Raw genomic sequence first — 136,080 nt, forward strand, 5'->3', positions numbered from 1 at the left:
TCTAGTTAAACACACTGGATAATTATCACTTATTGAGAATTTAGCAACATGTGATTCTAGTATCAAATATTTATTGGTGACATAAACATGATCAATTAGTGTACTAGTATCAGGTGTAACTGTTGTTGCTACTTGGATTATCTGGTGGAGATTATAGGTTTCTAATAAACTTAACCATTTTTGTGGTTGTTTATTAGGTTTAAAAAAATCTATATTAAAATCACCACCGTAAATAATATATATCTGAATTATGATTGATGGCAGTTGTAATTTCTTTTCTAAATTCATCAATCCAATTAATTAATGAACTAGGAGGTCTGTATACTGAACATAATAAAAATGATTTTTTGCGAACTGGTTTAATTTCAAACCACATTGTTTCAATGTCACTTATTTCAAATTCATCTTTTCTATTAAATGTAAATTTTTCTGAAAAATAAGCAACCAAACCACCTCCACCTAGTGATATTCTATCTTTTCTGTTTGAAATAAATCCAGGAATTTGTATAAAATTATCCTGGGTGTTACTGTCCAAAAATGTTTCACAACAACAGTATATATCTGGAGGATTTTCAAAGAACATTAAATTGTATTTGATTTCATCTAGCTTGTGTTCAAGTCTGTTGATGTGAACATATTTTTATACCCTTTGTTAAAGAAAAAAGTCACAAACATCATTCTTTCCTTCAGATGTTTCTTGTAAATGAGGTAATTCATAACAATTATTTAGTAAGGCAAATAAACATGCTGTAACTAATACACTTAATCCTATTGAAAAACAAAGCTTAAAATCAACAGATGATAAGGCATCAGGGGGATTGCATAAAACATTTGTATTAGTACATTGCAAATAAATCACCTCATCATTAGATTCATAAGTACCATAAACAGATTCTGTAACAGCTACATTCACTGTAGAATTTCCAGCATTAGTCATACTGGTGAATGTCTTTATTTTGTTCAAATCACTTATATTAGTTTAAAAAAAAATATTGATAATTGATTTGTCCATTCTATTTGAAGAATGTTTAAGTTTGGTGGTTTTTTCACTCTTCTCAAAAAGAAAATTTAGACTCCTGTCTGTAGGGCAGATACATTCTTGACAAATTTTATTTAAAACATCAAAATAGTTTGGGGAAGTTTTTTCATTTTTAGAAATAAATTTTAAAGATGAAATAGCTATATTTTCGTTGCCATTTTTTTAATTCCAATACAGATTACAAAATTTCTCCTTATGACCAAATGATTTACAGGAGAAACAAGACACAGGTTAACCATACCTACATGTATTTAGGTCGTATCCTCTTTCACCACAACATTGACAGTAACCATTGTTTGATGAAAGTTTAAGAATATTTACATTTTGATCCATGTTTTGTAAAAATACCATTGTTCCCATCTTTGTAAAATGAATGCCATCTCTTTGGAATAAAGTTTTTTTGACGCAGCCATAGTCATCATAGAAACATTTACTTTGATCTATATATTGCAAATTGTAATAGTCACACAGATCAATTAGAATTTTATTAACCGGTTCCACGTCTGTATCTTTGCTTGGGGGTACACTTGACACAATAATGTTAGTGTTCATATCTGCTTTAGATCTGAGCAAGTACAGCAGACTTTCTCTTGGATCAAATTCAGAGAGGCACCGTTGCTGATATCATTATCACCAATATGGACAATGATTGACTTATATTGTCTTATGTCTGTTTCTTTGACAATATTGATAATATCAAAAATATTTGCACCTCTATTTGTTGATACACTGGTGTTAATCAGGTCTTTTGTATTTATGCTTTTAAGAAGGGAACTTTCTATCACAAGAATGTTGTTGTTATTATAATTTCTATTAGTTTTCTGATGTTGGGATCCATTCCCACGACAAAAGTTTTTGAGGGATGCACCTCAAGAGGGGATGTTTGCATGGCACTGTCCTTTAAATTAGGATGCATTTGAGTTAACATGCTATTAATTTCAGGTTTTGTAGTTATTTGGAAATCATCAGTTTGTGTAGAAGCATTACAAGTAGTAACTTGTGTCCCTTTGTCATTTACAATGGGTTTAATGTTAATCAAATTCATTAGATGGCAAACCGTTTTTTTTTCGTTCAAATGTTTCTTCCTGTAGATTAATACTTTCACGATGATTGATGATAATTGGAGAAAAGGTATTAAAATCTAAAATCAGTTCATTGGTATCAGGAATGGATTAACCAAGAATGGATTGATCAAATTGCAACTGTTACAGCAGATTTTATAATAAAGAACCATATAAGCGTAGTACCAGTGAGTCATAACTAAGCATCAGCAGATCTTACACCTAAGGGTACTAAGAGAAACAATAACGGCATTTATTTTCTGGATACACTACTTTATAATAAAATTGTTATTAGTACGAATATAATTGAACAGATCAGTTCTCAGTACTTTGGTATAGGTGATTGGCTTGATGTTTCTAAATGTTCAAGTCATGAAAATATGTAAATGTGCTAAACTATTGTTTAATTCCCCCCTCCATAGCCCTCACATGCATTGTTTTAAAAAAACACAATAATCATATTAAATGTACCTTGCACACACATTTTAACCTTGTAATAAGTCATTATAAGGTACCATTAGTGAATGCGCTTTATAAAATAGAGAATAGAAATGGGACAACAACCCTACAAAAGAGCAGAAAACAGCCGAAGGCCACCAATTGGTCTTTAACACAGCGAGAAAATCCTGCACACGAAAACTGGCTTCAGCCGGCCCTTAACAAAAATATGTACTATAAAAAAGAAGATGTGGTATAATTGCCAATGAGACAACTCTCCACTAGAGATCAAATGACACAGAAATTAACAACTATAGGTCACCGTACGGCCTTCAACAATGAGCAAAGCCCATACAGCATAGTCAGCTATAAAAGGCTGGATATGGAAAAGGACATATCTGATCTGATCTGAGCGTCACTGATGGGTCTACACTTATGTAGACGAAACGCGCGTCTGGCGTATTAAATTATAAGCCTGGTACCTTTTGATAGCTATTATTTGTATGTGTCTCTGTCCTGTATGTTCTCCCATTTATTTGTATTGTAGTCCTGTCATGTAATCTTGTCATTTTAATGTTATATTTAACATTGCCATGAAAGCGGAAGGTTTGGCTAGCAACAAAACCAGGTTCAACCCACCATTTTTTCTTAAAATGTCCTGTACCAAGTCAGGAAAATGGCCATTGTTATATTATAGTTCGTTTCTGTGTGTGTTGCATTTTAGTGTTGTGTTTCTGTTGTGTCGTTGTTCTCCTCTTATATTTGATGTGTTTCCCTCAGTTTTAGCTTGTAACCCGGATTTGTTTTTTTCTCAATCGATTTATGAATTTCGAATAGCGGTATACTACTGTTGCCTTTATTTACATATACGAGGACGAGGTGGTTTCCATAGCAATATGTATCAATGTACTTGATTTACATATAATCGGCATAGCTGAAACGCACTTGATAAATAACAATGATATATGAATGAATAACTATATTTGGCTTGGAAACAACCGCAAACAGATGCATGTACGTGCAAAAACCGACTCGGGAGGAGTTAGCATCTTAATAAAAAAGAAACTACTAAAGGTGCTTAAAGTAACAAAAGAAAATAACTCGGAAGATGAAATGCATTGGTAAAGTTTACAGAAATGAAAAATTCTTCAAATATGTTTTATGTAGACTAGATATGTGTCATCTATTTACCTACAGAATTCTCAGCAAGGTCCGTAAATACGCATAACGTCGTTGATGTTTTAATGGAGTAAATTTATTCAATACCTGAAGGAAACATTTTCAATTTATGTAGAGATTTCAACAGTCGATTAGGTAATTATACCGATTTCATTCAGGGAAAAGACCAACTAAGTGAGCTTTATAATATTACCGATTTTAGTCAACAGCTATAGTGAAATACATGTAGTTCGTGAACTTTGATCAACTGTGAATTGTTGTGTTTTGAATGGGTGATATCCTACCCAATTTCACATATGTTTCTACTAAAAGATCGATCATCAGTTATCGATGACTGTGTTGTTCCAAATGAAAGTTTGTGTCATTATAAATATTTCAAAGTTATAAGAGAAAGTGTTGTATGTAATAAAAGTGCTCGTCCAGGTTCTTTGTGTTCAAATCATATAACTGATCATTCTGTACTATGTTGGGAATTTGAAACCGATTTTGATATATACCAATATACCAATTACGCAAAGACTTTGTTGATAAACGCAAAGACTTTGATAGGCTTACACAAAAAACATAAACGTCAATATTGGTATCGCTGCGAGGAAGAGCTTGTTAATCTTAGTGACAATGATCCAAAATCAGTTTTGGCGTAGAATTGGTCAAATTAGTATAAGTAACGTAAGAAAGATGTGTATTACAAATGAAGTTACTTTAGATGAAGGAAAATTAAATAATAATTTAGAAACTATGCTTAGTAAATGGAAAGGCGGTTTTCACTGTTTTTTGAACCCAAATATAAATGCAGATCGTGATAAGGTAGAAAATTGTAATATTAAAGAAAAAACATTATTTGTATTGATTTAGATAAGGATGTTACCATTGATGATGTTCATAAATTTGTAATGAATGCCAATAATTATAAAAGTGCAAATATTGACCTTATTCAAGATAAGTTATGCACAAATAGTTCTATTATTTCGATTTTACATAAATTATTCAACTTATGTTTCAGTTCTGGTAATGTACCAAATGTGTGGAATAAGGGAATTTTAACCCCAATACCAAAATGTTCTACATCCGATCCTAGAGATCCTTTATATTATAGGGGTATAACTCTAGCTCCATTCGCATACAAGATGTATTGTAGTATTTTGAATGAAAGATTAATCAAATGGTTGGATGAAATGGAGATAATTAACGCTGAGCAACATGGTTTTATGAAAGGCAAAAGTACAATTGATCATATAAGCACTATCACATCAATAATAAAAACCAGGAAAAAGTGGCAATTATCAACATATGTAGCTTTTATAGACTTTAAGAAGGCATATGACTCATTTAATAAACTTATACTCTAATGTAGAATGTAGTGTACGTGTAAACGTTAATATGACCGAATGATTCAATGTTGATTCTGGGTTGAAACAAGGTTGTTTTTTATCAGCTATAATGTTTAATGTATATAAAAATAATTTGATTAATGATATTAATGCGTTGAATATTGGTATTAACATAGATGGAGAAAACATAGTTATATTGTTATATGCTGATGATGTTATTCTAATGGTCGAGAACGAAGAAGATTTACAAAAAAAGTTGAATGTGCTTAATTCATGGTGTCTCAATAATGAGCTGACAGTTAATATAAACAAATCTAAGATCATACATTTTAGAAATCCAGCTGTTTTACAAACTTAATGTATTTTGTTTTCTTTTGGTGGTATTGTTATAGAATGTGTAAAAAGTTATCAATACTTAGGCTTTCTTCTGACTGAATTTTTAGATTATAAGTTAATGGCTAAAGCAGTAGCAAAGTCAGCCAGTAGAGCATTATGATTGTTAATTGTGAAGAGTAAAACACATGGTGGTTTCCAACGCAAAATGTTTGCAAAACTGTACGATACAATGGAATGGTCAGTTATTAGTTATAGTGCAGGTATTTGGGTAACAAGAGACTTTTCCTGCATAAATGCAGTCCAAAACAGGGACATGAAATTTTTCATGGGAGTTGGCAAACACACACCAAATGATGCCAAAGCTGGTGATATAGGCTGGAAACCATGGTCAAGTGTCTTGAGACATTGGGCTAGGTGAACCCACACAGGATAAATTAAAAAAATTGTAAGTGGTCCCTACGAAAGTGAAATACTAAACTGGAGCTTTAGAGTTATAGAGATGTTAAAATTGTATAATTATGAGCCCTATTGTAATTTTTGATTGAGTATTGAACAAAAATTGTATTAAACAAATTGAGGAAGAGGTATTCAGTAAGTTTAAGTCAAACTGGTGTACAAAAGTTGCTGAATATGCAGAAGGAAGTAAATTGAGGACTAACATATTGTTTAAAAATATATTCTGTCAATAAAAAAGTGCTTTTGTAAGATTTAGATGTGGGGTAGCTCCACAAAAAATAGACACTGGAAGGTATGAAAAAAAAAGAAGTCCACGAGAGAACATGTTTAACTGTAGCTCTAATATTGAGGATGAACTTCATGTCATTTTCAAATGCCCATTATATATAGGTTTAAGACAAATCATGATACATGAAGCTATACATTTAAATAAAAATTTTAACCTATTATCAGATCTCGAAACATTTATATTTTTATTTGTTTTAATGTTGCTGCTATAGTTACCCTGCAACAGTATTTTATTGAGGAGAAGCAGTATTTTATTTCACTAGTTCTTAAAGAAACAAATGTTTTACTTTCATTTAGTAAAAATATATAATGTAAATTTTAAATGTAAATGTGTAAAAATATGTTGATATGTTTATATTGTGTCTTAAAATTCTCTCATAAATCTTTTTAAGATTGGTGCATTCAATACAAATGTTTTAATGTTTTATGTTTATTTAGGTTAATCTCATTTTATGTTTGTATGTGGTGAGACTATGATAAAATATTGAATCTGCATCTGAATTTTCAAACTCATAAGTCGAAAATAAACTGACAACGCCATGGCTTAAAAAGAAGAGAACAAACAGACAAACAATAGTACACAAAACACAACATAGAAAACTAATGACTGAGCAACACAAAACATCTATCTTTAAAAATGTCTGCTTACCACAGTATATACAATCAATCCAATTTGTACTGACCACCTTCTGTATCTTATATACTTGACCGAGATTGACCCACCAGAAAGGCTCGAAATCCCCTGGTTTATGAAAGTGATTGTGTGGTTCTTTTACTCCGTCAACCCCTAGTCTTGGTCCCCTTCTGTTAAGTGTAGTACTCTGTCCAGTTGTCTTGCCTTTAGACACAAGACATCCTTCTCCTATATAAATAGTAACTATATATCATAACGCGTTTAGAAATAACACTAATAATCAACTATCGGAGTACAAGTCGACAGATTGACAATTGACTACTAGCTATCAAGGTAAGTGTAAATGGGCCTGCATACTTGATTAATAGATGTTAATTGATTACATGTGACATCGAGCTAGATTGAACATCTGTCAACTAATTTAAACTCTTTCCGATTAACCAATGAAAATGGCTGGCTTTGATTAGTTAAATTAAATGCATGTATAAAGTGTACAGTAAAATAGTAGCATGAATTTATTTTACAGATTGTCGCCTTTATGAATGCATTGGTGCTGCTTCCAAAATTATACTTTTAGTTGTGATGATACAAATAAGGACTTGTGGTTTAAAAATTCCATCTCCATGCCTTATATATCATGTACTGTGTTACGACGCTAGATAAAAACTGACGAGGAAAGGTAACACCCGGCCACCGACTTTATTTTAGAGCCTAGTGGTCTATAAAAGGCAACATAAAGAATATGAAACAATTCAATTGAGAAAACTCACGACCTAATTTATAACAAAACAATAAACGAAAAACAAATATGAAAGACATGAACAAACGCTATCCACTTATCTACAGGTTCCTGAATTGGTGCTAGCACACAAAGAATGTGGTAGGGTTACAACATTTGCGAGCGCTCAAGTATCCCCTTTAACTGGGACAGTGGTGTTAAAACACAGCATAACAACTATAAAATTAGATCGATACACAACAGGTTTTGATTGACAGCCAAACTCACATACAAATTTTACGCAGCAGTTTCCTGGGCCACTAAAATGATGCACAACAATTCAACTCAATACCAGAAATAGGACACGGACTTCAACCTGATTTCATAGAGAAACTTGTTAGCTAACTTCGAACAATGTTATTCGATTGACTGAAAATAATGAAATCTTTACTTAATCATGCAACATTTGACTTTACATAATGCATTAAGTTAACAATAGAAACGACCCCTTACAAATGTTTATCGTCTCTCGGTTCTCGTATAATTTGTTGATTGGCAAAAGGAATCATTTATCTAACACGTCTATTAAAACACTAAAGATCAGTTATGAGTTTTTAACGACACCTTCCTTATTAATGTATCTCATGTCATGTTCTGTCAATTTTAAATTCATACATGTGTGCATTCAATCTGTTAAACCCATGAAAAATAAATGAAACAAGTTTGAGCCTTCTAAAAAGCTATGGACTGCTTCGCTGTATCCTAATTTAAAGTAATATGTGTGCATGTGGTTGTTGAATAAGTATTTGAAATGTGGTATTTTTAGATATTGATTGCTATAAAATGGATGTTCTTTAAGAGTGTGCGTTATACACCCATGCTTTTAAAATTTTTAAATTACTTGTTGAAAATTAAAACAATTATAAATAGACACGACTCTTGATGTGTGCCACTCTGGAGATGTACCTATATTGTCAGAAGTTATAAAATACAGATAATGCATTTTTGTAAACATTGTATCAGAACATTGTTTAGCAAAGCAAATCGTGCAAATTGCAGAGTAAGAAAGCAAATAAACACGTGTTAATAATTGATATTTCAATATTGAATGTATCTGTGAAATATATGTATAATAAAACGAACATGAATTAATGACAGTTGATCGGAACTGAAATACACATAGTTAATTTTCCGACATTTGATGTCTTATCCTTGACGAGAAAAATCTGTGATTTTTTATCTCTTTTCAGCCAATAGCTGTTGCTGTATCTCAGCCGCATCATAATGCAACCAATCAGAGTTTATCATGTGATAAGTAATGAATTCAAGATGGCGTGTATTTTGACTGAAACTAATAGCCTCGCACAATGATGCGAAGCAATAAATTTGATGATATCCTTACAAAATCCTTACAAAGTTGGCTTATACATTTTCGTACATTTTCACCTCCAAAACATCGGACTGCAATTATTTGAATCATTTCCGTCCATTTTCAACGCCATTGACTTGAAAATCGACATTGTGACTGTCGACGTAATTTCTATATATTTTTGTGTGGAAGTGTATTTCATTTGTATTGATTTTAATATTTTAATATATTATATATATATGTGTATTGGTCCTCAGAAGGCATAATATGTAGATCATCATGGTTATTTAAGGCCACATCAATTTGATTTCTTGATCTTCGGGCTTTTGGCCAAACTATTAAAGAACACAAATCCATGTTTGCCAATGAACTTCACGTCACCATGTGCTTAACTCCATAACACACAAAGCATTCCAACTTTTCTCTACTATTATATTATCATTTAACGTTTTAAGGATGTGATATTATTAGAATGCCAAACTAAATTGGTGTTGTTAAAATTTATAGTTATTGTCTGAGATATCGAAATGTCAGTGACGGTCATGAAGTAGCTAAGCATTTTTGAAGTATTTATGGGCTATAAAACTTTTTACATATTCAAAAAGGTGTGACATTTGTTTTCAAGTCCGTATTTAAATAGAATACAAAACAATATTTCTTTTTAACTATAAACATGAAGAGATCATGATAACATTTTTTAAACTTTCTCCCATATTTTGTGACGGTCCTAGTTCCAATTTTATGATATATACTAGTATGTAGCTGTTTACACTAGAACTGCTAATCATATATGCACAAAAAGAAATATCATAAGATGTGGAAACGTTTTCGTGAATAATTCATCACCATATTTTCATCATATGCTATTAGATAGACGTTTTTTGTGTCAATACCAATCAAACACTATCCAGTTACGATTATCTTCTTATTTATTAATACCGAAATTACGATTATCATTTTTGCGAGTAACGATTATCATCCCGAATTTTTCGACGGCAATTTTCTAAGCGCTTAGACAATTATAGTGCACCGTTACGATTCAAATATGATGTTATGGTATAGAAAAACCTTGCAGCTGAGTAACTCTTGACAACAACGGGCGTCATTTGAGAAAAATGACTGAAAAGATTTTACCTATTTCTGCCGTCGCCATATTGGGATCGTCGTAATTCCAGTTTTGATTATCAGTTTAACACCAGTGAACTATAAAAGTGAACGAAAACAAAGGTGCGATATCTACTACACGTGTGTAAATGGAAATTCCACTCTAGCACACTGCAGTAAAAAATGGAAAATTTTATGATTCAAAATTTTATTTTTGTCAGATTCCAGCAGATGCGTGAAGCCCATGTGGATCCGTCAATAACGGATGTTAATTGAAATATAAAGATGATAAACAAAATGTACATATGTTATGTTTTCTCTGACCTCATACGTTTTCATCCCATTTACAGAAAAGTCTGCAGATTTATTTTTTAATTCAACCTTTGATAAATACCATTATTACACAAAAGTTTATTAATCTGATTTTTACATGCTTTAGATTAATATAGAACACAGCATCTATAATTTTGTTATCTATTTATTTTTAGTTTGCATGTCAGTATTGTTGTGATTACTGTTTGTACAACTGCTCATTAAATTATATGCTGCATTAGATTGTAATTTAGTAGGAATTTTAATGAGTTTTGCAATTAACTATGATTCATAATTATAAAGTGACAAGTTCGTATTAAAGGGTTAAAATGGGTGCCCATAGTGAAACCTACATCATGTCAATTACCTTTTTAAACCAATCGTGTATGAATGTTGTCAAATAGACTGTTATCATTTCATCAGAGTGCCAGTACAAAATTGAGAATGGAAATGGGGAATATGTCAAAGAGACGACAACCCGACCAAAGAGCAGACAACAGCCGAAGGCCACCAATGGGTCTTCAACGCAGCTAGAAAATCCCGCTCCCGGAGATGGTCCTCAGCTGGCCCCTAAATAAAATTGTGTAATAGTTCAGTGAAAAAGGACGTCACACTAAACACCAAAACATATAAATAAACTAAAATTAAAAAAACATATGTTTGGGAACTACACAAAGTAAAAAGGTAAGACAGATTTGTAGTTCGAAATTTACTTGAAGCTAAGATGAAACAATAGTTGAAGGTCTTTTAATTGTAATTGAGGTAACCCATACATAAAAGGGACCTGAAAATGTTCAATAGATGCATTAAACTGACATGTGGTAATGACATGACTATTCACCATGTGACTCTCTGTTGAGTATTTATGTCGTGTCACTACCATATTGTTACATGCGTAGTCTGCCGGTACAAACACAAAACGCTTTGAACAAACAGTTTAAACCCCTCTTGATGTTTTAAAGCCTGTACCTAGTCAGAAGCCTGTTTTCCAGTTGTATTTTTTTTTATCTTTTTGGTTAATAGTTTAACATTATTATTCGATAACAGGAGTATTATAAAGTTTATTAAATGTCGTCCCTCTCAACCATGCTACACTCTTCTATGATAGGAAACTAATGAACAAAATATTAGTAGTTAATTATATGTGTTGGAACGACACGAATGGCACGTCTTAAAAAGTTGAAAAATCTGCAACTTCAACAACACATGTGGACACCAACATGCATGGATAGTACCGAGCTCTCAAATCCAATACTAGTTCAAGCTGATGAAAACGAGTAGTCAAATTTCAAACTATCAGCAAACAAGAAGTGGATGTACTGAAGATCTGAAACGACATGAAAATCAGCATAGCGGAACGAACGATAAACATGATCTGTAACTCATCATGGTTGATTCACATATAAAAAATCAGCACAAATTTTGAAAGCGTGTAGAAAAAAGTTCGTACAACTGTGATTTTCAACAATTTATCAAAGTTCAAAGTCCGTAATTTCGACAAAATTTGCAATGCAGACCGAAACTTAAACTTGATCAGTAACTCATCATGGTTAAAATACATATAAAAAAATAGCCCAATGTCTGAAGGTATTTAGAAAAAAATTCGTATAACTGTGATTTTCAACAATTTATCAAAATCAATCTTTGTTGCTGGGCCACAAAAATATCTTTACGCAGGTTTAAATGTTGGTGTGATGATATTGGTGTGATGATCATGATGATATTGTTTCCTGTTGCTCATATAATAATCTGCTTCGCCAAGTTTAATATCATGTTTCACATCATAGTAACGGCTGGATTTCGTCCATTCTTTGGTAAATAATTTTCGTCAAACAATCTGGGTTGTATGATAAGGAATCAGTACATTTGGTTTGCAACTTCATACTGTTGCAACAGGTAGGCAACTTTTAAATCTGCCGTGTAGCCACTCCCTGTTTGTCGATAATTTTTTACTAAGAAAATAATTTTATATTTTGTATTCACCTTCATAATGACTAGTCGAAGCAAATAAGCAATTTTTATATCTGCCCGGTAGTCACTTTTTGTAGCGGGTAAGCATTTGTTACATCTGCCGTGCAGCAACTTCTTGTTTGTCGATCGTTCGGAAATCAATCAACAACACTGAAAATGTATCGGCAAAGTTTACCTAGCCTTTAAAAAATTACGTGATCAATAACGATTAAGCAGACAAGTACCAACATAAAAAATATCTAACCACATATCTATTTGTGCATTTTAAATATTGTTTGTCAATTGGTATTTAAAAGTTTCAAATACAACATTCAATTGTGTGGTTTCGTATTACTAAAATATTCCAAATCCGTGTTTAGTTTTATCATTTGACGTTTATGTATCCGACAGACATCCTGTTCATTTAATACTCCTTTCAAATTATATCTATTTTCGTCAATGAAATGTCTTAAATTTCTATCCGTGCGACACTATAATATTTTAATATTCTATGGAGTTTTTAAATTTGGTAAATATCAGTTCGTAAAATACAACACATATGCTTATTGACGAGCAGTTGAATATATTTAAAAGTATGCGTCTAGGGTAATATATGAAATAATAAAGGAAATTATTGGAGATGTTCTAGCTATCAAGGTAAAACTGTAAGATTGGAATTTATCTTCATTTATTTTGAATAATTTTTTTTATACCTGCGTAAATATAAATGTGAATATACATATATTTGTTTGTTCGTTTGTTCAAATTACAAATGTGATGTGAATATAAATGTGTTTTTTGCTTGTTTATTTGTTCAAATTATTGTTTTTGAGAAATTATTTCCGTTTTACTGAGATATCGCTACATAAATGAATTATCGGTTTTTATGACCCCTAACGTTACAATTTTACTTAACATGCATTTTTAGCAAATTAAAGTGAACTTTGACTGCAACCCCCGATCCATACGAATCTTTTGCTTAGGGATTCAATACTAGAATTAACACGGTTAAGTGACAAAACACATTAGATTTCCACTGATGAGTCTCATTGGAGATTTCCTAATTTGGTATGTTTCAGGTACGGTGGGTACGTTACTCAACCGTTAGTGTTGTTTTATATTTCATTTAATGCATGAAATTATTTTATTGATAATCAAATTGAAAAAAAAAAATGCATTTCATTAGGGACTTTCCGTTTTGAATTTCCCTCGGAGTTCAGTATTTTTGTGATTTTACTTTTCCTCATAAGATAACTTTTTATCCAAAAGTAATGATGCCGCCGCTTCTTGAATACTTTGTTTGTGATTACTAGTACATATGATTAAATCTAGTAATTCAAATTCAACAGACAAAAATGATGACGTTAAAAATATATTATAGAGTGATCAATATGTTTTGCAATGCTCCTTTATGTTTGGATTCCGTCCTGGATACGGCACTTCTGATGCCATCTTCTGTCTTCATTCTTTGATTTCTAAGTCGTTAAGAAAGGGTAAACGCTTGTACTGTTGTTTCATCGATTATATTAAAGCCTTTGATAGTGTTTTTCATGTTAAGTTGTGTGGTCTAGACTAGTTAGATGTGGAGTTACTGGCAAACTTCTTACTGTAATTAAATCTATGTATTCAAAATTAAAAACTTGTATAAAGTGTAATGGAAAAATTTAAGATATTTTTGAATGTAATACTGGCTTGATGCAAGGGGAATCTTTATTTCCATTATTATACTCATTGTATGTTAATGATATGGAAGTAGAGTTAATTAGTAATGGCTGTCAGTCATATGAATTGAAATCTTTAAATTTATTTTTACTTATGTAGGCAGGCGTCACTGTTTTATTTAGCGAGAACATAATGATTTGCAAAATATGATAAAAGCTGTAAACTCTTCTTCAAAGGAATGTGGTTTATATATCAATATGTCTAAAGCAAAAGTTGCCGTGATTAGAAATAGAGGTAGTGTAAAAAGTCAAGAAAATGGTTTTTAAATAATAACCAACTTGATATATGTGACAATTTTGTATATTTAGGTATCTTTATTAATTATAATGTAGCTTTTTACATACACAAAAAATGTTAGCCAATCAAGGTAGAAAGGCTGTTTTTGCTTTATGTAGTAAAATTGTTGATGATGATTATTATAATTGTGAAACGTTACTGTCCTTATTTGATACTTGTGTATTTAGTATTCTTAATTATAGCTGTGAAGTGTGAGGTAATCATAAAGCTGGTGATATAGATAAAAGTACATTTGTATTTTTTAAATCGAATTATAAATGTTCGAAACACTGCTGTTAGTAACAAGGTTTACTGTGAATTGGGACGTTACCCAATGTATTATGAAAGACAAAGCAAAATGATTCAGTTTTGGTTTAAGTTATTAGATACTGATAACTGTATATTAAAAGCATGTTATGAAGATATGTTGAAGAGTTCATTTAAAAAACCCAAAGACAAATTGAATTGGGCATGTTCAGTCAGAGATATTTTATGCAAATATGGTTTTCATGATGTATGGCTAAACCAAAGCGTAAATAATGTTGATATATTTATACATGAGCTAAAACAACGAATGAAAGATACCTTTATCACTGATATTAATGCGTTTTTTAACAATTCATCTAAATGTATACTTTATATATATATGACACAGGTATATTGCAATTTTATTTAGATAGACCTGTTAATCAAATATATAAACCTTATATATGTAAATATCGTATCTCTGCCCATAGCCTCAATGTCGAGACAGGCAGATATTACAATGTAGATAGAGAAAATAGATTATGTACTATGTGCAATAGCAATATTGTTGAAGACGAATACCATTTTATTTTAGAATGTAATAGATATAATGATGTAAGAAAACAATATATTAAGAAATATTATTGGCAAAAACCATCCACTTTTAAACTTATACAGTTGTTATCAGTTCACAATGTGAAAGAACTTAATAATTCAGGTAAATTTTTGTTCAACATCGAAAAAATCCGTAATACGTACATTTTGTAGTTGTATTCCTTATTTATCATATGAATTTATTGTCATTCTCCGCCATATGTGTATTTTGTATAATTATTATTATTAATATTACACTGATGCATTTAAAAATTTGATGTAAAAAAGTGTATTCTATAAGCTGTATTGCTTCTGAATGAAAGTATTATTATTATGTTTGGTCCCTTCATTTAGCCAAAAATATACAAATGAGTCTTATCATTTTTTGATACTATAGGTTATCTGTTCGAAACAGAAATAACGACAATTTGCAAGATGTTAACAGTACAACAAGGTGGTTATGTAAACAATGTCGTCGATGGAGGCCTAACTGACTTATCCGATACTGTAGTATACGACGAATGTCTTGAAAATGTCGACAAATCCGATTATGATCAATTATCTCCAGAAAAAGACGGTTTCAATCACGATTATATAATTCTTACATCAACACTCAAGGCGGAGTCCAATCAGTCAGACAATGAAGTTCATCAAAAGAACAAATCTCTACTGAGGCCAATATTTCTTATAATGTGTTGCATCTTGATTTCAGCAGGAGCTACAGCTGCTGCCACCTTCTTTGCAACAAAACATTTTTATTCAGAAAACAAGGGCAAGTGTAAGTGTATAACAAATTGGTAATTATATGGTAATTTGAGTTTCTATCATATGGCATAGAAAGACACATTTGGCGCACATGAAACATGTTGAACCACACTACATTTAGTGTTAACAAATTCAAGATACTATAAGATGGTCAATGTTTTATAATTTGTTAGTTAATTTTTTCGCTGGAGTTTGTGTTATCTTTTTTATGTCCAGTATTTTCTTAATGTTATTTTCATTCAGTATCACCAATCCATAGTAAATATAAAAAGAAGATGTGGTATAATTGCCAATGAGACACCTCTCCACAAGAGACCAAATGGCACAGAAATTAACAACTATAAGTCACCGTACGGCCTTCGCCAATGAGCAAAGCCCATACCGCATAGTCAGCTATAAAAGGCCCCGAAATGACAAATGTAAAGCAATTCAAACGAGAAAACTAACGGCCTAATTTATGTTAAAAAAATGAACGAAAAACAAATATGTAACACATCAACAAACGACAACCACCGAATTACAGGCTCCTGACTTGGGACAGGCACATACAAGAGTGTGGTGGGGTTAAACATGTTAGCGGGACCCCAACCCTCCCCTTACCTGGGAAAGTGGTATAACTGTACAATATAAGAACAGCTTAATCAGTACATATAAAAGAATCATTGAACGTATTTGGGCACAAATTTTCGGAATTTTGGGTCCTCAATGCTCTTCAACTTTGTACTTGTTTGGCTTTTTAACTATTTTGATCTGAGCGTCACTGATGAGTCTTATGTAGACGAAACGTGCGTCGGCGTATTAAATTATAAGCCTGGTACCTTTGATAACTATTCAAACCATTAAAAAAAACCCGGAAAGATGCATCTTAAAGGGGCATTAGATAGGAGTCAAAATTTGATTATTTTTTGTTCAATCATTAATGAAAGTGACATTGTGAAATAATAGAAGTGTTCAGTTATAAAAAGAAAAAGAATGCCAACATGGATTGGAAACAAAAGTAAACCATTTGGTTGACTGACTATAATATGAAATCTAACAGATAAATCCAATTGCACGATTTCGCTATTTATTTATATTTATGTTTATTTCGAGTTATTTGACCATCGCCAGTCTTCCGGGGTTATCCTTGATAGTTTGTTAAAGGCGTCTGGACTAAGATACTCACACAATGCTGATACATATCATCAAGCCTATGCATTGTAAATTGTTTGTTTTAGACTTTTTATAATTTTGATATACGTTTTAGTATGTTATGAATCATACATGAGAATTTAAGTTAAATATCAAGAAAGTAAACCAATGTTTAGCTTATCAACTCAAAACCATTTACACCAGACTCGTCGACAATATTCGATTCATATGTGTATAACCTGTCGAATGATTCAAAACTCACATGTAGTAGAGAGTTAAGATGTCGGCTGTGCTGCTCCTGATACCGTTATAATATAACTCATATATAAGCTTCCTCAACTAATGTACAACGCAATGTAATGAAAAATAATATGTTTTTCTGCATACCTTTGTTTAACTTAGGTGACACCAGACTAAAATGATATATAAAAGAGAGTTACAGCTATTAAAAAATAATTTGCTATACTTTGAAATTTTAACCGCTATTTTCGTATACATAAGACTGATAAGTGGGGTTTGTATCAAAATTATTTGAGGACTATATTCTATACGAAGTTTGAAGGCATTGAAAACGAACCAGTTTGAATAATATGGTTGATATATAAATAAGTAGATGTGATATGATTGCCAATGAGACAACTATACACCAAATCTCAAATGGAGTAGATGTAAGCAATAATAGCCAACCGTAGGGCCCTCAACATCGAGAAATACCCATACCGTATAGTCGTCTATAAAAAGGCCCCGATTTGAAAAATATGAAACAATTCAAAAAATGATACCCTCGGTGACAACACGTCAACCAGAACTTTACCAAACCAAGTGGTTGTAAAAACTTCGCAAAATACCAGTTTTTCTACATACAACTTATCAGTGGAGCACTTTTATGACAGTTTGAAGACTGAAACAAATACAAAATGCATGGCTGGTGATACCTTCAAGGACGAGACATTCACCGGAATGGCATCAATTCTATGGTTGTTAAAGCATAGATCAGGAACATGATTGTAATAATGCCACCTTAACATAAGTGAATATATGGAATATTCGACAGAATAGTAGTGATATTGAGACGCCGTGAAGTCAAACATTTACATATTTATAAAATAACATTTGCTGCATAAAAAAATATTAATTATCCCTTTTTCAATTTTATCTAAATCTAATTTTCAGATACAGACTCAACACAATGCAATGTGACTAGTGACAACGGCTATAATGAAACAATCGACAGTCCTGGTATGTTTTTTTTCACTAACCACAGTTATCTACTAGATTACCACTTTAAGTTAACACAATGATATGTTTTGTCCCTGCCGCTATTTTTCTTACATCCATCAAGCTCCTTAGATAAGACACAAATAAGACCTGAATGAGGTAGACAAGGATTAATATATTCCATAAATACATAACAGAGTTGGTTTAGTCAATTGGTGAAGGTTTCATTATCTGGATTTTTCAAAACACATCTAAAAGAAAAACAAAATTCCTGAACGCAAGAATTATCTAGGGTAATTGTTTAAAACAGCAACAAAAATATAATCATATCGATATCATTTCACAAAATAAGCCAAAATTATCAACTTCAAAGTTTGAAGTAAGCATTGAACTTCACTACGTTTTTAAATCCTTTTTATAATATGTTCAATGATATACATTATGTCTATTCACACTTTCTTGTAAGCAAACACAATGTGGTATAATAACACATTTTGCAATTCTCCGAAAGAGGTCGATTTTGTAATTATACGGTTTCCTTTCTTAAAGCTTATAAAGGGAATCTATTAATCCAAGAATTACAAGTGGTCAAGTTTAAACCAGCCATTCATAAATTTTACGTACATCATCACGAGTTGGTTGACCGTTTTGGAATAGCAGTTTCATCGATGACGACTGATATGTTAATATTGTCGTAAACACAATTTTGTCCTCTTTTCTACGAATGTTACCTTCCGAATTAAGATTTGTCACTGGGTTTGTACTTACATGAGGAACACGACGGGTGCCATTTGTTTAGCAGAATATTCTTACTCTTCCGGATGGTATGAAATCACCGCCAGCTTTTTGTGTTTTGTGTTGTAGTGTTATATGTTTTCTGTTCGTCTTATACTTTTTAGCCATGGCGTTCTCAGTTTATTTTCGACTTCTATCTACCCAAAACATTTCAATATCAGTTGAACTTTTCCGCCCACAGAATCTAATTTTTCAGAATTTCTTTCTATTTTAACCGTTGCATAATTTTTATGTGAATAAAACTAAATGATCGGCACTTAAATACAAAGATCTTACTCTCATTATCTTGTTAAGTTAGCATTTAAATCTTTAAAGATGACGGAAAAGGTTTAAATCAAAAGACTCTTGCAGATGAGCCTGACTATCTTACTGGCGTGAAATTTTAAGAAGGTAAATTGAATGAGGACAAAAACAGTTTAAAGAAACGGATACTTCTATACTAAACTGCACAGGGTACCTGAGCTAACCCTGTTTGTTTGGTGTATTGTTTGTTGTACAATTATCAGTATTTCGTATAATGTGTTATCTATTTTCTGATTTTCTTTTGTGTTTTTAACTAATATTATTATAACATTATATATTTACCCTCTCCTTTATTTTCACTAGGCAAACCTTATTCATTTAGATTGTTTTCATGTTGTTTTGTATGACAAACTGATTTCATGTCACGAGGTATGAAATCAGTTTACTTTACAGTTCAAATAAACGTTCAAAACTTAATATTTGAATGAATGAAACTTTTGTCTCATTGTAGGGTCATGTGTAATAGAACCATGTGAAAACGGAGGAACATGCGTAAATACTATATGTTTATGTCAAGATGGGTTTGCTGGATCAAAGTGTGAAATAGGTTGGTTCCTAAATTGTAATCATAATATTCACGATGAGTTTATTCCATACTAGTTCTTGGTTTACGACATGCACAAATTTACCAATATAATAAAATCTAAAATGATTATTTTGAGAACTGATTTAGCCTACATTTGATTAAACTTTTAATATACAAAATTCTCTCTCACATAGGGAAACACACACGTGATTTTCACGTGGAATACACATGAATTTATCTCAAAGAAAATAAAACGAAGGTTTATGACGTGAAAATCAGGTGCAATTAAAAAAATTGTTTTCAAATAACATCTTTATTTTCTTATTGAATTAAAATGATCAAATATTCAATTTTATTTGTAAGATCACATGAAATTCACTTGAAAAAATTATATGCGATATTCATGCAAATCTTAATTCACGTGAAAATGTTCATGTAAGTATCACGTTTAAGCTCGTTTGAGGTGTATTTTGCGTGAATTAATGTATAAGTGTAAAAAAACAAATTTCGAAACTTGCCTTTCCTACTTAGAGATGCCCACTTTCTATTATTAAACTAATCAAAAATTGAAATGATCCTTTTTTCCAGATGTCAACCAAACATGCAAAGCTGATGCCGACACATTTATACCACATCCAAATACATGCCAGCTATTCTATAACTGCAGTCAAGCGTTGACCCCCCTTCCAAAAGAAGACAGAATATATACATATAAACCACAAATTTTGAGACCTGCCTACCTGCACGAATGTCCTTATCCTGAACTTTTCTCAGTGAAAACTCTGTCCTGTCAAAATTATACAGAAGTGGAATGCGGATCGAGATATGAAACAAAAAATAAATGTAAGTATAGTAGAACAGAAATTCTGTTAATTGATGCAAACAAGGCCCGGCAACATATATCAATCAACATTAATAGGGCTTAGCTGCTGAAGTTGTGTATCTTTTGATTTTACTTTAGTTTCCCCGTTATCTGTCTTTTTGTATTATTTTTATTTTGATCGTATGACTTTCGACATGACTCGGTATTTATGCAGCCCAAAGTTTTTGAATGTGTTACTTTGGGCATCCCTTGTCAACCTTGGTCCTGAGGTGCGATTTCACCTTATCAGAAAATGAACATGTATTATCTTATTTTGCATTAACAACGGAATTTGTTTGTTGACATAATTTCAAAGAGAATTGTAGAAAAATTGGCATGATGGCTTAAGGTCGCTCGGGTGTCTGCTTCCATCTTTGATTTTGAAGTAGCAGATAACAATTGGTCTATATCTTTAATGGAATGTGGCAAGAGTTGTATGTAATTCATGTGAAAGACTTTTAAGGTCAATACAGAAATTTATGTGTTTTATCATATTTACGACTGCATTTTCTGAAAAAAAACCACATAATTCTTGTTTGGTTAATTTTTTTTCTAATTGCCACATAAGGGAGATAACTCACATAGTAGTGGTGATAACTCCGATACAGTAATTTTTATAATAGAAAGTGTTATGAATTTACCTATTTTAATATCTAGCAAGTCCGGTGACCCCACTTTTTCTTGTTCTTATCTGAAAGCATGTTATTTTCATTTACCTGTGTATAATATAAAGTTATTTTTTTCAAAAATGATGTTTTTCTGAAATTGCTTTATATTTCACAGCGGTATAATACTTTAACTTTAATCATTCATTCCTTATTTTTATTAACTTTGTATTTACATTGTATCATAGATCAAATTTATTCGATCATTGTGTGTTAATTTGTGTTACTACGTTTTTTGATTGAGTTAAGCCATTCCAATTGATATTTTATAGTGTGTCTTTCTATGTTGTGATGTTTTACTATTATTTCAGATAAGGGTGAAGGTTTGGCACCATTAACACGTTTTATCCCACTGCAATTGTTTGCACCTGTCCTAAGTCAGGAATCTGATGTTTAGTAGATGTCGTTTGTTTATGTGGTTCATAAGTGTTTCTCGTTTCTCGTTTTTTATATATATTGGACTGTTGGTTTTCCCGTTTGAATGGTTTTATACTAGTAATTTTTTGGGGCCCTTTATAGGTTGCTGTTCAGTGTGAGCCAATCCTCCGTGTTGAAGACCGTACCTTGACCTATAATGGTTTACTTTTATAAATTGTGACTTGGATGGAAAGTTGTCTCATAAGCACTCATACCACATCTTCCTATATCTATATAAGAGATATCTCCTCACATTATATCTTAAAATTCTATGGTGTAGTTTTCTTTTAATAACACAAAATTGGATTTTGTAATGCATAATGTATTCAAAATCTGACATTTTTGCACAACCTGTAACGTGAAAAAAGGTCCTGTGACCCATACTTTGTATTATATTTTTGAAATTAGAATGATGATAACTACATTTTGACAAATTATTAGAAAATTCTATTGATTTTAATTCAGACGCCCCAGCCAATTTAAGAGACAACTTAATGACACAAAAATTTGCAACTATTAGTCATCATACAGCCTTCAACAATGAGCAAAGCCCATATCGCATCGTCAGCTATAAAAGGCCCCGAAATGACAAATGTAAAACAATTCAATCGAAAAAACTAACGACCTAGTTTATGTACAAAATAATGAACGAAAAACAAATATGAAACAAAGGCAACAAACGACAACCCCTGAATATCAGGCACTAAAAGAATGTGGCGGGGTTAAACATGTTAGCGAGCGTCCAACCCTCCTTTAACCTGGGACAGTGGTGTACTTTCAGCTTGGCTTTCGTTAAACGTAGTTTTTGCTACCGAGGTGATGCGAAGCTATATAAACGGATATTTGCGGCAGCAAAATAAAGTTTTACGAAGGCCAATCTTATAATTCAATACAGTTATCTCAATTCGGATGCCACATATTTGAATAAATTAAAAGACATATTGGCTTTAAAATGAAATAAATTAAAAATGTTGCATCTTCTTTGGCACCTTAACAATGTGATGTGTTAAAGGTGCGCTTCCGACATATTTATTATTTTCATATGCCTTTGAATGGTTTAGATGTTGAGAAATAGAAAATTTTGAGGCGCAAAATGCAACTTTTGTTTTACTAAATCTTTGAAAATTTACATTCCCCCAAAATATAAAATGCAAATGGTGGCTTTCCTTAATTAGTTACGGAATTGTAGAACGTTGAATCTGACCCTTCAAGATACTTGTCAATGTCAAATGAAAATAAACGATCTAAACGAATTAGAATATCAAACTTATTACACCTTTTTTGTTTGTCTTTTTGTGATTAACTGGTTTATTTGTTTTATGTATCCGTTTTTATTCTGTAATTAGTCACCACTTCGGTGTTACCATGTATATCTATTATATAGTCATTTTTATAAATTTACTCTTTGCAAAAGTATGAATTATTCTAAATGCTAAGGATTTTCTTATCCCGGATATATAACCTTAGCCGTATTTGGCACGACTTTTTAGAACTTTTGATCCTCAATGCTCTTCAACTTTATACTTGTTTTGGCTTTCGAACTTTTTTGATCTGAGCGTCACTGTTAGTCTTGTGTGGACGAAACGCGCGTCTTACGTATTAAATTTTAAACCTTGTACCTTTTGTTAGCTATTATTCGTATGTTTATCTGTCCTTTATGTTCTCCCATTTATTTGTATTGTAGTCCTGTCATGTAATGTTGTCATTTTAATGTTATATTTAACATTGCCATACAAGCGGGAGGTTTGGCTAGCCACAAAACCAGGTTCAACCCACCACTATTTTTCTTAAAATGTCCTGTACCAAGTCAGGAAAATGGCCATTGTTATATTATAGTTCGTTTCTGTGTGTGTCACATTTTAATTGAGGTTTCTGTTGTGTCGTAGTTCTCCTCTTATATTTAATGTGTTTCCCTCAGTTTTAGTTTGTAACCCGGATTTGTTTTTTTCTCAATCGATATATGAATTTCGAACAGCGGTATACTACTGTTGCCTTTATTTATTTGTTTGAATTTGTTAGTCAGTTGTGTTGTATAGCTATGATGTATAAAACCGAGGAAAAAAATATTTGGGCACACATTTAAATATTATGCGTAAAAGGGTTTTAAATACCTCGTTTGAAAATTCTCATAAACAAGCTGAAATCCTGTGAAATTGATTAAACAAAACAACCTAAAATATAATCTTTTGCAAGGAATATAATGTATAACAACGAAGCAAAATCATCAATTTATATTTAAGACATTGATTTGAATTATTCAATAACCAAAAAGTTTGATTTAATACGCTAGCAATGTTCATGTTACCTGTATATTACTGTGGTCTATGTTTTCATTCATGCAGGTGATTACCTTGCGATAAGCTATACTTGTGATTCTGCATGCAAATTATGCATCTATTTTACTCCTGACTGTGTTGGATTTGCAGACGGGATATACGACAATATATATATTTCAATTGGAGGGACATATTTTGAATGTAAAGATGAAAGAAACATTTATGTTGGTGAAAATCCTTGCCCAACTAGCATGGCACCTTACAATGGCGAATGCAAAGATCTTTTTGAAATACCAATAAACCATTATGGGATTGGATATGGTGTTGATTGCAACGGTAGGGAAAATGGTAACTATAAATGTGAAAGGATTCGAAGATGCGATATCTACTACACTTGTGTTAATGGAATTCCAACGCTATCACACTGTGATTCGGGAAAAACTTTCGATTCAAAATCCTCATTTTGTCAGATTCCAACAAATGCATGTAGTCCATGTGGTTCCGTCGTAAATGGTTGTTAAAGTCATATATGAAACGAGTGACTGATGAAAAATAATGTTAATTCAATTCTTGAACCATGAATATCTCATAAACTTAGTCTTCTGTGCACGATTTTATCATTGGTTACGTATGCATATCGTATTATCGTCAATAAAATATATTACTTGGTCAGTGTTGTTGTGAATATATGGCAGCTTATTAATGGTCGTGTTTGAAACCGAAGTTTACCGATTGTCACCGATTTTTACGAGAAAGGTCACGCTGAGGTAACTGCATATGGAAAACATATCAGCGAATTGTTGGCTGGAAGCTATTAATAAACAAAAAAAAAAAAACGAAATTTCTTCTATATTTGAAGTTTCATATGACTTTAACAGAAATGTTCAGAAGATATTATACAAATTAGGCCATTTTTTCATGTCGTTCAATACATACGTTTTCATTGCATTTACAGAAAATTCTGCACAATAGTATCACATAACGTTTGGACAAAGAAATTTGTTTCGGCATTTGAATGTTTCCATTATGATTCGCCGTTTCAGAATCTAGAGGTATATGATGTTTTTTGTAAGTTATTTCACTCAACCGAAAATAACACCATGGAAAATTAGTGTATATAGATATAAGAAGATGTGGTATGAGTGCCGAGAAACGAGAAACACGTATGAACCACATCAACAAACGACAACTACTGTCCATCAGATTCCTGACTTAGGACATGTGCAAACAAATACAGCGGGTTTTAACGTTTTAAAATGTACAAACTTTCACCCTTATCTGAAAGAATAGTGTAACATCACAACATAGAAATACACAGAATGAAATATAAAATCAATTAAAATAAGGGGTTTGATGTTAATCACTTACAGAAAAACAACCATAACCTTGAACAAAATGCCGCCGAATAGAATAATGTACACAGGCAAATGAAGATAATTGTGTTGAAAGGAATTAAGTATAAATTGAATACCGAAATATTTTTTACAAAATATGTAATTTTGTTGTTCATTGTACGAGAACAGAAGTGAAAATTTATAGTCATACCAAACACTTATCAAAGCTGTCATAGATTAGAAATAGAGAGACTATATATAACCCTAAATAAGTAAACATTAAATTACAAAAATGTATTACAAACTGTATCAACAGATCAAATTAACAAGAAAGTACGATTTGAGGGTTCTTGCAATTACTGAAAGCTAGCTAAAACCCAAAAACAATTAATAATAAAAAATCTTGTATTGGAGACAAAAATCTACCAAAACACATACATGGGATTAAGTATTTTAACACCATGGACAGTCAAAGAAGACATGACTTTTGCAATGCCAAAGATAAAAGTATCGACAGGCAGTAAGATAGTTAGGAGTTAACGTCTATATAGAAATAATGAATGTGGATGTGTATGTATACATCCCGTTTGAAAAGAGTACAAATTTAGTTATGTTTTAATTTGCTGATGACAAAATCGATATTTGTGCCAATTTCAACGATATTCAAAGATCTAATTACAATATTTGTATGATCACCTTCAATAATTAGTTTGTTTAAATGTTCAATGAGTTTACACGTATCACATAGTGATTTCCGCGCTTATAGTACAATATTACCGTAAAATTTAGGATGTGAAAAAGTATCCTTTCATATTTCTTTGTATCATAGTTACGTTAGCTTGTTTGTGTTGTGAAAATCATGAAAAGTGGACTCAATGATGCTCAAACCTGCCAATTAAATACAAGGTATCATATCGAAGTAAAATTAATTATAAAATTGTTTCTTTTTCCAAAATATTACACATTTAAGAATCAAGCGTTGAAAATGTGTATTTAATAAGTTAATCATAATTTAGTTATGGTTCTAAACACCCTTTATTGGTAATAGTAAATTTGTAAATAAACTCATCATAGATACCAGGATTGAAATTTTGTATTTGCGCCAGACGCGCGTATCGTCTACCAAAGATCATCAGTGACGCTCGAATAAAAAAAAGTTAAAAAGGCCAAATAAAGGTCGTAGTTGAAGAGCATTGTGGACCAAAAATTCCTTAAAGTGTATAAATGACGATATTACACAAATTAGTTAATATGTACACTAATAGCTATTACATAAAATATAAGATTAAGCTATTTTAATGTCCTATTTGTTCATATTGCTCTTAAACTATTTCGATTTTTACTCATCCTTGGATTTAAAATATTTTGTTTTTAATGCTCCTGTTGAAGGTTGATCCTTCACCGCTTCGGACGCTTCTGATAAAAAGTTTTGTCTTCACATGTTACTGACAAAATATCATTTGAGAGACACGTGCTCAATATAAATTAGGTGAAACAAATTAATTTTAACTAATTTTTGTTTAAAACTATTAAATTTCGGTCAGGGTGTAATTTGTATTTTGTGTCATCAATGCTTGGCTCATATGAATATTTTATGAAGGCTTTTCTGTAAATGCTTAAAATGTGATTGGTACTTGGATTATAAAATGTTTATTTTTCTGTCAAAAACCAAACCAGTCCGAAAATAAACCTTCTTTTAAGGATTTAAAATCAAATAATGTGTTCTCAGAGGCTACAATATTTACTGCTTATTCAATATTTATCTTCATGGTTCGCATTTGATTTTGCCATTTGATTGGGGACTTTACTTTTTGAATTTTCCTCGGAGTTCAGTATTTTTGTGATTTTACTTTTTTCAAGATCTATTTGCCAAACTGATAATACAATCACATATGATTAATACTTTAGTGCAATAATATGTTCCCCATTGTTACAGTTATCGATGACGATCATAATGCTAGAAATATTATTCAGAGAATTACCATTAGAGAAATTTGTGTACATTAAATCGTGTTTATTTTATCACAATATATTGCAACTCATCAACACGTTTATACTCCGGAAATGATTCCTGGAAATAATTAACATTAACATTAACTTATACCACTTTTTAAAACACACCTGTACATACATTATAACTTTACTACAATCTATTGACTTAGAATGGGATTTGCAATGAGTTTCGAAAACAGCTGTTTGAATTTACGCGCTTGCTCGTCCCAAAAGAAAAAAAAACCAAAACAAATGGACATGGTTCAAGGGAAGGTTCTGTACTGGTCGAATATCAAGAAATGTTCTAATTTTCTGTTGTTGTTAAAATGCGATTATTTTGAAATTGTTTTGTATTTATAATCTTCCCGAGTGTTTGTAAATAACCATATTGATCATTTTATATTTTTAATTGAAGCTGTAAATGTTAAAGAAACATACTGACAGATTTTTCTGTAGACTAGATATCTCACATTTGAGAAATGTTTGGTGCAATGGGACTATTGAATAAGTATTATAGTTTACGTTTTGCCATCATGATAAGCAGACCATAATATGTGACTATGTGTGATATTCCTACATCAATTTACTATGAAATAAATGGTGATCGCGAGTGTTATTTTTTCTTTAAAAATTTGTTGTGGTACTCTTTGGAGAAAAAAATCCTTGAAAGATATCTCCTAGTAATCATTGATAGCAAAGTTGATATGATTGGCTATGCAATTACGAAGGTGATTTATTTTAGAATTGATCAAACGGAATAAATACTTGCCTCTGGTTTTAAATTGCAGCCTAGTCGGATTCTTATTTTTTCTTTCAAAACATTTAAGATCGTTGGGTTTTCCGATAGAATGGTTTAACACTACTCATTTTTGGGGTCCATTATAGCTTGCTGTTTGGTATGAGCCAAGGCTCCGTGCTGAAGATCTATAATGGTTTACTTCTACTTATTTGTGACTTGAATGGAGAGTTGTCTCATTGACACACATGCCACATCTTCGTATATCTCCTATGTATCTTTTAAACATGGTTTAGACTGATAATATGATTCAACATTGAAGAAACTGTTTTTTGAGAAGTGTAACCAGAACCGATGTGGATAAAAGTAACTAAATAAGAACGACATAATGTGTGAAAATAATAAAGAGGCTTATTGTTAGAGGTTTAGCTAGCTATAAAACCTGGTTAATTCACCATTTTCTACTTCAGAAAAATTCCTAAACTACGTCGGGAACATGACAGTTGTTATCCATTCGTTTAATGTGTTGGAGCTTTTGCATTTGCAATTTGATTAGGGACTTTCCGTTTTGAATTTTCCTAGCAGTTCGATATTTTTGTCGTAAGGTATCAGAGGAGAGGTAAATAGTAACGTCGACTATTCTCAAAATACACTTATGACGTAAATCATTGTTCAAACGCTCCATTATTTTTAGGAAATATAGAGTTATTTTCTATTGTTTATACTCATTCCTCCGGAAGTTTTGCCCTTTTGATATCCCCTTAACATCCACCACATCAGATTCACCCAACTTCGTCTTCATTTCATGGATCAGTTTTGATGGTCAAGTAAGTTGTTCAGATATTTTAAGTAACAGGTCAACTATATTTGGTGAATGCAATGATTGTAATGTGTAAAGGCCAGTTTCATCTGAATTTGAACTATTTTTCATGGTTCATTGGTCAATTGTTTTCGTTTTGATGTCTGTTTCTCAGATACCATAAGCTAAAGGATAACAATATTTGGTGTATGGTGTGATTATGTAGTGATTATGTCTGTCTGGCAGGGTTCATTTAAACCTTGACACCTTTTCAATGATTATTGATAATGTTTATTAATCTATTTCAAAATTAAAAGAAAATCTTCATATTTCACACTTTTATCATACATTCAATTATGATTAGTAAAGCAGACGAGACATTTCAGCATGTGTCCTCTTGCGAAGATGGAATAATCCAAGACAAAGATGATAACCTCGGGCCATTTGTTCAACATTAAAATACAATGGGTGATGTAACTCGAATAATTCAATCCCTCTCCGTGTCCGATTTTCTTCCACGCGAGGGCTTGAACTCTTAATGATCATTGGTCGCATCGCTGGCTCTCTGTGAGAGAGAGCCAATCGGCGACGATCAGATTGTGAGTCTGCGCAAATCTATGAAAACAGTTTCCGCCCGCAATATATAAACAATCAAAATGGATGTCGTTAATGCTTTGAAAACAATAGAGATGAAATATGCCTTTAATTTTAAAGAAAAACAGCTTGAGTCGGTAAAATACATCATGGAGGGTAAAGATACATTCGTTGTCCTACCAACAGGATATGGGAAAAGCAAAATATACTCCCATTTACCCGAGATTCATGGACTTGTGAGAGATACTCCTGGTACAGTGCTTGTTATTTCGCCGCTTCAGTCTTTGATGAAAGATCAGGTTTCTAAGCTCAATAAGATGGGAATTTCAGCAACTTTAGTTGGAGAATGCCAAAGTGACAAGAACATTGCTGATATGATACGAGAGGGTATATATCAGTTGGTATTTTCTTCTCCAGAAGCTGCCTTGACACCAGGGTTTTGGAGACGTTGCTTTACCACTGGAATATTTCACGACAACCTCTTTGCTGTTGTTGTTGATGAGGCTCACTGCATCATAGAATGGTAAGTTATCACGGTATTGATTAAAATGATACTATTAGTGTGTCTATACTATACAACATTGTCAGCTGATCTAAGCCTTGACTAAGATCATGCATGAAAAAATAATATGTGGAAGAAGTATGATTGCCTATTAGACAACTCTCCACAAGAGACTGGATGGCCTTTTGCAAATGAACAAAACCTGTACCACACAGTCTGTAAAAATTTCAAACGATACATGTTATGTTGTATGTATAAATTTATAACATATACTTTTAATCATTTGTTTTTTTGCTATAATGTAACAATAAAACAATTTAATAATGTGTAGGATTTAATAATGTCCCCCATGAAATAATGTCCACCGAACATTATTTCATAGTAAATAATGTCCATTACTGATTTGGTTAACATGATTAAGCACTGTTTAACATTGTATTATGAGTATCTATATTTGCATAACAAATATTTATGGTTTTTGTATATATTTTTTCAGGGGTGATGATTTCAGACCAGAATATGGGAACCTTGCACACCTCCGTTCCATTGTTCCTGACAAAACAGTTTTTATAGCAATGACCGCCACTGCAACCAAAGAAATGAGAAGAAGGATTATTAAACACCTTGATATGTGCCAATCAGAGACACAAACCGTATGTATGTTGCCTGAAAAGAAAAATCTTACGTATGTGATCAAGAAATCAAGAAAACAAACAGATGAACTTCACTGGATCCTTGCAGACATACTAGAAAACAAGGAAAATGCAAAGAAGACAATCATTTATTGTAGAAATATAGCGGCATGTGCAAATTTGTATGAACATTTTTACATCAACATTGATGATACTCTGAATTTTGATAGTAGACTAATTGCCATGTTTCATCGCTCCACAACAGAAGAAAATAAAGAACAAGTGCTGTCTGAATTCCCAAAACAGGACAGTAAGTTACGTCTTGTATTTGCCACTGTGGCTTTTGGTATGGGGGTCGACATACCGGATGTTGAACAAATTGTACACTGGGGTGCCCCTCGTAGTTTGGAGCAATATTCGCAGGAAAGCGGTCGTGGTGGAAGAGACGGCAGACAATGTGTCTGTGTGTTGTACTTTTCCGGTATAGACATTGCTAAGGACAGATCAACTGATGCTATGAGAGAGTTCTGTCGCACTTCAGGATGTATTCGTAAAGTTCTAAATGTCCATTTCAGTTTGGGAACATTAAGCGAGGCATCAAACTTTGAAAAAGGTCTGTGTTTTTGCTGCTCTTTGTGTTCAGAGCAGTGCAATTGTAACAATTGTTTCATACCTAGGTGTAATGTTGACTTTGCAAATGTAAGCGAATCTGTTGTGTGTGATGAACTGGCTGTAAGGTATCTCACTAGTAAGCAAATGAAATTATTAAAACTTAATTTGCAAGACTACCAAAGTGTTATATGTGAAGACAATCCAAGCAACATCCATGACCTTGATTGCCAGTTAATAGAGGAAATAGTTCGTCATTCTGATACCATTATGTGTATTGAAGATGTGATAGAATTGGGGCTTTCTAAACATGACTATGCTGAAGACATACTGTTGTTGATAGAAGAAATAGAAAACCTATAACATGTTTAAAACTATTGCAATTTTTGTGCAGTTACATTTGTAAATACACATGTAAATTTAAACATTGATTTAACAAAAATTTAAATAAATTAATATTTTAACAGTACATGTGTATATACATGCTTATGTATTACAGTCAACAATGACTCTTTTAGGATCAAGTTAATCAACACATTTAACTAAATAAAAATAAAGGTTAATCATGTTATTTAGTTAATGTTTAATAGTCGCTTTTCAAATCACTAAAAGACTTTCTGAAGCAATTAATTATCTTTTTCCCCTATAAAATTTATCTTCAAAGTTTTCTAGGAATGACAGTAGCTAATTTTTTTTATGTAAATTTTGTTTGTTTCATATGTGTATACGTATTATAAAGTGTTTTATTTTACTGGCTAGAGTACGAAAAAAATTTGACAAAAACCATTGATATTGTAATGAACAATGATTTCTGACATTAAATTGTATATTATTGTAATCCTAAATTTATTGTCTATAAATTCAAACGTGTGTTATAATAAACTGTATGTAGTTTCCTTAAATCTATTCTTTGTTACATGTATATATTTAATTATATATACAAATAAGGAGATGTGGTATGATTTCAACTGAGACAATTATCTAACAGAGTTCATACATATTTGATGTTCTGATTGACCTTTGAATAATCTTGGATCTTCAGTCATGAAATTCTCTGAACCAAAAGTACATTTCATACTTTCACTTAAGATGAATATGTCAATGAGACAAAAAAACCAACAACGAAAATAGACACTTAATATTTACTACATAGACCTCTATTATATTCATGTGTCCTTTCTAAATATCAAGAATTAAAGCATCCTGTACCTTTAAAAGTTGAAATTATTTAGCGAGAACCAAAATATATGCTGTCAACAACAAATATACATGTACAACCAGTAGCAGTCTGAAACACCACCCTATCCTCCACCAATAAAAACAGGAGTCTCCTAAAAATACACAGAAGATACCAAGGGGAAGATAAAAATTTGTTTGTCAACACCATTAATAAAATGGAAAGAAACCGATAAGACAAACATGTCAACCAAAAAAATAAAAAGAAATTAAATTGGAACAACAAGAAATCCCTACAAATTTTTAGGGTGCTCTAACATAGATATAAGAAAATGTGGTATGAGTGCCAATGAGACAACTCTCCATTCACTCCATACAATGCTCCAATAGGATTCACAGAATTTGCCTCAATTAACGTGGTGTAAAACTAAAGGGTAACAAGATCCAGAGCCACAGAAATGAGATTTGCAATAAAATCAATAGTAAATGAAAGGATATGGAGTAGATGTACATAGGACAAAATTGCACACAATACATAGAAAACATAGAAAATTATCAATGAACAGGGCTTTTCCTGTTCTTCATCTTAACAGTTGATGTTGGGTCTTCAACAATGAACGAATCATTCATACCTTACACCCAGTTCACATTCTTGCTCCCCACCCGCCTTGGAGTGCCAACTTGTGCGATGCTTGTGTACGACAGTTCTCCAGTAGAAAGCACCAGGGATACAAGAAAGTTTCAATTAGTCTTCATGTAGTTTTAATTGGCAATAACAAATAAATATTCACGCACAAAGGTTTAAATTTCTATAATACTTGGTTGTTCAATGAGAATTCCTACTTTTCTGTCCCAAGACGCTTTTATTCCTGGTTGGACAAGACTTTTTGACCTTTTTGATTTGTACAAATGTATCAGCAATTCAGAGTTTGATTTCAGTTTGCTTAGACTGATTAATATTTTGATCTTTAGCGTCACGAAGGACACAGGACATGTATGAATTTATATGCACATCTGGTGCATTAAAATGAGTAACCTTGGATGTTAACTTCTTCGTGTACCTATCTCTTTCTTTTAGAATGAAATATCAGTTTGGGACTTTTGCTTGTAGACAAAATGAAGATGCATCAGTTTATTATTGGTAATTTGAAAACTTTTGTGCAGGATCCGAGACTCATGTCCTTGATATCAATCCTGTAATCAATATCATTATGAAAGTGATATGTTGATAAATACCAATACATGTACTAGTAATGACAAATTAAAGCCAGTATAGAGAAGAAAATGCCAAAATATTCAGACAAATCAGCTACATGTATTTTTGTATGGATGACTGGTGTGAGTTTGGCTTACTGTAAATAGTAGTAAGGTGTCCTATACTATGTTGCTTAAATCAACCTTATTTGCACTGGTGGATAGTTGTCTGTTTGGCTATCATATCATCTCTATATGTTTAAAAAAAGGCTGCAATTCAGTGGTTGTTGTTTGTTTATGTGTTACATATTTGTTTTTCGTTAATTTTTTGTACATAAATTAGGCCTTTAGTTTTCTCGTTTGAATTGTTTTACATTGTCATTACTCAGCCTTTTATAGCTGACTATGCGGTATCGGCTTTGCTCATTGTAGAAGGCTGTACGGTGACCTATGGTTGCTAATTTCTGTGTCATTTGGTCTCTTGTGGAGAGTTGTCTCATTGGCAATCATACCACATCTTCTTTTTTATATGCAAGATAAAATCATAGCTGGAAATGTAAGTGAATCATCACATTTGCTTCCAATAATCTTCACAACTACAGCTGAAAAGTCTTGTAAAGACACCAATCTAACCTAGTGATGCAAACCATATCAATTGGGCAAAAAAATGTAACAAAATATGATTAAGACTGCTTTTCATGTTTATTATTGCTGGAATTTTTCCAAGCTGAATTTTTAATAATTTAATTGACAGATGAAAAACAATGAAATTTAAACAGTATACATACAGAGTAAATAAAGCACATGACTTGTGAACAATTACTTTTTTCGCACTATGAAAACATAAAAATGAAGTTCTATTATTGTTGATCTCCAGGATTGATGGACAGTCAATGTTTCTACTAGATACATGTATACCAAAGATTAAAAATAACACACACAAATATCACAATTTTCTTTACATTGCACTATTCACTTCATAATAATTAAAATAACATTCAAAAACTTTAAATTACATATAACATATATGTAAAAAAAAAACACCAATAATCATGACAGTTGTAAAAAATTAAATGCTAACATATTACTGCATTTATTATTACTTCTACTGTTATATATATTGCACAGAAAATGATGTATTGCACAGAAGATGTTTTCATTTTATATTTCTTAGTAAATGAAAAAATGATAAATTATGCACTAAAGAAGAAATGATCAAGTGATGCACTATTGGTAGTATCCATGACATATAAATACATAAGTTTTTTAGAAGGATGGCTGTTTTTCTTTGAATTACACATACATCTACATTTTCAAGGTTAGCACTAGGCTGACTAATAAACATGTTTAACTTTAAAATATTGAAATACATGCATGAAAGTAAAAAGGTTATCATGCAGGTACCAGTCATGTTTTTCATACAAAAAAATGCACCATAAATAAAACCAACACATACAAAAAAAAATGCACTATAAATAAAACCAGCCTCATTTCAAAGCAATACATGTACAGCTGACCATGATATTTTTATACTTTTAAGAGACACAACCAAGAATCAGTATCTAGAGGTCAAAATAACAATGAATAAAAAAAACTTTATACATGCTACTAATGGGCTGCCTTCAACTCATTAAAACAACAAAAAGCACAAGTTATAAATAAAAAAACACAACATAATAGAAAGCTTTCTGATATTGAACATGAAATGTATGATTAAAATGGAGTAACTTAATCAAGTATACACATGTATTTATACAACATTTTTTAAAGCCACCATTAACAATTTATCACAGTTTAGCACCTTTTTTTCATACATAATATGATTTCCGTCTCTGTATCTTGGCGTATGTTTCCTTCTTTTCTGTTAGCCATTTGTTAAAAGTCTTCCCTTTCAGGTCAGAAAGTGGATCGAATGGAATATATTGAAAGGATTTGTGATAACGTCCTGGAATTTCATTGAACAGTTTCTCTGGTTGAAGTTGTGTTACAATCATGTTTATGTCCTTTTTCAAAGATGGTTTTGAATTTGAAGGCTTTCCAAAATACTCTCCTAGACCATTTACATATGCATCCATGATGTCGTTGCATCCTTGAAGGCTTCTACCAACACGTTTTATGGACGTTGATGTTAGATTTCCATGCAGCGCATGCAAAGCATCCTTGGATCTCATGTTGAAGAATTCTAAGGCCAGGTCACCTGGTACGTTCCCACCTTTTCCGCCATGGATATTAATTGACCGATTATGTTTTAGTTCAAAGGCAAGCCTTGGAGGTAATGTAGCCATAATCTGTGCTTGAAGTTTAAAGGCCAGTAGGCGGTATTTTGTATGGTTTGAATTTGAAAACCTAAGCATATCAAATTTCCACATTCGAAAAAGGCGATCACCATCATTCTCTTTGGCTGAGTCTTCCCTACACCAGTCCATCAAACCATCCCGAAGCACACAACATGTGTAATTAAACTTAAAGTCAGTTTTGGAATCTGCAGATTTTTCCTTTGTCTTCTTCTTTGGTTCATTTGCGACTGGTTCATGTGGCTGTAATATATTTAAATCTTTATATTGACAAGTTTGTCGATGGTTGCGCCGACACAGTCCATCCAACAGGTAAGATTTTGGACAACCAGGATAACCGCATGGCACTCTATTGGTTTCATTGTTGTCTTCTGTTATGTCATCACAATCTAGAGTAAACCGTTCTTTCTTAATGAAACGATCAACAATAGTCTGAACAATATGTTCCATTAATTCTGCTTTTTGTTCATCTGTTGCAAGATTATTTACATGGTTATCGAATTCATTCAAGTTGTTTACTCCAAGGACTTGTAATGCAGCTAGGAGTATAAAACCTTGAGTGGTCAATCTCATAAACTCTCTGCAATCATTCACTGCTTTTGTCACCTGTTTGGGTAAAGAAAAAAAAGATTTACTAAAAGAAAAAGTATTGTGATAATAATATTTTTCTATTATAATGACACTAAGTTATAATAAGAATTGTAAAAATGAGATTAATGCCATCCGGAATGTTAGAGATTTTTGTTGTTTGATTGCTATCTCATTCATGTACACCGACATCTCCTTTTTATCATAACATAATTGACTGTCAGAACAGTCAGTCAAGAATTATCCCTGTAATATCTACGTGTCAATTCAAGTGTTGTAATATGGGAGTTTTACAGTGTCCTCTTTAAACTATTACATTCCTATGTTATTGGGCTATTGTGTCTGGCGATATTTCTTTAATTTGCATATTTTGAATACTCATCAAATTACCTCTGATTTTACTCCACGTCTATCAAGCATATTCCTTAACTGGAACAGTGTTCCTCTTTCACCAGATGATGAGCCTTTGAACAGCATATTAAATGATTCCTGTAATAATGAGAATTACACAAAGCTATAATAAGTATGTAAAGAATGGCATTATTTCATAAACACATATTTGAGGGGCCTGATGGGGGGGGGTCTCATCACGATTCACGAGTTGATTTTTTTGTCAATCACGATTCACAGAAAAGAAATTTACCTGATCACAGATCACGAAAATATAAAAAGAGTTTAATCTGTAGAAAAATGGATCACGATAGCGAAAATGCGCCGATCACGAAGAACGAAAATAACCCATCAGGCCCCTCATATTTAACAGAAAGTTAATTTCTGCTTGTTAATCAAATTTAATGTTAAAATAAAAATGACATACAAAATTAAAAAAAAAAAAAAAAAAAAATTAAAACTTAGTAACAGATTTCAATACTAAGTACTTGGTAAAAGATTTCAATACTATGACTACATTTTCAATCTGAAGAAAAGAAGTATGCTCTTACCTGTAATGATATTATGTGGCCATGCCAGTCCTCACTTTTCCAAACGTATCCATCTAGCCTCTGCTCTGGTGTCGTTGCATCTTGTCTGGCTCTCTGTGCTCCATCACCCCTTTCTACACTCAATGCATCTCCTCCAAGAAGTAATGGTATCATTTTACCGTTCTCTGTTGTTGGCACATACTGTTGCAGGTGTTCCATTATCTCAATCATCTGTTCCATGATGTTCTCGTCTTTCTCTAAAATGCCTAAAGGAATCTTAAAAAAAAAAGAAGTTTGTTATTAACATACAAATATTGTTTCGTTATAGAACATAGGTAATAAATGCTTGAACCAAAGCATACATATATACACGTATTTATAAATTTTAGTTTTGCCTACAGTATCATGTATCAAATGATCAATTATTTTATAAAATAACAGCATAATTTTTTACTTTGTTTTCTCATAAAATTGATCATATATATATACACGTACATTGTGACTATTAGATCATTGTTGTTTATACATGTATATTAAAAGGTATGTTAAATTATCTTTTAAAAATATTGTATCACTTACAACATTGCTCTTTTTTTCTGACTGCTTTGAATATTGATGCTGGATATGGTATTCCACTAAATACTTTAAGTTTTCCAAGCATGGTACATTTTCAATAAGCGTTCTCTTCATCAATGTCTTGAAGTCCTGATGCAGGTCAAAGTACTCTTGGTCTCCAGGGATGAATGCATCATTTGGGATGGATAATATATCAGCCTGTGGATGGGTTGAATCCAAATCCAATCCTGACACACGAGAATGGACAGCAATAGAATGAACTAAGTTGTGTATTTTGTTCTTGTTATCAAGTGTTTTATGTCTGGTCTTTTGATGTAAATTTAAATTGTCCATCACAACTTGAAAGGATCCACCATCTCTGTTAGCTTCCTTAAGAGTTGTAGTAAATGGTGATTCATCTTGGCTCATGACTGAAATTTAATCAATAAATATAATGGTATGCAATACAAAGGTTTTACAATTATGTTTAAATAAAATAGTCTCCTTTTTAGACAATATACATGATATAAATACAGTTTATATACATGTTTATTAATTCATAAACATAAGCATTCTAACATGTGAACTTCTTATGAAGCAATATCTGGGTAACAAAGTTCAACTTCTGAAATCAACATAACACAAGGTGACTGATCCTAAAAAAATATTTATTTGGTCTTAGGTAATTCATCTAATCTAACAATTCCCAGTTTTGTCCTTTTCCTGATTGTATTATTACTTGAAATTTAATATAAAAAGAAATAAAAAACATACCTATAGCTGCATCAGTCACGCATTTTACAACAGGAGTTCTTGGTGAAAGATCTGGAGAAGTTGTTTGTTCTTCTGTAACATTTGGTACCCAAACATCAAAGGTATCATCTGCATTGAAAATAAAGTACACATGTAGAACTATAATCTTTAAAGATTTAAAAACATTCCCTATTTTTTTCATGATATATATATATATATGCAAGTCTAAATTGAAAACAATGTTCAAACCTATGATTGAGTTGAATAAAAAAACACAATATTTATACGTGTGCATGCAAAAACATATTTCTTGCTATACATGGAGGGGTCTAAATACAGCACCAACAACATTTTCCGAAAGACCAAAAATATGAGCTAAAAAGGTATATTTTAACTTACTCGAATAAAACAACTGAATTATTCGGGTTATATTTTAACAAAACGCATTATACTAGCAGGTCCAACAACGGAGTGTTGATTTTACTCAGCAGATTGCACAAGCTTGTGATTCGTGGTTTATTCAAATGTGTTGAAACTTTTTTACTTGTGTTTGAAAATTTCCCTCCACAATAGTTACAAAGTATTATATACAACATACCAAAGGGTTCTGTAGTAGAAACTGACACATCACAATGGACATTCAAATATCTGTTGTCTTTTAGTGGAGTATCTGAGAGTTCGATCTCACCAACAAAAAGTGGGCTATTAACAGGATGCACAGAACTTAATTCCCCATCAGAGACCTTGGTAATTGGAGTAGCGTAATAATAATCATCTAAAAAAAAGAATAATACATGAAATACATTGGACACATATTTCATTATAATTATATATAATACTGTTATGATTATTTTTTGGAATTTTCAATTTTGGTTCTCCATCTAGCAATGTCTAGAATAATGGCTCAATAATTTTGGTGCGAGAAAAACAAATATATAAATTCAAAATATAAGCCAAAAATTTACAATATGATTTGATGATTAACCTGAAATAAGACATTGAACCATGTCTCAAAGTTATAATATTTAATAGCATTGTATATATATATATTGTAGACAGTGCATTTTATCTTGTAAACTACATGTACATGTATGCATATAAATTGTTGCATCAACATACCAAAGCATTCTATAGTTGGGATTGTCACTTCGTTAGCATCAATGGAGGGTAAATCACCATTTGACTCTTTGCCTTTGAGAGGGGTATCTGTGACAAGAAGTGCAACTGAGTAGCAATGGTCACCAGAGGTCACAGTACTAGTGTTGTCTATAGTAGAATAGCAATGGTCTCCTACAAAAGAAAAGGCATGTTCACATGTTCTGAAATTTTAAAGTAAAAGATCCTCAAGTTTCAGATTCTGATGATATTAAATAGTACATATACTGATATACTAAACTATACATATGATCGTGTACATCATGTACATATTTATATACATTTTGTACAGTGTATGCTATAAAACAAAATAAAGAAATAAAAGAAATTGAAATCAAACAAATATTTGCAAATGGCATGATATGTAATTACATCATTTGTTTCTTAAATTTTGATGATAATTACATGAATTATAAACTAATAAAAAAAATTAAACCATAGAATCATCCTCCCTTGTCCATGTATTAACTAATCATGCTAATCATTATTTGGATTTGATGTCACACAATTTTTTTTTCTTCTGAAAAGCATACATGTATTGGACACACCTAATTTAAATATTTCACTGAAATGCAAATATTTAACCATGATAGCTATTATTTAAGTTATCAAATTCCTAAATCAATCACATGTTACTCAATATACCTAAACTACTATCTTCTGTGACTGTGTTAAGCTGATATTGGTTAGACATCTCTTTTGACCACTTCTTGACAGGCATATCAAAGTTTTCACATATTTGATCTACTAAGCCTAATGTTGCCTTGTAGGAGTTGCAAATCCCTGCTCTGTTAAATGTACTGTAAACCTAAAAATCAGACATAATATGTTGTATTAATTTGTATATCTGAGTTAAATTTTACAATTCTATAAAATGTTTCAGCATACTGAGTACATGTTGTTAAAACTTGGTATAGCATGATCAATTTGGTGGGGGGGGTCCAGGTTTTTTCCAAACAATATTAAATAAATGCTTTTGAATAGGGACTTAAGCATACATATATGGATATGGTTTGAATCCACCCTCCCCTTCTACTATGTAGACATAGTTACATTGACAACATGATATTTGATTGCAGCATATATATATAACCTAGGGCTATGACATGCTTTTAATGCATACTAATGTATATGTATAGTGTATGGAACACAAATTTATCTGTCTTCATAGTTACATTGACAACATGATATTTGATTACAGCATATATATATATATATAACCTAGGGCTATGACATGCTTTTAATGCATACAGTGTATGGACTTTGAATACTGAACTTTTCAATCTACATAATTTTTGTGCTTCATCGTCAAGTGCCTTTTTCACAGTAGTTGCCAAATCCTTCTTTACCTCATCTATTTGAAGCAGGTGATTTAATGCTGTTTTGTACTGTTTCATCACAATGGCTCTGCAAGCAAGTTTACCAGGGCCTTGCAAAAGTGAGTTTCGCCGACTACTCCTAAAACCTATTTGAACCTGCAAAAACAAAAAAGACCTCTAGATAAGAATTTCAGAAGTACATGTATATAAAATGGATTAAGTCTCTATATACATCACTGTACATGTATCTTTTAACATTTGAAAAATTTGCATTTTTATAAAACCAAGGGTTTGTGTACATGTATGAGGGTCTGGGTGTGGTTTACAGAATAATAAAATAATGGACAAAATATATGAGATAAGAAGAGATTAAATGGTCTAAAAATTATAAAGATAAAGGAAGGGGTCACCCATATCCAGATCATGAAATATATACAATAACTATTGTTTGGAAGTTACATGTACATATATGTTATAGATGATTTTGAATGTACATTTTGTTATTATACATGTACATGTACCAAAATAAGAATTCAAAAGAAAAGATATACTTTCATTGTACTTTACATAATCTTTAAAATATAAATACACATAGTATTAATGCAAGTGTATACTATAATAAAATATTAATGAGTTTGTATTTAAATGAGCAGTATATATATAAAAAATGAAGGGTACATGTATATACGTGTACAATTTTCATACAGTGAGTATATCCATATACATGTACATTTATTTTTATAGAACTATTGATGACTGTCTACATCATCATTTTTAATATAGAACATTTAAGTAAAGTTTTGTGTCTCTAGTTACCTTCACTTTTGGACCAGGCGATTGTAGCTTGGAAGTTTCTGTTAGCTTTCTGCAAGATTGTGGAGTCTGTGATGACTTTGGAGTCTGTGCCTGTGGTGGTTTTGGTGTTTGGAATTTCAACTGTCGTCTTCTGGACCCCTTACTTGGTGTCGAAAATCTGTTTCTCTTTCCCCTGGGGGTGCACCCTGATTTAGACGGTGTGAGTGCATGTAATGCCCTCTTCTTTGTCGTGGTTGGGCATTTTTCTGTCGTTGATGGGCATTTTTCTGTTTTCTGGTGTGGATGGCAGGATATTCATCTTTATCTTGGTCAACAACAGTTTGTAAGTTATTAGCGAATTCGATGAATTGTGGTGAAGCACTTTTCTTAATATTGTTCAATAAGTTCTTCAACTTAGTTTCACACGTAAATACGGCCTTTAAAGTAATAACACATTGGTTACAAATGAAAACATCATCAACTCTCAAGTCAACAACATAGCGAATTTGTTCTTCATCTATTTCATAACACTCTGACAGTATTTTAACAGCATTAACTTCTTTTATTTCGTTTTTCAAATTTCGCCTCTTTTCATTCTTTAAGTTGTTAAGGTCAAACACATGCGTACAATGAAAACAAATCCGATTACAATGATCCATTTCACATATTTACATATGAATACAAACATCGATAGCTCCTCCTTAATTTACCGCCAAATTATTTGTAACTCCCACAATTCATTGCGAAGTAAAATTTCCGGTTGACGGACTTTATCGACGAAGGCGTTCAGGCGTTAATGTAGCCATCGTAGATCAGCGGAATATAACGACTGAATTATTCGGGTTATGGGTGATGGGGATAAATGTGTTGAGCACTTTTATATAAGGACAAATGACCTTGCTTTCTAATTGTGTTTTATAATCGTAACCTATTACGGATTTTAAATGTTCTACTTAATTTAAACTATTTATGTCTGAACAAACTCTCGACAATCCATATTTGGATAGGATTAGTAGTGTTATTTCCATTATTCTGATAGGAGGGTAGAACTCAAGTATTCATGCATTTGATGGGTCATGAATAATTTTAGGTTGATTTCACTGGACTTTTCGAAATTGTGCGTTATGATCTGCTATTAGCATAACGAAATAAAACAATTCTATTATCATTAGTTTGACCTCTGAATTCATTTGTCTATTTCAGCATATCAAATTTTCAAAACATATTTTTCTCATTGTTAAAATACCATTGAACATATTCATGATATTATTCTTAATGGATTTCGATATTGCAATATTTCGGCCTTTTTTTGTTTTGTTTGTATTACAGTTTAATCCCATCGAGATGGAAACTGTTGTTTTATATTATAAAAAGTAGAGTAAGGACATGTTAACAATAGTCTAAACTTGACTTTTAAGATAACGTTTGCTCATTGACTTTACGAAATTGACTATAATATCATTAACAGCCGTTATCGACCGTTCCACAGGGACGACATGCATTTGGTGGATCTCGACAGAATGTAGACTTGGAATCAAAGACTCTTCCTGAACTACAGGTTGTAAGTGTTGGGTTTCCATTTACACAAGTGAAATAAATATCACATCTTCCATGGGCCATCCGCTCATTGTAGTTACCGTTTGAGCGTCCAGAGCAAGAAATACCATATCCAACCTGCCAATAGGATGGTGGTATTTCATACATATTTGTGCATTTACCATTTTAGGGTGTCATGTTGTTTTGACAGGGGTTTCGACCATCATACATGTTTCTTTCATCTTGACATTCAAAATAGACCTCTACTGGTGGCGCAACGTATTTATTTCTGTATACTCCGTCAGAGAATCCCATGCAGTCGGGTGAAAAATAAACGCAAACTTTACATGCTGCATTGCAAATATAACTAACCGCAAGGTAATCACATACAAGTTAGAAAGCAATGATTAATTAACAGTGATATCAAAATGAATTTTATCTGCCTATGGATTGACGAAAATCAACTACATAATATTCACAATGTTGGTTCTATGTATTTTACCTTTTCTAACCGTGTACCCACAATGTTACGAATTGTATTTATATTTTTGTATTTTGAATGTTTTTATTCACTATTTGATATATGTCGTAATATTCGCCTTCTTGATTCAAATTGAAGAATATTACGTACATTTTTCCAAGATATTTCACTAACACTTTTCAGAATCAAATTTTGATACCAAAATTTGGCAGTGTCTTATTGATATTAATATTCACCTTTACTTTGTTCTGTTCAAATCAACTCACATCTGTTTTTTGTTTCATATCTAGACCCACATTTTACGTCTGTATAATTCTGGCAAGACATAATTGTTGTAGAGAATAGCTCTGGGTAAGGACATTCGTGCAGGTAGGCAGGTCTCGGAATTTGTTGAATATGAGAGTAGATTCTTTCTACTGTGGGAACGGGTGAAACCGCTTTGCTGCAGTTATAGAATAGCTGGCATGTATTTGGATGTGGTATGAGTGTGTTGGTATCATATTTACATGTTTGTAGTTGTAAATCTTATTTTTTTCTGTTGTATTCGTGTGTTATGGTAAAGATAATTAATCACCAAGTTCATTAATTAGATTTTAGTTTGGGTCAATTAAATTTATACGATATATTTGGTTTACAGTTTGATTTAGAAGAAACACCGACATAGCTAGATAATACTATTAATTATCTAATTACTACCACATTTTATATTAATTAGTATTGTAATTTTCATTGTTATTAATAAATGTTATATGAGTATTATAAACCAAATCTTGAATTCTATCCTAATTCTATCCTTTTTTGGGGAAATTTCAGAAATTCAAATGTGACGTCACTTTTTTTGCGTTGATCTCTTTGGCTAACTCGGCTGTGAATTTTTATGTGCTGGTTTATGTTGTTTTATGTATCCGTTTTTATTCTGTAGTTATTCACCACTTCGGTGTTATCATGTATATCTATTATATAGTCATTTTTATAAATTTACTGTTTGCAAAAGTATGAATTATTGTAAATACTAAGGATTTTCTTATCCCAGACATATAACCTTAGCCGTATTTGGTACAACTTTTTGGAACTTTTGGTACTCAATGCTCTTCAACTTTGTATTTGTTTTGGCTTTCGTACTTTTTTGATCTGAGCGTCACTGGTTAGTCTTGTGTAGACGAAACGCACGTCTTGCGTATTAAATTTTAAACCTTGTACCTTTTGTTAGCTATTATTCGTATGTTTCTCTGTCCTATATGTTCTCCCATTTATTTGTATTGTAGACCTGTCATGTACTGTTGTCATTTTAATGTTATATTTAACATTGCCATAAAAGCGGGAGGTTTGGCTAGCCACAAAACCAGGTTCAACCTAACATTTTTTTCTTAAAATGTCCTGTACCAAGTCAGGAAAATGGCCATTGTTATATAATAGTTCGTTTCTGTGTGTGTTACATTTTAATGTTGTGTTTCTGTTGTGTCGTTGTTCTCCTCTTATATTTGATGTGTTTCCCTCAGTTTTAGTTTGTAACCCGGATTTGTTTTTTTCTCAATCGATATATGAATTTCGAACAGCGGTATACTACTATTGCCTTATTTGGTTGACATCTGGGAAAAAGATAATTTCAAGTCTTAATAAGTCGAAGATATAAAAAAGATGGGATTATTAACAAAAACAGGAATAATCTGAAGTTTGGTCTTCTATATGTATTCAATAATTCATTCCTATATCAATGGTATTTGAAACTTATGTTTTTGAAAAAAAGAGAGACAAATAACTTAAGACAACTTTAAATACACCTGTGACGTAAATCTTTTGTTCAAACTCTCAATTATTTTTCAGGAATGGAGAGTTATTTTCTATTGTTCGTCTTCATTCAATAGGACGTTTTGCTCTTAGGATATTTCAATGGGCACTTTCTGTAAAAGTGTTCACCCATAGAAATAATTCTAAAGGACGTAACGCGATATTGAATAAAGATGAAATCTTACTAAAACGACTTTTACTGGATTTATTTTTTAATTTGGATAGTAGTAATACAAAGAACACTAAATATCTCATTATTAACAAACAGCTTTTATTTGCGAGTCGTAATTTCATCGTGTAAAATATAGTATCGTATTCATAAAAATTCAACAATGTAATCCACAGTTTGTTTTCCGATGCAAATCTTGGCTGAATTTTTGTCACGGATAGTATCAAAGTGGGTAAAAACGAATATTTTCCATTGAGTCCCATTCCTCTTCTGTGCATCTACAAAATATCAAATGTGTTAACTGTGGGTTAGTCAGTGAATTCTTCTGTAATATTGAACACAATAACATTATTCAATAATGAAAGTAAGAGAAAAATATATTTCATTTTATTTGATTGTTCGTTGTTATAATTTAAATAATATAGTACTAATGAATACAATTTGAGGGGGTATGTATAACATTTGAATAAGGCTTGTGTTAAATATTGAGCGAGGTTTCTATTCAATTTTCAATAAAAACGCGTAACATAATCGAATTCATTCACTGTTGTTATATGTCCAGTGGCAAATATAACAGTTATATTGGCAGTGCAAATAAACGGCGTTAATCTTGAAATAAATGTTTAAATGAAATAAAAAGGTAGTTGTCCACTTAAATTAAATACATACAAAACTGAATCCAGAAATGCTTTTAACTTCCTTTCTGATAATAGGGAAGAATGAAAAATACTTTCAATTTGCTTGTAATACTATTAAAAAAAATTCATAAAAGTTTTGTTCGTTGTAATTAGCAAAGGGAAAGACGAAATGTTGGGTTGTGCATGAAATACTGTTTTCTTGTTTCATTTTATTTCATCGAATAAAATGGTTTGAAATATAGAATCACATTTTGTTTTCGATATGACTTAAAATCGAGCACACCGTTATTAGTTAAATAACCTATATTAGAGTGTTACATACCTGGAAATTCATTCTAGTTATACCATTTCACTTTTCACAGACGATTCTACATTCAATATTTATCAAACGAAAAACACACATAATCCATTAACATATATGCATAAATACTTATGTTTTTAACTCTCCCGAAATACCACTTAAAGACACAAATAAATATCCTTTCAATCCCACCACAAGAAAGACGACCGTATCCAATGACTTTAAACATAAATCTGAATGAACTTTATTCAAGAACTTTTTATAGTAATTATTCTACTGTTCATAAATACTTCGTTAAGTGAGTAGATGGTCAGCTTGATCTTAAATTTTGACTGCGGATTCTTGGGTACAACACGGGGAAAATGAAAAGAAAACTATTACAAAATTAAATAAAATTCATTAAAATGTCATAATTTAAAGATTCGTTTTTAATATTTAAGGTGTATTTTAAGTTAGCGAAAGTCCAAATAACTGTCCATTCCTAGGAAATAATGGGCGTCGGTCTTACGGGCCTCCGCTCCATTATTTCCCAGGAATGGACAGTTATTTGGACTTTCTCTATAACTTAATTGATATATAAAGATGATAAACATAACGTACATATGTTTTGTTCTCTTTGACTACATACATTTTCATCCGATTTACAGAAAAGTATGCAGACTTATTTTCAGATTCAACCTTTGGTAAATACCAATATGACACAAAAGTTTATTAGTCTGATTTTTGCATGCTTCACACTAACATAGATCACCGCCGTAGAAGAAGACGTAGAATTGTGTTATCGAGGCTCGACGAATATTCAATTTGTTTGAAATCTTTTATTTCAATGCTTCAAAATGTGGTTAGTACTTGTATTAAACAATGTTCTATTTTCTATTAAATTACAGTGCCAAACAAGCCCAAAAATCCAGCTCTGCTTTTTAAGATTTGGCGTTATAAATTGTTTTTTTGAATCTGTAATATTTATAATCTATTTTTTTTAGATTGCATGTCAGTATTCACTAAAAACCAGTAAAAGTCTGAAATGACCTATCCTCGACTGTACTGATTTTTACTTGACCAGTCTGAATTGGTCTGAAATTTACTTGATAATACTCGACTGTAGTCTGAACCATACTTAACAGTCTGAACTTAATACTTCACAACAATTTTATTAATTTCTTTAATTTTGTATCCCTTTTTGAAATTATAATAATATATATATTTTTAATATAAGGTTAAACAGTTTCAGTGATTTTGTTGGCTGCTGTTACCTCATTAAAAAGATAAGTATATAACTATTTTATGTAACCATGAAACCAATGTAGTTTTTATTTAGGAATTTAAGAAATTAAATTAAGTTTTAAAAAAAACACACATGCCAAACAAGAAGCACCTTAATAAGGTTTATTACCCTCAGTATAGGTGTGGTTTTTACGTAAAATGTTTTTTTTAAACAAAACTCCTAAACTTTAAAATCAATATACTAGTAGTAATAAGATTATTATATAAGATAATTTGATTTAACTATCCCTATTTAATAAATCTAAGAACCGTGCAAGGATGTAAAAATCTGTTTTACATATATCTTTATTTTATTGTGGCTTTTGTAATGTCAGTTAAAAAGAAATTTATTTTAACAGTTAGAATAAAAAAAAAGTAGAGGTTATTTGGTCAAGTATGGTTCAGACTGGTCGAGTATTGTTTAGACCTTTGGTCGAGTATGGTTTAGACTGAAAAAATAGGTCGAGTACAGGTCGAGAATGGGTTAAAACTGTGTCAGACTGGTCGAGTAATAGTTCAGACTATTTTCAATGGCAAAAATAAGGGTTAAGTACAAATCAGTACAGTCGAGTATGGTTAAGACTGGGGTCTATGAATGTCGAGTAAAATTCTGACCAATTCAGACTGGCCGAGTAAAAATCAGTACAGTCGAGTACAGATATAGGCCATTTCAGACTTTTACTGGTTTGTAGTGATTGTTGTGAGAATTGTTTGTACGCCTGATTCTTTAATGACATGCTCCATACTTTGAAGATTGGAAATAAATTGTCAAATAAAAATATGAATGGACCGAACATTAACTAAAGACAATTTTCATCACGTTCTTACTAGTATGATTTTTAATTTGTTTTGCAATAAACTATGATTCATTATAATACAGTGGCAAGTTTGTACTAAAGGGCTACAAATGGTGCCCATATTTAAATCTACATCATATCGACACAGTTTATAAACAAAACGTACATGAATGTTGTAAAACAGACTTTAGTCATTTAAACACAGTTCCAGAAAGTATGTATAGAAAAGTTTTGTTTTATTACAGACGATATCCTTTTAAAAAGAAAACAAAACGTTTTAAATTTCATGCATCAGAAATTACATGCATTTTCATTAGGAACGGTCAAAGCCAAATATTTGAAACTAAAGAATGTATAAAAAAACTGGGGAGCTACATGTTTATAACCAAAAAAGATCTTAGAAAATAGCCACATCCGTCTAGGTCAAATTTGCTGAGGTTTTCGAAACCTCTTTATAAATTCAAAACTTATAAACGGACAATTTTGGAAAGATTTGTTTAAATTATGGTAGATACAAAAGATTATATTACCGAGCTGATAATATTTATAATGTGGTGCTGGAATTATATTTCACAAAGAACCATTTAATAAAATAAAATCAACGGATGTTTAATAAAATTGTGTGGAAGTGTACTGCAAAGTGTCGAAATGTCATAACTGTCAACTGAATTAACAGGACCACCGAAAGAACGTAAATCCAAAGAGTTTTTTGACACTCTAAAGATAACTAATTTCCTTATTGTCTATGTTTTTTACAAAAGTTTTTATATTTTAGTATGGTAACAACTAATAGCTAAAAGCTAAGACAGATTCGTTATAGGAAATTTACTTGAAACAGAAGAAGCAATAGTTAAAAAGGTTTTTTTTGTAATTTAGGCAACCAATACATAGAAGGGACCTTCAAATGTTCAGAAGATGCCTCAATTTGACACGTGATAGTCTCATAATTATTCAACATGTGACTCTCTGTTGAGTGCGTTGCCTTAAATATACTTTAAGAACCTTTTAATATTTATTATGTTTATGTCATACCCCCACCATATTGTTAACTGCGTTGTTGGCCGGTACACACACAAAACACTTTGCACAAACTAGTTTAACTCCTCGTGATTTTTTAAAGCTTGAACCAAGTCTGTTTTTCAATTGTATTTTATGCTTTATTTTTTAGTTAATAGTTAAACATTATCAGAGACAACAGTCGTTTTCCGTATCTTAAATGAGTGTTTATCGATGTGCAAATTACACAAATCTTTTAAGAAAATACAAATCAATCTTCAAAAACAGAAATATTATAAAGTATATCAATTGTCGTCCCTATAAACTATTATATACTGTTCTTTGATAGAAAAATAAAAGAACAGGATATTTGTAGTTAACTAGATGTGTCGGAACGACACGAATGGCCCCGTCTCAAAAAGTTGAAAAATTTGCAATTTCAACAACAAATGTGGACACAAACATGCATGGATAGTAACCAGCTCTCCAATCCAGAACTAGTTCAAGTTAATGAAAAATTTCTTTGATCAATGAGTAGTTAGATTTCAAACGATCAGCAAACAGGAAGTGGATGTACTGCAGATCTAACAAGATGTGTTGAAACAACATTAAAGTCAGCATAGCGGAACGAAACATTAACTTGATCTATAACTCATCATGGTAGACTCCCTTTTAAAAAAAACCAGCGCAAAATCTGAAGGCGTGTATAAAAAAGTTCGTATATAACTGTAATTTTCAACAATTTATCAAAGTCTAAAGTCCGTATTTTCGGCAAAAGTTTGCAATGCAAAACGAAACTTAAACTTGATCTGTAACTCATCATGGTTAACTCACATACCAAAAATCATCCCAATATCTGAAGGCATTCAGAAAAAAATTCTGTATAACTAAGATTGTCAACAATTTATCAAAGTCCAAACTTTGTTGAGGGCCATAAAAATTTCTTTACCAAGTTTATATATTAGTGCAATGATAATGTTGATAATGTTTCCTGTTGCTCAGATAATAACCTGCTTCGCTTAGTTTAATATCGTGTGTCATAGTAGCCGCTGGATTTCGTCCATTCTTTGGTAAATCACTTTCGTCAAACTTTTTGGGTTGTATGATACGGAATCATTACATTTGATTATCAAATTCATACTGTTGAGATGCAGCAGGTAGGCAACTTTTAAATCTGCCGTGTAGTCACTTCCTGTTTGTCGATAATTTTCTACAAAAGGAAATAATTCTTTATTTGGTATGCAGCTTCATATTGAGTAGTCGAAGCAAATAAGCAATTTTTATATCTGTCGGTAATCCCTTCCTTTTTGCGGATAGTTAAAACTTTAAAAACATTCAGTGTACTAGAAAAAACTTTTGTCAAATATTCCTAGACCTTATTTAAAGGGAATGGTTTTATATTTTTGTTTACAGGCTTTATAATGTTTAGTTGTAGCTGGTAAGCAATGTTTACATCTGCCGTGCAGCAAATTCTTGTTTGTCGATCGTTCGAAAATCAACAACACTGAAAACTTAAGGCAAAGTTTTCTTAGCCTCAATGAAATTACGTGATCAATTATGCTAAAGTAGACAAGTAACCAAAATCAATTGCAAATTTTAACATGAAAAATATCTAAACATATCTAATTTCATATATTGTTTGTTATTTGGACTTTAAAAGTTTCAAATACAACATTCAGTTGTGTGGTTTCGTATTACTAAAATATTCCAAATCAGTGTTAAGCTTTATAAATTGACGTTTATGTACATGTATCCGCCAGACATCCTGGTCAATCAATACTCCTTTCAAATTATATCTATTTTCGTCAACAATAGTCTTCTATTTCTACCCGTTCGACACTATAATATTTTAGTGTTCTATGAGTCTTTAAATTTTGTATATATTAGTTTGTAAAATACAATACATTCAAATGCTTATTGACGAGCAGTTGAATATATTAAAGTAATATGCGTCTAGTTTAATATATGAAATAATAAAGGAGATTATCGGAGATGTTCTAGCTATCAAGGTAATGCTGTAAGTTAGGAATTTATCTTCATTTATTTTGAATGCTTTTTTTACCTGCGTAAATATAAATGTGAATATAAATATGTTAGTTTGTTTGTTTGTTCAAATTTATGTTTTTGAGAAATTATTTCCGGTTTACTGAGATATCGCTACATAAATGAATTATCAGTTTTTATGACCCCTAACATATACAATTTCTATGTCGTAACATGCATTGTAAGCAAAGTGAACTTTGACTGCAACCCCCGATCCATACGAATCTTTTTGCTTAGGGATTCAGTATTAGAATTAACACAGTTAAGTGACAAAACAAACTAGATTTGACTAGATTGCCACTGATGAATCTCATTGGAGGTTTCCTGATTTGCTATGTTTTAGGTACGGTTGGTACGTAACTCAACCGTTATTGTTGTTTTAGATTTTATTAAATGCATGAAATTATTTTATTGATCATGATCAAAATAAAAACAAAAACAAAACACAAATTGCATTTCATCATAAGATAACTTTTTTTAAAAATAGTATGGATGTCACCACTTCTAGAATACTTTGTTTGTGATTTTATATGATTTTATCTAGTTATTCAAATTCAACAGACAAAAATAATGACGTGAAAACTATATTATAGTGTGATCAATATGTTTTACAATGCTCCTTTATGTTTGGTTTCTTCATTCAATGTAAGTAAACCTCATTTATCTAAAAATGTATATAAATGGGTGTTATCATTTTTTTTTACAATAGGTTTTCTGTTCGAAACAGGAATAACGACAATTGGCAAGATGTCAACAGTACAACAAGGTGGTTATGTAAACAATGTCGTCGATGGATACCCAACCGACTTATCCGATACTGTAGAATACGACGAATGTCTTGAAAATGTCGACAAATCCGATTATGATCAATTGTCTCCAGACAAAGATGGTTTAAATCATGATTATATAATTCTGACATCAACACTCAAGGCGGATTCTAAGCGATCAGACTATGAAGTTCATCAAAAGAACAAATCTCTATTGAGGCCAATATTTCTTATAATGTGTTGCATCTTGATTTCTGTAGGAGTTACAGCTGCTGCCACTTTCTTTGCAACAAAACATTTTTATTCAGAAAACAAGGACAAGTGTAAGTATATAACAAATTGGTCGTTTATTTGGTAATTTGCGTTCCTATCATATGGCATAGAAAGACAATTTTGGTGCACATGAAACATGTTGAACCACACTACATTTAGTATTAACAAATTTACGATACTATAAGATGTTCAATGTTTTATAATTTGTTAGTTATTTTTTTCGCTTGAGTTTGTGTAATATGTTTTTATGTCCAGTATTTTTTAATATTATTTTTATTCAGTATCACCTATCCAACGAAAAGATGCATCTTAAAGAGGCATTAGCTAGTAGACAAAATTTGATTATTTTTTGTTCAATCATTAATGAAAGTGACATTGTGAAATAATAGTAGCCAGTTTATGCAATTTTGTAAAAACAAGTTGAGAAATGTGGCTGCTGAATTATTCACTTGCAAGTGAATTTTCGACCTCATTGAATCCGTATTCATGTGAGCTTCAATTTAATTCCTTAGCTGAGAAAGATGGCATGAATTGGAAGTGTTCAGTTATTAAAAGGAAAAGAATGTCAACATTGAAACGGAAATAAGGGTATAATATGAAATCAAACAGACACAGATAAATCCAATTGCACGATTTCGCCATTTATTTTGGTTTTTTTTCGGGTTATATGACCATGATGACCATCGGCAGTCTTCAGAGGTCACCTCGATAGTTTATTAAATGGTGTCTAGACTAAAATACTCACAAAATGCTGATACATATCATCAAGCCTATGCATTGAAAATTGTTTGTTTTATACTTTTTTTAATTTTTATATACGTTTTAGTATGTTATAAATCAAATATGAGAATTTGGGTTACATATCAAGTAAGTAAACCATTTATCCGACAAATATGTGAAGAAAATGTTTAGCTCATCAACTCAAAAAGATTTACACCAAATTCGTCGACAGTGTTCGATTCATATATGTATAATCTGTCGAATGATTCAAAAGTCATATGTAGTAGAGAGTTAACCTGTCGGCTGTGATGCTCCTGATACTGTTATAATATAGCTCATATATAAGCTTCCTCAACAAATGTACAATGCAATGTAATGTAAAATAATATGTTTTTCTGTATACCTTTGTTTAATTTAGCTGATACCAGAATAAAATGATATACAAAAGAGAGTAAGAGCTATTGAAAAATAAAAGGCTATACTTTGGAACTTTAACCGCTAGTTTTGTATACATAAGACTAATAAGTGGGGTTTGTATCGAAATTATTTGAGGACTATATTCTATACGAAGTTTGAAGGTATTGGAAACGAACCAGTTTGAATAATATGGTTGATATATAAATAAGAAGATGTGATATGATTGCCAATGAGACAACTATTCACCAAATCTAAAATGGAGTAGATGTAAGCAATAATAGCCAACCATAGGGCCCTCAACATCAAGAAATACCCATACCGTATAGTCGTCTATAAAAAGGCCCCGATTTGAATAATATGAAACAATTCAATTGATGATACCCTCGGGGACAACACGTCAACCAGCACTGTCATCGACCAAGTGGTTGTAAAAACTTCGCAAAATACCAGTTTGTCTACATAAAACTAATCAGTGGAGCTCTTTGATGACAGTTTGAAGACTGATACAAACACAAAAGGCGTGGCTGGTGATACCTTGGACGAGACATTCACCGGAATGGCATCGATTCCATGGTTGTAAAAAGCATAGATCAAGAACATGATGGTAATAATGCCACCATGACATAAGTGAACATATTGAATATTCGAAAGAATAATAGTGAAATTAAGACGCCGTGAAAATCAACCATTTATATATTTATAAAATAACATTTGCTGCATTCAAAAATTAAATAAATTCCTTTTTCTATTTTATTTCAAACTTATTTTCAGATACAGACTCAACACAATGCAATATGTCTAGCGACAACGGCTATAATGAAACAGTCGACAGTCCTGGTATGTCTTCTCACTAACCACAGTAATCCACACGATTACCACTTTTAGTTAACCAAATGATATGTTTTGTCCTTGCCTTTATTTTTCGACCATGCATCAAACTCCTTAGATAAGACATAAATAAGACATTAATTAGGTAGATAAGGATTATCATATTCCATGAATACATAAACGAGTTGGTTCAGTCATTTGTGCTTGTCTAATTGGCGTAGTTTCATTATCTTGATTTTTCAATATACATATAAAAGAAGAAAAATGAATTTCCTGCACCCGAGACTATATCTAAGGTAATTGTTTAAAACAGCAACAAAACTAATATATCAGTTCACAAAAAAACTCTTATTGTCAACTTCAAAGTTTGAAGAAAGCATTGAACTTCACTACGTTTTTAAATCATTTTAATCATCTGTTCTGTTACATAATTTCTATGTAAATTAAACTAAATGATCGGCACTTTAATGCAAGCATCTTACTCTTATTATCTCGTAAAGTAAGAATTTAAAGCTTTAAAGGGGCACTAGCACGAGATACATAAAAAAATTAAATTATGATTTTTTTGTTCAATCATTAATGGAAGTGAAATAGTGAAATAATAATTCGTTATTAGCAGTCAGTATGGTTCAATTTTGTCAAAATAAGCTAAGAAACATCGATGATGAATTATTCACTTGCAAGTGAACAATTCGACATCATTGAATCCGTATTCATGTGAACTTCAATTTAACCCCTTAGCTAGAGATGGATCATGCATGATTGATGCGTGTTAGGCTATTAAAGAAAAAGAATGTCAACATTGAAAGTGAAACAAAGTTTAATCATTTGATTGACTGATTCGATCCACAATAAATCATTCTTATACAGGTAAAATCGAAAATTAACTTATTTTTTCAACCTTAAAGTTGAAATCAAACAGACATAGAAAAATCCATTTGCACGAGGTCCATATGTCTATTTATATGTCTATTTATGTTTATATCGTGTTATGTGATCGTCGGTTGTTTTCGGGGTCATCTCGATAGTTAATTAGATGACGTCTAGACTAAAATACACACGACACGAAGCTACATATTATCGAACTTATGCCCTGTAAATTGTTTATTTCAGACTTTTTATAATTTGGATAAATGTTTTACATTGTTATAAATGTAATATGAGAATTTGAGTCAAATCGGTGAACATGCGTTTAAAAGGAAAAGAATGTCAACATTGAAACGGAAATAAGGGTATAATATGAAATCAAACAGACACAGATAAATCCAATTGCACGATTTCGCCATTTATTTTGGTTTTTTGTCGGGTTATATGACCATGATGACTATCGGCAGTCTTCAGAGGTCACCTCGATAGTTTATTAAATGGTGTCTAGACTAAAATACTCACAAAATGCTGATACATATCATCAAGCCTATGCATTGAAAATTGTTTGTTTTATACTTTTTATAATTTTGATATACGTTTTAGTATGTTATAAATCAAATATGAGAATTTGGGTTACATATCAAGTAAGTAAACCATTTATCCGACAAATATGTGAAGAAAATGTTTAGCTCATCAACTCAAAAAGATTTACACCAAATTCGTCGACAGTGTTCGATTCATATATGTATGATCTGTCGAATGATTCAAAAGTCATATGTAGTAGAGAGTTAACCTGTCGGCTGTGATGCTCCTGATACTGTTATAATATAGCTCATATATAAGCTTCCTCAACAAATGTACAATGCAATGTAATGTAAAATAATATGTTTTTCTGTATACCTTTGTTTAATTTAGCTGATACCAGAATAAAATGATATACAAAAGAGAGTAAGAGCTATTGAAAAATAAAAGGCTATACTTTGGAACTTTAACCGCTAGTTTTGTATACATAAGACTAATAAGTGGGGTTTTTATCGAAATTATTTGAGGACTATATTCTATACGAAGTTTGAAGGCATTGGAAACGAACCAGTTTGAATAATATGGTTGATATATAAATAAGTAGATGTGATATGATTGCCAATGAGACAACTATTCACCAAATCTAAAATGGAGTAGATGTAAGCAATAATAGCCAACCATAGGGCCCTCAACATCAAGAAATACCCATACCGTATAGTCGTCTATAAAAAGGCCCCGATTTGAATAATATGAAACAATTCAATTGATGATACCCTCGGGGACAACACGTCAACCAGCACTGTCATCGACCAAGTGGTTGTAAAAACTTCGCAAAATACCAGTTTGTCTACATAAAACTAAACAGTGGAGCTCTTTGATGACAGTTTGAAGACTGATACAAACACAAAAAGCGTGGCTGGTGATACCTTGGACGAGACATTCACCGGAATGGCATCGATTCCATGGTTGTAAAAAGCATAGATCAAGAACATGATGGTAATAATGCCACCATGACATAAGTGAACATATTGAATATTCGAAAGAATAATAGTGAAATTAAGACGCCGTGAAAATCTACCATTTATATATTTATAAAATAACATTTGCTGCATTCAAAAATTATAAATAAATTCCTTTTTCTATTTTATTTCAAACTTATTTTCAGATACAGACTCAACACAATGCAATATGTCTAGATATAACGGCAATAATGAAACAATCGACAGTCCTGGTATGTCTTCTCACTAACCACAGTAATCCACACGATTACCACTTTCAGTTAACCAAATGATATGTTTTGTCCTTGCCTTTATTTTTCGACCATGCATCAAACTCCTTAGATAAGACATAAATAAGACATTAATTAGGTAGATAAGGATTATCATATTCCATGAATACATAAACGAGTTGGTTCAGTCATTTGTGCTTGTCTAATTGGCGTAGTTTCATTATCTTGATTTTTCAATATACATATAAAAGAAGAAAAATGAATTTCCTGCACCCGAGACTATATCTAAGGTAATTGTTTAAAACAGCAACAAAACTAATATATCAGTTCACAAAAAAACTCTTATTGTCAACTTCAAAGTTTGAAGAAAGCATTGAACTTCAATACGTTTTTAAATCTTTTTAATCATCTGTTCTGTTACATAATTTCTATGTAAATTAAACTAAATGATCGGCACTTTAATGCAAGCATCTTACTCTTATTATCTCGTTAAGTTAGCATTTAAAGCTTTAAAGGGGCACTAGCACGAGATACATAAAAAAATTAAATTATGATTTTTTTGTTCAATCATTAATGGAAGTGAAATAGTGAAATAATAATTCGTTATTAGCAGTCAGTATGGTTCAATTTTGTCAAAATAAGCTAAGAAACATCGATGATGAATTATTCACTTGCAAGTGAACAATTCGACATCATTGAATCCGTATTCATGTGAACTTCAATTTAACCCCTTAGCTAGAGATGGATCATGCATGATTGATGCGTGTTAGGCTATTAAAGAAAAAGAATGTCAACATTGAAAGTGAAACAAAGTTTAATCATTTCATTGACTGATTCGATCCACAATAAATCATTCTTATACAGGTAAAATCGAAAATTAACTTATTTTTTCAACCTTAAAGTTGAAATCAAACAGACATAGAAAAATCCATTTGCACGAGGTCCATATGTCTATTTATATTTATGTTTATGTTTATATCGTGTTATGTGATCGTCGGTTGTTTTCGGGGTCATCTCGATAGTTAATTAGATGACGTCTAGACTAAAATACACACGACACGAAGCTACATATTATCGAACTTATGCCCTGTAAATTGTTTATTTCAGACTTTTTATAATTTGGATAAATGTTTTACATTGTTATAAATGTAATATGAGAATTTGAGTCAAATCGGTGAACATGAATTTGATAGCTAGTGCCCCTTTAAAAATGACGAAAAAGGTTAAAATTAAAAGACTCATGCAGTTGAGCCTGACTATCTTACTCATGTCACTAACGAGAAATTTTAAGAAGGGAAATTGAATGAGGACAATACAGCTTAAAGTGACGGATACTTCTGTTCTAACCTGCCCAGAGTACCTGAGCTAACCATGTTTGTTTGGTGTATTTTTTTGTTGTTCAATTTTCAGTTTTTCGTATAGTGTTTTATCTATGTTCTGATTTTCTTTTGCGTTTTCAACTTACATTGTTATAACATTATATATTTACCCTCTCCTTTATTTTCTCTAGGCAAAACTTATTCATTTAGATTGTTTTCAAGTTTTTTTGTATGTAAACTGGTTTCATGTCACGAGGTATGAAATCAGTTTACTTAACAGTTCAAACAAACGTTCAAAGCTTGATATTTGAATGAATAAAACTATCGTCTCATTGTAGGGTCATGTTTGATAGGACCATGTGTAAACGGAGGAACATGCGTAAACTATACATGTCTATGTGAAGATGGCTTCGCTGGATTCAAATGTGAAATAGGTTGGTTTCAAAAAATTTAATTCTGGTATTAACGATGAGTTTATTTCATACTAGTACTGGATTTAATATATGCAAAAAATACAAATATTGTACTATAACCTTAAACGCATCTAAAGGATAAATATTTCGAGGACTAAAAGAGGGGCGAAAGATACCAGAGGGATAGTCAAACTCATAGGTCGAAAACAAACTGACAACGCCATGGCTAAAAAATAAAAAGACAAACAGACAAATAATACTACACAAGACACAACATAGAAAACTAAAGACTAAGCAACACAAACCCCACCAAAAACTGGGGGTGATCTCAGATGCTCCGGAAGGGTAAGCAGATCCTGCTCCACATGTGGCACCCGTCGGGTTGCTCATGTTATTATAAACCCTGTAAATAGTATAATTCGGCGGTGAATTCGTGGTGAAAAGGGAAGTGGATTGTATTTACGACATAAGGAACATATCCGATATCATCTGTGAAACGGTTATTCCATAACGGCCAACCAACTCGTGATGGCGTCCGTAAAATTTACGAAGGGATGATTTCAACTTCACCATTTGGAATTCTTGGTTTAATAGCTTCCTTCCTAAGGTGTAATCTATTTTGTATTTGATACAACTTATAATATACCAAACATTCCCTCACACAGGGAAAAACTCACGTGAATTATACGTGAAATGCACATGCATTTTACCTCAAACGAAAATAACATCAAAATGTTTCACGTGAACATCATGTGCATTTTCAAAATAAAGTTATTCATATAATATCTAATTTTTTTTGTGTACGAAAGTAAGAAGCTATTCAATTAATCGCTATATAAATGCATGTCATGTAAACTGATTTCAAATTAAGTATTCGTGTACGTTATTTGTATTTTTTGTTTTTGTTTCAAAAACCCTTGATAAAGGAAATGAATATATGTATATGTATCAGACCAAACATCCGACCATTCCTTTTCTTTATAATAGATGCCAATTTTCTATATCTCAATCTTATCTTAATTAAATTGAAATAATCTTTATTCCAGATGTCAACCAAACATGCAAATATGATGCCGACACACTTATACCACACCCAAATACATGTCAGCTATTCTATAACTGCAGCCAAGCGGTGTCGCCCCTTCCCACAGAAGACAGACTATACACTCATAGGCCACAAATTCTGAGACCTGCCTACCTGCATGAATGTCCGTACCCTGAACTTTTCTCCACATCAACTTTGACCTGTCATAATTATACGGAAGTGAATTGCAGGTCTAGATTTGAAACAAAAAACAAATGTGAGTTGATAAGAACAATACAAAACAAAGTTGAATATCAATAAGACTGCGCAAAACTACGGTATCCAAATTTGATTGTGAAAAGTGTTTACATCTAGGTGTAGCGTGTATTATCTAGGAAACTTTTATGTAATATTCTTCAAAAAGAACCAAGAAAGCGAATCAAATGAAAAATATTTGACAAATGCAACTTATCAATTATAATAAAAAAACTAAGTATAAATGAATAAATAAATAAAAAAAATCGTACAGACATTAAGGACTGGTAGGTTGTCCACTACTACCAACTTTGCATTGGTTTAACGGTTTGAAAAAGTAAAAACGTCGAAAACAACATTATAAATATGAAAAAAAAAATATCCATAGGCAGACGATTTACTCTTAAATTTTAACTTAACATTGTTTTTCTAACATACAGGTGACTATCTTGCTGTTAGTTATAATTGCGTTCATGGACCATGCAGAGTCTGCGTTTATTTTACACCTGACTGCATGGGAATCTCTGAATGGAATGTACAGAAATGAATACGTTGAGCCACCCGGAGGACATTATTTTGAATGTCAAGATGAAAGAATTATCTATGATGGCGGTAATCCCTGTCAAACCAACATGGCACCTTATAATGGCAAATGCAGAGATTTATTCGAAATTCCAACATCCTATTGGCAGGTTGGATATGGTGTTGACTGCTCCGGTCGGCCAAACGGTAACTATAAAAGTGAACGGATTCAAAGGTGTGATATCTACTACATTTGTGTGAATGGAAACTCCACACTAGCACACTGTGGAGAAGGAACAGTCTTTGATTCAAAATCTTTATTCTGCCAGAATCCAGCAAGTGCATGTCGTCCCTGTGGATCTGTCGATAACGGCTGTTAATGATATAACAGTCAATATTGTAAAGCGAATGTGCAAACGTTTTCTAAACAGTCAAGATAAAATCATTTGTAAAATGGCCTTACTCTACTTTTTGATATAAAAAACAACATTGATCAGTTCCCTTTTCTATTGGATTTACGTTTCATACACACACCAGAAAGGCCGAAATATTGCAATATCTAAATCCATTCAGGCCATTAGAATGAAGGGCAAAGAAAGAATGTATGTATTTACTAAGGACTCGGACTTAATGCTCTTTAACTTAGTAGTGTATTTCATTTTTTATTCGATAATGAGTAATGAGTATTTTATAGACGAAACGTGCGTCTAGCGTACAAAATAAAAACTTATTGTTGGTGAATAATTTTAATGCAATATTTCTTTGTTACATAACATGTGTATTTCAACGGACTTATTTTCATAGCAGTGTTCGAACTATAAAATTAAAATCATGCGTATGCTTCTCATTGATTGAAAAGTTCTAAAAATATTATTTTATATATATTATTTATCACAGCAGATCTTGAATACTAGTAATATCCTTTTCATCTATTCGCAATTTCTTTTAGACTCCGGACAGTTAAATAAGATTTTTGCTGAGTTACCTCTCGTATGCTTGATATAATATACTTTATATCTCTAGCTGTTATATGTGCCATTGACATTTGTTTGGGGCATATTCCAGATCTCTGTTTTCATTTGCATACAGAAGATCATTCGCGGTCATCTTTGAACACAAAACCGTAACGTTCATTGTATTGCATTCATATATTGTATTGTTGAAATAGGCGTGTTTGTAAGACATATATATTGTATATGGCACCCACCCTTTTTAGTCAGTTTGAACCAGAAATTTATGATATTTTGGAATATGAAAAAAAATATTTTGAAAATTTGGTGCGCTGAAATACACAAAATTTTTTTTTCATTAGGCGTATTTCTATTTGTATCCATCTGAAGAGTTAAAGTCATATGCAACTTCAAATTAAAAAAAAAAAAAAAAAAATATGCATATGTTTTTTTTTTTTTAACTAAATGGCTTGTTTTTATTATAAAACTTATGTACAAATACTTTTTTCTCAAGAAAAATCTATAATTTGTCCAAATTTAGAAGACGTCTCCTTTTTTTTAAATGCTTGATTCAAGTAAACAATTCGCCGATATCATTTCCGTATGCAGTGAACTCAGTGTGACCTTTCTCGTAAAAATCCAATAATCGCAATACGCATGGATCTGTCATTGAAATAAACTATTATGATCTGATTGTTCATGTTAATCACGTGCTAAATATCCATGCTTCTTCGTTTGTTGTTTACTAAGGTGACAATCGCTAAACTACGGTTTCCAAACACGACAATTAATTAGCTGCCATATTTTCACATCATAACAGGCAGAGAGAAATGCTTTTTTGACGATTGTACAATATGGATGCGTAAAAAATGACAAAATTGTACACAGAAGACTTAGTTTATGATATATACATGCATACTTTTATAAATTGTTACTTGGATGAAGAGTTGTCTCATTTGCACTCATACCACATCTCCCTATATCTATTGGTTCAAGAACTGGATAAACATTATTTTTTCACCAGTCACTCGTTTCATATGACTTTAAGGGCATACGATACAGTTTCGATCCCATGATGATTTTTTCCGAAAATTTGCATATCAGCTATTTTTCATCTAAGAAACTCAAATATGTAATAAAAAATATACCTGCATGTGCTACTTTAAGAGATAAAAAGGGTCGAAATTTTAGACATTAACTCTAAATTTCGTTTTTTTTTGTTATCTTTCTAGCCTTTGGATAGAAACACACCTAACTTTTTTATTTCAACAGATAAACACAAGCAGATTTTTGTAAAAACATTATGAAAATCTTCTTTACATTAATATGCTCTTAATATGTACAACAATTCTTTGGAAACAAAGTTTAAAGATTTTAAGAAAAAAAAACGGCATTTTTTACGATAAATTTAAAAAATATTCAATGTTGACTTTTTCATTAAAATAAATACAAACAATCTTCATACGTTATCAAACTTAATGCCATTTTAAGACATGAACTCGTTTACAAATTTAAATTTTACTGCACATACTGTTACCATCTCGAAATTAAAGTCCAGTGAAATCGACCTCAAATTATCCATGACCCGTCAAATGAATGAATACTTTAACTGCTACCCTCATATCAGAAAAATGAAAATAACACGATCAATCATATTCAAATATGAAATATTAAGAGTGGTTTAGACATAAATAGTATATATATTGGATTTGTTGCTGATAGTAACTGAGATACGTACTTGACCTTTAAACCCGATCCATGAAATGAGGACGAGGCTAGGTGAATCAGGTCTGATGGACTTGTATACCTTGCAAGGAATCCATATACCAAATATAGTTATCATAAACAAAGTTAATGAACCTTGATAATCAGGTCAAGAACAATGAACATATGCCCGACTGCATACAAGTATGAAGAATCCATGTTTTCTACCATTGTTAAAAAATGTAAAACTTCATACAAAAAAAAAGTAACTTACGTCATCGCCGCCGGATTGTTTTCTCTGTGTCTCGCATTCTTGGACATTTGTCGCAGGCGAGACAAAAATTAAATGGCCTGGGGTCATAATTGAATGTTTTTAAAGGGTGCTATCAGCCCAGCCTAGCTGTAAAATTTATATTTTTAGTCTATTTTACGATTTTATTACGACCTTGAGATGTGGACATTGATAAAACTGTATTTCTTGTCAATTATAACCTTGCAGTTACTGCAACACGTCCATGCTAAGCCGGGTTTTCAGATTTCTGACAAAGCAGTGACCTAGTTTTTATAGACCAGATTTCTTTTGACCATATCCCTTTTGTTCCTGAAATACCTTTGCATGTAAAAGTTAATACCTACTGTTTTTACTGATAACGAAGTGGCTATCAAATGACTCCATTGTTTTCAGCTACTTCTCATAGTTTTCCAAAATCAAACTCCAAGAAGGCATTAAGGTGGTAATATTATCATTACATGCTTACAAAAAGACAATAAACCGAGACATTTACTGAATCAAAGTGCTTGTTAGCACTGAAGGGTAAAGATTGCTTTCATTCATCAATTGGAAGTCGAATTAAATACTGCATTGTATAAATCATTGGTTGAAGTTGATTCAATTACATTTCTAGACAAAGGAAGATAACTTCAATTTTTAAAGATGACTCTAACAATGACATCATTTATATTTTTAGAACAAATATTAGATTCCTCCACCTTGCAAATTTTATATAATTTTCTTTAAAAGTATAACATCATTTTGTGACTTGAATATCCAAGTGTTTTTTTCATTGATAAATTTCTAATGTTCATGGATGGGATGTATACAATGTTATGATCAATGTACTATATTTTGTGTATCTTAAAAGTAGTGATTAGCCTTGGAAGATTTAGATATCAAGTCAGTCCCATCGGGTTTTGACTGCATTTCATACAATCTTTACCTAAAAATTGTAGACCTATCTCTTTGCTGAATACCGTATAGAAAATTGGTTCAGGGGTTGTTGCTAGTAGATTTAAAAAAAGGTTTTGACAAACTGATTGATTTAGATCAAACTGGCTTGATTTATGGTCTTTTACAGTATACAGAAGAACATAACAGTCCAGGTTTATTGCTTTTAATTGATTTTGAAAAAGCATTTGATTCTCTATCTTGGGACTTTCTGGTGTCAGTTTCGCAATTTTTCAATTTTGGTGAATCTATTATTAACTGAGTTAAGGTATTTTATAATAATATCTCATCTGCAGTCATTCAGGGGGGAAATCTTTCAGACTTTTTTTCAAATAGGACGTGGCTGTAGACAAGGGGACCCCTTATCACCATACCTTTTTGTACTTTGTGCAGAAATTTTGGCAATTTGAATACGGGGGAATAGAAATATCACTGGCATAACTGTGACTAGGATAGAACATAAGTTATCACAGTTTGCTGATGATACTTCACTTATTTTAGATGGAAGTGAACAGTCCTTAAATGAACCTTTAAATGAATTAAGATTGGAATGCAAAACTTTCCGGGCTTATTATAAACTTTTCTAAAACACAGGTAGTTTGGATTGGGAGTAAAAAATACTGTAGTGATAAACTTTGTCCAAACAGAAATTTATCCTGGGGTACAAGATCTTTTAAGTTATTGGGTATTTATTATATAATTTAATTTTGATGTTGATCTTGCTAAAATGATTGACATTAATTATTAATGAGAGGGTTGTGCAGATAAAAAATCTAATTCAGATATGGTCAAAAAGAAATCTTACAGTAATAGGTAAAATTACAGTTGTGAAAACTTTGATTTTACCTGTCCTTAATCACCTTATAATTACATTGCCAAATCCAAATCAAGAACTTGTGAAAAAGAGCAATGAGCTTATTTTTACATTTATGTGGAATTCACCTGTTCATAGAGTCAAGAAAGAGCTGTTGCATAAAGATTACAATGAAGGTGGATTGAAAATGATCTGCTTTAGCTCCTTCATCACAGCCCTCAAATCTACATGGGTTAGAAAACTTTTCCAATCTGACAATAAATGGAAAAAAATATATAATCAAGAAAAATTATTTAAATTAGGAAATGGTTATCTGTCAAATATTAAAGTTAATATGAAAAATAAATTTTGGCATGATTTTTATAAAGATGAAAACAATACATGGGAATATTTTATGTCAAGCCCACTGTGGATGAATAATTGTATAAAAATAGAAAATAAACATGTATTTTTATAAAAACTGGTTTAATAAAGGTATATTTTTCATTAATGACATTGTATCAGATGCTGCAAAAATTCTCAGTTTAGAACAGTTAGAAGAAACATTTAAAATTACAGAAATGTTATGAAATATAACAGCATAATTTCTGCTGTAAAGAATGCAAGAAAGGACTATGTTTTTGATAATTATAAACTAGTCACTCCATTTATTCCTTCGTTTCCCATGATTTCTTTTAAAAGCTAAAGGGGAACTAAAGACATGTTTTCACTATTAATTAGAAATAATATAGTTTCAACGGGTCAGAAAAAATGGGATTAAATTTTAAATGTAGATGAAAAATGAATGGAGATTAATTTTTAAATTACCTTTTATAGTCACAAAAAATACCAAACTGCAGTGGTTACAATACAGAATAAATCAGCATAAACTTTTGAATACAATTAATGTCACTGACAATCCAAATTGTACTTTTTGCCAAGAAGAAGTAGAAACTATTGTACATTTATTTTGGAATTGTGAGATTGTTCAAACATTCATTGATGAAATTGACTCATGGTTTTTGTCTAATGGTATAAGTTTTCCATTTACCATAAAACATTTTCTGTTTGGGGATATTACAAAATCATTTAGGGGGAATGCTGCAAGTTTGATTTATTTGCAAATAAAACAATATATTTTTAACTGCAAATATTTTAAGAAAGCTTTAACATTGCAGGCAGTGCAAAGGAAAATAAAATCTTTATACAGCATTGAAAATTTAATTGCTGTTAAAGATAAAAGAGTAGATATTTTTTACAAGAGTTGGAATATTTTTACCATCCTTTTCAGTGAATGATCAGTTATTTTTTACATTGTATATGTGTACATAAATTAGTAGAAATAGAATTGTCATATGATATTTTGTCTCTTAAATGAGAAAGAACTACATAATTTTGACATCTGTGCAAATGAATAACCAAAACAAACAAAACAACTAAATAACCAAAACAAACAAAACAACTTTTATAATTTCTTTAAAATTCATCTGATTATTATTTATCTTTCAATTATTTTTTGTTTTTTTTTGTTGTTGTTGATTTTGTTCAAATGTTGTGGTTTTTGTTGTTTTTTGTTGTTGTTTTTTTTCCTTATTTGAATTCAAAAAAATCTACAGACATACTTTAAACATATATCTTATATATCTTTTTATTTTACTACTAAAACAACACAAATTATGTATTTTTCATAACCCATGTATTTGTTATATTAGATAATTCTATGTTTGATAATCTTAATGGTAAGCTTCTTTTTTGATATTACTGACATGGTATATAATATTTTTAAGTATGGAAAATTGTATGTATGATACAAACAAAAACTAACAGCTGTATAAATATGTTATTTATTAATGTTAACGACGCCTGGATATGATACCAGTACTTGATGTTTTCCACTATCAAATGTACAGATTTCAATAAAAAACGATAAAAAAAAGGTGGTAATAATTTCATAACACATCTGGAAAGAGTTTATAGCCCATGAATTGAAAGATTGAACTCCCTGCTGTTTACAAAGTTCAGCTGGTGCAGTTTTAATATTTTAGTCATGTTTACTTATTTGTAGATCTTACTTTGCTGAACATTATTGCTGTTTATAGTTTATCTCTATTTAAAATGATATTCAAAATAACCAAAAACCTTTGAATTTCCTAAAAATTACCAATTCTGGGCAACAAACCAACAAAGGGTTGTCTGATTTGTCAGAAAATCTAATGGGCAGATAGATCTTAACCTGAAGTAGATTTTTACCCCAAGTTCAGACTTGCTCTAAATGCTTTAGTTTCAGAGACATAACCCCAAAACTTATTTTATCCCTATGTGCTATTTTTAGCCATATCACCCATGTTGGTTGGAACACAGGGTAATCAGACATTTTTAAAACTAGATATTCTTATGATGATTGTGGTCAAGTTTGGTTAAATTTGTCTCAGTAGTTTGAAAGGAGAATATTTTTGAAAAATATAACAAAAATTTACGAAAAAATTGTTAAAAATTGACTATAAAGGGCAATAACTCCTTCAGGGATCAATTGACAATTTTGTTCATGCTAACTTGTTTGTAGATCTTACTTAGCTGAACATTATTGCTGTTTGCAGATTATCTCTAGCTATAATAATATTCAAGATAATAACCAAACACTGCAAAATTTCCTTAAATTACCAATTCAGGGGCAGCAACCCACAAGAGGTTGACTGATTTGTCTGAAAATTTCAGTGTAGATAGATCTTTACCTGATGAACATTTTAACCCCATGTCAGATTTGCTCTAAATGCTTTAGAGATAAAAGCAAAAAACTGCATTTTACCCCTATGTTCTATTTTTAGCCATGTCCGCCATCTTGATTGTCAGGCAAGGTCATCAGACACATTTTTAAAACTATATACCCTATTGATGATTGTGGCCAAGTTTGGTAAAATTTGTCAGTAATTTCAGAGAAGAATATTTTTGTAAAATTTTAATGACGACAGACGACAACAACGACACCAAGTGATGAGAAAAGCTCAGGTAAGCTAAAAAGTATGGAGGGTCAATAGGATATAAAAAAACAAGAGTGCACACATTGAAACGTCTCGCCTGCTATACTGACCATTGATTTTATGTTGAAATTCTTACAGATAAAGGTTTTACTAAAGATATCACATTAAGTATACAGTATATAGTATCAATTCAAATGACAAAAAAAAATGTAATTTTATTTCCAGCAGTCACTGTACCATGAATTGAGGTCATGGATATTGGACATGTGACAGAAATTAAATTTTATATACATTGTTTCTTAAATATGAAAACTAAACAGTCTTCAGCATAGAAAAATTTTGTCTCATTCACCACTAAATATCTGGTGTAATCTGTGTATGTATCACTACATTCAAAAATCAATTTCAGCCATTAATTAAATTCCACTGCCCTTACACACAAATAATTGTATCCTTATAACAAAATGACCTTGTTATAAGACGAAATACTGTGATTTCCAATTAAGGAATTGTACTTTTAACAGTAGCCCAGCATATTATTCCGTCAAATACTTTATGCAGTTATTAAAGTACCCACTGGCCAGTACATAGCTATTGAATAAAACTCTGTCCATTTGAAACAACTCCATCATCAAGTCCGGTTTCTTCTTAAGATACTTTTTACATGAGTCAACTTCCCTCTTAAATTTTAATGTTGTTCTAAAATTTGTCAGTGGTTTCCTCTTTAATCCTTTATATTGAAGTTTCCTACAAAAAAAAAGTTAATAACAAATTTGATAACTTCATCTAATTTAATTTAAATAAATCAAATTGATTAGATTATGTGTGTTCATTAGACACCATACCCTATTTGCAATATCACATTTCAACATTCATTGAACCCTGAAATAGGGTTCCTAACCCTTTTTGGCATACATTTTAAAGCTTACTTCATAATTATAATCTTGTGTACAAAGTTTCCAGTTGATGTGACAATAAAAATTAATTGCCCCAAAACTTTAACCTACCTCAAACCAAATGTTTAACCTGATACAGGATGAATGGACAACAGATGAACAAACAAATGAACCAACTGATTGATGCACACACCAGAAAACATAATTTAATGCCCCTCTACTTTTGTCGGCAGGGCATATAATTATCAAAGTTTATAACTAAGGTAAATACAGAGTGAAAACTTTCATGAAGAGTATGGAGCATTTCATAAAGGGTAAAATGATCTCACTGTTTTGGTATTGCCCCTGTCAAAATTTTCTTACACGATTTTGAAGAGGCAGGTATACATAATACAGTTATCAAAATAGTAAATTTATCTTTCAAAATTTAAATATATTGAAGTGTCAAATTCAAAACTGCTAAGCCTTTTTGCAATGTCCCCAACAGCTGTGCAAATGAGCAATAAAATTGAGCATGCAGTATAGAATTGTACAACAGGAGCAAAGATTATATTATAAAGGTGTCTTTCAAGCTGCTCTATGTGTAGCTGTTATTATTGTCATTTCAAGGTAATTGTGGTATTTCTATATATCAATGCTGGCACATTACTAGATTCCTATATATGAAACCGTTTTCCAGTCAGGATTTGAAAAGCTAAGGGCAGGGTGCTCTTCTATAAACAAGAGCAGTTAAGCATATAACCTGTATAGTGAAAACAAAAATAATATAAACAAACATATATGCAAATTAATCTGATACAAGATTTACTTTCATCTTTATCAGTGTCCCAACAAGTAAAAAATGACCATATATTTGCATCAATGTGTTAAATGCCTTCACTTTATCTTTTGCATTATCATAACATGTGTGAGGGTCATAATGGGGGTACCTTCATGACAAATAACGGTAAAAAATCTTGCCAAATGACGTTAACAGTAATTTTTGGTGCATGGCGATAAAATGAAACTTTTCTTTATGACGATAAAAAAATCGACTGATTTTGACAAATCAGGTTAAATTGTTTCCTAAAATAACGGTAACTTTTAATTATTTTCAACCTCTGACAAATCACGATAAGGATATTTTGACGAATCAGGATAAAATTTTAACCAAATTGATGCTCAAGGTAGCGGAAAATGACCATTTGACGCCTGACAGTAAAGGGCATTCCTACCCTAGTGTGTGTGTACAAATTGGAAATGAGGACATTATACTATGTTTCGAGCATTGGTAAACTGTATGTTAATATTCTAGAAAGTTGGAGAAACTTCATATTTCATTTCCTTGTCTATGGCAAAAAAGTCAGGTTTATTCCCCATAGATAACAATAAAGATTGGGAGATAAATAAAAGGCTAACCTGTAACATTAACTGAAAGCTTCCTTCACTGTTCGTTTCTATGTATAGAATTCAATATTATTTAGTCTAATAAAAATCTCCATCAGGATACTACGCTCATCATCCTGCAGTATATTTAAAGGCTTGGAGTAATAAATTGTAGCTTTGTCTTCGGGGGTTAGTTCCTGATTTCCTTCTAACTTTCTAAAATGATTGTTTGATATTTCAAATAGAGTCATATATACCTGAAACATTAAAGCAGAAAATTAAATAAAACAATTGAACCATTAAATGAACCATTCAAGCATAATACGCAGAAATCCTATATGAAGTTTAAGAAAAAATATCCATTGATAAATACTTCCCATTTATTAACTGTTATTAATACAAATTGGAAGTTGGCAAACAGTGGGTAATTCAAAAGGTAATATGCACTTAATTACAAGTCACATGGTCAGATGACATAGCAAAGGCAATCTATGCCTGGGGGTAGAAAACCTTACTGTTTGGAGTACTTCAACATTTCTATTAACAGTAAATTTACATAATAAGTCAGTTTTGGACTTCCTCTTAACCAGATGATCAAATACAGTTTTTTTTCAACATTGACAGAACCATTAAACTGGGTCAAGATGGAAACTTTAGAACAAAAAGCATCTGTACACAATGAAATTAGTTGAACACTTTAAAAATTCTATTGTTTCTTTGAGCAAAATTATCTTCAAATAATTACATTAAAGTAGGTGTACAACATCAATTCATATATCTTTGAAGTTTTTGGGATCTACTTTGAAAACTGTAGGAAAAGTTTGGAACCTTCGTTTTTCTGAAAATTTCCAAGAGTGAAAAAAGGGACTTAAATCATCAAACAATTTCAGCAGGTGCACATCTTCAAAATGTGTGCAATGTTTCTGCGAAGTTTCGTGGATCTGAGTTGTAACTGTAATAGGAGTTCATTACATAAATAGGTACCCACTTTTTCACACCTATCCTATCATCAGCCTGGCATCCAATCAACCAGGCATCATCATACTACAACTTAGATTTGGACTTTGTCCAACCCAACTGATCAACTGACAAAACACATAGTTTTTTTTCCAGCAGTCTTAGAACCATTAAAATAAGGTCAAGGACAACAAAATTATTACAGACAGAATCTTCGGAGCATATGTCATCTGTATTCAATCAATGTTCACACAAATTGTTAGAAAATGAATTGCATTTTGTTTTAGAGTGCCCTCTTTATATTTCACCAAGATTAGAATTCTTAGAAAATTTATTTCAAATGTTTACAAATCTGAGAAACATTAATTTAGAAAATCTTTTTATCTGGATCATGACAAGTGAAGATTAAAATTTTAAAACAGTTTTTATAGTCTGTATCTAAATAAAATTTTCCAGATAAGACAGGAAAAAAGAGGTACAAGTTAAGGTGAACAAATAGAGTTATCCCTCTTTGTACTGGCTATCTTCCCTCATGTATATACCATATTTGTTCTTAAACTGAAAGTAGCTACAATTTTCATTAAAATTATTTTTTTTAAAATTTATCCTAGGTTTTGTACAAACTAGTATACATTAAACCATCACTGTTTACTTCCCATTTAGCATTTAGAAGCTTTTTAGTGTTTTATACCTGAAATTAATTTTTGTATACCAGTAGCTACTATCCATTTAATAATTTATGTATGTTATACTGCATGTTTGTGTGTTGTTTGTGTGGATATTGTATGAACTTTGTGATATGTATTGATTTATATTATATGCCCTATATGAGCCCTTTAATTGGGAATATGAAGAAATTTGATTTTTACAATGTATGAATTTCCTGGAGTGTCTGCCTTCTGAAATATTAAGTTTTATGGATAAAGCTTTCACCGTCACTGCTGTCAGATTAGCATTCCTATGTCTCCCATTATGCAATTTCTGACATTCCTAGAACAGGTGAGACAAAAAATTCCAAATACTGATTTACTAGGAGTAAATATGAACCCACATTATACCACACCTACACATTGAGAGAGTCAGAATAAGATTGAAAGAAGTTCTAGCTCAAAAGGTTATCATCCATAGGGAAAGTATCAAAGTAATAACATTTGGCTTAAAACTGGATACTATTCCTTTACAATGAGTTTATTATAACTTCCTTGACTGATCTGGGATATCTGACAGCTTAAAGATAGAGACGATTTTTTTACTATCCTTTTCAGAATAATTCAATTGAATTTGATATAAATAGAATGACAATCTAAAATTAATTACTGTGAATTTAGAAATCATTGCAAGGTTTTTTATTATTGTGAATAATGCGACTGATTTCTGATACATATATATGTTTTCTGAATTTACAGTAACAAAAATCTACAATGTCTACTGTAAAAATATTATCAGAAAGAATAACTTTGAACTTCTAGAAACATAACTGTACTGATTATTATTTTTTTTTATTACCACTTAATTTTCGTGGATATATGATTTTTGTGGTTTGTAAAAGTTGTATACTAGACTATAGAAAATTCATACTTCATGGTTTCCCTATACCCACAAAATCAAAGAAACTTGTTACCCCACATATAATATGGAATCCACAGTAGTTCAAAAATACCTTTGTTCCGTCTACTATCATTCCAGGCATAGTCAGGATTGGAGCATCAACACTTCTATGACATTCATACAAATCTAAGAGTAATTCTCCAGCATGCTGACCTAAAACTTCCTTATTCAAATCAATCTCTATACTTGGAATACTTCCATCATAACTTTCATTACTTGATAATGAGCTGCATGAATTGCTTAAGTGAGTACTTTCCATTAGCCTTAGTTGCATTTCTAACTCCTCAGGATCTTTAATAAAATCTTTCTTTACCTACAAATAAAATCAGAACTAATCACAACTACAAGATACTCAAGAAAGAGCACAATGGCAGAAAAAGCTGCCTTTTTTCTTTTTAATATAACAAGAAAGAGTGCACATGCTGAAATGTCACTAATTTTACTTATGATTGAATTTATATTGAAAATCTGTAATATGAGGGTTTTACTACAAGTATCACATAAACTTAACATCATCAATGATTTAACAATGCCAGACAGACATGTAGACATGACAATCATTAAATACACGAAATATAGTGGTCCTATCGCTTATTCTACCAGAGAAGCAGATCAAACCACCAAATTGTAACAATGACCAATGAACCATGAAAATGAGGGCACGGTCATATGAACCCTGCCAGAAAGACATGTACACTCTATAATCATTCCATACAAAAAATATAGTTGACCTGATGCTTAGAATATCTGATAAACTGACAAATCCACTAAAACTTATCCTTGACCAATGAACCATGAAAGCTGGGTCAAAGTCATATGAACCATGATAGACAGACATGTAAACCTTACAATCATTCCATATACATAAAAGAACAGAGTTCCAATGTCCCCCACATTGCACATTTTTTATCTGTTCAAGGTCAATAACTAAAAAAAAATTTATTTGGTTTTGTAAAACTTTTTGAAATTATCTTAGAGAGTTGAAGACTTATAAGAGCAATTTCTGATATATCTAATATTTCCATATTGAAATTGTCTGTGAAATTGCTGTTATCAACCTTTCATATGAATTTGATAAAAACCTGGCAAAAATTATAAATGTGAGAGTGATAATTACAATGGAATTTCCATATGATTAATATATCTAAGGGGCTTAACTCTTTTAAAAATAATTGATCGGCACTGATTTTAAACTTTTTCTAGACATTGCTGTTATAAACCTTTGATATAAGTTTCATAAAAATCTGGCAAGAATTGTACACATGAGAGCACTAATATTGCAATATTCAAAATAATTAATATTTCTAAGGGCCATAACTCTTTTAAAAAATATTGATCAGCACTGATTTTCGAACTAGTCCAAGACATTGCTGATATAAATATAAGTTTCATAACAATCTGGCAAGATTTGTACACATGAGAGGGCGAACGATGCAATTTTCCTTATAATTAATGTTTCCAAGGGGCATAACTCTTTAAAAAATTATTGATCAGCATTGATTTTCAAAGTCGTCCGAGACATTGCTAATATAAACCTATGATATAAGTTTTATAAAAATCTGGCAAGAATTGTTAGTGTGAAAGCACTAACAAGACTGGACAGACGGACGAATGGATGCCTGGTATTTCTATGTCCCCTGCAATGCATTGCGCGGGGGACAAAAATATAGGGGCCCTTTTGTTTAAAGTATATTATATATATGAGAATTATACGAAACCATGAAAACTAAACATTGTCCAATGAACCATGAAATTGAGGTCACGATCAGATGAAACCCACACTTAGATATGTACTCCTTACAATTATAACGAATTATTCCATACGCAAAATATAGTTGACCTATTGCTTAAAGTATTTGAGATACAGACCTGACCCCTAAAACTCAACCTTGGTCACTGATTCATGAAATGACTAAAAGGACAAGTTACAGCGTCACCATGGTTGTAATCCCTGTCTCTCATATCCTGCAACTTGCACCACAGGCGAGACAAAAATAAAGAGATCATATTGGTGATCCTATGGGATTATTTGGTAGAATGAAATTTAAGTGTTAAAAATGTCTAGACATTTTTGCAAAAAGTTTTGATAGTTTGATTATTCAATATCCAGCAAATATATATTTCACTTATAAATCAAAGGACTCAGCTATATTTGGATGCATTTATCTATTCAAATCCTGAAAATTTATTCTGACATGTTGTCAATAGTTTGGATTTTGACCCAATTTTGTGAAATGGAGCTTTGTTAAATTTTACTGTAGCATATTATCCAAATGGTTACTATTCTCTATAACAGTCCTTATAAGACCCCTAACATTTAGATTTACCATGAAACATTGTTTTGCATCTGAACTTTAACTATACTTTAAAGCACTGAAAAAATACAACTGGAAACAAGAACTATTACCTTACCTTAACGGACACAACCATTTCACTTGTTCTCACTTCAGGTTTTGTCATAATTCCATGTTTGTACAAGCGTATAACAGGCTTAGAGACAACTCTATTTATTCCATGAAGATTTTTCCAGACAGCTTCATCTTCTTTAGATATAGAAATTCTGAAAAAAAATCAATTCTGCATAAATACTAAAAATTCATAAATGGTTTTACGGAAGCCTGCGTCTCACCAGCAATTGCTGCTGTCAGTGTAAAAGTGTAATATTGGCAGAAAACTAAGTACGGCTTTCAGTAAAATTCTAGAATGTGAAAAAAATAAATTTTATTAATTTTGATTCAGACATATACATTATCATTGCTTATATAATCACAAAATCATTTCTGTCACAGTTTTATAAAATTCTATTAAGGTCTGACAAAATTATTGATATCTAAAAAACAATGACAGAATATACATGATGTCATGGATGTAGGATTGCAATAATATATTTTGTCTATCTGTTTATTTGGTAATGAATCCTGATAAGTATTAACATTGTATTCAATAGCAGAAATTAATTCCTGGACAAATAAAAAGCATCTGTATTTTCAAATGTCTGAGTGATGCATTGTTTAGGGCCTATCATGCCTAGGATACAGTAGCAAGGGCAGATAATATTAATGCATTCCTACTTAAGTCCTTGTTTTTGCAAAATCATAAGCCTATAAAATTTGCAGAAAATCACAAACTAGATTGAGGCTCTCAAGAGCCTGTGTCGCTCACCTGTATTTACTGATGCTTTGGAAATCATGTAAAATAAGGTTAAAATCATAATTAATAGTATTAGATATTAGGATAGATACTATAATGATATCTAAGATAATAACAACTAGAGGCTCTCGAAAGCCTGTGTCGCTCACCTGACTCTACTTTGGTTTTAGAAATCATGTAAAGATAGATAAAAATCATAACAGATACCCAAATAATGATTGAGGCCAAATTTTGATTAATATTGGTCCCGTTATTTAATAAAATATCCTGGTGGCCATCTTGAACAGTAAATCGGCAACAAAGTAGCAACACTTGGTCAGCACTTCATAAGGAACATTCATGCCATGTTTGATTTCATTCCATTCAGTGGTACTCTAAAAGAAGACATTTGTATGTATTTCCCATAGGGTCCTATGTTAAACTAAGCCCCCCGCTGGCGGCCATCTTGGATGATGGATCGGCTACAAAGTAACAACACTTGGTCAGCATCTCATAAGGAAGATTCATGCCATGTTTGGTTTCATTCCATTCAGTGGTTCTCTAAAAGAAGACATTTGTATGTATTTCCCATAGGTCCTTTGTTAAACTAAGTCCCCTGCTGTCGGCCATCTTGGATGATGGACCGACTGCAAAGTAACAACACTTGGTCAGCACCTCATAAGGAACATTCATGCCATGTTTGGTTTCATTCCATTCAGTGGTTCTCTAAAAGAAGACATTTGTATGTATTTCCCCCGCTGGCGGCCATCTTGGATGATGGATCGGCTACAAAGTAACAACACTTGGTCAGAACCTCATAAGGAAGATTCATGCCATGGTTGGTTTCATTCCATTCAGTGGTTCTCTAAAAGAAGACATTTGTATGTATTTCCCATAGGGTCCTATGTTAAACTAAGTCCCCCGCTGGCGGCCATCTTGGATGATGGACCGACTGCAAAGTAACAACACTTGGTCAGCATCTCATAAGGAACATTCATGCCATGTTTGGTTCCATTCCATTCAGTGGTTCTCTAAAAGAAGACATTTTTATGTATTTCCCATAGGGTCCTATGTTAAACTAAGTCCCCCGCTGGCGGCCATCTTGGATGATGGATCGGCTACAAAGTAACAACACTTGGTCAGCACCTCATAAGGAACATTCATGCCATGTTTGGTTTCATTCCATTCAGTGGTTCTCTAAAAGAAGTCATTTGTATGCATTTCCCATAGGGTCCTATGTTAAACTAAGTCCCCGGCTGGCGTCCATCTTGGATGATGGATCATCTACAAAGTAACAACACTTGGTGAGCACCTCATAAGGAACATTCATGCCATGTTTGGTTTCATTCCATTCAGTGGTTCTCTAAAAGAAGACATTTGTATGTATTTCCCATAGGGTCCTATGTTAAACTAAGTCCCCCGCTGGCGGCCATCTTGGATGATGGACCGACTGCAAAGTAACAACACTTGGTCAGCATCTCATAAGAAACATTCGTGCCATGTTTGGTTCCATTCCATTCAGTGGTTCTCTAAAAGAAGACATTTGTATGTATTTCCCATAGGGTCCTATGCTAAACTAAGTCCCCCGCTGGCGGCCATCTTGGATGATGGATCGGCTACAAAGTAACAACACTTGGTCAGCACCTCATAAGGAACATTCATGCCATGTTTGGTTTCATTCCATTCAGTGGTTCTCTAAAAGAAGTCATTTGTATGCATTTCCCATAGGGTCCTATGTTAAACTAAGTCCCCCGCTGGCGGCCATCTTGGATGATGGATCGGCTACAAAGTAACAACACTTGGTGAGCACCTCATAAGGAACATTCATGCCATGTTTGGTTTCATTCCATTCAGTGGTTCTCTAAAAGAAGACATTTGTATGTATTTCCCATAGGGTCCTATGTTAAACTAAGTCCCCCGCTGGCGGCCATCTTGGATGATGGACCGACTGCAAAGTAACAACACTTGGTCAGCATCTCATAAGGAACATTCATGCCATGTTTGGTTCCATTCCATTCAGTGGTTCTCTAAAAGAAGACATTTTTATGTATTTCCCATAGGGTCCTATGTTAAACTAAGTCCCCCGCTGGCGGCCATCTTGGATGATGGATCGGCTACAAAGTAACAACACTTGGTCAGCATCTCATAAGGAACATTCATGCCATGTTTGGTTTCATTCCATTCAGTGGTTCTCTAAAAGAAGTCATTTGTATGCATTTCCCATAGGGTCCTATGTTAAACTAAGTCCCCCGCTGGCGGCCATCTTGGATGATGGATCGGCTACAAAGTAACAACACTTGGTCAGCACCTCATAAGGAACATTCATGCCATGTTTGGTTTCATTCCATTCAGTGGTTCTCTAGAAGAAGTTCAAAATGTAAAAAGTTAACGCCGACGACGGACGACGCCGGACGACGACGGACGACGGACGCCAAGTGATGAGAAAAGCTCACTTGGCCCTTCGGGCCAGGTGAGCTAAAAAACTGCAAAATTTCTGTAAAATTACTAACTCAGGGGAGCAACCCAACAACGGGTTGTCGGATTCGTCTAAAAATTTCAGGGCAGATAAATCTAAATCTGATGAACATTTTTGCCGCCTGTAAAATTTGCTCTAAATGCTTTAGTTTCAGAGATATAAACCAAAAACTGCATTTTACCCTATGCTCTATTTTTAACCATGTCTGCCATGATGGTTGGAAGGCGGGGTCATCGGACAAATTTTTAATGATTATTAGTATGGTTAAATTTGTTTCAGTAGTTTCAGAGAAGAAGATTTTTGTAAAAGATTACAAAAATTTACGAAAAAATGTTAAAAATTGACTATAAAGGGCAATAACTCCTAAAGGGGTCGACTGACAGTTTTGGTCATCACAACTTATTTGTAGATCCTACTATGCTGAACATTATTGCTGTTTACAGTTTATCTCTATCTATAATAATATTCAAGATAATAACCAAAAAACTTCAAACTTTCCTTAAAATTACCAATTCAGGGGCAGCAACCCAAAAAACGGGTTGTCAGATTTGTCTGAAAGTTTCAGGGCAGATAGATCTTGACCTGATAATCAGTTTTACCCATGTCAGATTTACTCTAAATGCTTTGGTTTCAGAGATATAAGCCAAAATCTACATTTTACCCCTATGTTCTATTTTTAGCCATGGTGGCCATCTTGGTTGGTTTGCAGGGTCACCGGACACATTTATTAAACTAGATACCCTAATGATGATTGTGGCCAAGTTTGGTTAAATTTGGCCCAGTGGTTTCAGAGGAGAAGATTTTTGTAAAAAGCTAACGACGACGGACGATGACGACGGACGACAGATGACGGACGCCAAGTGATGAGAAAAGCTCACTTAGCCCTTTGGGCCAGGTGAGCTAAAAACGCAGAAAAATCACTTATGTCATTGAATCTGCTATATGAGTTTTAAAGTATTTGTGAAGAAAAACAAAATACATATATGCAATTAAAGGGTAACAGAACACCTAAGGGATTTAACTCTTTAAAAATCAGCTTAACGTTTTAATCACATACTATTAGTTGAGTAATCAAGCTTCTCAAAGATCAAAATAAGTGTTTGTCAAACTGCTATATTGCTTAATGATGTGAAACAAAAGATAAATTCTGTTTGTTATGTATTATCTATTGTATTATGATTAAAGTAATATTAGTAAAGTTAAATTGCAAACTTTCATTTGCTTGGAATAAGTAATTTTAACGATATATTTAATTCTATTTGGTTGTACATTGTACACGCAATGAAACTGATTAGCGTTATATTTAAATGTGTCACAGAAACCGGTTTATTAAAGTACATGTGACATGTGATGCACATTTCACTTCACAAATGAATGAATGAACATTCCATAGTAAACGTGTACCTAATGTTTAGTGTAACACTTTGGTATTATTAATTGTTTAAACCTCATTATAATTGTCTGTGATATAATATATGAGTAAGATCATATTACTGTAAAGTCAGAAATTATTGCGATGTTTTTATTATTGCGAAAAATGTGACAGGGTTATAAACGCAATAATTTAAACTCGCATTTTGAAATTGGGTATATGAATTAAACAGGATTTTTCTCAAAATTGCAAAAATTAAAATCGCATTTTAATCTTAAATGACAAAATCGCAATAATAAATGCACGCAATAATTTCAAAATTTACAGTATTCTATGTTATACTGAACTATTATTAATGAATATGATCTTGTTATTTCAGAGTTTTTCAGATTCTCTGGTAATAAACCATGCATTTAGCAAGTCTCCTTTATTATTTATACCCGAAGACATTAACTCAAATATTTGCCATTTTTAATTCAAATTTTTTTTGTTCATTGGCTACTATTTACAATCAAATGTACAATTGATTTGTCGCAACTAAGGATGAGATATTATCTAAATTTGAAGCGTACAAGTAATGGAATATTCTTCAGCTTGAGAGTTTTCATTCGTATGACGTCATGTTTTGCAATGAGGTTGATGCGCCAAGATAATTCATGAAATTTCACAGAATTTTATTTTAATTTATACATTTCAAGCTTTAATACATTAGAATATAAATAACAGTTATGGATTTGTTTTCAATCTAGGCTCAGTCTGCTTGGAACCCGTGGATCCCATATGCATGCATGTGTATCACTCATGAATAGGTCTGCAACATGGTCTATCGAAGTGGAAACCAAGGGAAAAACATCTAACGGTCCAATCCAATTTAAGTATTTGTAGATAAGCAAATCATATAAGAATTATCTGCCCATGTTTTTTGTTTGTTTGTTGATGTTGCTTTATACAGGTATGAAATGTGAACTTACTCTGGATGTAAACAACACATCTCAGCAAAACTGGCTAGTAGCTTGATGAAACTTCCTTCATAAACTTGTTTATGATTACTTATCTTCCCCACAAGATTTGTTAATACTCTTAGAAACTTCATTACTTTCAGTCTAACAAACCTGCAAAAAAAAAAAAAAAAAAAACAATAAACAAACTACTCATATCTCCATATTCTAATGACCATCATGAATTAACTATGAATGGTGTATTTTTAAGCTTAAATTTACTAGCTTACCAGTAACTCAAATGTTTTCCTTTGCACAAAATCACTGTGTATGTCAACTTTACACTGTACTCTACATTCTACCTGTACTAACTACTTGTCACCATTTCCAGACATTATATGATCTAGTTCTGACTGAATGTATAAACTATTTGTAAAAAAACAGAAATACTCTAGCAACATGAGCAATTTGAATCTTAATTATTTTGGCAGAGAATTAGTAGATATTTCTCCTCTTATTCCATTAATCTACTATTTTATTACCTTACTGATTGATATTTTAGTTTGGGAAACATGATTTATTAATTAGTCTTAATCACTGATAATTGGGTTTGAAGTAGCTTTCAAAAACTACAAGTACCTACTCAATACACTAGTACTTTGATTGGTACATTTTGTACTTTGTGCCCAATAGTAGTTTTGTTAGTTGTTTTTTGTGTTATGTGTCTATCTGATGGAATGGAGCCTTTTTCGACTGATTTTTGTAGTTTTTTCTTATGTTGTGCTGTCACACCAGTGTCCAAGGTAACTTTTAACCCTGCCATATTCTGTATGTGCCTGTCTCAAAGTCAGGAGCATAAGTTCAGTGGTTGTCATTGGTTGTTGTCTTGTTTGTTTTATGTATACATGTATTGTTAAGTACATATATCAGATGGTAAGTTTTCTCATTTAGATTGTTTTACATTTTGTGCCTTTGATAGCTTAAAATGTGGGAATTCTATACACTTCGTAACCGAGACAAATTGGCACTTGGACAATTCTGCATTTGTGAAAGACATTTCGGCACCAGAGAAAGACAGTTTGGTATTAAGACAAATCAGCACCTTATAAAGCTACTATGTTTATATTCCATTGTTAAGTTTTCAGACCTTATTATTAACAACTACTTCTGTGGCCACAGTGGCCTGATACAGATATTAGTTTTCTTAGATTTAATACATGTCTCCTGTTTTGGAAATTTTGTGTAATTATTTGGATTAGTCTGGGACTAATACATTGATAGCATAATTCCCAAGGTCAGTAGAAGAAAATGCTTTGTATTTTTCTCTCTCTCTCTCTCTTTTTTTTAGCACTCAGACTACATTATTATAAATATAAAAATTTTCATCATGAAAAATATCACTATTACATGCACTTCTAAAATTCTTATATTCGCCTTACATTGTGAAAGTATAGGAAATTCTGAAGTGTTGACAATTTTATGATGGTCTGGGGTTTTACTCAATATGCCTGCAAGCACTTTAAGTTATGGCTTGAAATTCAAAAACAATAAAATATAGTTTACAGGTATATTGTCATGTTTCTTGTCTTTAGAATTGTGAGGATAAACTGGTAACCCAAGCTGCAAACACAAGCTCTACACTTTTGATCTTTATTGAAAAATTATCAAAACTCATTATAAACTTACATAACATATTGATTGTTGCATTTACTTCTATCATTTATGATTTGATTAAATATGTTTATTCAAACACAATCACATTTTGTATTGAATATTTTATGTAAGGAATTTAATATCATTATAAAAATTCTTGTTTTACAGTATTGTCAAATCGTTTTTAGTTATTATTTTTTCTTAACATTTAATGATAACAGGAAAATATAGAGATAAAAAATGAGGTGCCAATTTGTCTTGGTCCAGAAATGTCCGGATGCTGAAATGTCTGAAAAGGTGCTGATTTGTCTTGGTCCAGAAATGTTCGGATGCCGAATTGTCTGAAAAGGTGCCCAATTGTCTTTGGAACAAGGTGCTGAAATGTCTTTTGCTGAAGAGTCTTGTTACCACTACATTTGTACATGTACATGTATGTGGTATTTGTTTCCTCATCATGCTCACTGTTAAAGGCTGTACAGTGACCTATAGTTGCTTATATCCAAATTATTTGGTCTCTGGTGGATAGTTGTCATATTGGCAATCATACCACATCTTCATATTATTATCCGGAAAATTTGATGTCATAAATCAAATATCTTTACATCACAATGACCTATGACATATTTCCCTCCAAATGACCCGGACAGCCCCGATATTCTGACACCCCATTAGTCTAACACCCCAATGGTCTGATGCCCTGATAGTCAGACACCGAATAATTGAACAATATCGTTTTATATTAGAAAGCCTGAAACATGTTTATTTAATACTACAACTGTGTTTAGAACCGAATGATATGTTAATCAACTGATACAAGTAATCAAGGCAGGTTGGTAGACATGTATTAATTTTGTTAAAATTTTGGGAAATATTCAACAATACAACATATGGAATGATCGATTGCCAACCACGTTGTCTTGCACGACTGAACTAGAGGTTCTTAAGAGCCTGTGTCGCTCACCTTGTTCTATGTGCATATTTAACAATTGACACTCTCCAACATTGTAGAAGAGAATAGAATTCATGACAAAAATCTCTGTTTTGTTGATCTTGGATTGCTGATCATTTACATGTAGTCTGTTTAGTTTCTCTCTATCTTCTTTAGTTTTTGTTCAAAACACAAAAGAAGGTAAAAAATCCTCATTTAAGGGCAATCACTCCTATAAAGAGTGACAGTCTAATATTAACTATATCGGCAAAATTTGACTTGTTAGTAGATCTTGCCTTGCTGATCATTTTTAGGATTTAAAATGTCTATTTACTTATTATAATTTTTATCATATAAGGCAAAGCACAAAAAAATGGTAACAATCGTCATTAAAGGGCAATAACTCCAATAAATAGTCTTTGGACAATTTCCTCCATATTGCCTAAATTGTAGGTCTTGTCTTGCTGTTTAAAGTTTCTATCAATTATAATTTTAAAGATATAAGGCAAAAATGCAAAAAAGTGGTAAAATCGTCATCAAAGGGCAACAACTCTAATAAGGAGTCGACTGACGCTTTTGATCATGAGGACTTATTTGAAGAGCTTGTTTTGCTGATCATATTTGCAATTTAAAGTTTCTCCCTATCTATTATATAGTTTTCAAGATAATAGGCATAAATGAAAAAATTGGTAAAATTTGTCATTTAAGGGCAATAACTCCTGAAGTCGTCTGACAGTTTTGACTTTTATGAACAATTGGTAAAGCTCAACATTTTGAACATTATTGCCCTATTCAGATTTTCTCTATTTATCATTGTTTATAACAGTTTTCAAAATAATAGACAAAATTGCATTTTACCCCTATGTTCTATTTTTAGCCATGTCCGCCATCTTGGTTGGCAGGCAGGGTCATCAGACACATTTTTAAAACTAGATACCCCAATGATGATTGTGGCCAAGTTTGATAAATTTGGCCCAGTAGTTTCAGAGAAGAAGATTTTTGTAAAAGTTACATTGTCGGAAAATGGACGCCAAGTGATGAGGAAAGCTCACTCTCGGGCGTTGTCGGGCCAGGTGAGTTAAAAACGAGTACCATCAATCTCTTAACTACAGTGAACATTTTGTCAAACTAGAATATGATTTGTGAAGTTTTGTTGAATTACTTGCAAAGCAGAGAATTAAGAAAGTTAAGGCTCTAATGCCATCCAAATAGAACTCTGTAAAATTTGACGCATTCTTCGAAAGGAATCAACTTTGACTATATGAGTTCACAACAACAATATATGAGCTGGTTAATAGTAATAATGTCAACAATTAAATTGGGTAATCAAATTAATAAGGGGCCTCAGTGGCCGAGTGGTCTAAGTAGTTACTACTGTAATCACTAGCCAGTCAACACTGAGGTTGTGAGTTCAAACCCCGCTCGTGTGGGTGAACTTGACTCCAATCTTAATTGACTAGGATTGTCAGTTTTCCTATCGAAGGTAGGTGGTTTTCTCCGGCTTCCTCCACCAATAAAAACTGGCCGCCACGAAATAGCCCAAAAGCGGTGCTTAAAAGTGGCATTAAAACACCAAAAATCAAATCAAATTAAATTAATAATTTATCATTTTCTAGACATCTAACAATCGGGGAGATCAGATGAATATGAAGTTCTGTATGAAATTTGAGTGTTGCTGTGCAATAAACCACTTCTGACATTTGTCTGATCTTCATTTGATCTTAGTGGATCAACCGCGTATACCTCTATGTATTTCTCTAGTGACTGTATAATTAATTCATAGGAACATGTCAGTATGCCATATTTATGAAGCTAGAGCAGACAAGTTTAGGAAAAAACTAATAGAAAAATTAAACGATATGAAGCAAAGGCTAACTCTTTTGTAATTAGGGCACTAAGACAAATTCAAAGAAAGCTTATTTTGATATGTACAATGCAAATAAATTTAGGAATTTAAGATTGGACAATCTTCTCACAAAAAATATGTTATATTGTCAAAGTAAAAGGCTGTTCATTCACATGCACTAAGTCTTGTCTCTGAAAAAAAAAGACCTACATGTACAATGTATATGTATATAGGTGAAAAAAAAATTCAGAGACAAGTGCCTGTGTATACATCAGTTATTGTGACATACCATACATCCAAGTGCCAACTATTAAATCTCTGTAAAAATATAACAAAATTGTCCCTCAAACTGGCAAAGATAAATAATGTACATGGAAAAGACGAAAGAGAACAACAAATTGTTTTAAAATTTGTACCTGCTACTTAAACAACACTTTATAAAGCTAAAGGCTTTTCTGGATTTACCTTCACTAGGAACACTCAAAGCCAAATATCTGAAAGCCAAGTATATTTATAAGTAAGACTGGGTGCAACAAAGTTGGAAATACAATGTAAAATGCACCTTAATATCTGACTCAGCGTATCAGTCTGTATAACGCTCTGACATCTGACAGCCTTTTTATTATTTGTTGGGCCGTAAGACCAATCTTCATGATCTTGGACTAGGTGTCTTTATGCCAATGTGTTGGTACCCTAAATATAAGTGAAATATTTGATGTTTGACGTTAAACCGCCACTAAAAAATCTCATATTTTCTTTCATAGTATGTAAAATCGTTTAAGAATAAACAGTTATTTAGCTAAATATCAATCCTTACAAAATCTGTGATTATTTGGATAGAATGAAGTTAGAAATTAAGTCAGTTTCAAATTTAGAAAAATCACATATCAACTAAATGATAATATGGATAATGACTGTTAATATAGAGATTTTAGGAAAAAAGAAAAATGAAAAATAATTTTAATTAAGACTGTTTTTAAAATGTATATATAAGGCAATATCAAGGATAGAATTTGAATTGATTTGTACAGGAATGGACCCAAACAGCTCTGACACAGAAACAATCTTTTTGTCAAGAAATGAAACAAACTTTTCCTTATATGCTGGTCAAAGTATTTTTAGATTTTACTTTGTGATAAAGCAAGGCATTTAGACATGATAATTAATCTGGTCATATAGGTGGGCAAGGAAGGGTTCATGTTTTCTTACCTTTTTTTATAAAAAAGATACATAATAGATCATGATTGATAGGTCATGCAAAGTCTTGTTTTTGTTAAAATTTGTTATTCCTAACTCTCATTACATTCCTGTGTGAATGTGACTCACTGTTGTTGGTTGTTAGAGTTTTTTTCATGCAACTTGTTTGCTTGTCACTGCTTGTGCTGGGCAATCCATTAAAATTTTGTCCGTTGATCAATTATTTGCAAACATGGCAAAGCGGAAAGAAACAACATCCGATTAGTTTTAAAGAGGAAAAATAAAACACAAATGGAAATAACAATGTACAGAAAAAGTGTTTGTCATTTTTTGAAAATGCAATTACAAATCTAATCCCTGATATATTAAAAGTACACTCCCATGACTATTCATACATGATTGATTACTTTATTTTTGTTTAATGTCCAGTGGCAAATGTTTCATGTACTTTTAATACAAGTTCATTCTGACAGCAAATTTCATCCATTTTATCAAGTTTCAACTTCAATTAAACCTTCAAATATCATCAATATATAGAACCAATTATCAGTGATTGAACAATTTTACTATTGACATTGATTGACATGATTGATGTTTAGAACAAACTTTTGAAGTCACAAATTTTCGATTTTATATTATCAATTTACTCAGTCATGAAAGTTTTCCAGGGGCGTAGCTGGACTTACATAAAGTGCAATCATAACTATTGCTGAGCGAAGGGAGGCGAACATTTTTTTTGGACCATTTTCCCGGTATGCCATGCTTATGAAATTCACATCACATTCACACCAAAACTCCTATTTTGTGAATACTGTGGACTTTATAGTGATTCGGCAAGGGAGGAGGCTATGGACCGCTCAAATTCCCCAGCTGGTCCAGGGTAGCACCCTAGTCGGGGATCCAGGGCAGCACCGTAGACGGTGGTCCAGGGAAGCGAATCCCCATGAAGCTCCGGGCATATAAGTAATTACAGTGACTGCTTTGAACATGAAAAATACCCTATCTGTTTCTTACTATACCATATTTTCAAGAAACGATAGTAAAAGTCTAGTGAGTTATGTAATTTGCTGCTTATATTATTAACTTGGTTATTTTCAAATATAAAAAAAAATTTATGAAACGGGAAGATCAGGAAGAGTCGACAACCAAAGCATTAATCAATGGACAATTGACAAACCCAGGAACAGATAAGACACAAAAGGAGAAACAAAAACATTCAACATTGAAAACTAAATACAGATGAAAAACACGGACCCAGAAAACAATGTGGCGACCTCCGGTGCTCCAAAAGGGTAAGCAGTTCCTACTTCTTGCAAGACACCCGTAGTGTGTCTCACGAAGGTCATTCTCAAATCAAAGGAGAGGTTTCTACAACAACGGTAGAAGGTCATTTGGGACACAGATACCCCAGGTGAATCAATAGTCTTTTGGACGAACGGACAATGGGAATACGAAATCTAACGGCCACTTTTAAGTCTTGACTTATAAGTAAGGGATATAAATCTAAGATGTTTTCAAGGTGATTGTATTGAGCTTGTATTATTAAATGTTTATACTGCATGTAAGACTTAAAGTATAGTTAATATCAAAAGTCCATATATCTATTTTTTGCCAAGGTAAATGATCGCAGAACTCTCTCGGTGTTGATATCCATTTCTTTGTGAACATGTATGAGTGCAAACGAAGATAGTCTGTCCTGTGTGTACCATGGTTGAACGGAGATAAGTTTTCGGTCGCCTTAATGCACTAAATGACCGTTCAGTAGTTGATTTAGTTACTGGCATTGTAACTAGAATTGAGAAGATTGTGAATATTGAAGGATATATAGTTCCTTATTAGTCACTGCTACAGACGACATCAGAGATTTGGGCTTTAAACACGGCCGACACGATAATCTGTAAAGACTAAAGACTATCCGTAATTCAATTTTAGAATTTTTTTTTGTTTTTTTTTGTGAAAAAAATGTGCAAGCAAATGATTTTTTGCGTAAAGGCAGTTATGCGCCTGTTTTCGATCTACAAGTTGGTGTACGGTGTAGATGAACAGAAATGATCATGCCTGGTGTAAGACTAATGAGGTGTTGGACTTCTGGGGCAGTTCATTAAAAAAACCAAATTGGAATCTTGTGTATTATCAGACATGTACATAAATAAACTTACTCCTCGGGTTCTCTCTTTCCCAAGTTGTTAGAAATCTGATCTAAAACTGTCATGAACTTCTCTGGATAGTATTTAAATCTATCCATAGTTGCAATTCTACCGTCGATAGGAAGTAAATATTCATTCACTTTTTCAAAGTAGTCACGTTGCTCATTGGTCATCTCATCCATTTTTATATTACTGAACATATCCGATGGGGACTCCATGTAATCATCTTGGTAGTAAATCTGCAAATTCTTCTCCAAATCATTTCGTTCCCATCTGCATACCCATGGATCCAATGATGGCTCTGCATCTAAACTAGACGAGCTCGATCTCAAAGAATAAAGAGGTTCTGATGCGACTGCTGACACACAAGATATATCATCAAGTGACATTATGTACGTGAGCTTTTAAAAAGGACGCGTGAAGTAAATTTTAGAACCTTTTCTAACAGGGAAATATATAAGTAAGGGGAAGGAAATCAATGAAAATATGATTGGAAGATCTTATTCAAATCTCTTATAAATATCCTCCGTTATTTGGATCACCTCTCGAGAACTGCGAGGGTACAATAGAATCCGTGCACACTCCCTATCATAAGTAACGCTTATTCTGTAAAATTTTCATGAAAGTGATTTGACTATTATATTTTTCTGTAGTTATATGATTTCTTTATTCTGTACATCGTTCATTTCAGTAATCAGTATTTTATAATGGTTACCTTATTCTTATATTTTCAACGGCTTTTCTTTATTCGTTTGCTCCGAATTTTTACTCATTACTCTCTATTCATATTTTTTGCCATTTTTCTCTATTCTGTAAACCCAAACCTTCTTTGACAAAAAAGTTCTCACAATTATTTTTGTATGGTTCTTTGAATATCTGGGATTATTCAATGTATCAGTCCCAGTTGAATATCTATCACTTTTTTTTAACATACGGTTGTCCGTGTATTCTTTTACTGGTTTAAGTTCCCATAAAAACTGGCGGCCTAACACCCGATTATATTTCTCTCGATTAAATATGTTTTTACACATCTCAGTGTGTAAAATAATGAGGTAGAAGCAAAACGAAGATAATTCTTATCTTGATAAAGGTAAATATAAATAAGAAGATGTGGTATGAGTGCCAATGAGACAACTCTCCATACAAGTCACAATGTATAAAAAGTTAACAATTATAGGTCAAAGTACAGCCTTCAACACGGAGCCTTGGCTCACACCGAACAGCAAGCTATATAGGGCCCCAAAATGACTAGTGTAAAACAATTCAAACAGGAAAACCAACGGTCTAATCTATGTAAAAAAACGAAAAACGAACAAACACTTATGAACCACACCAACAAACGACAACCACTGAACAACAGACTCCTGACTTAGGACAGGTGCATACAAATGCAGCGGGTTTAAACGTTTGAACAGGAGCCAACCTTCACCCTAACCTGAGACAATAGAGTAACATTATAACATAAAAAGACACATCACAAAATATCAATTGAAATGGCTTAACTCGATCAAAAAGACATTTAAACAAAAACAAGTAAACATACACCGAACGCATAAGTTCGATCTAGGACACAATATAAATACAATATTAAAACGTAGGTGCCTATATAATATAGACGTTACAGGTAGTAAAAAAAGAGATGTAGGAACCCTTTATAGTTAATTTTGTTTATGTCCGTAGCCTTATTGATGAATAGTTATTTCGAAATGACACTCGTACATTCACGTATGTTTATGTAGTCAAACCATGCAACACGTTGAGTGTAATAATTACATCATTAAAACATCAAGAGCAACCAAGAAAAAGATATGCCATGGCATTCGCGGCTTTTCTGATAAAATAATGTTTTTCAAATAAAGAAGAGGTGACTTAATATGACGAAAAATAAAGGCAACAGTAGTATACCGGTGTTCAAAAGTCATAAATCGATTTAGAGAAAACAAATCTGGGTTACAAACCAAAATCGAGGGAAACACATCAACTATAAGAGTAAAACAAAGGAACAACAGGAACACCGAAGTGCAACAAAAACAAACGCCAACACACATAGAAACGAGCTATTTGATAACAACTGCCATATTCCTGACTTGGTACAGGACATTTTAAGAAAAAAATGGTGGGTTGAACCTGGTTTCATGTCATGCCAAACCTCCCGCTTTATGACAATGTTAAAAAATACCGCTAAAACACTACGTGACAGAAATACAGCACAAAAACACGCAAGAACATTCATAACAGAGAAACGCACAAACAAATACTATAATAGTCGACACAACATTTTGACTACAAACGATAAGACATGACAGATTATCCAACCTAAACCATAACAGAAACAACAAAATAAATCCATTAATGTTGGATGTACAAAACACCGAGACACGCCGCACAGCAATGTAAATTCACATTCAGTATAACAGTCACATTCGGGAATATGACAATGATGGTACTGTATGGCAATTTTATAATTATTTGGACAACAAACGATACGACATAACATATTATTCAACCGAAACCATAACAAAAACATAAAAAAAACATGAATGTTGGATGTACAAAATACCGAGACACGTCGTATAGCAATGTAAATTCACTCTCGGTATAACAGTCATATTCGGGATTAGGTCACGTTCGGTACTTAGCAGACAGACGACAAAGATGTTAAACCACAATCTATGACGTTGTAAAAATGTCATTACTTAGTTTAGACACAGACACATCGTATAGATGAACCAATTCATGATGGTGTTCATAAAATTTACGGAGTGTCATTTTTAATCTTTCCTCCTCATAACTCTGTTGGAGCAGTTTCTGTGTAAGGAGCACACACCTGTATATGAAGTCAGTATAGTGTGAACATGCACGAGCATAACGTATCAATTGAGATATGCACACACCATACGATGGAGCAGAGGGTATGTTACTGATGAGAAATGGGAAATTGATAATTGGGAAGTTGAAATCATCCCGCTTGTCATAGATTTTAGTGTGAAGTCGTCCATCTGTGTCAATATTGAGGAAAATATCTAGGTATGAAGCAGTCCTTCTTGTATCAGTAGTATCCTTAATTTCAAGTACACTGGGATATATGAGATGCAAGTACTGACTGAAATATGGGTTATTCAGTGATAGGACATCATCAGTATATCTGAAAGTAAAATTAAAGAACTTTGCAAGGTGCTTTTTCTTTTTGTCTTTAAGAAGGTTTTGAATGAATTCTGCTTCATACGAGTTCAAAAACAAGTCGGCCAGAAGGGGTGCACAATAAGTACCCATTGGAATGCCGACTGTCTGTTGAAATATCAATCCTCCAAACTCAACAAATATATTGTCGATTAAAAAGTCCAGCATTGTTATTGTTTTATGCTCTCTAGGAACATCGTAATAGATGCAAGAGAAATATAAATAATATAACCTAAATTAGATTATTGTATTATGTTCTAGAGGAATACCAAAATAAACGCGACATGATCATTGGAGGATAAAGTAAAGATTGTCGTTTGATATTTAAACGATTTAAAAAATTAGGTTATTGTTTTATGTTCTATAGGAATACCATAATGGATGTGAGAGAAATATAAATGATATGACCTATATTAGACCATGACAATTGAAGGGGAAAGTTAAGATTGTCGTTTGAAGTTTAAACGTTTTAAAACATAAGGTTATTGTTTTATGTTCTATAGGAGCAACGTAAAAAGTAAAATCACAAAAGTACTGAACTCCGAGGAAAATTCAAAAAGGAAAGTCCCTAATCAAACGTAATAGATGCAAGAGAAATATAAATAATATAACCTAAATTAGATTATTGTATTATGTTCTAGGTGAATACCATGATCATTGTAATGGATGCGAGTTAAATATAAATAATATGACATATATTAGACAACGAGCATTGCAGGGGGAGGTTAAAATTGTCGTTTACTGTATAAACGTCTTAAAAATTAGATTACTGTTTTATGTTCTATAGGAACACCAAAATTGATGCCAAAAAATATATATTAAACATTATGACCTATATTAGACTATGATCATTGGAGCGGAAAGTTAGGATTCTTGTTTGATGTTCAAACGTCTTAAAAAAAGGTTGTTGTTTTATGTTCTATAGGAACACCATAATGGATGCAAGAGAAATATCAATAATATTATTAGACCATGATTATTGGAGGGGAAAGTTAAGATTGTTGTTCGATGTTTAAACCTCTTAGACAATAGATGATTGTTTTATGTTCTATAAAAATACTATATTAGATACAAGAGACTTATAGGTAATACGACCTATATTAGACCATAAGCATTGGAGGGGAAAGTTATGACAACAGGTGAAGAAGGTATGACCAAAATACCGAACTCCATCGACTATATGAACCAAAGTAACGGATGAAAAACAACGGTCATATTCCTGCCTTGGTACAGACATTTTCCGAAGAAAATGGTGGATTAAACCTGGTTTTTTAAGCTATGAATGTGTTATTTCTATGGACAATAATTTATAACACGGTATCTCCAGGTTTTCTTAAATTTAGATTGGGGTACATGACATATTTTGTGGTCTCTTCATAGATTTACTATTATGCCCTCTTTTTCGAGTCTGCAACCAAAATCGCAAAAAATAAACGCGACAAAGCCATCATACATTCCGTCTTCGAAGTCTACATTTAGTTTCAGGCTTAGAAATAATTGATGAATAAAATTTTTATTAATTTAATATTTATCAAATAAAATTACTCGACATTCAACATATACCACAAATAAAATTATCTTTAATTTATAACAAACGTTATAGTACTAGAAGATACAGAAAGTATGATATAAGGTATTTTTTATTTAAAAAATGCATGATTAGGGAGGCGAGTCATTATGTATAAATGAAATAAAAGATGAAGCCCTATATATTTTTTTGGGGGGGAAATAAAGTGCTATGTTAAAACAAGTAAAATGAAGCACTACAACAAAACCTGATTAAAATGCACAGCTGCTTTGGTTATTGTAACATGCCAGCTTGGATGCAGAATACAGCTCAGATTCTGTTAATTATAAAGCTTGGTTACTGTAAAGTTACATTTTTTATGTAAAAACTCATTGCTTGTTTTATAAACAAAATAATGGCAAAAAGAGTTAGTTAAACAATTTAACAATAAAGCAGGTGAAAATAAGGTAATTTTAAAATGACACTACGTCTATGGTCGAGCCTATAAGTAATACATTTGTTATGAATTTAACATGAAACTTCAACGGAAGCTTTTCTCATAATAAAAGACAGCATCCTGATCAAAATGTTTGAAACTATTTCTATTAATTTGTCCGTAATATACTTCTAAATGAATGATACTCAAAAATAGTTTGGGTTAAAGTTTTTTTTAGATATCAATAACAATGTCGAACAGTCAAAGAATATTTTGAAACTTTGTGACAGAAATTTGTAAATGATGAAGAAAAAAAAAAAACTATCTGAAACAAAACTGAATAGATTTTTTTTTTATTTTTGAGTATTTTCAGAGAGATGGACTTACTTTTTTTCACTTTACATTAACATAAAGTATGGGGTTTAATTTGTAAGACACAATGTGTATCAATAACTTTAACTTTCATGTAATGTTATAAAAGCTTAGATAGAAGCTCTTCGTGCCGATCAAGAAATAACATCTGATGAAAAAACTTTTATTTTTTTATTATTCTGTATTTTAAATTACTAATAAATACACTTACAACTTTTTTTTTACATATCATTCACCACTATTAAGATTTTTCTGAATTTTATCAGCATCTCAATTTTTTGCTAATTTTGATGAAAATATTTTGTTGAATTATAAACCTGTGTGTTGTTATTAGAATATTTGTGAAATTCAATTCAATTCTTTAAAACTTATAGCAAATAATGCTCATCAGCACAGTGACATATATGATATAATATGCAAATACAGTAACTTAGAAACTAATACACAACTGATAATGACTGATAACTGATAAACTGAGCTTATGAAAACTTTGACAAATCAAATGCCAAAGTCAATGCCCTGCCCTGCCAGTTTTAATGTATCAATACATCTGTTGAAACTCATTAAAGAAAACAATGTACATTTGTATTTGAATTTGATGGGGAAAATATGCGATCAACAAATAATAGGTACGGCAATTGGTGCATTCCCTTCACTGGAAATCTTTGACATACTTCTGTTTGAAATAATGAATCGAATAGTTTCTACATTTTAACATAAAGATAGAATATTCTTTTATGGCAAAAACAGGGACTATGAATTCATGCTATATTATGAAACATCAGATACCATTAAAGATTTCTGTTCTCTGGCAAATAATTATAACACCTTACTGAAGTTCCCCTATGAAATCTTAAACGACAGAATATCGCTCTTAGATGTTGAAATAATGAAAAGTCTAAGATTTACAATAAATGGCATTCTTGACCTGCAAACACTTTTCTCTATCTTCATCTGTATAGCTGTCACTCTCAGCATGTATTCCGAGGATTTACAAAATGTATTAAAGGTGAAGCAAAACGGCAGATAGAAAACACAAATGACAAAAACAAATTTAATACACAAAATCTTAATAATTTCAAAGTGAAATTATTAGATAGTGGTTATGATAATATAACTGATGCTTTATCAACTGACCGATGGCGTCAACTTAGGCAATATCTTTCATCATAAATTAGTTCAGTCGAAAATACCTCCTTATTTTAAAGATCAGTCTGTACCAATAATTTCTTATACCTATACCAAATCAATTGCAACTAAAATTTTCAACTACAAACACGTTTTGCAGGATCTCAACATTGACGACTTCAAGTCTAAACCTCCTGATTGCACCTGTGCTAGTTCCCAATTCACATATAATCCGGCTGGCCACGTTATTACCGGAGACCTCAACATTGTCAATAACACTTCCCTGCGAAATTTGTTATCCAAAGGTCCGAAATATCGTGTGCCTAAATCCATCAATTGGAAATACAACTTCAAAATACTGATGGATTCAGTCGAGGATTATGCCAGGCAATAGGCTAAACGTGAGAAAGAAGATGTAGATACTCTTTCCGAATGGATTAAGGCTGTCGGGTCGTTGATACAAATCCGAATTAAGAAACTAAATGGACATATCGATACCCACGCAACATCAATTTTTAAAGACCCAAATGTTGCAAAACACTTGACCTACCTCCATGACAAACATGTTGTTGTCCCCGCAGATAAAGCCCCAAACAACATCGTTTTTTGTGTAAATATCATTACATAAACTGCTTGATAAATGCATTAGGTATTGACAATTCACTTGGAAACTCAACATATACCCTCACGACACTTACCAAAGAGGAAATCCTGGATAATCATAGGTCTGTTCTATGTTCCTTTGGAATTTCAACCAAAGATGAAGAACTGGATCTTCCATCATTGTATTGGATACCTAAACTACATAAGAGTCCTTACAAACAACGGTATATTGCTGGGTCTTCCAAGTGCTCCACGAAACCTCTTTCTAAATTATTAACATCTATTTTATCAGCAATCAAAGCCGGGCTCCAAAGTTATTGTGAAACTGCCTATTCTAGAGGTGGTGTGAATCAGATGTGGATACTAAAAAAATCCAAAGATCTTTTAGAGTACATACAATCTAAGACTCTCTCATCTTGCAATAGTATTAAAACATTTGACTTTTCCACACTTTACACAAGTATTCCCCATTCCAAACTAAAAGACAAATTGAAAGAGTTGGTATTACTTTGTTTCATTAAAAAGAATGGCGAACGTAGATACAAGTATCTTGTCTTAGGGAGGGATAAATCCTACTTTGTAAAGAATCACTCTGATTCAAACAAAAAATTCTATGAAACTGACATTATCAAGATGCTTGATTTCTTGATTGACAACATATTTGTTACGTTTGGAGGACGTGTTTTTCAACAGACTGTCGGAATTCCAATGGGAACCAATTTTGCCCCTCTTCTTGCCGACTTGTTTCTTTATTATTATGAGGCTGACTTCATACAGGAACTTCTTAGGAAGAAAGATAAGAAGTTAGCACTACCCTTTAACTCTACGTTCCGCTATAAAGATGATGTTCTCTCACTAAATAATACAAAATTTGGTGACTATGTTGAACGAATCTATCCCATCGAACTAGAGATAAAGGATACTACAGATACAGTTAAGTCTGCCTCATATCTTGACTTACATCTAGAAATTGACAATGAGGGTCGGTTGAAAACAAAACATTACGACAAAAGAGATGATTTCAGCTTCCCAATTGTGAACTTTCCATTTCTATGTAGCAACATTCCAGCAGCGCCTGCATACGGAGTATATATCTCCCAATTGATACGATATTCCCGGGCTTGTGTTTCCTATCATGATTTCCTTGATAGAGGATTGCTGCTCATAAAGAAGCTATTAAACCAAGAGTTCCAAATGGTGAAGTTGAAATCATCCCTTCGTAAATTTTACGGACGCCATCACGAGTTGGTTGACCGTTATGGAATAACCGTTTCACAGATGATATCGGATATGTTCCTTATGTCGTAACAACAATACCCTTCCCTTTTCACGAATGTGACTTACCGAATTTGACTATTTACCGGATTTGTAATAACATAAGCAACACTACGGGTGCCACATGTGGAGCAGGATCTGCTTACCCTTCCGGAGCACCTGAGATAACCCCCAGTTTTTGGTGGGGTTCGTGTTGCTAAGTCTTTAGTTTTCTATGTTGTGTCATCTGTTCTATTATTTGTCTGTTTGTCTTTTTATTTTTGGCCATGGCGTTGTCAGTTTGTTTTCGATCTATGAGTTTGACTGTCCCTCTTGTATCTTTCGTCCCTCTTTTGTAATAAGTTTTAAGACATTGATTAAGTATTTGATGTGCAAATCGCGTGATCTTAAATTAAAACCGTATTATTAAAGAATACACGTTATTATTTTCCCTCTGTGAGCCTCTGACGGTCTTTAAATGTTCTGTATAGCTTAAAACTACGTCACATAGTAACGTTCGTTATGATGACGTTGTTGAGGTTCAATTGGGGATAAAAAATGTCGTATATACCCCGGCAGTTTCCTGAATATATACTGACATATCTGTGTTGTTATCCAATCGCAAATAAAGGCAACAGTAGTATACCGGTGTTCAAAAGTCATAAATCGATTGAGAGAAAACAAATCCGGGTTACAAACTAAAACCGATGGAAACACGTACATCAACTATAAAAAGAAATCAAAGCAACAACAGGAACACTGAAGTGCAACAAAAACAAACGCCAACATATATAGAAATGAACTATTTGATAACAACTGCCATATTCCTGACTTGGTACAGGGCATTTTAAGACAAAATGGTGGGTTGAACCAGGTTTTATGGCTAGCCAAACCTCCCGCTTATAACAAACTCGACACATTTGTAATCCGTAATATATCAATATGTACATGAAATATTTTTATATATGATTATATTAAAGTAATGTATCTTAAGATCACCATTCGAAGCTTTAACTGCCGAAACACTAAAATAGTATCGGGTCCTCCCAGACAATGCGGGATGCGTTGTTGCATGGGTGTTTTATAATAACAAAATAAAAAACTACTTCGCAATGCAAAATGTAGGGGGCTATTTCAAAACCACCAATGGTTGCTTATAGAAGACATCGCAACTTAAAAGAAATTCAAACTAGCTCATTGATCAAACCATGGAAACTATGAAGGATTTTGTCAGGACCCCTGAAGAAGCACACACCCTGTTTGAGCCACGCTACAGCATAGAGTTTGTCCTATTCAGTACTACAGAAACACGATGTGTTGGGTCCTGGGTAATAGGCATATGTGGCTGTTAGGTTCTTTCTGGCCCTCTACAATAATTGTTTTTAGACGTTTAAACACCAAACGAACATCTCAACTTAACCCTCAAATAGGCATGATGTGACATACGTCATCTCTTTTCTAGTTGAAAATCATACTATTTTATCTTATAAGCCGTTGTAGATCTTTTATTTTATTTTCTTATTACATAATGTAATTATTACATTCAACGTGTTGCATGTTTTGACTACATAAACATACGTGGGTTAAACAAATTTTCACTTCAAATAAAATTCTCGAAAATTGATATCTTAAAATGTCGAAAGTGGAAATGAAGTCTAGTGTTTTTTTTTACACAGGCACTTGTCTCTGAAATTATTTTCCAATACACCTTAATATAATATGTTATATAAAGGTATATATGAATTAGTTTTTTCAGAGAGACAAGTGCCTGTGTTTTGTTACTTTTTTTTTCTGCACTAAAACAATTCTTTTGCAAGCATCTTAGGCGATTGAAGGTATGTAAGCGATTGAATTTCCTAAAGCAGCTGAACGAAATCAACATATATTTTGACAGTAGTCATATTTCTGCCTGTAATATCATTTTTTGTAGATATATTTCTATCGGGAATATGTCTTTTGAATTTTGTTTAAATATCTTGAAGGATCTTTTAAACAAGTGAAATGCCAGAATGTTCGGAATTATGTATTATAATCCATGAAAAAAAATAAAATTTTGTCCTCTTCGGGTTCTCTCTTTCACAAGAAGTTCGAAATCTGATCTATAAATGTCATGAACTTTTCGGGATAGTATTTAAAATTTATCTATAGTTGCGATACTACCGTCGATAGTAATTATAACGAACAAAACACAAGTAGTGATGGTGGACGGCGAATCATCACACGCCATGAAAGTAGAATCTGGAGTATTACAAGGAGCAGTCTTATGACCTAGTCCATTTCTTTTTTTATATGAAGGCCTCCACTCAACAGTGAGACTGTTTGCGAACGATACTATTTTTTTTTACCCTTTCGTCAGAGAACGACTGCCATAAACTCCAAGAAGACCTGTATAAGCTGGCTGAATAGGGGGAAAATGAAAAATGAAAAATGAACTTTCACCCGAAAACTGCATCGTCCTCACAGTCACAAAAAAGAAAAACCCTATCGAGTGGGACTACAAGCTTCGCGGTAATACTCTGAAGGATGAAACATTAACTAAACACCAAGGTTTCACCATCGCAAATGATCTGTATTTGGAAGAACACATAAACAACCTCACAGATAGAGCCAGTCAAAGCCTTGGTTTTTTTAAACCGGAATATCCACATCAGCTCAAAAACAGTCAAAGAGCATGCGTATAGAATATTAGTAAGACCTCACATGGGAAACGCTACAACAGGATCCGACCCGTATCAGCAAAACAACATAAACAGACTCGAAAAAGTACAAAGACGAGTGTCACGATATGTAACCAGCAAATATAGAAATAGATCAAATGTCAGCAACTTGATAAATGAACTACGATGGAGAAGCTTCCAAAAAAGACTTGCAGAAGCTCGACAATCATGTGTTACAAAAAAAACAAATGACTTTGTAGCCATAGACAAGAGTAAATACATACAAAAACCAACAAGAAGCTCCAGTGGTACAGGACATCATACATACTTCTTACAGTCAGCTACAAAAGATTTAAGAATTTGGTCGTTTCTCGTCAAAACCGTCATTGTCTGGAACAAACTGCCTCCGGATACCGCCACAATAAAGTCTCTAGAGATATTCAAGTCTCATGTGACCAACATATCTTATTAATCAATTCAACTATAATGTTTATAAACCAGTTTTTAATTATGCGCAACTTGCCAGAATATTCAACACGTTGAATGTGGGCAGTATAGGGAAACATTTTTTTTTAACTTTTCCAACTTTTTGCTCATCAGTCATCTCATCCACTTTTTTACTGAACACGTCCTATGGGGATTCCATGTAATCAACTTGGCAGTAAATCTGCAAATTCTTCTCCACTTTTGTACATTAAAAAAGTGGTCATATGCTGGTCAGTGGAATTGGAAACATATTGAAATATGAAACTCCTATGATGTCTATTGTCATACACATGTACGACCTTGCCGTAAAATAAATCATTTTAGCAAGGACAACGTATTTCAATTCTTCGTTTAGATAATAACAATTGTACATTGTTGTTCGGAACAATAAAAAGTCATTTCCACCCAGAAAAATAGAAAATGAAAACATATACCGTCTTTGTATGTTGTCAAAAAGAACACAAATAAACGCTTGATAGATGTGAAACAATACAACCTTTACAGAACCAAATCTGTTTTGAAATGTATATACAGCATCATCTAAAATACACGCGAAATAAAATCCGGGTGCGTTTTGCCTAAAATAAAAATATTAATGTGCCTTTTCTTTGTGTTTGCAATTGAGAGTGCTTTATATGAATGTTTTATAGATATAAGAAGATGTGGTATGAGTGCCAATGAGACAACTCTCCATCCAAGTCAAAATTTATAAAAGTAAACCATTATAGGTCACAGTACGGTCTTCAACACGGAGCCTTGGCTCACACCGAACAGTAAGCTATAAAGGGCCCCAAAAAATTACTAGTGTAAAACCATTCAAACGGGAAAACCAACGGTCTAACTACTGAACATCAGATTCCTGACTTAGGACAGGTGCAAACAAATGCAGCGGGTTTAAACGTTTTAATGGTACCAAAAAACGTTTTAATGGTACCAAACCTTTGTCTATTTTCAACTTAAAGATGCATTAATTGACTACATTTCAAAAAATAGGATTTTTTTACCCGTTAAAAACCTGAACTGTTTTTAAAAAATCACGGACATACATACGTAATTCATTCTGCAAAAAGTGCAGTTTTTTTATCGATTTAAAGTTTTTTTTTGAAATATCTGCAAAATTACATTTGTAATGAAACGACATTTATATTTCATGAATGGATTTCCTTTGAATTTTGCATTCGTATGTGTATTAAAGGGATTTATTCTATATTTTGGAACAAAAGCATTTTAAGGGTTCACTCATCCTTTTAACTATAAAAAGTGTATGGTAAATTATATATATTGCTCTCTCAAACCTCATTTCCGATTTTGGTACATACATTTTACACGATTATACTATGGGATGTCCGATAAAGTAGCCATATTTTAGTCTGCGTGGAAATTTTGGTATAAAGTTTCCTTTTTATAAAGCTGAAAAATGCAAAATGGTATTAATAAGCTGATTATTCCTTCTACCATTAGACATATCAAAATCCTCTTACAGCGATGTCTTATGCTCAGAATGTCAATTTAGTTTATATGCACCGAAGCCCTTGTTTGGATTGACTTTCATAAGGAACGCCCAAAAGAAATGTAAACCAAGGACACATGAGTACATGTAGCTGGCCACGAGAATAAATTGCTATAAAACATAAAACAATAATTATTTTTTGAGACGTTGACACATCAAACGAAAATACTAACTTTTCCCTTCCAATGAACATGGTCTAATATACATCATACTATTAAAATTTCTCTCGCATTTACAATGGTATTCATATTTAACATAAACAATTATCAAATTTTTAACAAGTTAAAAATTAAATGACAAACTTTACTCTCCAATAGTCAGAATGAAACATGCGCCATCTTTTCTTTAGTTGAAAATCAAATTTAATTGCAACAATTAGGGAACATAAGGATATCATTTTAGGGTATATTCATCTTTTTGAACTCACAGAAATAGTGTTTGGTTTCCCATTTGGGTACAATCAATATATACGATCAAACTAAGGCATAACCGATAAAGGTATCCATATATTAGTCTGCGTGGCAGTTTTCGTAAACAGTTTCCCTCTTATAAAGCTTAAAAATTACAAAATGATATTAAAAATATATATAACAATAAGAAGATGTGGTGTGATTGCCAATGAGAGAGCTCTCAACCAGAGACAAAATGACATAGAAGTTATAAAAACTATAGGTGACCGTACGATCTTCAACAATGAGCAAAACTCCGAATAGTCAGCTATAAACATAATAAAAAGCACCGAAATGACAAATGTAAAACAATTCAAATTAGAAAACTAACGGCCTGATGTATGTACAAAACAAAGAAAAAAAACCTAAATATGATATACAACAACAAACGACAACCAATGAATTACAGGCTCCTGACTTGGGACAGGTACATAACCCCATTATTCCCTATACAATTAAGCCCATCCAAATCCCCTTCTATCGAATTCTTAATATGCTCAGAATGTCATTCTAGTTTCTTGAGGTTATACCATACCTAATACAAGAATAACTTATATTTAATTTGATAATTTTTCGTTAATTTCTTTCGACAGAATAATGATTATCATCTTTCATAACTCTTAAACAAGATCAGATTATTGGGAATATGTAGGGAAAACATTATAAATACTTTGCACCCAAGCGCTTATCTGGATTGACTTTCGTAAGTAACGTTCAAAGCAAACAGGAGGAAACAAAGTTTACATGAGTACATGTAGATGGTCACGTGAATGGATTTCCTATAAAACATAAAACAATAATTATGTTTTTCAGACGTTTACACATCAAAAGACAGTTCTCACTTTTCCACTCCAACGAACATGGTATAATATGCGTCATATTATTAATATTTCTCTCGCATCCATAATCATGGTATTCATATAGAACATAAACAATAATCTAATTTTTAAGACGTTTAAAATCAAATCAATGATTACTTTACTCTCAAATGGTCATGATCAAACATACGCCATCTTTTCTTAAGGTTAAAAATCATATTTAATTGCAACATTATTTTATCTGATTAGCCGCAAATGCTATTGCAAATTTTTTTACCGTCTTTTCTATTTCAAAATAGAATCATTACATCCAACGTGTTGCATGAGTTGAATATATATACATACGTGTGTTCATTCATTAACTTTTCACTTGAAATAAAATTTTCGAAAATATATATCTAAAAATGTCGAAAGTGGAAATGAAATCTATAGTTATGTTACTCTTTTGCTGCATATACACAGGACCTTTTCGGGCGACTGAGGCGTTTAAATTGCCTGAGGCGATTGCATTGACAGAAGCAGCTGAAACGATTAAAGGTAAACTACTAGATACTGTTTAAATTACCGGTAGAGGAAATCTTTGCAATGGGATTATGAGCTCGTTTTCAACTTATGCGTGTTATATCACTGTGGTATTTTCCGCCTTTTTTGTTTTAGTAGGGTAATTGAAAACAAATATTAAAAAGTGTTCAATGCTGTTTATTTCATCCCATGTTTTAAATTATTTGGGAAATATGGAAACTTTTCTATAAATATCCAGAGCATTTGTTGTTTATGTTGTTCGTTGTTGGTCGAAACAGAGGAGGGGCAAAGGACAATCTTAACATTGTGCTCATTTTACAATTGCATCCCTTTCCCAAGCCCTGGATCCGCCCAAGGGTTAAAACCTCGATATATTTTTTTCATAAATGTTTACTTTTCAATGATCCAATTTATGAAGTTACTTAATATTCAATAACCAGTGATTACATAAACAATATGAATGAAGCAGTTTGGCCACTGTGCCTTTGCTTTGGCAATTTTCCTCTATAGTTTGACTCACAAATTACATTATATCAATTATCATGTTAAGAAATATTTTCCGTTGAAATTCTGCAAACACCCAATTGGGTCGATTACACGGATAATCATTACATGTCCGCGTTCTAGGAAACAAAACACACATTAATTGTCAATGGGTTTTGACAGGGCGGCTTTCCCGTTGGAAATTGCGCCCTAATTAATAACATTAATTATTTTAAATCGAATATTTAACTAATAATGAGGACCGTTTGTTTTTTTTTTATCTCGGATTTCTTGAAATTTGTAATTTGGAATGGTTTACTTGCCGACATTATTTCATGCTACTTTTTTATTATCATTTGCTTCATTTGAAATAATTATTATAGTTTGTTACTAGTATAAGGATTTAAATTTGTGATGAATTTTATAGATTGTTATATCGGTATTACGAATTTTATAATTAGGAATTTCGTTATTACGAATCTACAGAATTAGGGATAAAAGAATCCACAAAATATGCATCATTTGTTATAATGATTTGTTAGAAAACAATTTACTCAACAATTTCGAAAAATCGTTATTGAAAATCTTATATTCGATATTTTGAATTTCATTATACAATTATAATTTATGAACTTACGATTACCAATTTTCATTTTTTTAGATTAAGATAATCACTTAATGGTAAAGTTTAAAAAAAAAAACTTTAATACAGAATATAAAACTATTTGAATAATTAGAATATTAAATAAATAGATAGATAAGCTTATCAATCTCTTGAAATCAGATATGAAAGTGCTTCTGAATATCTGACTAAAGTTCCAACTAATGTTCCAACTTTAATATATTAATTGTATAACAAAGCCAGGAAAGTAATGACCTGTATTCTTTTATTTCAGAACCAAACTGGGGATACTATCAAGGGGGTATTCGTAAGTATATCATCTTAGCAATCACAAATTTAAAAGCGTATAACTACTGATTCATAATTTTAAATCTAATGTTACATTTTGATTTTCTATAATTTGTATGAAACAGTTTGGTTGATTAAAGATACAAGTCGACACTTTAATTGTATACACATAACGCTGTAATGATAAACCACACAGTCCTCGTGCAATCTACTTTATTTTTCGTAATCATCAAATATTGTTTTACATTAAAAATTGAAAACAACGCGTTATAAATTTCATGCGTCCGAAGCGTTTTTCTGGATTTACCTTCATCAGGAACGCTCAAAGCCGAATATTTGAAAGCCAAGGATGAATAAGAACCGAAATATTTGAAGAGCAATATGACCAAAAGGGACCTGGAAACAGTAGTCAAATCAGTCTACGGTCAACTTTGCCTGAGGGAGTTGAAACCTTAGCTTCTTTATGATTTCAAAATTTATAAACGGACAATTTTAGATTGGTGGTTTGTTATAAATCATGTCTGTACCGAAGTACTAACTACTGAGCTGATGATACCCTTATGGACTGATAGTCCACCAGCAGAGGTATTGACCCAGTGCTGTAAAAAATAAACACAACACGTTTTACATGTATGATGCATTTTTGAAAATTTTCCTATAAAATCGTTAATTTATATTTTTTGGCGAAAAAACAATTTGATATAAAAAAATAAATAAGGCATTTATCTTATGTGATTACTACACCCGAATGCAAAACATGATTGTGTTAACATTCATATTAAGCTTATTCTTGATATCCATTTAAACAAAAGAGAATGTAACAGACACCATATGTCATTTATAAACAAGTTAAGAGATGTTTATGCAATATCATACATATACTAATTCATATTTAAATATGGCTGCGGAAAGTTAACATATGATATATTCTAGGGAAAAATCCGTGCATAATAATTGTGAAGAAAGTTCTCTCAATTTCTGGTTTCTTTAGTTTAATGTAACGAAATGAGTCACTGAAGCCTAGCATATTATTACAGCTTATCTGACATTAACAATATTATTTATGAACTTATACCATGTGTGAATACACCATTCTCACTTTTTCACCCTACTTGTAATAAAAAAAAGAAGATGCAACAAATGTTGGTTTTCATCATCATTATAACAGTTATTAGGGTTAGTATTTTAGCTTTTAAAAAAAGTTTAATAATCTGTTTAAAAAGATTCTATAGCCATGCTTTTATTTTAGCGCCACAACTTTGGTTTTGCTTAGACAATTCTGAAATGTGTGCTGGTACAATGCAGTCTCCTGTCAATATTAAAACAAGGGATTTGGTCAAAAACAACAACATTGAACCGTTTGATTTCTCAGAACTTCAAAAAACAGCAGGAATAAAAATGGAGCTGACCAATACTGGTCTTTCAGGTATTAGAATTTGAAAGGCAGATGTTTATTTCTGTATTCTTTATTTTTAAGGCAGTTTTCCTCTTTTGACAATTTCTGTTTGTCTACTTATTTCTGTTATTTATATTTTAGCACTGAAATATTCTCTATTCGTTCTTTGTTTTTGCACCGACCTATTTTTTTGTCTTTATTTGGTTTTTGTTCATTTTTTTCAATTCTTTATTTAAGGTCCAAACTTGTTTTCCTATTAACCAGAATTTTATAAATTTATTTACGCAAATTAACTATGATGCTTTAAAGTTTTCATACCTATAGAATCTTTCTAAATGAATTAAAAAAATTATCAATAAAAACGATTAGTTACCCCCCAATATATAGCCATGTCCACAGTGTATAAAAGACTCATAAATGCTATTACTATAATTTTTTATCATTTATTGATTTTAACAGTAAAAGTAGAATTTCCCGATCACCAGCCAATAATTAAAGGAGGAGGACTTCCTGGACCCCACAAACTATTACAAATCCATTTACATTGGGGAAGTAATAGTGAAAGGGGTTCAGAGCATACAATAAACGGAAATAAGTTTGCAATGGAAGTAAGTATATAGAGTAAGTCACATTACCAGTGATAGATTTCAATTCCATTAGGATTCATTTTTATTTCTGAATTGGATTATTCAGATATTTAACGATACACATTGCATTTCTTGATATTCAAACACGCACCTCTCAGATTGTAATGAAAGGTCCGTGTATAATTGCGTCCATTTGTTTTTCATTTTGAAATATCAAAAACAAAAAACGAAAAACGAAAGTGTTTTCATTTTTCGTTTTTGATTTCTCAAAAACCAAAAGGAAAAACAAAAGTGTTTTCATTTTTCGTTTTTGATTTCTCTAAAACCAAAACGGAAAACGAAAGTGTTTTCATTTTTTGTTTTTGATTTCTCTAAAACCAAAATGAAAATCAAAAGTGTTTCCGTTCTTCGTTTTTTATGTAACTAAACAAGAATTTTGTATTTAATTTTAATTATTTCTCGTTTTATAATGTACAATGTTTTCCTTTCTTGTTTCACAGTCATTGATAGTAAATCATGCCAATGTAAATATCCCGGTGTTCTTTCAATATAATGTAGACAAAATAGACCGCCTGACTTATGAATTGAACTACGGTGATAAATGAATCAAAGCCTTTCAAATTACCTTGTTTATATCTTCAATAAGAAATAAATTATTATATTTAAATATTAAACGAATCATATATTTAAATTGTACAATATAATATTATATAAAGATAGTACAAATAGATAGATTGATTACAACATCACATTAACAAGGGAGGTAACTATTTTTTAAAACTGATAAGAAAACTACTTCGGTCGTTAAAGTATACATGCACAGTCACTGTGGTTATCATACCTTTAATCGAAGATAATGTCGACGGATGCAAAAAATCTTTATCAATCTGAACAATAAGGGTGTGTGATCTTTTCTTTTAAGTTTAGAAAGGTTGATCTAAGATGATTAGAATTGATGACCAATGTCCATCTGCCAGTAGTATGCGAACATTCAGGACGATAATGTGTTTTGCTTGATCAATTGATTGAAAAAGAAATTTCCGCAATTTCACAATTCAAACCGGGATTAGCATTCAATCATTTTGCCATTCGGAGCCTACTCGGTATTAGTTTTGCTTATTTTTGAAAGCTATATGGTGACCTTAACTAGAGCCTGGGTGTGGATGGGGGTTTACGGAATAGAGAATAGTGGGCAAAAAATATGAATAATAGAGACAATGGACCAATAAATAAAAAAAAATTATAATAATGAGGTGTTTAAAAATAAAGAGAACAGAATAATTGGCAAAAAGTATAAAGAAATAAAGAATAGAGAAAAATGGCCTGAAACACTGATTAAAGAATAGAGAAAATCGGCATAGAATATCAAAGAATACAGAAATGAAGAACCCCGTATCCAGACCATCATCCTAGTTGCCTAAACCAACGTTATTTTGTCTCCGGTAGATTGTTATTGGTTATCATTTGTTTTCTTTTTATTTCTATGCCTATCAATTAAGACATGAGCTTTCATAATTTGCCAGCTTACTACATTATAAAAAAAGACTAAGCCGAACATCACTCTGGCCTGTCAAGTAGACCTCAGCTACCTACCCTACCACTACATTACCGAAAAGTTAAAAAAAAATTCTACGGCAATACTTTTGTCCGCACTAGGTGCAAAGGGAAGTTGGGTAGCTGAGGTCTACTGGAGAAAAAAATCCAGGGTGTTATTCGTCTTAGTTTTTTTTTTAAGTAGGTCCAAAGTTGGGGTCCGCGGACAACCAACCCCACCCTCACCGAAAATTTAATAAAAAAAATTCTAAGGCAATACTTTTGTCCGCACTAGGTGCAAAGGGAAGCTTGGTAGCTGAGGTCTACAGTAGAAAAAACCAGTGTATTGTTCGGCTTAGTTTTTATTTCTAAATTAGGTCCAAAGTTGAGGTCAGATACCCTACCCAACCCTTACCGAAAAGTTAACAAACAAAATTTCTATGGCAATACTTTTTCCGCACTAGGTGTAACGTAAGCTAGAGACCTAGCGCCTACCTGATCAAAATTCCCAGTTTGGGTATAGCACAGATTATTTTTTAAAGCTAATAAATAATTTCCTTGCCCACCATACTTTCAGTACACAAAATAAACTTTTCGTCCAATCATAAGTTAGCGAAATCCACTGTTTCAGAAGCAGAATGTTTTGTCAAAACAGTTTTGTGTGGCAAAAAAAAAGTTAAAGCACGAGTGCAACATTTTTTCTTCTAATGCAGAATAATTGTTACTTTTCATGAACTATTTGACAGAATGCCGAGAATATGGAAAGCTATTTCACACAATAGTGCAATTTTGCCAACATTTAAATAATTTCATAATTATTTACGATTCTATATACACTCAAAAGTGTTGACTATTTGAAATGTAAAGCGTGCAGCACGCTGTGTGATGTATTGAAAGCGATTTCTACTGTATTTATATAATTAATGAACAAGAATTGAAATTTTGAAATTCATTGAATAGTGTCTTTGACTGCTTAATTATATTTTAAAAACTGATAATATAGTGGTTATATATTAATTCAAACATTTGAAGTACGTTTGAATCTTATGCAACATTTGGGTTTATATAAACATCTGAAAACTGGCTGCTAGCGAAGTGGCTGCTAGCCAGTGGCTGCTTGCTTGAACCTGGTCTCACAAACTCCGCACTTTCATTCACGTCTTCACATTACAGGTTTCAATAAACGTTTAGTAAATTATGTCAATGTGCTTTCCCATGGGGTTTTATGCAGAACAATTAACGGAAATCTATGGTAGTTTGCAAGATCAATCAATCAATCAATCAATCAATCAATCAATCAATCAATCAATCAATCAATCAATCAATCAATCAAACAAACAAACAAACAATTAATCAATCAATCAATCAATCAATCAATAAAATTGAGAATGGAAATGAAGAATGTGTCAAAGAGACAACCCAAGACATGTTTGTGAAAGAGCAGAAAACAGCCGAAGGCCACCATTGGGTCTTCAACACAACGAGAAAATCCCGCAACAGGAGGCGGGCCTCAGCTGGCCCCTAAATAAAAATGTATACTAGTTCAGTGAAAATGGACGTCACACAAAACTAAAAAAAAAAAAAAAACATACAAGACCATCAAAGGCCAGAGGCTCCCGGCTTGGGACATGCGCAAAAATACGGCGGGGTTAAACATGTTTTGTGAGATCTCAACCCTCCCCCTCACTATAGCTAGCCAATGTAGAATAAACAAACACACATCAATACGTACAGTAAAACTCAGTTTAAAAGAAGTCCGAGTCCGATGTCAGAATAGGTAACAAAAGAAACTAAGCAAAATGACAATGATTCATAAATTAACAAATGATTACTAGCAGTAACTGACATGCCAGCTCCAGACCTCAATTACACCGATTAAAAGATTATGTCTTCATCACATGAAAATCAAGTACAATCACTCCTGTGAGGGGTTTAGTATCACACCCTCATAAAATATATGAGAAGAAAATGACCCGTATTATGCCAACAATTGGTTTTAGAATTAATTAGTTTATTTCCGATGCAAAGACCTTATAAGTGAATCAATATTAATACAAAAATATGTCGTCTTTAATGATTCCTCATGGGGTTTTTGATTATGTGATTACTTGACCGTTTTTTGAAGTGATTATTTGATTACTTGACCAAATATTTCATGATTATTTGATTATATAGGACTGTATTTTAGATTAATTGAATACCAAGTTTAAATAATTAATTTGTGTGTATACCATACATATAAAATTTGGCTTGGAAGACGTTATTTTTTTTCGCCTCGCTCCGCTCGGTAAAATTGTTAAGAATTAAGTCCGAAGATTGAACGCGTTTGTCCAGTAATCTTATTAAAATTCATACAAAAAAGTCATATAAGTGTAAAGAAATCAGAGATATATCTTTTAATTAGATTGGTTCGTCTAATTTAGTATTTTTATCTGAAGTAAATTTACTAACTTCTTTAATAAAGGATTTGAACAAGAATGTGTCAATAATACATGAATGCCCCACTCGCACTATCATTTTCTATGTCCAGTGGACCGTAAATTGCGGTCAGAACTCTAACTTGGCATTAAAATTTAAAAGATCATATCATATGGAACATGTGTACTGAGTTTCAAATTGATTGGACTTCAACTTCATCAAAAACTACTTTGACCAAAAACATTAACCTGAAGCGGAACAGACGGATGAACGGAAGAACAAACGGACGCACAGACCGAAAAACATAATGCCTATAAATAGGACATACATTCACAAAATGTGCTGAAATTGAATGAAGGTCTTGTAAATCTCAATTAGACCATAATAGGCATATCCAAATAAAGTTCCCTGAAGTCACAAACAACTTCCCTCACTTGTAGATCTATTTCCACTACTTCTGCAATATTGTATTTATCAATGATAATATAAATAGAAATTGTATGCATGTAAATTAAAAACGATCATGGTAAACTTATCAATCCTTTAAATAAACTTATTTTAAAAGGTTACCGATTGAACACTGTAAATAGATCTTTGAATATTGTTTTTATTGGTATAAATATTAATTTTGTTATCAGTTACTTAAAATTATACTACATATTATTGTTATACACATCAAGGTACTACAATCTGTTGATACCTATGATTTGGCATTGCACAAGGTCATGTCTTTCTCTGATTGTTAATGACGTCTTTACAATAAATCCATTGGATGTTGGATGTGTACTGATTGATATTTTAGTCTTAGATACATGATTATTGTATTAGTTGTTATTGGCTTTAAACTAGCTGTCAGTACTGCGATTACTCTCAGATCTGAACTTTGTGTCCTTTTTTGTTTGTTAAGGATGTATAAATACCCTGCCACGTCCGGTCTGTTCTTTTGTTTGATGTTTTTTTCTGTTTTGTATCGATCTGATATGTTAAGCACTTTTCAGCTGATTTTTATAGTTTGTTCTTATGTTGTTCTGTAACAAAACTCGTCCCAGGTTAACGGGAGTGTTGAGCGCTCACTTGCATGTTTAACCCCGCCACATACTGTATGTGCCTGTCCCAAGTTAGGAGCCTATAGTTCAATGGTTGTCGTTTGTTGATGTCTGTCATATTTGTTTTTCGTTTTATTGTTTTTCAGAGCCTTTCATAGCCGACTATACCCTACTGGTTTTTTTCTCATTGTTGAAGGTGGTACGGTTGCCTATATATAATTGCTTACATCCACTTCATTTGAACTTTGGGGATAGTTGTCACATTGGAAATCATACCGCATCTCCTTATTAAAATGTTGAGGGGGAGGGGGGGGGGGGGGGGTGAAATTTGTATTTCTTAGGAAAGTTCCAATGTTTTCCTCCCAGGTCACCCAGTTTTAGTTGGATATTTTCTCATTTTGCTGTGCCCTTGGATTTGTGTTTAAGGCCAACCAAAGCGTACTGCCTGTTGGTGGGTAGTTGAAGACCATATGGTAAGCTCTAGTGTCTTTTTGTGTATTATATATGGCGATTTTGTGATGTCTTCATGCCATTGTCCCATTACTTTATATAGACAGCTTATCAGTCAACCATATCTATCAAAGACGACAAATGATGGCCAAAGCTCTCCTGGCCTTTTGTATAGTCAGGCGAGAAACAAGATATAAACGGACTTGGCTTGGCATAAACATGTATATTTAGTAAACTCGTATAAATTCAAGTCAAATTAATATTTCAAAACAACATAAAAATATAAAAGTGTAAAAACAAATTTTTTTAATAAATCTTGAAAATATTATTGTGTTTGTGTGTGGCCATGGATAAAGGCATGTTTTTCAGTCTGGGTTAAAAAAAAATTATTGACAAATCCCTGCCCCACCCCAGAGAATCAAATAGTTGCTTTCTTGGGAACAATAGAGATTGAAGATGTTGAGAATGAAGATCAGGTAATATTTTTATATTCTGCGCCACGTTAAAGGAACACCAATCAGTCAATCGATCTTTATGATTACGGCTTCAGTTGTGTAATATTCCTTGTTGTAAAAGTTCCTTTTCTGCTTTGTGTAGACTTATTAAGAATTGGAATAGATCTACGATGACTAATGAACGGTCGTGTATGGTTTGGCAATTTTACATGCCTACCGATAAAAGTATTGACAATGGAAATTGGGAATATGTCAAAGAGACAACAACCCGACCAAAGAGCAGACAACAGCCGATGTCCAGATATGATACGATGCTACCGGACATAGAAAAAACTGTCCTTTTTTCATTGAAAATTAAACTGTTACATTATATTAAAGAATACAAAACTAGCTTTCTTTTCTGTAAATACAAATAAAAAGCTGACATGGGTGAGATTAAGCTAGAATTCCCAATCTCCCAATTCGCTTAAAAAGACCATATATAGATATAAGAAGATGTGGTATGAGTGCCAATGAGACATTTCTCCATCCAAGTCACAATTTGTAAAAGAAAAACCATTATAGGTCAAAGTACGATCTTCAACACGGAGCCTTGGCTTACACCGAACAGCAAGCAACAAAGGGCCCCAAAATGACCAGTGCAAAACCATTCAAACGGGAAAACTATGCAACGGTATAATCTATATAATAAACAAGAAACGAGAACACTTATGAACCACATCAACAAACGGCAACTACTGAACATCAGGTTCCTGACTTAGAACAGGTGCAAACAAATGCAGCGGGTTTAAACGTTTTAATAGGTACCAAATTCACTCTTATTCGAAACAATAATGTAACATATGACCTTTAATATTGAAGGGCTAAACTTGCATTGAGCCGTGTTTAGGCCCTAAAATAGAAAATAAAAGATGTGCATGGGACAAAATCGCACACAATACATAGAAAAAATACAAATTATCAATGAACAGAGCTTTTATTCCTGTTCTTCATCTTGAAAGTATCTGGAGGGTCTTCAACGAGGAAAAGAACCATTCATACTCCGAAAAAACAACAGCCACACACTTGACTATGTGGATTAAAATGTTTTGCTTTATCCTACACCCTGGATTTTTTCTCCAGAAGACCTCAGCTTCCCTTTGCACCTAGTGCGGACAAAAGTATTGCCGTAGATTTTTTTTATTAACTTTTCGGTAATGGTGTGGTAGGGTGGGTAGCTGAGGTCTACTTGAGAAAAAATCCAGAGTGATGTTCGGCTTAGTCTTTTTTTATAATGTAATAAGCTGGCAAATTATGAAAGCTCATGTCTTAATTGATAGGCATAGAAATAAAAAGAAAACGTATGAAAACCAATAACAATCTACCGGAGACAAAATAACGTTGGTTTAGGCAACTAGTATGATGGTCTGGATGCGTATTTCTTCATTTCTGTATTCTTTGATATTCTATTCCATTTTTCTCTATTCTTTAATCAGTGTTTCAGGCCCTTTTTCTCTATACTTTATCATGTTTATTTCTTTATACTTTTTGCCAATTATTCTATTCTCTTTATATTTTAACACCTCATTATTCTATTTTTTTTTATTTCTTGGTCCATTGTCTCTATTATTTATATTTTTTGCCCACTATTCTCTATTCCGTAAACCCCCATCCACACCCAGGCTCTAGTTAAGGTCACCATATAGCTTTCAAAAATAAGCAAAACTAATACCGAGTAGGCTCCGAATGGCAAAATGATTGAATGCTAATCCCGGTTTGAATTGTGAAATTGCGGAAATTTGTTTTTCAATCAATTGATCAAGCAAAACACATTATCGTCCTGAATGTTCGTATAATGGACCTTGGTCATGAATTCTAATCATCTGTGATCAACCTTTCTAAATTTAAAAGTAAAGATCACGCACCCTTATTGTTCAGATTGATAAAGTCTTTTGCATCCGTCGACATTATCTTCGATTAAAGATTTGATAACCACAGTGACTGTGCATGCATACTTTAACGACCGAGGTAGTTTTCTTATAAGTTTTAAAAATTATAACCTCCCTTGTTAATGTGATGTTGTAATCAATCTATTTATTTGTACCATCTTTATATAATATTATATTGTACAATTTAAATTTATGTTTCGTTTAATATTTAAATATAATAATTTATTTTTTATTGAAGATATAAACAAGGTAATTTGAAAGGCTTTGATTCATTTATCACCGTAGTTGAATTCATAAGTCAGGCGGTCTATTTTGTCTACATTATGTTGAAAGAACACCGGAATGTTAACATTGGCATAATTTACTATCAATGACTGTGAAACAAGAAAGGAAAACATTGTACATTATAAAACGAGAAATGATTAAAATTAAATACAAAATTCTTGTTTAGTGAAATCAAAAACGAAAAACGGAAACACTTTTGATTTTCATTTTGGTTTTAGAGAAATCAAAAACAAAAAATGAAAACACTTTCGTTTTCCGTTTTGGTTTTAGAGAAATCAAAAACGAAAAATGAAAACACTTTTGTTTTTCGTTTTGGTTTTTGAGAAGTCAAAAACGAAAAATGAAAACACTCTCGTTTTTTGTTTTTTGTTTTTTAATATTTCAAAATGAAAAACGAATGAACGTAAATAGACACGGACCATGAAATCAATAGTCTTTCAATTATCTATTATTGTGATCTGACAGAAGAAATATTTGTTTCCAAAATCGTAGATGGGGTTCAAGCAAACTCGCCAAGTTTTGTACTTACCTTGTTTTAAATTATTTCCTCACGAAGAATTTAAACACAATGTCCAAAGTTTCGGTAATTTAAGTCAATTTTCATTGACACATGTGGAGCAGGAACTTCTGAACTTTCCGAAACAGCTGACTTCACCCCGGTTTAAGTGGGATTCGTGTTGCTCAATTTTTATTTTTTAGTGTAGTATTTGTTATTTGTTCGTCTTTCCGTTGTTTTTGTTTTTCTCTTCATCTCATAAGTTTTGATTGTTCTTTAGATACCGTCTGCTTTTTGTGGTAAATAAAGGCAACAGTAGTATACCGCTGTTCGAAATTCATAAATCGATTGAGAAAAAAAAATCCGGGTTACAAACTTAAACTGAGTCAAACACATTAAATATAAGAGGAGAACTACGACACAACATAGAAATGTATGTAATACTATCTATTACAACGATTGAAAAAAGAATTGAAAAATTCATGCTATTTGTATTCATATTGCTAATATGTTTTCAATAAACAGGAGTTCTGAAAATCAATACTAAATCTAAACTATCCAAAAAAGAAGTAAGCAACATACATTGTATATGTACTTTCCTTATTAATTCAAAGGAAAAGGTGTTTTGGTTCTTGACATAAAAAAGTATAACAAAAATACTAAACTTGACAGTAACCTAAAGCTATAAGGAACTAAAGTATAACTGTTCCCGAAAAGTCACAGTGATGCCTTTGACACGGAACAAAAAATCACATCTCCCTGCTAAATTAATACAGTTACCTGTTACAAATCTATATATAGATTTAAAATTCGAATAGTACTTATATTTTGATTTCAAGTGATTCAGTTTAAGTTGTCATGTAATAGGAAAGCCTGTGAATTCAGTTACTAGTAAATTATAACTGCATCTATTTATTTTATTCTAGGCTCATTTTGTGTTTATTCCAACAAAAGATGAACCAAAAAACTTCGCAGCAGTGATTGGAGTAATGATTTATGTAAGATCTATTCAATTTAACTATCATTTTTTTCACAAAAATAAAAGCAGTTTATGTTCATAAAAAGATAATTATTTTGGATATTGGCAAAATATGAAATTGTAACTATTTCCTGATATGCACTTACTAAAACATTATCACAAGTAAACCAGTTTTGATCTGAAACAACGGTTATTTTGATATCAAACAGTCTTAAATGACTGAACATTAAATTACTAAGTTAGTTTCGGTCTTTCATTTAATTTTCATACTTAACCACGGCGGTAAATTCAGTACTGTTCATAAATTGTTCTTGCAGTAAATTTAGAACTGTTCAGTCTATGTTTAGACTGTCCAGTAGGTGTTATATACCTGTACACATCAACATTGTAAAGAGTGTCTAAAAGTTACGGAACAGTACGGAATTGACTTCAAACAGACGGAAGACACATAAAGTATTAATATCATTTCAAATATAAAAAAGCAACACTTTATTCTTCTTAAGAATATATGTTTATGAGTAATAAACATGAATGTAACGAACAATTGTTGGCATTACAGGCTGGAAGTTACAATCCAAATTATGAACATATAGTTTCTAAGCTCAAAGACGTAAAACATAATGGTAAGTAAACGGTATATACTTTAATTATAAACTGTAAACCGAGCCAAAGATTATAATGAATGGACACTTACTGATCGTTTACCCTATTATAATACCACATGTGTTGTAAAAAAAGGAAAAGGATAAGATACTAAGATGATATTCAAAACCATGTAAACGATAAAAAGAAGATTAGTGGCCAAATGATTTTTAAATTTACCTAGACATGGATATGAATAAATCGAAAAAGTACGTATGATATTAAAGCCCTAACGGGAGGGATTGTACTTGATTTTCATATGATGAAGACATAATCTGTCAATCAGTTTAATTGAGGTTTGGAGCTGGCATGTCAGTAACTGCTAGTAGTCCTTTGTTCATTTATGTAACATTCTAATTTTGCTTAGTTTCTTTTTGTTACCTATTCTGACATCGGACTCGGACTTCTTTTAAACTGAGTTTTACTGTGGGTATTGCTATGTGTTTCTTTTTTCTAAATTGACTAGAGATATAAGGGGAGGGTTGAGATCTCACAAAACATGTTTAACCCCGCCGCATTTTTGCGCCTGTCCCAAGTCAGGAGCCTCTGGCCTTTGTTAGTCTTGTATGTTTTTTTTAATTTTAGTTAATTTATATGTTTTGGAGTTTAGTGTGACGTCCATCTTCACTGAAGTAGCACACTATTTTACCTCCGGGTGCGGGACTTTCTCGCTGCATTGAAGACCCATTGGTGGCCGTCAGATGTTGTCTGCTCTTTGGTCGGGTTGTTGTCCCTTTGACATATTCCCCATTTTCATTCCTAATTTTATTTAAATAGTTGCAAAGTCCAAAAAACATGGCAAGCTCGAAATCAATTTTTGTTTGATGGACGACCACTTTACATTACAAAAGTGGAACAGGAGGTTTTTTTCTGACGGAATATTCATTTGCACCTTTTGCATGTTTGGCTAATTTATACTTTTTTTTAGCGGAAATTTGTTTTCACTAAAAAAACAAAATTATATTTATGATATTTACTGTTTGCATTATTTGGGGCAAAATGTTCATTTTCTTCCTAAATTGGCCAAGAATATCTTTCAGTTCTAACTAGGCCAACATATTCATTCTTAAAATGCTCCTGTCGATATCTTAACTTTTTTTATAGGTGATAAGGAAATCCTGGACAACTTTCCAATCATTGATCTGTTCCCAAAAACTACCCGCTGTTGGTACCGATATTGTGGGAGTTTAACCACACCACCGTGTACAGAGACTGTTATATGGACTGTGTTTGAAATGAGCATTTCTATGTCAGAATACCAGGTAATTATAAATCGATAAAAAAAAACAAATGTGATCGTTTTATCAATCGTCTAACTATTAATGCGTTTGAATAATTGAAAACTAAAAAATCTATAGAATATTAGAATATAGTAGAGATTAAATGGGTACGTTAACATTTTTTTCTGAAAAAAAGTACAAAAATGTAGATATAAGGAACTTTAGTTATTTGTTTCGTTATGTTACGATCTCTTTATCACATACCAACTTCAACTTTTATTCATTAGTGAGATTGTTGATGAATACTACTAATAAACCAACTTATTTTCGCAGATACTTTATTTCGCGTTTAGCAATTTTCAGCCGACTTCGCGGCGATTTTTTTCGCGGTTTACTCATTTCCTTGATGTAATTATATGAGAGAAGACCCTAGTGTTATATATTCGCGACGATTTTTTTAGCACTCGCGAAAGACGAGAAAATAAATCGCTCGCGAAAATTAGTTAGAATACAGTATGTTGTAAGATTAAGTTTAAAACTAAACATTAATCTGACAAAAATCTTACGAAATCAAGACGAAAAAAAAACAAAAAAAAACAAGCAAATTTCAAACAAAACACAATAAAATTAGTAAATTTGAAACAAAATGCAACAAGTCAAAAACACTTTGATAGCCAATAAAAATATGAATTGAACGGAAAAATGCCGATAACATTTATACGCTTATTTGAATATTATAGTTAAAGGAATTCAGGAAATTGATGGGAGAACACGAAATATTTACAGAAGGTGACAATAATATAGTGGATACATTTAGACCTGTACAGCCATTGTTACAACGCAAGGTTTCACTAAGCTGTCCGTGCAATAGAAAGAACTCTCGTGGACAAAATCGTCGACAAACTAAGGAATACGGTTGCATTACCCATGGATACGGAGACATAAAAAGCCATCAGACGTATTCTCATCATTCATCTGGAACCGATAAATGTCTATTTTCAATTCCGGAATAGGTTTTTATGATCTTTGAACTACTATAAGTTGTAGCAATATAACAAGATAACAATGTAGCACAGTTATCAATAAAGAATACCAAATTTTGTATTTTGTTGTGATTGAAACAAATGCATTATATAATTATAAAGCATTGATTGTTCGTCAATCATTTTTCACTACTATTCAAATGAGAGCCTTTGCGGTTTTTGCTCTATCGAAATAAAGGGTAGAAGATAAAGAATGGATGGAATGGGTTAACATAATTGATAGAGAAATAAAAGAAAAAATAAAAAAAATAAAGAAAATGGCCCAACAATTAAAAAGATGCAGTAAACATGAGAAATTGTGACCCCATCCCATATCCTCTGAAATCAGTATTATGTATCATCATTGATTGCTAGGTAAATGTGTCATCACTCTCTAGATCACATAACAAAGATGTGCAAAATTACAGGTCACGTGCAGTATTCAACAATGAGTACATATAATAACAAGGAGATGTAGTATAATTGTCAATTAGAAAACTATAAACCAGACGTAGATTTAATTTACTGTACGGCATTCAACAATGAGAAAAAACACATCCCGTATGGGAAGCCCTCGGCGTGACAAACGACTCAACTGTAAAAGCCAACGTCCTGAATTATAATACTACTGCAAGAAACATAAAAGACAAAACAAATATGACAGACAGCAACCTACAACAGCCACTTTATAACACTAGAAGTCACACAGATAACGCCAACACAGTCCTTGTGACTATCATATGATATCAAAAATCGTCTCATTCTTATGGTTGGTTTATGCGGTATTGTATAACTTGGTGTAAAGACAATGTTTGTTCAGTTCAAAGAAGAATTACTATCTTTATACGATCCAGGCTTCCAAGTATCTCATCGAGTGTTTCTGTCGTGAATTTTTTTTTTTTACTTCTTTCTTTTAATATTTATGAGTTTTCTTCACTTTCTTTGACATGTGTTGTTTGCTTAATTAGTTCACTTGCCAAATAAAGGCAACAGTAGTATACCGCTGTTCGAAAACTCATAAATCGATAGAGATAAAAACAAATCCGGGTTACAAACTAAAACTGAGGGAAATGCATCAAATATAAGAGAAGAACAACGACACAACAAAAACACAACATTAAAATGTAACACACACAGAAACGAACTATAATATAACAATGGCCATTTTCCTGACTTGGTACAGGACATTTTAAGAAAAAAATGGTGGGTTGAACCTGGTTTTGTGGCATGCCAAACCTCCCGCTTTTATGACAACGTCAAACACAATTCCAAAACGACAACATCACATAACAGGACCACAATACAAATAAATGGGAGAACATATAGGACAAAGAAACACACGAATAATAGCTAACAAAAGGTACTAGGCTTAAAATTCAATACGCCAGACGTGCGCCTCGTCCACACAAGACCAACCAGTGACGCTCAGATGAAAAAAGTTTGAAAGCCAAAACAAGTACAAAGCTGGAGAGCACCGAGGACCAAAACTTCCAAAAAGTTGTGCATAACACGGCCAGGGTTTTCTGCCTGGGACAAGAACATCCTTATTATTTAGAATTATGTATAATTTTGCAAACAGTAAATTCTATAAAATGACTATATAATAGATATACATGATAAAACCAAAGTGGGGACTAACTACAGAATAAAAACGGATACATTACATAAAACAACTTAATCCAACACATAAAAAATACACAGCCGAGTTAGCCAAAGCCTCAACGCACAAAGTGACGTCACATTTGAAATTCTAAAAAAACACACAAAGTGACGTCACATTTGAATATGTAAAATATTTCCCAAAAATAAGATAGGATTATGATTGATTAAAGATTAGATTTGTAATACTGACATTACATTAATAACAATGAAAATTACAATACTTATTAATATCAAATGGTAGTAATTAGATAAATAATTGTATTATCTAGCTATGTCGGTGTTTCTTCTGAATCAAACTGTAAACCAAATATATCGTATAAATTTCGTTCGTAAATGTCAAAATGCAGTTCGTAAATGTCAAAATGCAGAACTGCAAAAAGACGAACAGAAATAGCACTGTTTGTGTATTGTTATGACAGTTTATTACATAAGCACCAAACATTTGTGAAACCATGAATTGGTATATGTCTAGTGTCTTATGAGAACAAAATTTCTACCGTAAATTGCAGATTTCTATAGGTAAGAATTATACGCACCTGTCTACAAGGGATTACCAAACAATGAAATTGACATGTAATATGTATAACTGCGCCACATTCTTTGTGTGCCTGTCCCTAGTCAGGATCCTGTAGTTGAGTGCTTGTTGTTGGTTCATGGTTCATTTTTCATGAAGTGTTTTGTTATAAGTTAGGCGGTTAGTTTCCTCAATTGAATTGTTTCATATTTTATATGCCAGGGCCTTTTATAGCCGACTATATGGTATGGGTTTTTCTCTTTGTTGAAGGCCGTACAGTGGCCTATAATTGTTTTTATCCACTTTATTTGAATTTTGGTGGATAGTTATCTCAATGGCAAGTATACCATATCTCTTTATTTTTGTTATATGTATATGCAATACAAAATAAAGACCCAATCATGCCAGTTGTATGCCGACGTATTGTTTATAACATAGTTTATGTTCATTAAAATTAAGTTCAAAATATGATAATTATGCCATTAAGAATTGATTGCTTTTTTGCTTGTAAATCTTGGGCTGAAGCAAATTTTGTATGAAGCGCCGATTTTAGTCATTCACAAACTGGTATAAAACTTTATTTACATTTGTAATTTTATAATAATGTAAACATTTTTCATATGATTTATTGTCTTCACTTTGTATCCATCAGAAAAAAAAACCATAAATGATGAGCATTGTATTTTTTTTAAATGTAAGATATCGATGGAAATGACATGAATAAAGAGAATGATAAGCCAAATGTAGACAAACCTAATGTTTATAATTTTGTAATTATTTTTTTCGGGTTGCACATGTGTATGTAAATGCTCAGTATGGTGAAGAAGTAAGAAGGTGGATGGGGAAAACAGGGTAGATGATATCTACAATAATATTATATCATAGCCAAATGATGCTACACCTGTATACAGTTGTAAAATAAAAAGGCGAACGATACCAAAGGGATATTCAAACTCATGCGTCGAAAACAAACTGACAATACAATGGAAAGAAACGAAATACGAAGAAAAGACAAACAACAGTACAGAAAACACAACATAGGAATCATAGAAAAAGACTGAGCAACAGGAACCAAACAAAAAACCAGGGGTAATCTCATGTGCTCCGTAAGGATAAGCAGGGTTTTGTATCTTGGATATTCTAGTCTCAACAGTTACTGAAATAGAGGTCTATAAAAGGGGGAACTTGTCTATCAATTCTGATCCGGAGCAAAATCATATGTGGACATTTTTAGGTCGTATAATGCTGTGGTCGGCATAGATATTGATTTTTAGATTATAATTTATCAGTGATTACCACTAATAAAAATTTATTTGGTATACATCATTCTTGCAAGGTATATATTTCTATCAGACAGGTATCATCTGACTTAACCCTCATCTCATAGAGCTGTGAACAAAATAAAGTTTTAGTAGTCAAGTCGGTATCCCACATACTGCAAGCACTAGGTCTACTTCATTTAGTATATGGATTATTTTAAGGTGTGCATATCAGTCTGATAAGTTTATCTGATCGTGACCTCATTTTCATGGTTCAGTGGTCAATGTTAAATTTTAGTGTTTTGTCTGTTTCTCAGATACTATAAGAAATAGGTTATTTGTAATTGGTATATGGAAGAAATTAAACAGGTGAGACATATTAGTATGTGCACTCTTGTTATGAGGAGTAGATTTGTATAAGAAAAATATAGTGTCGTTACAATAATCAAACTTATGTCAATAAAGCTTGCTTTTGTTATATTGTAGTCAAAATTGATGGTTGCAACATATGATGAAGATGGGCATTTTAACAATAAACTTCGCACGAGAAGAAAAAATTCATCTACCTTTGATAAGTTAAGTTTGTTAATGTAATCATTTAAGAACTATATAACTTATCCAGACAACTTCATATTCATAAAAATTACTATTATCAGATGTGTAACATACAAAAAGGAACATGCATATATATCTTGAAATAATTTTTGCTAAAACTTAAAAAAAAACACCTCCTCCCAAACGATGCGTAATTTGGTACAAGACAAACATAGAGAACCCATATGAGAAGCAGTATTCAACAGCTGTACACAAGACAAAAAAAAATTATATGCAAATTATTTAAAAACAAACCTATAACAACATGAACTCCCATATAAAACAAATAGTGAGACCAGATGCTCCAGAAGGGTCAGCATTTTTTGTTCAATATATGGTTCCTGTCATGTAGGGGCAGCACTTAACATAATTTGTATTGCGAAATTGTGGTTATCACAATACTATAATAAATGCATGCAACATAAGCTTGGAAAAAACTACCTTACAGAAAACTAATAGAATAAGAGTCACTTCATTTTCATACCGTTTGTTAGCCCACATGTTAAGGTTGTTTGTTTCGCCTCAACGAAGTCGAAAAAGTGAAACATAGGCGTGCTGTTTGCAGTGGTGGAGGCGGTTGCGTCAACAATGTATTAGTTTGTGATTAGGTCAGTTTAAGGGGAGTCCCTAGAGGTAGATCAATGATATTTGATATGCAGATGTATTAGTATTGGCATATTTCATTTCTTTTCAGATTATTTGACCCCGCCTCCTCAGTCATGGTCTATTGACTTTAAAGCTTTTGGCTAGTTTACATGTATTAGTTTGTGATTAGTAGTAGGTATGATATTTGGTATGCAGTTGTATGAGTATCGGCGCATGGAGTTTATTTAGCCATCAGTCATATTTTTTAGATTTTGAGTGCTTTTCAAAGTTTGAAATATGTATTAGTTTGTGATTAGGTAAGTTTATGTTGAACTGCTAGTGGAAGGTAAATGGTGCTTGATATGCAGTTGTATTTGTATTATTGCATTTCATTTCAATGGAGATTATTTGGCCCCGTATTCTCAGTCGTGGTTTATTGACTGACACTTTTGCATTGTTTACATGTATTAGTTTGCAATTAGATCAGTTTATGATATTTGGAATGCAGTTGAAATAGTAATGGCACATTCATTTCCATGGAGCTTATTGGCCATACCCTTTCAGTCATGTTGTATTGACTTTGAATATTTTGCATACATATAGTTTACATGTTAAAGTATTGCCATTTTAATTTTAACATTTCCTTTATACTTTCAAAATAACATAATTGCAAGAAATATCTCTAAACGACCGCAAATTGTGGTCGTATAATGATAAGACGTTGTCTTCGTCGTAGTCCGAAGACATTTGGTTTCTAGAAAATAACATGAGTATAAGAGTATGGATCTCTATGAAATTGTACCACAAGGTTCTATACCCCCAAAAGGAAGGTTGGGGGTTGGACTGATTTTGTGGGTTGTGGGCCAAACCGGCATTAATCGCCATTTTTTTTTATTTTCTGGTTTCTGGACAATAACTTGAGAAAAAGTCTATGGGTCTTTATGAAATTTCACCACATGGTTTCATACTAACATAAAAAAGGTTGGGATTGATTTTAAGGGTTAAGGCCCTAACCATTTAGGAAAAAGGGGCCAAAACAATATTTTTTAATACTTATTTATTAATTGCTTATTTCTTGACCAATTTCAATGGGGTTTCATTCAAAGTCTTGAATTCTTGGGATTCTTTATATGCTGAATTCAACCGTGTATTTAGATTCCGGATTTTCAGCCCAAATTTTAATTGATCCAAATTGAGGTCCAAAGGGTCCAAAATTAAACTTTGTTTGATTTCATCAAATCTTAATTAATATGGGTTCTTTGATATGCCAAATCTAACCGTGTAGTTAGATTTTTAATTTTTGGCCCTGTTTTCAAATTGGTTCACATTAAGGTCATATGGGTCCAAACCTAAACTTTGTTTGATATCATCAAAAATTGCATGCTTGGGGTTATTCCATATGCCAAATCGAATCTTGTATCTAAATTTTAAGTTTTTCTGGCCCCGTTTTCAAATTGGTCCAATTAAGGTCCAAAGAGTCCAAAATTAAACTTTGTTTTCAACAAAGATTTAATTCTTGGGGTTTTTTGATATGCAGATTCAAACCGTGTTTAAAGATTTTTGATTTTTGACAAGGTTTTCAAATTGGTTCAAATTAAGGTCCAAAGGGTCTAAAATTAATCTTTTATTGTAACAAAATTTGAATTCTTAAAGTTTTGTGATATGTTGAATCTGAACATGTATTTAGATTTTTGATTTTAGGCCCAGTTTTCAAGTTTATCCAATCAGGATCCAAAATTTAAGTTTGTTTGATATCAACAAAAATTGAATATGTGGGGTTCGTTAATATGCTGAATCTAACCGTGTATAAAGATTTTTGATTTTGGGCCCGGATTTCAAATTGGTACACATTATGGTCCAAAGGGTCTAAATTAAACTTTTAGTTTGAAACTTTTAGTCTGATTGTAACAAACAATTAGTTTTTGGGATTCTTTGATATGTTAAATCTGCATGTATTTAGATTTTTGATTTTGGGCCCAGCTTTCAAGTTGATCCAAATCGAAATAAAAAATTAAGTTTGTTTGATATCAACAAAAATTAAACATATGTGGTTCTTTTTTATGCTAAATCTAACTGTGTGTTTATATTAGAATTTGGGGTCCCGTTATTCAATTGTCCACATTAAGGTCCAAGGAGTCCAAAATTTCAAATTTTCATCAAAAATTGAATTATGTGCGTTCTTTGATATGCTGAATGTAACCATGCACTATAAACTCAGAAATTATTGCGTGTATTTATTAATGCGATTTTTAAAGAATGGACTAAAATGCGAGATTAATTATTGCGATTTCATGATAATCTGCATACAGATTTATGTCACAGATATCAAAATATGAGTCTTATCATTGCAATACTAACCCAGGAACAATATTCCCAATAATAAAAACCTCGCAATTATTTTCAATTTACAGTATTTAGATTTTGGATATTGGACCATAATAGGTAAATGCCTAATTTCAAAATTTTAAGTTATTAGACCATATTCATTCTGTGTCAAAGACCTATGATGTGGCAAATATTTAATCACAATCCAAATTCTGAGCTGTATCAAGTTTGAATGTTGTGTCCATACTTTCCCCAACTTTTCAGGGTTCGACCTCTGTGGTTGTATCAAGCTGCGCCCTGAAGAGCATTTTATTCTAATCTTTGATAACATCCTTTCATATGTGATTATTTGGTTCATTTGAATGGCAATTGTTATCTGCATGATTTTCTATTTATAGAATTTATACACATATCCTCAATACAGTGAGGTACAAGTCAGTACAGTGTGCAGTCAAGATTCCAGATGAAGCCAAAGAGATGAAGCATTGCCTCTTAAAGAAATCAAGCTTGTGATATCAACAAGGCTATTTGTGTGTAAGGTCGAGGTTGTATCAGTCCTTTACGATCAAAACTTAATACAAATGTAGATGAAGCAAAAGACAGAACAATAAGATATTATAACAGAAAGGCAGATGAAACATATGAAGCTCTTTATAATGATATTGCACCAAACCAAGGTACATAACTAAAGAAAAATATCTGATCAGCTTGCACTAACAAAGGGTGATGATGACCTTCTTCAGGTTGTTTCCCAGATGTTTAAAAATGTAAAGGATGCAGATTTAAAGTGTCAACTTTTGTCTCTTGTTGTGCACCATTTTCCAAATATACAATCAACAAAAGCACAACAAAATAGGCAGAAAATGAACTTTGCCATGTTACAGCATGCTGTAGAACTCTTCGGTGACCTATCTTTCAAACAAATATCATCCTACACCACACATGACCTAAAATTTGACTCAGGAGATATTCTTGGAATCCCATATGTTGTTAAAACAGTCATTCATTCTAGTTTGATAGAATCATATAAACTATACTGTGCAGACAATGATTATTCTCCTCTCAGTGACTCAACTCTGTATCAAGTTTTGAATGCATGTGAACCATCCAAAAGGAAGTGTCTTAATTGTTTAGACAACATTGCTGTAGATGGTACAACTGCATTTGATAACATTTTATCATTAATTTCCAAGGTGAGCAAAACAATGGACTGGAAGAGCAAAGTTAGGAGCAAACTTTTTAAGTAGCAGACTATATTTGAAAACAGACTACAAATTGCACTTAAAAAGTGAAGATGAATGTGCCTTCCATTGCCTGCAGTATTCATTAAGTGATCCAAAAGTTTGTGCTCTAAGTGTTGGATGTGAACATTTACATCTGAAGTCATGCGACAGATGTCAGCTGCTTTGAGATGTTGAAGAAGTTCGGCTGGCCATTTTATCCAGCTTTACAGAGGATCAAGAAGTTTTCCTCCAAGAGCTGGAAATATCAATAAAGCAGATTTAGGACTGAAAATCTCACATCTAAAGAACAATCAACCAATATGATGCCAAGTTTGATTTTCTGAACAGCATACAAGACAATGAAGTCATTATTGTTATAGACTGGGTAATGAAATACCTTTCACAGATGTTCAGGGAAAGAATGAAAGATTTCTTTGGTCAAAGATGGATGCACTGGCAAGTGTGTGTTGCCATTATTAAAGACGAATAAAGAAGTTGCCATGCACATGCGTAACATTTCAGAAAAAGGAAGAGGAAAAATTTCCCTCAATTAATGATTACAGCCTAGTTAAATTGCAGCCTTTTTTAAAGACTTATTATGAATGCAGTGAAAAAAGTAATGTGTAAAGACAGCTGTAATTTAGATGCTGATGACAGTGATTTATTGACCGTGCTTAATAAATTAGAGAATTAAGAAATCCATGAAAACCTACATGTATAGTCAATCACTCTGTTTATAACCAAAACTTAAGGATACCTTATTTTACTGCGACCAAATGTCAATGTGAGTTATTGCAATCCCTTGTCTTCCATAGTTCGTACCTCAGTCTGTTAGGAAGTTCATTCAAAGATCACCTATAAAGTTCATGTTTTTTTTTGCTCTGATAGGAAGTCCAAGATGGTCACATTGCAGTCTTAGGTCTTGGTTTTACATTGAAGCCTATTCAAAGATCTTCAACTGTTTTCTTCTCGGAATCTTAAAAGCATGTTTAGACAAAACTGTGTTGGTGGACTGCACCCATCATAAATGGTCAACTTTACTTAATATCTGAAATTTGACAAATATTCAGTACTGTTTTAAAAGGTTAATATTTTTGTGATTTTGTTTCCAATTTCTGCTTTTTCCTCGAAAGCTATAGTAACTTGATGAATGGAGCTAATTGATTAAATAATCAGAAGGATGAGATCAACACACCCTCTAGATATCAATCTGCCTATCTTTTGGATCTATGGCCTTTGAAATGTCACTTTAAGTGATTTTTGACATTTTTGTCTCAAAGTGAACAAATCGGGCTCCACGGAGCCTCTAGTTCTTTATCTTCTAAATGCTCCCAACCATGTAGACAACTGATGTTTCATGTTGAAATTCACTTATTCCAACCAAATTCATGTTATTTTGCCGGTCTTCATTGTTTGAAGTATTGTAAAATAGCAAAAAGGGTTCCGAGGATCCAATTTTCTTGTGAACCATCCAAAAGGAAGTGTCTCAATTGTTTAGACAACATTGCTGTAGATGGTACAACTGCATTTGATAACATTTAACGATGTAAAAATGAACAGACTTGAAAAATAAAGTAATTAATTGACAAATGTTATGATCCTGTGTTTTTTAAATTAGCAATTTCAAAGGTCAAAATGGATATTTGTTGTACCGTGTGATTTAATGTTTTTCAATTAACTTTTTTCCGGTAAAAAATAAAAAAATAAAAAATGTTCTTTATTAGAATGTTAAAAAACAGCCTTTTTCAAATCAAGATATGAAATGTTCCTCTGAATCGTTCAAAAATGTCAAAAAACAGCCTTTTCGGCAATTTTGCTTTCTCTGTTTATAAGTTCAACAAGAACCCTAGGTGTTTACTACACAGCAAATGTGCATGTATAAAAATGCATTCTTGAACGCAACTTTTTACCATATACTTTAGTTGTTGTTGACATTTCGTAACTGGATTTGATTATTTTGCATTATAAACATTAATTAAATCAAATTACTGTATTTTGGTTGTTTTAATGACCTTTCAAGCAGTATTACCTGATCTTGCGTTATCATAGACACGGGAAAGAAACAATAAAAAAAAAAGAAAAATCATAATATAGGTGAAGTGTTATTAAAAGAGAACTCAATTTTGTGATATCAGTGTACCATGATCTGCCTGACACTTGGCTGGAACAGTACTTAACAAAATCCCTGATTTTACAAATTCACTGTAACATATTTATACACACCTGTTTCAGTATATTGATTCAGTTGTGAACTGGAGTAAGTGCAGACCCGATCCCCCCCCCCCCCCCCACCCCCCCAAACAAAATGATTTATTAACATTGAAAACATGTAATAGTATTAAATGTTTGTTCGCTTGTTTACTATGGAAGAGTGAAAGTTCAATTGGAAATAGCCACCATGTTGGAACATGATAAATCCATACAAGAAATAAGAACATACAGCTTCTCAGCAACCTTCTCACACATTGTAACCAACTCATGAACAAATGCACCTAGGGTGTTCCTCTACTTATTTTGAGTTTTTGAAGCCTATTCAAAAACTGATATCACTACTGTTGAACATACTTTAACATATTTGTTACATAAAATCTAGTTGGAAATTTATACACATATCTTCTTCTCCAAAACTTGAACATCATAATCAAATATTGAATAAATGGTACTATACAAATTTAGATTTTTTTTATTCTTATTTGATTCAACACTGTAAAACATACTAATACTAATACTAATAAAAAAATACGATATCCACACATATCTACGTGCAGTGTCGTGCACAATTATCAATAGGGGACGTTTTACGATGTCAATAAGTTATATATGGACCTGTTCAGATTATATTGACCGAGAACGAATTCCGAGGCTAATATAATCTAGCAGGTCAATATATATAGCATATTGATTGAGTGAAAGTCCTTAATTCATATGTTACATATGTTAATAGTGTACTATGGAAATATACTTCAATGATCTTTCTGTGTATCTCACAACGTATTTTGCAAGATTTTAAATATTGACCGTCAATATATATACGAATAGAAACAAAGCGTCATTATAATCAAATATTCTTTGAATGACTTGATCGTTATAACCAAAAAAAAAAAAAAAAAGGAAAAAGGAAGAATGCTACACCATTTGTAATATATAATTATATGCCAAGTGTTCAATATGACATTACTCATGATGATTTAATAACTCTATATATTTCTTCTTTACACTTGTTTACCTTAAAGTTTTGTCTTTTTTAAAGTTAGACGACAATCCTGGGCACTTCCATTCATAAAATAAATGTAGAAAACACTGTGCAGCATACTAAAACTAATAAAAAATACTATGCACACTGATCTATGTCCACAATTGTTAGTTTATAAATCAATATATTTTTTACCTTAAACTTGTGTACCTTAAAAAACGTTTTTTTTTCTTTTTAAAAATTAAAAGACAATCCTTGGTTAATAACTGATGTGTACGACGAAAGGATTGAAATTATAACTTTGGATTTATTTACTAACAACTGTTTTCTGTGGGGATATATTTCGTGGCTTTAATAATTTGCGAAACACCAGTTTTGCTTATTCCGAGTATTAAATGGTGTTAACAAATGCATGTACATTTATTTGCTATGTTTAACATAATGAACGATGGTGCTTGGGGAGGAGAAACAAAAGCCGTTATATGTCTTCTCGGTTCCATAAACCAACAGCTAAACAGTACTTTAAAGCTAAAAGGAAAATGTTACATGGCTGCATACAACTGGTGTGTCAATCGTGGTTCATGTTTAATCAACAATCAAATAGACACAGGAAAAACGTTATTTAACCCTTTTCGTCATGACTGTGATTCAAAATATATCATTATTCATGATAAGTGCAGGGACTCGCGTCACAAATGTATGTTTATTGAACATGATCTGATTATTCAGTTATTCCGTAGATGCTGTAATCGATAATAATGTGATCAAACGAAAGTTTGGGCTATTTTCTAGAAGATGGTTTACTTTGTCGCATTTAAAGTGATGGCCAATATTCAAGGTCTGTGGATTTCCCCCAGATTTCTGTATGTAAATTTGAAAATATACATATGTAACATATCAGTTTTGTTTTATATAAGAAAAAAAAACTCATTTTGTGCATGATAAAGCGCATGATGCTCACATACTCTCTTTTTCATATACGCTAAACTGCATATAAAAATAACGTCCCAATAAAATGTTATATGTATCGACACTATGCATTGAATGAAGTCTGCCGTCAATTCCACGGTTGACGGTCGGAGTTATTGGGACAACGTTTTGTTATCTGAGTCTACCTTTTCGATATATTTCTTATCTTTCATATTCGATAATAAACACTCCAATAGCTGCATATAGTGCACGCCTTTGGTTATTCCTTTGCTATTCGCATCAACAGTTGTTTGTGCATGTTGCATTAATTTTGTAAAATATATTTCTTCAACTGAAATAAAAATTTTGAAACTTGTACATATGAATATCATGTAAAGTTCAGGTTAAATTGAACTTAATTGTTATGATCCTTATTTAAACAAAGATGATATCCTTTCATTGTTTGGATTTGGCAGATCTTTCATCAGATAATAACTGTCACCCCCAGTTTTTGGTGGGGTTCGTGTTGCTTAGTCTTTAGTTTTCTATATTGGGTCATCTGTACTATTATTTGTATGTTTGTCTTTTTATTTTTGGCCATGGCGTTGTCAGTTTGTTTTCGATCTATAAGTTTGACTGTCCCTCTGGTATCTTTCGTCCCTCTTTCAAAGGTATCTTTAAAATTTCGATATCGTTATTTTTCCTTTATCTTCATACCGAATATTTATGACAAACGGAATGGCTTTTTCTTGTCATTTTGTTAATTTTTCTTTCTTGATGTTAATTTATATGTATTCTTTCTTTGAAGTGTACATTTCTCGGTTTGTTTTGATATACGCCCTTTTCCAGTGACGTCTCAGATGTCAAAGATTTTATTATCTATAAAGCTAACAGGCTTTAGTAAATGTCCTTAAGATCTTCCTTTAGACCGAATAGTATAATTGATAAACTGGAAACCCTGAAAATCATATATGACAGACATCAACCAACAACCAATACTAAATTACAGACTCCTGAGTGAGACAGGCACATAAAGAATGTGGTAGTGTTAAAAATGTTTAACTAAACATAACTTTCTTCTAGGGTGCGCTCGACTTTAGTGACTCAGCACAAGGTTTTTTGGATTGTAAGGTTGTTTATGATTTTTTGTAGACATTAAACGCTAGCTCATCGCGGACAAACAAGTGAGTTATCTATGATTAAAATTTCATAACGAAAATCTCTGTACTACAGTCTGTGGATTTTCTGCAAATATTTGGGATTTATTTGACACAAAACCCCCATTTTCTATTTATGCGACAAAACAATTAAAGTATTAAGGCCTGGCATCCATTAGATATCTAAAATGTAAGTGCATATTGTGTTTCAGAAAGATAAAATCTTTTTTGGATTTGGATGGGCATTTTTTTTTCGTTCCTGCTGTAGGTTTCAGAAATAAACAAACACCTGAATTACATTTGGTACTGTCCACTTAGTTACACCCTTTAACTAGCCTATTGTTGTGTAGATATCTATTGTCAAGGACAATTAATACAATACAATACAGTTGTTACCTGAGACAGTGCATCTCAAAGATTTAACCCAACTTAGTTTAGTTTAACACCTTCTGCAGGAAGAGAAAATGCCTATCAAAATCCAAAAAAATATTTTAATCTTAAAAATAATTTTAGAGAAAACCCAGTCTTATTATTTTGTACACAAGACGCGCGTGTCATATTCACTATTATCATAATAGAACAAATTTGCAAGAAACTGTTAATTCGCTGTGTTTACTTTGATTGTTATATCTATTTATAATATTGTCTTAGAATTACATGCATTTTTTTTGTTTTTACAACACGTACCCTTCTAATGACACTTTGGTTTTCGTAGGGGTTCTTGTTGCCAAGTGTTTTGTTTGTTTACTATTAGAGAAGCAAAAGATACATGTGCCAAAGGGACATTCAAACTCATAAGTCGAAAATAAACTGGCAACGCCATGGCTAAAAAATAAAAAGACTTATAGACAAACAACAGTATACAAAACACAACATAGAAAACTAAAGACTGAGCAACAAGAACCCCCACCAAAAACTGGGGTGATCTCAGGTGCTCCGGAAGTGTAAGCAGATCCTGCTCCACATATGTTGTGTTTTGTAGATTGTTGTTTATATTTACATCTTTTTTCGTTTTTTTTCCAGATTTTGTCCAAACTACTATTCTGTTATCTTGTCCTATTTATCATTGAATGCGTTTTACAGTTTCTCCACATTAACGTTTTATCATTACAGAAGGCTTTGAATGACTTGCGACAAATACATTTGCTAGTAACTTTAATTTCAATGGGATGGTTTCACTTTTACCACTTTGAACCCTTGTTTCAATTACATCATTGTAACAAGCAACTCCCTATAAGGTAAATCATGATTAGAAACATAAGCTCAGGAAAATCATTTCAACTTGGACAAAATATTTTATATACGTCAAGCCGCTGCTGGAATTTGGCTTCATAAAAAAGATAATTCACAATTAGAAAGTTGAAATCATAAGTTTGTCATAACGTTATGTTTTGAAATTTTCACTTTATCTTATTGTGCACGGCATGTGGTAAGTTAAAATATAGTTCTCATATTCCTTCGGTCATTGCTTCATATATGTAGCAATTCATTTTGAAATTCAACTAGCAATTCTATTTGCGCTATTTCTAAAAGACGTGTTTTTAATACTTGGTGGGAATGAAGTTTTATCTTCAGCAATACAGTGCAAATTTCAAACATCATTTCATTGCATACAAGAAATTTACCGTAATCGGAAGTAAACCAAGCAACTTTGACCATTTTTTTCTATTCACAAGTTTTAGTAAACATGTCACCTCAAGTTTCCAAAATATTTTATAAAAACAACAAATAAAAAAAAAGAATGTTGCTTTGAAATACCCAATATATATGTCTATGCTTCAGATTTTTTTTTTGTAATGTCAAATTCAAGGAAAATTTTTTTTTGTCCTTTTGCACATGAAATCGGCATTGACGTACTATGTTTTGGTGGTATTACAGTTAAATGTAAAATACCTTTCATGTTATTTCAGCATGTTAGAGGGAAATGCGTATTAAAAATTACTGTCTACCATACCAAGTATTTCCGAACGAATAAAATTCGAAAAATTGTCTCTGAAGAATTATCTCTTTAAGTTGAGAAATGGAGCGTTACATCTTGTCACATAGGAGCAATGGCACTCATCAATATGTCCGCCTCAATAAGGTCTTTTGGTCACCGCTCCAAGTGTGTACTTGTGATTCTCATAATATTATGTCTAAAAAATGACGAAATTGTAAAACATCTGAACATGGCACCAGACAGCATATCAAACATAATTTGGCAAAGTTTGAATATTTATTCCAAAAAATGCACAACGTGGCGATTTGTTACCAGATCCGTAATTATGTTGGATGAAAAGTATGTAGAAGTTTACGGACGTCCTTCCATGCATTTTTTTTAAAGAAAACATGTAAAAATCGCTTTGTAAAAAAAACTTTGTATAAACTTGCCTGAAACAGCAATGAGTAGAGCATGTAGAGCTGAATGATATCTTAATTTTATAGAAATATGTAAATCGATAAAATATATGAATGGGTGCCATTGCATCTTAAATATTAAACTTCCGGTCGGATTTGACAAATTCTAGATTTGAACTCTGTTAGTGAAACAAATACAGAGGAAACTGTCATCACCTCTTCGTACAGTACAAATGTATTTCATTGACATCTATTTGTGTAGT

The 136,080-nt window shown here is 32.2% G+C and overlaps 5 protein-coding genes across 5 annotated transcripts; 3 read left to right on the forward strand and 2 right to left on the reverse strand.

Moving 5' to 3' along the window:
• The first annotated feature begins 12,781 nt into the window (after nt 1–12,781).
• Nucleotides 12,782–24,675, forward strand: LOC127724126 (protein jagged-1-like). Its single transcript, XM_052230987.1, has 6 exons — nt 12,782–12,872; nt 15,451–15,831; nt 18,123–18,188; nt 19,717–19,812; nt 20,380–20,634; nt 24,078–24,675. The coding sequence occupies exons 2-6, from the start codon at nt 15,489–15,491 to the stop codon at nt 24,530–24,532; spliced, it is 1,215 nt and encodes a 404-aa protein (XP_052086947.1). The 5' UTR covers nt 12,782–12,872; nt 15,451–15,488; the 3' UTR covers nt 24,533–24,675.
• Nucleotides 24,676–33,559: 8,884 nt separating this feature from the next.
• LOC127724883 (uncharacterized) lies at nt 33,560–40,635 on the reverse strand. The gene is made up of 9 exons (XM_052231886.1): nt 40,490–40,635; nt 39,809–39,979; nt 39,288–39,464; nt 38,711–38,818; nt 37,961–38,367; nt 37,403–37,657; nt 36,852–36,956; nt 35,966–36,479; nt 33,560–33,579 (listed from the first exon to the last, which is right to left on the reverse strand). The coding sequence occupies exons 1-9, from the start codon at nt 40,563–40,565 to the stop codon at nt 33,560–33,562; spliced, it is 1,833 nt and encodes a 610-aa protein (XP_052087846.1). The 5' UTR covers nt 40,566–40,635.
• Nucleotides 40,636–51,851: 11,216 nt separating this feature from the next.
• LOC127724128 (neurogenic locus notch homolog protein 2-like) lies at nt 51,852–61,968 on the forward strand. Its single transcript, XM_052230990.1, has 7 exons — nt 51,852–51,944; nt 52,680–53,060; nt 54,919–54,984; nt 57,530–57,595; nt 59,250–59,345; nt 60,371–60,625; nt 61,044–61,968. Exons 2-7 carry the CDS (start codon nt 52,718–52,720, stop codon nt 61,148–61,150), a joined length of 933 nt encoding a protein of 310 aa, XP_052086950.1. The 5' UTR covers nt 51,852–51,944; nt 52,680–52,717; the 3' UTR covers nt 61,151–61,968.
• A 1,464-nt stretch (nt 61,969–63,432) lies between these two features.
• Nucleotides 63,433–89,735, reverse strand: LOC127724127 (uncharacterized). Its single transcript, XM_052230988.1, has 6 exons — nt 89,300–89,735; nt 81,550–81,690; nt 76,014–76,161; nt 73,654–73,914; nt 71,070–71,293; nt 63,433–69,522 (listed from the first exon to the last, which is right to left on the reverse strand). Exons 1-5 carry the CDS (start codon nt 89,674–89,676, stop codon nt 71,108–71,110), a joined length of 1,113 nt encoding a protein of 370 aa, XP_052086948.1. The 5' UTR covers nt 89,677–89,735; the 3' UTR covers nt 63,433–69,522; nt 71,070–71,107.
• A 27,391-nt stretch (nt 89,736–117,126) lies between these two features.
• LOC127724129 (carbonic anhydrase 12-like) lies at nt 117,127–120,101 on the forward strand. The gene is made up of 4 exons (XM_052230991.1): nt 117,127–117,194; nt 117,735–117,798; nt 118,922–119,079; nt 119,778–120,101. The coding sequence occupies exons 1-4, from the start codon at nt 117,186–117,188 to the stop codon at nt 120,048–120,050; spliced, it is 504 nt and encodes a 167-aa protein (XP_052086951.1). The 5' UTR covers nt 117,127–117,185; the 3' UTR covers nt 120,051–120,101.
• The last annotated feature ends 15,979 nt before the right edge of the window (nt 120,102–136,080 follow it).

The sequence above is a fragment of the Mytilus californianus genome, unplaced genomic scaffold, assembly GCF_021869535.1.
Source record: "Mytilus californianus isolate M0D057914Y unplaced genomic scaffold, xbMytCali1.0.p SCAF_14, whole genome shotgun sequence".
Classification (NCBI taxonomy): Eukaryota; Metazoa; Mollusca; class Bivalvia; order Mytilida; family Mytilidae; genus Mytilus; species Mytilus californianus.

Excerpts from the sequence above, each read along its gene's own strand:
- LOC127724126 (XM_052230987.1), top strand. The coding sequence starts at position 15,489 with ATGTTAACAGTACAACAAGGTGGTTATGTAAACAATGTCGTCGATGGA. Across the intron at positions 18,189-19,716 it reads TGAAACAATCGACAGTCCTG|GGTCATGTGTAATAGAACCA; the intron begins GTATGTTTTTTT and ends GTCTCATTGTAG. Across the intron at positions 19,813-20,379 it reads TGGATCAAAGTGTGAAATAG|ATGTCAACCAAACATGCAAA; the intron begins GTTGGTTCCTAA and ends CCTTTTTTCCAG.
- LOC127724883 (XM_052231886.1), bottom strand. The coding sequence starts at position 40,565 with ATGCCTGTCAAGAAGTGGTCAAAAGAGATGTCTAACCAATATCAGCTT. Across the intron at positions 37,658-37,960 it reads CAGAAAAAAAGAGCAATGTT|ATTCCTTTAGGCATTTTAGA; the intron begins GTAAGTGATACA and ends TTTTTTTTTAAG. Across the intron at positions 36,480-36,851 it reads GACGTGGAGTAAAATCAGAG|GTGACAAAAGCAGTGAATGA; the intron begins GTAATTTGATGA and ends TTACCCAAACAG.
- LOC127724128 (XM_052230990.1), top strand. The coding sequence starts at position 52,718 with ATGTCAACAGTACAACAAGGTGGTTATGTAAACAATGTCGTCGATGGA. Across the intron at positions 53,061-54,918 it reads TTCAGAAAACAAGGACAAGT|ATACAGACTCAACACAATGC; the intron begins GTAAGTATATAA and ends ACTTATTTTCAG. Across the intron at positions 54,985-57,529 it reads TGAAACAGTCGACAGTCCTG|ATACAGACTCAACACAATGC; the intron begins GTATGTCTTCTC and ends ACTTATTTTCAG.
- LOC127724127 (XM_052230988.1), bottom strand. The coding sequence starts at position 89,676 with ATGTCACTTGATGATATATCTTGTGTGTCAGCAGTCGCATCAGAACCT. Across the intron at positions 81,691-89,299 it reads GGAAAGAGAGAACCCGAGGA|GTTTGTTAGACTGAAAGTAA; the intron begins GTAAGTTTATTT and ends TTTTTTTTGCAG. Across the intron at positions 76,162-81,549 it reads ATGTGTTGTTTACATCCAGA|AATTTCTATATCTAAAGAAG; the intron begins GTAAGTTCACAT and ends ATTTTTTTTCAG.
- LOC127724129 (XM_052230991.1), top strand. Across the intron at positions 117,799-118,921 it reads CAAAGACGTAAAACATAATG|GTGATAAGGAAATCCTGGAC; the intron begins GTAAGTAAACGG and ends CTTTTTTTATAG. Across the intron at positions 119,080-119,777 it reads TTTCTATGTCAGAATACCAG|TTAAAGGAATTCAGGAAATT; the intron begins GTAATTATAAAT and ends TGAATATTATAG.